The sequence below is a fragment of the Ischnura elegans genome, chromosome 6 (assembly GCF_921293095.1).
Source record: "Ischnura elegans chromosome 6, ioIscEleg1.1, whole genome shotgun sequence".
Classification (NCBI taxonomy): Eukaryota; Metazoa; Arthropoda; class Insecta; order Odonata; family Coenagrionidae; genus Ischnura; species Ischnura elegans.
Genome location: NC_060251.1, coordinates 12,855,594 through 12,999,772, shown reverse-complemented (window position 1 = coordinate 12,999,772; position 144,179 = coordinate 12,855,594). Strand labels below are relative to the sequence as shown.

The 144,179-nt window shown below is 39.5% G+C and overlaps 6 protein-coding genes across 13 annotated transcripts in view; 3 read left to right on the top strand and 3 right to left on the bottom strand.

The window, feature by feature from the left end:
• Positions 1–5,260, bottom strand: part of LOC124160119 (E3 ubiquitin-protein ligase HERC2-like) — a 7,504-nt gene extending 2,244 nt beyond the window's left edge. The window contains exons 1-3 of the mRNA XM_046535873.1: positions 5,022–5,260; positions 3,749–3,959; positions 2,946–3,200 (exon numbers count right to left, since the gene is read on the bottom strand). Coding sequence (XP_046391829.1) covers positions 2,946–3,200; positions 3,749–3,959; positions 5,022–5,195 — 640 coding nt within the window. The 5' untranslated portion in view covers positions 5,196–5,260. The remainder of the gene's footprint in view (positions 1–2,945; positions 3,201–3,748; positions 3,960–5,021) is intronic.
• Positions 5,261–39,211: 33,951 nt separating this feature from the next.
• LOC124160471 (scaffold attachment factor B2-like) lies at positions 39,212–39,691 on the top strand. The gene has a single exon (XM_046536325.1). The coding sequence runs from the start codon at positions 39,212–39,214 to the stop codon at positions 39,689–39,691; it is 480 nt and encodes a 159-aa protein (XP_046392281.1).
• Positions 39,692–40,606: 915 nt separating this feature from the next.
• On the bottom strand, positions 40,607–64,765 carry LOC124160118. Of its 4 annotated transcripts, XM_046535869.1 has the most exons (7): positions 64,634–64,765; positions 63,368–63,521; positions 51,968–52,100; positions 51,578–51,864; positions 50,716–50,945; positions 50,296–50,609; positions 40,607–41,056 (listed from the first exon to the last, which is right to left on the bottom strand). In XM_046535869.1, exons 5-7 carry the CDS (start codon positions 50,797–50,799, stop codon positions 40,795–40,797), a joined length of 660 nt encoding a protein of 219 aa, XP_046391825.1. In that variant the 5' UTR covers positions 50,800–50,945; positions 51,578–51,864; positions 51,968–52,100; positions 63,368–63,521; positions 64,634–64,765; the 3' UTR covers positions 40,607–40,794. The 4 variants fall into 4 exon arrangements, with proteins under 4 accessions (XP_046391825.1, XP_046391828.1, XP_046391827.1 ...); XM_046535872.1 differs by lacking the exon at positions 64,634–64,765 and having other exon boundaries at positions 63,368–63,522; XM_046535871.1 differs by lacking the exons at positions 63,368–63,521; positions 64,634–64,765 and adding an exon at positions 52,273–52,334.
• On the top strand, positions 60,892–100,338 carry LOC124160117. 5 transcript variants are annotated; one of them, XM_046535868.1, is made up of 8 exons: positions 60,892–61,283; positions 65,240–65,366; positions 66,542–66,637; positions 93,761–93,893; positions 93,997–94,283; positions 94,916–95,145; positions 95,247–95,565; positions 99,889–100,338. In XM_046535868.1, the coding sequence occupies exons 6-8, from the start codon at positions 95,124–95,126 to the stop codon at positions 100,148–100,150; spliced, it is 603 nt and encodes a 200-aa protein (XP_046391824.1). In that variant the 5' UTR covers positions 60,892–61,283; positions 65,240–65,366; positions 66,542–66,637; positions 93,761–93,893; positions 93,997–94,283; positions 94,916–95,123; the 3' UTR covers positions 100,151–100,338. The 5 variants fall into 5 exon arrangements, with proteins under 5 accessions (XP_046391824.1, XP_046391819.1, XP_046391822.1 ...); XM_046535863.1 differs by having other exon boundaries at positions 60,900–61,283; positions 95,252–95,565; XM_046535866.1 differs by lacking the exon at positions 65,240–65,366 and having other exon boundaries at positions 60,900–61,283; positions 95,252–95,565.
• Positions 100,339–101,253: 915 nt separating this feature from the next.
• Positions 101,254–101,733, bottom strand: LOC124160470 (SAFB-like transcription modulator). The gene has a single exon (XM_046536324.1). The coding sequence runs from the start codon at positions 101,731–101,733 to the stop codon at positions 101,254–101,256; it is 480 nt and encodes a 159-aa protein (XP_046392280.1).
• Positions 101,734–135,497: 33,764 nt separating this feature from the next.
• Positions 135,498–141,098, top strand: LOC124160116 (E3 ubiquitin-protein ligase HERC2-like). The gene is made up of 8 exons (XM_046535862.1): positions 135,498–135,736; positions 136,799–137,009; positions 137,558–137,812; positions 139,378–139,512; positions 139,651–139,819; positions 140,037–140,200; positions 140,739–140,893; positions 141,013–141,098. Exons 1-7 carry the CDS (start codon positions 135,563–135,565, stop codon positions 140,807–140,809), a joined length of 1,179 nt encoding a protein of 392 aa, XP_046391818.1. The 5' UTR covers positions 135,498–135,562; the 3' UTR covers positions 140,810–140,893; positions 141,013–141,098.
• The last annotated feature ends 3,081 nt before the right edge of the window (positions 141,099–144,179 follow it).

Below are 144,179 nucleotides of genomic sequence, written 5' to 3'. Positions count from 1 at the left end.
CCTTCCCTAACAGCTGCAACTTGCTCATCAAATTCATGGAGTCTAATAATAATAATAATAATATCTTTATTGTTCCATGGGTCAAACAGGTGACATAGAACATTGTCAGGGAGACATAGAACAGACATAGAACATGTGACATAGAACATCAAAACATACATGTTGTCATGAACTATCAGACAAGAATTCATTTACATTATAATAACCCTTAGGCTGTAAAAAAATTTTTAATTCTGTCTTAAAAACATTAATATTTGAAATATGTTTTATACTCGTAGGCAATTTGTTAAAAATAAGCGAGGCAGAGTGATGTGGACCTCTTTTGGCACATAATTGTTGTAAAATATATATATTTTCACTCCCACGGGTCAGATAGGCATGAACCGAGGAGTTTGGTAAAAATAAGGTAGGGTTCTTTTTTACAAATAATGCACAGTAAAAAATGTACATACTTGGTAGTGTCATTATTTTATATTTTAGAAATAATGGCTTTCCAGGAGACCTGATGGACACATTTGCCATAACTTTCAAGGCTCTTTTTTGCATAGAGAATGCTCTAGCAGCAGCACTTGTGTTTCCCCATAAAACTACACAATAAGCCAAGTGAGAATGAATTTTGGCATAATATATCAATTTCAGTATTTCTAATGAAGTAGTTGGAGCCAATTTGCGAATCATATATATTCCCGTTGCCATTTTGCTAACTAAATCCTCAATATGATATTGCCAATCAAGGTTTTCAGTTAATTTCAACCCTAAAAAATTTGTAGAGCTAGACTGCTGAATGGCTGTTGATGAATTAGTCTTAAGTAGAGGACTCGTTTCTGGAGGACTAATTTTGTGATGGAAATTTAAAAAACATGTTTTATTTCCATTCAATTTTAAGTTATTACTTTTACACCAGTCAATCATCTGTGCTACTGATGAGCGTGCCATATCAATCACCTCCCCTGTCTTATTACCAAAACTCAGAGTAGTAGCATCATCAGCATATAAAATGACTTTACTCTGATGCAAATGAGATGGTAAGTCGTTAATAAAAATGATGAATAATAGTGGCCCTAGAATAGATCCTTGGGGCACTCCACAATTTGAAATAAGGACATCTGAGTAGTTCTGATTAACATCACCATTACAATTAGTGTTTAATTGCACTACCTGCTTACGATTAGTTAAATAGGATTTTATCCAGGCTAAAGCATTGCCATTAATTCCGATTTGGACAAGTTTACTGTACAATATGCAATGGTTAACAGTATCAAATGCCTTTGTTAAATCATAAAAAATCCCAATAATTGCTTTCTGGTTGGCAAGACCTAAGATAATGTCATTAACAAGCTGAAAAACAGCAGACATAGTTGACTTGCCTTTAATAAAGCCATGTTGGGAGAGATTCAATAAATTAAATTTACACAGATAGACAATGATACGGTTGTAAAAGAGTTTTTCAAAGATTTTCGAGAAAACAGAAAGTAGTGCTATGGGTCTATAGTTATTTGAGTCACTCAAAGATCCCTTTTTATGAATTGGGCATAACACAGAAAATTTTAAATTTGTCGGAAAGTGACCATTGCAGATTGATAAATTGAAGATATCCGATAAAGGGGTAGAAATAATTTTAGCAGCTAGCTTAATAATAGGCATAGGTACCCCATCACTTCCGGCAGACCATTTATTAGCGAGAGATTTTATGACATCTTCAACCTCGGCAGGATCTGAGGGAAAAAGAAATATTGAGGCAGAAGTACTCATCGCTTTGATAGTGGATGGAATGCTATCATCATTAACTTGACAGAACTGTTTATTAAAACAATTTGCTATGTTTTCGGGCTTTGAAACAGCCCGAGAAAAAAAACGCTACACGTTTTCACATTCATAAGCCATACAAAAACCACAAGAAAAGGGGACAAATAAATAAAAAACAAAAAGAAACGGGGGAATGGAAATATGAAACAACGAAATAGATATTGCACTGAAATTCACACGGTAATAGGGGAAGTACTGTCCTCTTCTCTACTTGTGCGGGGGGAAATTTTACAAACGTTTTTAATGAATTCTCTTCTTGACTTGGTGAAGTGGGAATTTTCTTCTGTTCCTTGAGAGGGGGGGGTGGGGAATGGGATTTCGTGGCTTTTCTCTTACAGTTTGTCGAATTTTCGGGGCTCTCGATCTGCTGATCGTGGCGATTCGGTTCCGCGGCGTAGGCTGCTCTGCGTCAACTCCGGCAGGTTCACGAGTGGGAGATGGCCTCTCTGCGACAGTTGGGAGATCCTTTCATCAGCACCACGAGTCTACCTTGCAACTGCTACTCGCATTGGGCACCCTCTCTCTCTCGGGATCTCTTCACCAACTTTTTTCTCTGCCTCCCCAAACTCCGCCTACTCTTGGGAGCGTTTTTTGTTGCTTGGAATCGCCAAAAAAGAAAATCATCTAAGCCCTCTTTCCTCCGGTGCACCACGTTATATAGCCAATGAGGGGAGGAAACACCAGGGAGGGAGGGGTCAGGGGAAAAAAAAGGATGATGCACTTGGGGCTGGACGGTCACTTCACCAAGGACACGAGGGGGGGGGGAAACCACGCTCTTCTTCGTCTTAAGAGTTCGACTAGCACACTTCAGGAGGGGGGGGGGGGAGAAAGCATTACACATTGTGGGGAGGAAAATAGGGAAACATCAAATGGGGACTCAATGATTCATGACACTCACGCACACATTCACACGGACACATATCAAAAGAAAAAAAAACGGCCTTCCTTTACCTCGCACTCCCGTCTCATGCGCCACTATGTAAGCGGGCAGAATGCACCGGTTACAATATTGTTCTAAAAACATTTTTTCCCAAATAAGTGGGAAAGTAATAAACAATAAAAATGAGATCAGCTTATCTCAATGGGAAAAGAAGACACCAGAGATACCAAACTTAGAAACCATACCCTTAATAGCATACCTAAAAACCTGAACATTCTCATATGGAAGGGAGTATTAGCTTGTGCATTGAGAAGGAAACAAGCATCTCTTCCAACGGATGATGCATTGCCATTAGTCCCAGCTGCATTCACAGAGGTTGGGGATGGAGCATAGTCATGGTCACCACGTGCATCGGGAGTAGGTACCAGAGGTGCAACGGCTCCTTCTTGTAATTCCTCACACATTTCTGCTATACTCTCACTGTACTCTCCTCCACAGTCATCAACACTTTCACCTGAGGGCACAACAGGCAAAATGTCACTTAAAATGTGGTTCTTCACATGAATTGTCAAAATAATGATATATGTTTTAACAGAATGGTGAGGTAAATACAGTGCAGCCAAGAAAATAATCATCATTTTCAAATCGTATAATACATTCTGTTCCCAAAACTTGGAAACAAAAGACACTTAAGTACATATTGTCAATTTTATGCAACTATTTCTGTTCCATTGATGATACAGTGGCCCCTACACTTTCATAAACCAATGACGTTAGTATGTTTCCCTACGATAACTCTATGGAATTTTCTACAAGACCTAAATACAGTGGAATCATCATCTATCACTCTTCCAATGATTGCTTACCCATAATTTCTAGTATTAGGGATTTTAAAATTCCAGCACTGTTTCACAGCATATTATATCGAAAGCCTGATGACTTGTCATTAATATTTCATTAAACTTAACCAACTGGCTAACTGTATCAAAAAATATTACATGTGATGTGACTGAAAATTAAAGAAGGTTGAGAATCAATTCTCATTTTTGGGATTATACATACCGACAAATTTTACTTTCCACACACGATGAGGGAGCAGAAGAGCATCTCCGCGGAACAAGAGCTCCATCTTTGATACCATTTGACCAAAAACTGAGCGGACACCATGAGGGTCAGCCAATCCTCCACTTGATCTTGACCTTTGAACTTGGATTCTATTCAGTTCAATCACAAGACCATGCTGCCTATCTCTCACCATTGTTGCTTGCACCACCTGGAATGAAATATCAAAGTTTATTTACATTCACGTAATATTAAGCACAAAAATTTATTTACACCACACACAACGGTGAGGAATATTGTGTAACATATTTGATTATATCACAGCACTTGTGGAAAAATATCTGCTTCCTTACGAGGTAATTCAGCTATGAGGTTATGAACAAGCAAACTTTTGGTGGGAAGCACAAAAATTTATCACAATGCAATTAAAAAATCAAAATCATCAGAGATACTCAAGATAAAGATGCTTTTAGGCACCTCAGGCAGGCAATTGTTTTCTCACCATTTAAACATTTTGAGACCACGAATTCTTAAATCGGATCATTTTAAATAAATAAGCACCGGCCTAATGAGTCGTAGCCAAGCACTCACCTGAGTCAACAGTTAATTGCTGGGGTAATGGAGGTCAGGGAATATGAGTACAATTACATGCCATATTTCTCTGAATATAGTCCCCCCACTAATTTTGAGGATTAAGTTTTGGGGAAAAAAAAGGTTTGAATATAGTCCCACCTTTACTTTAGAGGAGACTACATTCAGATAAATATGGTAATTGCCACAAAAAAGATCGCGGTCGGTTTGAAGAAAGCTCTCAATGACTCCGGGAAGCAATCTAAAATAACAGACTTTACACATAAATAATAAAAAATTGTTTGATTTACATAAATTATAAACATTACAAAAAAGAAAGGGAAAATTTGGATTACCCATGTTGTCTGATTATTGGTGCCCACTACCTCCATCATTGGCCTGGATAATCGCGATTTTGCTATCAGGCTTTTAATGAATTTTTAAGTTTTTTTTAATTTTTACTGGTGTTGTGTATTAACCTATGACCTCACTCCCACTGATAGCTGTGTGTTTGTATAGCTCGTTCGTATCTTAAATTTTTATATGTTAGTATTTTATGCTGTATTGTCTTGACGAAACTCATGGATGTATTATCCCAATGAAGTTAATAAGTTTTATTATAATTATTAAATGCAAACATACATATTCACCAAAAAAGCCCTGGCATCCTTAGTATGCCAAAATAAAAACACCTAGACTTTACCTTTCTAAAAGTTGTTTCCTTTGCAGTAGAAACCAAAATGCCACGCAGCTTATCCAAGTTCCCACAAAGGGGTACTTCCCATTCTGTATCTCCAGATTTGTGATCATCTTCTGAGGTCTTTCCTCCACTGCCCTCACCTCCACTTTTCCTCCCACGTCCACTTGCAGGATCCATTGAGGCCCCCCCAGTGAGAAATGGGTGGTGGAATCCACGTGGAACCCACGTGGAATCTACGTTGACTCGTGGATATATGGTGGTGGTGGATATTGAGTGGTTGGACCCACGTGGAATCCACGTTGATTTCAAGTGGATTTGTGGTGATTAGCATAAAATGTTAAACAGAATTTCTAATTTGTGGAACTTAATTCTCTGGTGACATTGCGTCATTTATCATCCTGAAACCACGCTAGTTATGTGAAAATGTATTGCACATTCTATTTTTATATAATTCGTGGAAAGGCAGCCATGAGAGCACATGAAAAATCGTAGACACATATATAGAAGGTTTAGATATAGAGTGGTTGAGGTTTTAATGGTTTTAGGACAGCACCTACTGCTGTTTTAATTTTTCCACCAAATTTCCACGTGGGTTCCACGTGGATTCCACCACCCATTTCTCACTGGGCAGCCTTGCATTAAATTTTAGCTTAAAGTAGCCATAAAAAAGAAAAGTGATTTTCAGTACTAAAATCTTTATTAATAATTACAAATAAGATGAGTACAAAGTAACACAATGATTCATTCATTACAATACATGCATACACAGATTTATGCCTTATTTTCTCTCTCTCCACTCTTTTCTTACAAATTTGTTGGTTCCTGTACCATCAATGGCCACATGAACAATTTTCATATTTAATCATGACAACTTTCCTTATGATTAATTTTTTTAACCATTTTTGGCCAATGCCACACTTTTTACCAAGTTGAAATTATTTTTGAAAATTTCCATAAGCGATGTAATTTACACCCAATGATCCTCCACTTGATGAGCTTTTCTGTGAAAAAGTACAACACATTTTGGTATAAAAATATAATACACAAACATTATATCGTTTACTGAATACATATGTGCAGATGGAAATATGAATCTTGGCTTCAACTGAAGTTCAATGGAAACAACTGCCATAAAATCCAGCACTAGAAATTACATATTTATGCCAGATAAGCTCAAAATACCCACATTTTAATTGAGCTACTCTCTCATTTCCTGCTCTCAAAAGTTGAGCTTGATATGTACTACTTAATTCAATATAAGCCACGCACAATTTTTTCTTTCACGCCTAGATTCACACCACTTCCCTAAGGAAACATGGCAACACTCGGACAGAAGAGATCAGAGAAATTGTGCAACAGGAGAAGGCGATTGTGAAGGGTAATTGCGAATTTGGAATGACCCTCAAGAGATCGTATTCTAGGGGTACACGAGCCGGTAGCCGGCCCAGTGAGAAATGGGTGGTGGAATCCACGTGGAACCCACGTGGAATCCACGTTGAGTGGTGGATATTTGGTGGTGGTGGATATTGAGTGGTTGGACCCACGTGGAATCCACGTTGATTTCAAGTGGATTTGTGGTGATTAGCATAAAATGTTAAACAGAATTTCTAATTTGTGGAACTTAACTCTCTGGTGACATTGCGTCATTTATCATCCTGAAACCACGCTAGTTATGTGAAAATGTATCGCACATTCTATTTTTATATAATTCGTGGAAAGGCAGCCATGAGAGCACATGAAAAATCGTAGACACATATATAGAAGGTTTAGATATAGAGTGGTTGAGGTTTTAATGGTTTTAGGACAGCACCTACTGCTGTTTTAATTTTTCCACCAAATTTCCACGTGGGTTCCACGTTGATTCCACGACCAAAAACACGTGGTATCCACGTTAATTCTCCACGTGGGTTCCACGTGGATTCCACCACCCATTTCTCACTGGGGGGCAGCAGCAGAAACAGGTTTGCTTGTGCTCCACGCTAACGTGTGAGCTGATCCACACGCCACTCTCATAATATTTTTACCCTAAAAAGAAAGACCGTTCCATCAATAAAACTTAATGTTTCATTTCATATGGCAGATATCTTAAATAAACAAAATGATCAACTACAGTAAATTGAGACAGTTGCAAATGTCAAGGAGAAGGTAAAAGAAACTAGTTCATCTATTATTTTTATAACCCACTGTGCAAAATCTTTTTAAAAACTATCATCATACTGCAAGAAGTAAACCCAGTGAGAAATGGGTGGTGGAATCCACGTGGAACCCACGTGGAGAATTAACGTGGATACCACATGTTTTTGGTCGTGGAATCAACGTGGAACCCACGTGGAAATTTGGTGGAAAAATTAAAACAGCAGTAGGTGCTGTCCTAAAACCATTAAAACCTCAACCACTCTATATCTAAACCTTCTATATATGTGTCTACGATTTTTCATGTGCTCTCATGGCTACCTTTCCACGAATTATATAAAAATAGAATGTGCGATACATTTTCACATAACTAGCGTGGTTTCAGGATGATAAATGACGAAATGTCACCAGAGAGTTAAGTTTCACAAATTAGAAATTCTGTTTAACATTTTATGATAATCACCACAAATCCACTTGAAATCAACGTGGATTCCACGTGGGTCCAACCACTCAATATCCACCACCACCAAATATCCACCACTCAACGTGGGTTCCACGTGGATTCCACCACCCATTTCTCACTGGGTAATAAAAAAAATAATAGTCCATGCAATCAACGGGTATTTAAGGTATGCCAATGAACAGTGAGCAAATTGGCAAAATACCAGACACCTGTATGTGTGTGTGTTAGAGAAATAAGCCATGGTGCACTGTGCACATTAAAATGAAGAAATTTTAACACTATGATATTCACTAATTTCTGTGAGGAGTTCTCAACATTTGTGACTTACCTAAACGAAACACTTTGCAATTTTCCAAACAGAAACACTTTATAATGACGTAACAGAGTCAAAAGGAATGGTAAGCAAGATGCTTGTGTATATAGATCAGTTATGTATTTAACTGAATTCATTGGTGTCACCCCATCACTTTACTTCCGCCTTTGTTATCATAAATTGCACTATTTATAAACTGCTGAATTTTTCTATTACCATGAATGGCTTTGCGTTCTAAGTCAAAATCTGCAACGGGGGAACAGAGGGAATTACACATGAGGTAGGGAGTGTCACTAGACACTTGGGATGCTGCTTGTTGATCTTAGATTGCTTGAGATATTAATGACAGATGTCTTTCAGAGAGACAAGTAAAACACGATCTGCACTATTTTTCTGGGTCTAACAGAAATGGTGAAATAAGAGAGAAATTTTCAGAAAAAAATAGATGTAGGAATTTGTTTCCTTCCTGAACAATAAAAGAACTTTGTTGAATTCCACAATCAAATCATTTCAAACATGACTTATATAAAGGGCTTATACTCCCAGCCACACTATGCATAATTAATCAGGCATTAGCCAGATGCAATGAAATGTCAAGAGTTTTAAGGTCTGGAATAATTAAATTATCTTAATCAAAGTGACGGCTTTCAATGTTATCAAAGCAATATAACACACAAACACACACACAAGCTATTGCATCCACTTTCACGGAATCGCCTGACATACCTGAGCTCGCCGATTTAATCCATGGCCAACAGGTGGCTTCTTTGAACTCTCCAATTTCTTCTCTGCCACATTTCCAGGGCTTAAATAAGATTGCTCCACATCATCTTCATCATCACCATCACCAGGGTAAACAACGATTTCTTTGCGCCGAAAGTGAACTGTAAAACATTGAAAGGAAAAAATAAACCCTTACAATTTAAAAGGAGAAAATTGGCCACAATAATATTGAGGGGAGTTAAAGAATGTTAACTATGGACTGAAAAAAAATACATTCATAAGCTAAACTCTCCCAGTCTCCGAAGCTAAAGGGGTAATGAAATACACCTGATACATGTCCTGAGCATGTATATAGGGTATGTACAGTTTAATAGTCTATGGGAATATTTTGAAAAAGGAAAAAAAATCTCAATGCTGATGAATACGCAAAATGAAAGTACTTCATTATTTACGGAGATGCACAAACACTTGAAATAAAATGTGGCAAGACTCAGTGCACCAGCATATGCAAGTGCTTCAACACTGAAAAATTCCAAACATTTACTAGTGCAGCAGTGCATTAAAAATGCAACCTTGTTTCTCTTAAGGTAACACGTCATCTATGGTGTTGCTTGTGAGTAAATAAAATTATTAGGATTCATTTTCTTGCGTCCAAATGAGTAATTGAATCCGGGAAACATATATCTGATGCGATTGAAAAGGATTTCATGCTCTTTTACCGTAAAGCCTCACATATGAGACTTTTTCTGGATCTGGTTCAGGCTCAAATGAGAACTATACAAAAGTGTATTTCTATGCGTTCTTTAACACATTCAATGCGGATGATATTTTCACCGAAACCTCCAGTGACGGATGGGTGATTTTCCTTCATAACGGTGGTCTTGGAAGTAATCCAACAGAATTTGCAATTTTTTTTGTTTCTATTTCAAGCAATTTGTAGAAAACCCTAATGACATACATGTATGCCACCCGTCACCAGTAATTGACAATTCACGCAACCCGCATTACACACATGCAATTTTCCTTGCATGAAGAAGTGAACTTTTCATATTTCTGTTTATAATACTTCTTCTACCGTTGATTCCTTAGGTTAATGACGAAAATATCTTGGAATTAGTCTTTACGTGTATTTTTTTGTTTCAACGGCCGCAGATTTAATTTTTTCAAGTCACAGAAGTAGAACACACAATGAACGGCAAGAAAAATATAAATTTATGGGATAAACATTTTTTTTAATCTATGTTACCTCAGAGTTATTGCAAAATTGAAACATTTCAATAAAAGTTCTCACAAATGTTTATGATATATTTGAAAGCAAGGCCTTAGACAGAGCCCTGGTTGACCTTCACATTCTGGGCAAATCGTAGTCACTGTCCCACGGATGCCTTCACGGTTAGCGGAGAAATGAAGAGCCTGCATCATTCCTAAAAACCTATCACGGCACATTTTCTCCCGAATATCGCTACTCACACTAATTCTGACCTCCAATCGTTAGAAATCGTGTTAACCCTAATTGCGCCCATGTGTGGAAGTTTCCAGTTCTCCCTGTCCAACGGCTTCCAATCCATTATGCCCTTAGTGAAGGCCCTTGGTGAAGGATTTTGGAGGAAAATGCTTTCTGCATTTTTCTCCGTCTATGAGAGGATTATTTCAAAGGAAATATCATTTGCAAGTTGAAATAAACTCTGCGAGTGCCGCTGGTAGGGAGGGACTCCAACCTTGAGCCTTAATAATTATCCAGGAAAATAGTACAATTAGTGTAATGGAGTGTTGCATATGTGATTAATACCTTAGTTTTTATGAAAATTTAGACTGTATGTGTACCTAACACTAGAATGTATTAATGACCTACAAAATGAAAACACCATAATGATCAGAGGACAAGTAATTGATGCGGAGCAATGACTGAGAAAATATGCCGTAAAATTAGGAAAAAAATCCAAATTATGTAAAAAAACGTAATTTGCAATAATTATTTTAAAATTATTAATAAAGTATAAAATACGACCTTATGGACCGCATGGAAACATTTTGAAATAAAATAGTAAGTTTTTAAACGGGAATACACGTTATTAACAAAAAATAAGTCTGATAATAATTTTTGTGGTTGCACATAAGATATGAATAAATTAAAAAATAAGATAAAAATACTATTTCAAGGGCATAAATAATGGTTAAATGCCGTAATGCTTAAAATACCTCTGAGTCTATTCTTTTCCGCAATTTTGTTTACAAAGCTAAGGAAACAAATAAACGAGTAAAAAAATACAGACCAATACTGTAGATAATGTAATGCAGTGTTGCATACGCCATTAATATGTTATTTTTTTTATGAAAAGGAAGAAAATCTGCAACTAACCCAACACGTATGAATAACTCAGAAAATGAAATAAAATCGAAATGAATAGAGGATTGGTAATTGACCTAGGGAAACTAATGAGAAAATATGCCGTAAAAGTAGGAAAAAGACCCAAAAAAAATCACCCAGGATAAACGTAATTTGCATTAATAAAAAATGTTCCTACAAAAACAAATTCAAATATAACATCATTAAATGAAGCACCGCACTAAGATCATTTTTTTATTATGTAGTGAGTATGAAACGGGGATAAATATCTTTAATAAAAAAGTTAGTCTACTCATAATTTTTGTGATAGCACATAAAATATGAATAAATAAAAAATGAAGGTAAAGAAACAAATTAAAAAAGATAATCCATATGTAAGACATGATGATGATATTTACGATAGGAATAATGAAATAGAGGTGAAGGAATTGAAAAGAAAAATCTCAACCTGCCAAATTGTTCCAAAAATAGCACTAAAGTAAACAAAAAAACACTAAAAATGAAGGAACACGTAGAACTAGAAACGGACACTTCTGCAATGGTTTAAGGTCAATCCCGAACTGCGGGAGGGTGAAAAAGTAACGCTAGGCGCGCTCGGAGCACCCTAGTGACCAGCGGAAAAACGAGCTCCCGAAGACATACATTTATGTCATCCGCTTGAGTGGAAAAGCCCTCATGACATATATATATGTCATCCGCACTGAATGTGTTAAATAATGACCAAGAGTTATCCTGAAAACTATACTTCATCTCAATACAAACTCTTGATTTTACACAATGCCCATATTTCGGTCCCTCCAACTGCGTACAATCAAAGTTTTACTGTATTTAAATACTAATTCGGTGCTTATCTCTGCTGATGGGAATAAGTTAAGCTCTCTCACATGTTAATAGCAGTAGATTTTTTTCAATGAGCTCTGAATATCCCATGCACACTAGGTTTTTCCAATTTCTCCTTAAGTTTAAATCTTAACTTGATCTAACTGGCTTAGGTGTCAGATCTGACAAACATCTCGTATTTTTAGTTTCATGAACATCTAATACAAAACAAAATAGTCAATCCCTGTGCATGGCCCTCGAGAAATAACTGTCGTACTACAGTTGAAAGACCTTTTTGACCTAGATAAATCCAATTTATGTTACATGTAAGACATAAGCTGTTTGGCAGTACAAAGACTATCACTCGCTACAATTATATTCTAATAAAATGCCATAATAACTAAACTGGGCTTCTACTGCATTTACCAATAAAAATAAACACAAGAAAAGAGGCCAAAATAAGAGCACTTGACATGCAATACTAAGACCTCCTAGTCCTTCACAAAATGGGGAAATCTTTTTGGCACAAAGAACAAAGAAACACCATAATTCTACCTAAACAATTACCTTATCAGTGCAAAGTTATACGGAACCCATCATACTATTTAAGTACCTAGGATTTGCAATTGCCAACAATAACTCCAAGAATGCTTGCCAGACAATGTCTTCCACAATTCAAGGGGACCATACCAGTACTTCTACTTCATAAGTCACACACCCATGATGAACACCTCACAAAATGAGCCGTAAGTACATAAATATAGGTGATTATTTTAGATAGGAACCTATACTTACTTGAAAACATCATGCTCCTTCTCATCCAACACAATCACAATGTCTCCAGGCTCCAAACCTGGTTCTTGGTCACCTTCACCAGTGAAGACCACTTTCTGGCCATCAGCCATTCCTTTATCTACATGAATTTCCAATATTTTATGTTCCCCAACAACCTAAATGGATAAAAATGGTACATATAGAGCTGCTTCTCTAGAAAAAATCCAACTTGTGAAAGATAAAGAGAAAAACTTAAGAAACTGACCAGAGTGGCTGCATTAAACCAAGTGTATAAGGTCGATGTATAACCATTCCATCTTTTACTACAGAATGTACTGCTATTTACCACTTCATAAAACAATTTCATGAGACTAGTTTCGATTCACAGTACCATTTACGAGTATTAAACTCTGAACTGAAAGTAGTTGTTTTGACTATTTGTATTTGTGCTACACCAGCTGCTGACAACGGAGGGAGTGGGGTATGATAGCATTTGGTTTAGCTGTAGCACCTGCCTTTTTGGTCACGAAACTCTGCTTCCTAACATACTTTCCAGTCACCATGTCAAGAAGCAAAATTGTATAATAAAATCCACTCTTAAATAAAGATGGAGTTGAAATTTTGGTCCAGCATACTTGTCATTGACGGCAGTTGTTGACTTAAATGCAGTAGAAGATTGATAATCGTGAATTCTAATCAAAGGAACGATATAAATAACAGAAGATTTTCCCAATGGAGTTCTTCAAAATTGGTCTCGTTTAAAATTGGATTACCTAAAATATTGCTCTGCGTGGTTCAATTGCCACCTCAAAGCCTAGCTGTCCTCGGGCTACTTTCGATAGCTAGTCAACTACATAATTTGAAACTTAGGGCCTATTTTACACACTTTGGTATGACTTCCTACCTATGCATAGTTGTATCTTTTTTATCAAAGATGTATCCTTAAACCACCATTTTTGAGATTTGAAAATCCCAAATTTCCAAAATCCCCCCTTCGGCTGAGGGGGTACCTTTTCTCAAGACCCACGGGTTTCTCCAACCCATGATCAAAAACTAATTCTGCAACTGAACACTTCTATTAAGCGACAGAAGAATCCTTTTTGCTCCTGATATTTTCGTTTTATTTATTATTTTTAATTCGTGATCAGGGTGTTCAAGCATTGACCGAGGCTTTAGACAAGGCTATGTCCACTATCGCCTATTTGCTGGTTCACGTGTACATATAGGAAACTGCAAGGAACGAGTGTGATGAGTTTAAGAGTAAAAGTTGGTACCTAACGTTGCCGTTATTTTTTAGGTGAACTGATCTTTCATTATGCGCTTATCGGCAATTCAAATTTTTAGCTGTAGCGTTCGGAGGCTCATGTTTCTTGCATATGCAGACAGGATTTTTATCCTTCTCTTTGCAAAGGAATAGTTTTCTTTTATAATTTATTCACCTTTGGGTGTGCACTTATGCTAACGTGCGTGTACGCACGCGCCGCCACTGCTTTAAGGTCGTTTACTTGTCAATTACAAACGACAACTTCATCTCAAATACGTTTTTTACAAAACTTATATTTGAAATACTGCCCTGCCTATTCACCTCCATAAAAATGACCATCTCGAGCATAGTGCAAGGAGTATACCCGAAAACTTAAAATACAGCCGTGATGACCAGCGAGAGCTTTCACTAAGAAATAGCATCCCTGGCTATCTCTATACAAAGGTAAAATAATAGGTACAAATGACCAAACCACGATCACATCATCCATACCACGATCGACGGATATTAAGAGTACATAAATCACTCAATCCGATTAGAGAAATAACTAAGGATAACTTTCTTAAGATATATGAAAAACTGAGGTACCCATTGTGCTTTAAATTCGTTACTGGCTAAAATGCATCAGTCATGATGTCGAATAATATTTTGCAATAAACACTGTTTTTATTTTTCATTTTGAAAATATACTTATCCAACATGACTTCCCATTAATATTTAATGACAGAAGGTGGGGGAAAAAAAAACAAAATAAAGTTGTCAGTGGGGATGGATCCTTTGTCAAAGTCCTAAGTCACACATTTGGATGTATCTTACGTTCGTATAAAAGTTCATTTCGCCGAAGCAAATCAATATATGGCTCCATAGTGATGGAATATTGTTACCCACTTGAGGTCCTGTAATTAGAGTAATTTCACTATGGTGCTTCAGTTCTTTATTACGCTGTGGTTACTTCTGTATACTGAAATGTAATGCAAAAATGAAGGCGGAAAAACTAGGACATACGAAAGCAAAACGGACCGACTGCCAATTATTTTCCTTTTATCTTCACGTGTTTCTCGTTAAAAACTGCCGTCACCTTTTTGCTCGAAGATCACATTTTTCAGCTTTTTGCCTGTGCCTTGAGTTTATAAAATGCGTTTGAGAAAAAGCAGAAAATAATTTTCAAATTCGAGATAGGGGAAAATGTTGACAAGGGTAAAATCTATGCAACAGGAAAATTTCAACACTATAGCACATGTTTGAAACAAGTGATAAGCCAGAAAATGAGACGGTCCGAGCACGAATGAAACATCCTGCACATATTCGTATGTACATCGGCGGAATAAGAAGGGGGGAGACGGAGGTACATGCCCCCCCAAAACTATAATGAAATAAAGAAGATAAATTATGCGGCTATCATTACGCTCGTTTTGTTTGGGGTATTACGGAGCCTCTATCATGTAATTTTATATTAATAACTTTCATATTAAAATATAGAGAAAATGTCGCACAGTAATTATTGCATGTTGTTTTTAATATCTATTATGAGAAGACCGTTTGCCTGTCAGAACCTTGTGCTCCCCCAGAAAAAAATCCTGGATCCGCCCCAGTGTTAACCTCAACTATCCTATTATACCTCTATATTTGAGTCTCCGCGTGGGTGATGGTAAAGTTTTTAGAGGAGGCGACCAACAGGTGACCTAATTTCCATGGCGAATTCCATCCTTGATGCATGTAACTTTGCACCTTTGTGCGTGACTCCGTACAAAGTAAATTGTTCTATGCAGTGCTTTGAAAACTGTCCATCGTGGCTTCTCACGATCTGATCGTTGGATTATTCTTCCTCATAGAATAATCCTCCAAGATCGTTAGAGATCGTAGGCTTGCCTCGTTTCGCTATTAGTAAGGCCCTTTTCGCTTCTACAGCGTTGAGGTGTTTTTCCCGGTCCCGTTCCTTCCGTACCTTTCCTCTCCCAGATGCGTCGTCGGTCTCCCATCGCGGCGGTGCCTCTTTCCTTTTCCCTTCCTCTCCAGCCCCACCCCGGGTGATCGGGCATATAAACCACGGGCTTGGTTCCCGGCCCCGGTGCGTTGTATCCTCGAAGGGTTCACCCTGAACCCTCACACTCTTGTCCGTCGTGGTAAAGCGTTTAAGACGGGTTTATTCTCCGATAGTGGTTTAGCAAGCACGATCTCCATCACGGGTGCCACAGTGTGAACACGACAACGACATGTTCGGTTAGCACAGTCTGAGATTCGCCTTGCAAAAAAATAAGGTCTGGTGGTCTGGTTGGCAGCAGAGTCGCAACTAGGAATTAAGGCTGGGGAGGTTTAGGTGCAACTAACACCTGGGTGTGTGGTGATATGGAATAACCACCAGGATAAGCGGTATGTGCAATATTAATAAATAGCAGACTTTTAAGATGAACGGTTCAAAATGGTGAGTTTTACGGCTTTCTGAGGGATATTTTATTAATCCTCACACTATTCTATTAGTAATATCAATCCAATTAACTGAAATGGATTAAACTTAAAAATTTCTCTGAGCTCTGGCTGGTTTGCACCTAAACCCCCTCCCACAGCTTTTATTCCTAGCTGCGCCCCTGTCAAGGAGTATATATGTTTGCTTACCATTCAAATTTTTAGTACTTGATATTGACCTCTATGGTTCGAAACATGTCGTACAGACAAAATAAATTAGTTTAAATCAACAAAGTCTCCTTTTCATTTTCGTAGGAACTTCCTCTTTGGGTGTTTACGACACATTTTTTTTGCATCTCTTCCAGCAATATGACTGCATAGAGGAGGCCCAATTCCATCCCATAGAAGGCTGATTTTTGTTGCCACTTCAGTCGTATTTTAATCCATTTTCAAAAATGTCCGCAGCGCGGTGATGAGTGCAATGCGATCCACCTTTATTTTAAGAATATTTTGCATTATAATGTTTGCGTTTGGGAGGAATAGCATTGAAAACTTGGTAGATGACATCATGATATATATACATTTCGATTAACACTCCTAATTATACGTAGCTTATTTCACCGTGAAATTTGGATCAATTAATCCTTCAGGGACACGAGTTGCGACTTTTGTAAACCCACATCAATGCGCGGTGGGTGACAACAAATTTAGAGGCCAACTTAAGGATCCTCTCTTTTAATATTTGTGACTTCCACTTACCTTTACTCTAACGTACCTTCCTCTGAGTGTAGCGGTTATGTGATTGTGAAATACCAAATGGCGCTGATATCAAATTTTGATACACGTGTACATGACAAATACAGTAAAATACACACAAAAATGACCCTATATAGGATGATTTTTTGGCATCATTCATCGAGCTATCAAATTTTTAAACCCAAAACGATATTTATATGGCATCAATTTTATGTTACGGAAGAGATTGAGATGTATGATGCTACTTGGGACATGATTTTTTCCTCTTTGAGATGGTTATGTGATTGTAAAATATCAAATAGTAGTGAAATCAAATTTTGATAGACGGATATATTTTTTTGCATCTCTTGTAAGGTTGTCAAATTTTAAAATCCTATCTTAAGACCTGGTTGCACGGTACATTTACACGTTCGGGTTAATGACTAATTGTACGAACGCGAGAATGAACGCCAAAATGTACCGTGTAACCACCCAACTTGTGCGAATGCATGCAAAGAAAATAGAACCTGTTCTAATTTGGTTCATGCATTCATACATGTTCCGTTCCGGTCCACCAAAATCATTCACGCAAACGTACATTAACTTAATGGTTAATTAACTTAATGGGTAATTAACTTAATGGGTTAATGTACCGTGCAACCAGGCTTTTGTACTTAAATTTGATCAATTTCATATTTCGTAAAAGATGGGGAATTAAAACTGACATATGATGTTACTGAAATGACATCGATTTTATATTGCCTATGAGATGGGGAAGTAAAATTGGCATACGATGCTACTTGGGACATGATTTTTCTCCTTTGTAACGTTTATGCAATTCTAAAATCACATAATCGTTGCACTCGAAGAAAGCCTCGAATACGGTTGTGTAAATGTCACTGGAAATGATACAAAAAATACGCGGAAAAGAGAAATGTTTGGCTGCGAATGGACTGAAGCCAATGTATGGCGAATGCTTCAATCAATACAGTCGCAAGAATATTAAGTCTAATGGTACCATTAAAAGGGGATTCCCCAATTATCCCTTTGTTTAGTATCTATGAATCTTAGTGAGTAAAAAGTTCACAGAGGTCCAGAGAGGAATCATGTCCTAAGTAGCATCCTACATCACTTTTACTTCCCTATCTCTTGCGTAATATAAAAATGACTTAATTTAAAAATCACTTAAGATTTAAAAAATTTGATAACTAAGGGTCTGCCTGCCTTGACACTCCATGACCCTGTGCTTCAGGTCCACCTGAATCCTGTCCGTTCCTTTGTCGATGACCCGGTGACTCTCCACCTTGGTCACCCAGTGTCCATGGAGAAGTCGAAGGCGCTCCTCAAGGAGGCTTCTGTGCAGCTTTGCTCCAATTGCTCGCTTGAAAGTACGACTGCACCCTTTTATCGTGTGTAGGAAAGAGGCCAAAGGTCCCAATGAGTATAGCCCATAGCGATAAAATTCATTCATTTCAGTTCATTCACACCCTTAAGCAGTGGCCTAACTAGGAATATGCTTTGGGGGTAGATGAGGGGCCTAGGGCGCAACTCCCCCCCCCCCCCAAAAGAAATCGGGGTCCGAGAAAATTTTTGAAAAATGACATGCCTGGAAATGCATTTTAGCTCATTTTGGTAGTTATAATGTAACTTTAATGAGACGCAGTTATTATATATCAAAACAAGGCAGTAGTTTTAAAATAATTTTTTTCTCTCAGGTTTTGGGGGGATCTATCCCCCACATCCCCCCATAGTTACGCCACTGCCCTAAAGTACCATTCATCAGAAGAATTCTGTAGTTTGGGAGAAGAAAGAATAGGTAAAAGGCAACAAAATTAAGTAGACCCCATTCAGTCTTTCTTTCCCAAGTTTGAAATGAAAGTACGCGAAAGTTACCTCCCATTTTTCAAGAGTTGGTGACGTCATTAAAAGTTTTGGTTCATTTCAGCTCAGTTCAGTGCAGAAAAAAAATGTTAGACTATTATTACTTAAACAGTGTTACGAACATTCCCGTCCTTTATTCATTAAATTTAACATACTCACGTTAAGATATATGTATTGTTATAAAGTGTTAAAAATGTTTTTTTTTGTGTAGTGGATACAGTCCAAAATATATGGGAGCAACGTGTTGTTTTATTTTCGTAGAGGTTTCTCGATCTCTATGCACAAGCCTAATTTAACTATGTACAAAAGGAGTTTTTTGTATATGGGACCAAAATTGTATAAAATGCTCCCATTTACTATTTAAGAAACAAATTCTATTGGTAAATGTATAAAGTTGATTAAAAAAATGGATGAGAACTTTTGATGACATTGAAAAGTTATTGTAAAGGGTTGGTATATTGTATTAAACACACTTGGCATCATATGTGTTGTACATTACATGTTGTATTTCATCTTACAGTCAATTCAGTCATGATATTATTATGCACAAAATGTTTTTTTTTTCTCAAGGTATTGTGTATTTTGGTTCTAAGTGTTTTCATTTCCACAGTTAATGAAATTTGAAGTTAGCCTAAACACAGGCTTATTGCCTTACAGGCTTCCTTACTTCCTTGAATGGATATAATAACCTGTAAAAGAAAATGTATGCACGGAAGAATAAATTTTATTATACACAGTATATCATTTACTCGTTCAAATTGATCATATCACGGAGGGAAGGAGTGGTGAACCACGCGAGACCTATGGGTTAGGTCGAGGAGTGGCGGAATAGCGACGACCCTCTTGGCATGTGTTCATGAAGTCACGTACTTATCTGTGCAAGGGTTTAGTCTGTATATTTTTCGTCGGGAATAGCACGGGAGTACGTAATGGACCGAAAAATGGAAAAATACCCGTCTCTTCATTTTCAAAATCTATCACAATCGGCCATAAAATAAAATGGATGAACGAACCTATGCCTTTTGGAGGTCTTATGTCATACCTAAAATATCAGCTCTACTCATTTGGAGCCAAAATGTGATATGTCTCGCTTAATTTTCAATATACATATAGATATTCAACTAATTTGACTAAAAAACTAATACCGAAGGCATGTTGAAGATGTTTTGAGATCAGATAAATTATGCTGGGATATAGTTATACTAAGTACATAATAATTTCTTGATAGCTTTTAAAAAGCACTTCCTTATTGATGGATAGAAAATCTCCAAGCACTTATAAAATATACTCTACCTTTGCAATAAATAGGATATGGTTATAACTTATCAAAAGTGGTGGTTCATACCTACATAACTCAATGAAATACTTTGTATTTTAAGTCAGCATTCGACAAGAAAGGAAATATTGGTAAAAAAAAGTTGGTTGATTGAAGAATCATATTAGATATCCAAAACAAAATAAAATCGTATTGAGTTGATATACAGATAAATTTACAAATATTGTCGATGAATAAAAGGTTTTACTTTATATTTTATAGTGTATTCGTATTAATATTACATATTTCTTGGTATATTATGGGTATTTAAATTTTACATTTTATTGTAAAATGCATATTGGAATGAATTGGAAGAAAATTTGTGTGCACCATAAAATATTAACTAATACCTTTAATTTGTGGACAATATTTGTACTGCATATAAAAAATAGAAAATGACCTTTATGATGGAATGAACATTAAAAATCCTTGGATGTCTCAAGTATCAGTAGTCATGATGGAACAAGCTTTAGTAAAATATTCTGGATTAGTCCCCCATTCAGATCTCCAGGAGGGGACTGCTCAAGCTTTCGTTTCAAATAATAAAAAGAATAGGAATATGTGAGTTGGTACCTGGAATGTGAGAACTCTCCTTAAGGCAGGAAAACTAGAGAATCTAAGGATGGAAATGGATAGAATGAAAATAGATATCATTGGCATTGCAGAGACAAGATGGCCAGATGACGGTGAGTTCTGGAGCGGAGATTAAAAGGTAATACACACAGGAACAATTGAAGGTAGATCTGGAGTAGGAGATGTTGCAACAGTGATGAACAAAGAAGCTGGAAAGAAACCTAAAGGATACCTACAGTTTGACGGGAGGATAATCCTCGTTAAACTAAACACAAAACCAAAAGATACTATCGTCATACAAGTGTATATGCCAACTACTATTGAAGGAGATGAAGAAGTGGAGAAAGTCTATGATATGCTGATTGAGTTGATAGATGGAATAAAAGGGGAGGAAAATGTTATAATCATGGTCGACTGGAATGCCACGGTCGGAGAAGGAAGAGAAGGAATGATTGTTGGACCTTTTGTTTTGGGCAAAAGAAATGAGAGAGGTGACCGACTAGTAGAGTTCTGCTTCCGATATCATTTAATAATAACAAATATATGTTATCAACATCACCCACGCAGAAGGTACACGTGGAAAGCACCAGATGGACAACGAAGACACCAGATTGATTATATACTGGTGAAGCAGAGATTTAGAAACCAAATTAAAGACAGCAGAAGTTATGCCGGACCAGATATTGACAGCGACCACAATTTAGTCTTATCAGAGTGTAATTTAAAGTTTTATAAGCTTCAAACAAAGTATACAGTTAAATGGAATATAGGAAAGTTAAAAGAAAAAGAAGTGCTTTCCTTATTCAAAGAACAAACAAATAAACAAAGAACTGAGAAGCCAAAGACTATTAACGAAAAATGGGAAATGATAAAAAACAGAGTGCTAACAACAGCAGAAGTAGTATAAGGGAAGCGGAGGCAGATTAACTGGAAACCATGGATAACTGCCGACCTTGTACAAAAATTGAAGAAAGAAGAACATTAAAAAATAATAATACAATCGAAGCACAAATACAGTACTACACGGCTCTCAGAAACAAAATAAACACAGAAACCATAAAAGCAAAAGAGGCCTTCTGAGAAGGAAAATGCCAAGAAGTTGAAGAACATATGAAAGGTAATGAAATGGATTCGGCTTATGGAATAGTGAAGCAATTCTTTGGAAATCATAAAACTAGAAGCAATGGACTACGGAAGGAAAATGGCAAAATAGTTTATGAACAAGATGAATTGGGAAAAATGTGGAAACAATACATCGAGGAGTTATAAGATGGATATATGACAAATAGTAAAAGCACAGTGATTGAGAACGAAGGTGAAGTCAATCAAGAAGAGGAAGGAGACAGCATACTGAGGGGAGAATTTGACAAAGCACTATCAAAACTCAAGAATTATAAAGCACCTGGCATAGATGACATACCAACAGAACTATTGAAGATGACTGGAGAAGTAATACATAATGCACTATATCAACTAGTGTGTGAGATTTACGAAACAGATGACATTCCCTCAGACTACCAAAAGTGTATAATGATACCAATCCCAAAGAAAACATCAGACAACAGATGTGAAAAATACCACACATTGAGCCTTGTCACACATGCTTCTAAAATACTGACTAACATCGTACTAAGGCGGATTGAAGATAAGGTTGAAACCCTCCTCAGCGAAGACCAATTTGGATTTAGAAAATGTCGAGGGACCAGAGATGCAGTACTTGCCATTAGAATAATACTAGAAAAAAGATTGAGTGAAGAAAAGAACACCTACATAGCTTTTGTTGATCTTGAAAAAGCTTTTGATAGTGTTGATTGAAAGCAGCTCTTTACCGTAATGAAAGAAGAAAAGATAAATTACAAAGACAGAAGAATTATCTGGGGTCTCTATAGAGAAGAAATTGCAGTGCTGAGATTTGGATTATGAACAGCAGGCCAAAATTAGAAAAGGAGTGAGACAAGGATGTTCATTGTCACCTGCGCTATTTAACTTATACCTACAAAGAGCACTGGACGAGGCAGAGAGCAACTTACGGGAAGCATGAATTAAGGTCCATGGGCAGAGGATGTATAAACTATGTTTTGCGGACGACTTAGCAGTCTTGGCAGAAAGTGAAGACCAACTACAAGAAGTGCTTAGGGAGATGGAAGTCACGCTGGCTAGATACAATCTAAAGTTAAGCAGGACCAAAACCAACACACTCGTTGTAAGCAAAACAGGAATACCAGCACATATAACCTTGGGTAATACACAGCTGAACAATGTAGAAGAATTCACATATTTAGGAAGCAAGATCACCACGGATGCCAGAAGCAAAAGGGAAATTAGCAGTAGAATACAACAGGCAAAAATAGCATTCAACAAGAAGAGAAACAATTACCTTTCAAAAAACATGAGTATCAAGATTAGGATGAATGTACTCAAAACGTTTGTATGGAGCGTAATGCTTTATGGTAGCGAAACTTGGACAATAGGAGCAGCAGAGAAAAAAAGAATTGATACTTTTGAACTATGGTGCTACCATAGAATGTTAAAAGTGTCATGGGTAGACCGGGTTAAGAATGAAGAAATAGTGGACAGACTGGGAGTGAAGCAGACCTCTGGAATATTTTAACTGCAAGGAGAAATAAATGGGTTTTGTCATTTACTGAGATATGATGGATTAGTAAAAACAGTTTTTGAGAGCACCGTGGAGGGGAAGAGCGGCAGAGGAAGGCCGAGGTTGAGTTACAGTACCCACGTAATGAAGGACAGGGGCTGCAACAGCTACCTGGAGCTGAAGAGGCTGGCAGAGGACAGACGGACATGGATGACTGCTGCAAACCATCCCAAGGGTTGACTACTATATATACTACTAAATATATGTTTAAATAAAAGGCTTGCGGAGAGACCTTAGTTCAGCGCTTTACAGTGCGGAAATATGGACGATTAGGAGGGAAGACGAGAAAAGACAGGAGGCGTTCGAGATGAGAGTTTGGGGAAGAATGGAGGTGAAGTGGACGGAGAAGAGGAGGAACGACCTTTTCAGAGAAGTAGTAGTTGGTAAGTTGCTAATGGGATCTGGGAGTAGCTTTCTGTGCTCCCGGAAGCCATTCGCAACGATGCCCCTCGCTGCGAAAACCTACGTTCAAAGTAGTTACGGTTTCCCAGGTACATATATCTCAACAGCATTTTTTATATGACATCGAAAGTAAGGATACCTTTTTGAAGGATTTTATCTTACCACCTGAATGGCAGGGGAGCCTCTACTGAGATTAATTTAGATTTATTTTGTGCTTCTTCAGCTTTAGTAATGTACTCTCAAATAATGGTAATGGGAACTCTCAATTTTCTCCAAGGTTTTATCCCAAAGGAAAGGGTGGAATGGATTTTATGTTCTAAGTGCTGTTAAATTTGACAACCCTTATACATATTTTCTTTCAATGATTGAAACGCATATGAAATAGAATATCTGTCTTTAATTTCAACTTACCTGCTGCTTCAGGAGGAGGTCTCAGTAGAGGTGCCGGTAGTCCTGGGGGGTTATTCTATGGAGGGGTTGTCGGTGAGGGGGGTCTGCCCTCGCTGTCTGGGGCTGTGTTAGGGAGGGTGTTTCTGAAATGAAAATATTATTGTTTACAGATGAGCATGCTTCTACGGCCTACCATGCATGTTCCGTCCCAGCCTCAAGGCCAGGCCGTGATGCCGGAACTGCACAGTTTGGCCGGAGCCTCAGGCCCACCATACACGTTCAGTTTGGCCTAAAGGTCTGGATGGTTCAGTCCTGGACTGAAGGCAGAACTGACAGTGTGTGGCGATACCTTGAGGCGGATTGTCAGCCGGACAGGAAAACAATGAGGTCCGGCCTCAAGGTCGCTTGGCCTTGAGGCCGGACCTCATTGGATTCCCATTCGGCCGTCCAGCCAACGATCCACCACAAGGTATTGCCACACACTACCAGTTCTGCGTTCAGTCCAGGCCTTGAGGCCAAACTGAGCGTGTATGGTGGGCCTAATGCAGACTACCGACCACCGATGACATACCCACCGAAAAACACATATCGTCATTTAAAAATCTAATAGCGTGAAATACGTACTCCAGGAGTAATAATCTATCGATTTAGGCAATAAAAAAATATTAGGAAACCACCATATTTCAACTAACCTGCTTCTTGAGGAGGAGGTTGCAATAGAGGTGCCGGATGTTCTGGCTGTTGGTCTACGGAGGGGTTGCCGTGGATGGGGGTCTGCCCTCGGTGCCTGGTACCGCCATAGGGAGGGTGAACCGGGTGTTCTGGTTCTGAAATAAAAATATTATCGTTCTCAGATGAGTGTGCTTATAACGGAGACTACCGACCACACAAAGAATCAACATCGGTCACATCATGTAAGATTGATTGACATGTATTTGGAAGCAAAGATGTGCCATAAATTCTGTACTGTTGTTTGGCATGGTTGTCTCCCAATAGTAATGATTCACTTCTGCCATTTGAATGCGTACTTCTGCTTACTCCCTCTATCAAACTAGTGGTTAAGAAAGCTCAACAGGGCCATAAATTTGCTATGGTAGTGCTTGCATAATGTTCAGGTTGCTTATACTGAAAAAATGGTATCAATTTGTATGCAAAGTAAATCCATACATTTTATAAATATGCTATAAATTCTATTTTTTATTCTTCATGAAAACTGTAGAATTTCAGGATGTTTCTCATAAGCTCTTAAATATTTTTACCCTTTCCTACTGGTACTTGGGATAGGAAAATGTTTTTGTGGAAACATTTTGGGAATGATGTGCATGAGAATATTACACCTTCCTCCCAGGAACTTTGTTTTTGGGAGGAATTCCGCAAGTTTTCTCATCCCCTCGATTTGGGACCCAACACAACGAGGTGTCCGACCATTACCCCGGCCACTGGACTCGACCCTCCGACCCTTTCTTAGAATGATTTCTTGGTCAAATCATAGCATTAGAGGTATTTTTCTAAAATAAATATTTTTTATGATTTTCAATAACTTTGCCACTTTAAAAATAACTAATATTTTCTAGCATTACAGAATATTTGATGGATTTTCAGCATTGATAGTAACAAATTCAAGAGGACAGTACTTTTCTCATTACGTATTTTTCATCAGATGTGAACACACCAGCTCCTAAGACTTTCACACTATAATAATAACTCTAAAATTCCACTAAAATTTATAACTCACAGAGCAACTTAGAATTCATTTCTAATTATAAAAAATTAGAGTATGGAAAACATTTTTCCTTGCAAAAATCATTGAGAGTTGAGCCAGTTCACCAGATATTTTTGCTTTGAGAAGGATCATAAATGATTAGGAAGATCGGGCCAAATTGCCAAGGAGTGGCACAAAGGTTCCACTAAGTTGGACCGAGGCAGGGATTGAAAACCTACGACAATTGCTACTTCAGTGGTCATTGGTCAATGTCATTTCTTTGTGTTGATTATAGAGGACATTTGCTTATACGCCTTAATAAGTCCATGATGGCTACATGTGGCCTTAAGTTTTTGCATATGAAAATGCTCGTCAGATGAAGCCAACAATATATTGGCATGAAAGGGTCTAGATTAATGGATATAACCAATTACCTTTGGAAAAGCCAGCCTGGAATGGCTGGCTGCTCTGGCTCAAAGCCCCTCCCTATGGCCCTCATCCACCTGGCACCGCTTGGGTCTTCTGCTCCTGCATCCCCACCCGCCCCCTCATCCTCACGTTCCTCTACAATGCGGACGAGTATTATTGGAGGATGGAGGATGAGGGGGGGTGTGCGGATGCGAGACCCCCGGGTGTTAATCCACACAATAAGATGTTGACTTAGCAACCCCTCCAAACCCTCCTCTTCCTCCTCCTCCTCTTCCTCCCTCCCCTCCACCTCCTGCCCTACCCCCTCACCCCCCTCACCACCCTCCACCTCCTGCCCTACCCCATTACCCCCCTCCATCCCCTGCCCTTCCCGATCACCCCCCTCACCCCCCTCCACCTCCTGCCCTGCCCCCTCACCCCCCTCCACCACCTGCCCTTCCCCATCACCCCCCTCACCCCCCTCCCTCCCCTGCCCTTCCCGATCACCCCCCTCACCCACCTCCTGCCCTTCCCCATCACCCCCCTCACCCCCCTCCACCTCCTGCCCTACCCCCTCACCCCCCTCACCCCCCTCCACCTCCTGCCCTACCCCCTCACCCCCCTCACCCCCCTCCACCTCCTGCCCTGCCCCCTCACCCCCCTCCACCTCCTGCCCTGCCCCTTCACCCCCCTCCACCCCCTGCCCTTCCCCATCACCCCCCTCACCCCCCTCCACCTCCTGCCCTACCCCCTCACCCCCCCTCACCCCCTGCCCTTCCTCCCCCCCCTCTGTCTCATACTCCTCCTCCTGGGTTCTTTGGCAGCAGCAACCTGTGCAAAAGAAGAAGAGAATATATTAAATTTTGTTGATACCAGGAAATTGTCGGGATTGTAAATCATGCAGCATTAAAATTGTTAAAAAGTGTGTTCAGATCAGATCCAACCATCTTTCAAACTGCCATAGTTTTTTAGTCAATTCAAAGAACTGCCCTCAACAATCCTCCTTTTTTCGAAACAACCCCATAGCAACTCAACGTATAAAAATGTTGCAGTCACACAAAAGTGTTATCAATGAACAAGTATAGCTACTTGATTCTGACAATCCCAATTGCTTCTCAGCACCAAGGTTACAACCTGCATTCTGACCTAGTAAATTTTGGAATTATAAATGCATTATAGCACAGTAAGGATTGAGAGTTAGTCATCAGGCCTGAGCATCAGAGAAATAAATGTCTACGTATCCCAATGGAAGTTATTGTTATTAAGGTATTTTAACAGTATTAAGCAGTCTTTCATCAAGCATTTGCTAATTATGACTCCATTCAAACCCTCTGTCTCCTCCATATCTCATTTAGAAGCTTAGTCCTCTCCCCCACCATGTCTAGTACCTCTTCATTCCTCTTCCTCTGTCCACTACACCATATTCCCCCACTATTACATTATGAACCATCCTTTTCTTTCCCTGTCCATCCCACTTTTCCTTACTGCAAAAGGTTACACTACTGATGGACTCTTGAGTAGCCTTTTCTTTGAAATCTTATGTAAGGATCCTTTCAATTTCTTCTTCATGAACTTCTTCTCAGCCAATGATATTCTCCTCCTTCCATAGGCGAATACATATGGGGATGCGGAGGGCATGCGCCTCCCCCTCCCCACTTTGCGGGGCTGCCTGCATTGCCGAACATTGTAAAAGCACAATTGCTAGTTTTTTATACCACAAGGTGGTATTGTCTTGTATACGACATCAGTTTCAATATAACATTCCTAAACATTGCATGTGAATCCATTATTTTTTGATTACCATAAAAGTAAAGCTAGCTTCAGATATCTTTTACATCCCCCCTCCCATCCTAGCGTTTTTTTCTGTGTTCTACACCCACTGCCTCCTTCTATCCTCATACTCCCATCTAGTTCCAGTCTACTCCCTCACGGCTTAAAATGGCCAACTCCCTTTCATTCTAAGTACAAATCCTTTTCTCTTCCAGCCTACCAGGCACTTTAACTTTTAGTACTGTTTTCAGAATCTCTTCAGTACTCCTTCCCTCAATGCAAACCCTCTGTCTTATCCGTAGATGGATGGATGTACCTACACATTTGAAGGAGATCTGGTATGAATGTAAGGCCACTCAGCGGCGTAATTAGGAATATGGCTTGGGGGGATGGGATGGCCTAGGGTGGCTACCTCTCCCCCCTCCAACGCAAAATCTCACGAAATTTTTGAAAGATATTAAAAGGACTGGAAATAAATTTTACATCATTTTCGCACTAAAAATTGAACTTTGAGCAGATGCATTTATTATAAGTCAAAATTAGACAATAGTTGTAAATAATTTTTTTTATATCTCTGAGGCTCTAGGGTGTGGGAACTATCCCCTCCCCACAGTTATGCCACTGAGGCTGCTCTTCTCTGATTACCATATCATTAAGGACACAGCTTGTAAATGGCAAGGTGAACTACATTGAATTTTGTGCCAAAGTAAAAATTGTTCGTTAAAAATCCACGCATCCATTTTTATGTGTGTCTGATATTATTTTGGACTACTGAAAAACTGTTAATTTACCAAATTCACTGAAAAATAACCTAAATCTGCTCAAAACTCTATAAATGTTCCAAAAATTTCTAAAATATATCAGCAAATCATTTCTAATTGCTCGATTGAAATGCTTTTCTTGATAATGTTTGACTTCATCGCGCAGCTAAGAAGTACATGGCGGGGAAAAAGTCACTGAAAAGGCATTAAGAATATTCAGCCGAAAGTTGAAAAATTTAAGTTACATTATAATAAGTATGTAAAAGTTGGTTAGTTTAAGTATATGAAAATTTAAAAAAAGAGCTCAGAGAAGCTGATTTCACTCATTTTTACTTCCTGTGGTCTTGATGAAAGGAGAAACCGAATTTTACTTTCTTCATAATTATAAAACTCGGTGAAAATGTTTTAGAGGACAATGGAATCGATTGTGATGAAGCTTGGAAGTTTACAGCTTTATATATTAATTTCATGACGTCATTAACTCATGCTGAGCGGGTCAACAGCTCCTCTGCTACTTCTAGACCTCTCTCATCCGTCTCACGTGATTCGGATCATTAACACTCCCACGAACGATTCCCTTCGCCAGGCTCTCAATTACGTTTCGATGTGCGTTTAGACCTCACCCACAACCGGCATACAACGGCCGCGTTTAACTATTTTTCAAGTGTAAGGGTCGTCACCTTCGTATGTTGGTTAGTAGTACCAGTGGCGCAGTGAGGGGGGTTTTTGGGGGATAAAACACCCCCCCAGAGCTGAGAGAAAATTTTGATTTTAAACCATTTTACATAATTTGATTGATATTACTAATGAAAAAGTGTAAGGATTAATAAAATCTCCCTCAGAAAGCCGCAAAACTCACCACTTTGAACCATTTATCTTAAAAGTCCACAATTTAATAATCGCGTACCTACTGCTTATCCTGGGGGGTATTCCATACCCCCACACACCCAGGTATTAGTTGCACATTAATCCCCCCCCAGCCTTAATTCCTAGCTGCGCCCCTGTGTAGTACCTACTGCTCGTTGTTGTTGAGCTTATTTGGAAGTATTTTATCCAGTTGGTTTTTCCATTTGCTTTTTTTCTCTTTAAGTGTCACCGACAGGTGGAATGAGTTCTTGTTCTCTACAGGCGAATGTCAGTAACCTCCGTTTCTGAAACATTACGCCTCAGGATAATTTCTTAATTCTTGTCACACCTGAATTGTGTTCTGAAAAACGGTGAAAATAATCTTCTAATGAATTTTATTCCCTCTGATTCTTTTCATGTCCAATTCAATAATGCAAAGGTACGGCACGGCGTATTTAGGGCGGCTTTAGCATTAAAATTTAGATTAAAATAATAAATACATTTATTGCATTTATTCTAAAATTTGCCCTCTCACAATATAATGTATGGTTTGGATTTGGCGGTAAAAGTTCACCCTATTTATACGTATTTCCCTGATTTCCCTTCACCACATGTGAAAAATTGAGATCAATCCCAGCAAGGGAGTACCAAGTATCAAAACTGGGAGTGGGAGGGCAAGCCGTGGTCACTCAAGTTGTTAGGAAAGGTTAATGAAACCACAATTTTAAGGAAATTATGACAGCGATTTATTTGTTTTAAAAATTATTGCTTGAAAAATTAATGATTTTTATTTTAGTTCCATGTCTTATACTAATATCATTTATTTTCATAAGAAAAGTTTTCTCCAAAATTTTCGTTCGAACTAAATTTATTTTCCCTTCTACAGGGGTAGCTCTCCCCCTCCTCCCCCTGCTGGGTATGCCCATGAATCCCAGAGATTTTCATTAACTCTATAATATGCCTTTTGTAAATATGAGCAAAAACACCTTGTATACCTTCATTAAGATTTAAATTACTTCAGATAACTATATTTATATTCATTCAGTACTAATTTTACTTTTTTCTTATTCTGCACAGGATAAAAATTGTTATATGTATTTCACAGCCCAAAACATTCACGTAAAAATTTCTCGAAATTATACTCAATCCCCCTTCCCTTGGGCTACAATCTTGTCGCGGTCGAAGGGTAGGAGCGTGACGAAAGGTAGTCCACGTGATGGTGTCATGTGAAAAACACTGTTGGAATGGAAGGGGGAAACTATACCAACTATCTCTTCCCTGAAAACATGGAGTACAACCTAATGAGCCTCACAATCTTATCGACCGAGCGCAAAGGGCAGAGGTCGGTCACGGCAGCGAGGTCGGCAAGGTCCTCGGGGTCGTCAACATGCGAAATCCTTGCAGAGACTTATCATCATCATCAGCAGCAGCAGCAATGAAGAAGCAAGAAAGGAAGACCAAGAAGATGGTGAGGAAGAAGTCGGCTATGAATGTATGGACGTGGAATGTGAGGACAATGGTGAGGGCGGGGAAGTTAGAAAATATCAAAAGGGAAATGGATAAAGGGAGGATAGATATCTTAGGGTAATGCGAGGTGAGGTGGAGGGATGTCGGGGACTATTGGAGTGATGGGTGTAGGGTTATATATGGTGGTGGGGAGGAAAGCCAGCAAGGGGTAGCTTTAGTATTAAACGGGAAGATGGGTAAGTGTGAGGCAGGTATAGACCAGGTAAGCGATAAGATTCTGGTGGTAGAAATTCAGGCGTGGCCCACCAACCTTGTGACGGTCCAAGTTTGCATGCCCACTAGCAATCATAGGGAGGAGGAAGTAGATGATGTGTATGAACAGCTCGAGGAAATAATTAGAGACACACCGGGTAAGAAAAAGCAGGTAGTGATGGGGGACTGGAATGCCTATGTCCGGAAAGGGAGGGATGGACACGAAATAGGAGATTTTGGACTAGGATTACGGAACGACAGGGGAGAGAAAGCAGCAGAATTTTGCAGAAGAAACAAACTATTCATGTCAAACACGTGGTTCAATCATCATAAAGGGCGAAGGTACACAAGAAAAAGTCCAAGGAATGTGGGGAGATATAAAATAGACTACATTATGGTAAGACAGAGGTTTAGGAATAGTGAGAAAAACTCGCGCAGCTTCCCTGCAGCGGATACGGATTTGGACCATAACCTAGTGCTCATGATATGCAACCTAAGGTTCAAAAGACTTATGAAAGGCAGGAGGGCGAGGAAATGGAATGAAGATGCGCTGAAGGGGACTATGAGGATAGAGTATCAGGAACTAGTGGACAATAGTATCCGGGAGACTGGAAGTGCACAGAATTTAGAGGAAGAGTGGGATAATATTAAAACGGGAATAGTCAACGCGGCGGAGAAGTCAATCGGCTCCGTTGACAGCAGAAGGATAAAGAAGCCGTGGATAGCGGAGAACATGATAAGGGAAATGGAGGAGAGGAGGAAGTGGAAGGAAGTGGACGCAGAGGAGGGCAAAAAAATGTATAGGGAATCTATTACGACGCGAAACTGAGAGGACAAGCGAGGCTTGGTGGAAAAAGACTGTGAGGAAATGGAAAAGTTCCAGAAGGATTGAGAAGTAGACGCGTTGTACGCTAAAGATAAGTCGCTATCAGGCGGTAAAAGAGGGCAAGTCATGTCTAAAATTACGGCTAAAGATGGGAGGATGCTGACGGAAGAAACAGGCTGGAGAGATTGAGTTCAGAGCAGGAGAGTGCAGCGGAATAGGATAATCTTGGGCGGGGGAAATTAGATTCGGAGATAGGGAGAGCACTTCGTTATATGAAGGCTAGTGAAGCAGTAGGCGTGGACAATATCCCGTGTGAGCTTCTGAAGAATGTATGGAAGGAAGGTAAGAAAAGGTTGATCGAACTAGTACGCAGTATTTATGAGGAGGGATGCTGGCCGGAGTATTTCGTGAAGACGGTTTTAATTCCGCTTCCGGGAAAGAAGAAAGCTGTGGAATGCGGAGATTATAGGACCACCAGCCTAATATCGCGTGTGGCGAAACTGGTACTGAGGATATTGGACAGACGAATGGAGGCGAGGGCAAACGAGTATTTGGGCGGAGATGAGTTTGGTTTCGGATGCGATAGCGTGGAGAGGAACCTGGAATATGACCAGGACGTATATGCCTGTTTCGTGGATTTTGAAAAAGCGTTTCATAGGGTGAGCTGGGTAAAGTAAATTGATATTCTCAAGAGAATAGGTGTAGATTGGAGGGATAGGCGACTGATTCGTAATCTGTATATGACCCTGCGCAAGTGAGGGAAGACTGCGCATAGACTGCGAAAGTGAGGGAAGCGGACGGAGAGACGGTGGGAAGGTTTGGCCGAGATGTCCTCTATCGCCGCTGCATTTTAACGTATACGCTGAGGAGATGGTAAGAGAAGCTTGGGACGAGTTGGAAGCTGGAGTGAAAGTGGGAGGAATGATGTTTAAATCGGTAAGGTTCGCGGAAGATCAGGCGCTGATTAGCCAGTCAGCGAGGGGAATGCAGGCTCTAGTGGATGCGTTAAGACGAGCGGTGCGAGGAATATGGGATGAGGATTAATTACAAGAAGACTAAGGGTATGCGGTTTTGTAAAGTATCGCGAGGTGTCACAAAATTAGGTGGGGAAAAACTTGAACAGGTAGAGCAGTTCAACTATTTGGGCAGCACATTAGAGGAAAACGGTCAAAGTAGCAAGGACAACAGGAAGTGAATTGTACTAGCAAAGGAGGCGTTCATGAACAGTAAGGAGCTTCTGAGAGGATCGTTATGTATGAGTTTAAAGAAAAGGTAGAGAAGAGTTTAATCTGGAATGTAGCTCTCTACGGTGCGCAAACGTGGACGCCATTTAAACCATTTAAGAGTTGATATCCTTCCTGAATTCAAATATTTTATTATCAACTTATATTTTTTCTGCGCCCGTTAAGAATCTCAATGATTCAAACTCGGATTGTGCAGCTAGTCATGCACTAAATAAATTTACCTCCTTCTTCGCGCGATTTCAAAATATTTCGATGAGCGGTAAAATTTTCCCCTCACTATATTTATGTGCCTTTCATTTATAATTTCTAACGAATATTTTTAGACTAAGTTCAGTTTATGTCATAAAACATTGTTTATTTCGCTTTAAAAATCATTCAAAATTTTTAATTCTGAATAATGCCTAAATTCATGCATAAAATTAACCACGAGCATTAAATTATATGTCATCAATGTATTCAGTATATCAAGCTCGAAAGTAATCAACTTACATAAATTGCCCATTGCTTTATTCTTTCTTCTTTTGAAATTCTTCAATAATCTCCACGTCTGCAGTCTTCAAAGTTTGCTTGCATTCAAACAATGTCTTCTTTTTTGCGGAGCAAGTATAACCATGGCAGCGGCAACAATGGGTATACCGCAGATTTGCGGCGGATCATTCTCTGGGAATCCAATCCTTATACCTTGATTCATTGTGAATCTACTCCACCTTATAAATTTGGGTCATTCCTCATCATTTTAACAGACGCTTGTCCCTTAAATACTCAGTATTTTAAAGGAATTTTCTGAAGAAGGGTGTATAATTTATTCAGTTATTAATTATGCGATAAACTTGCAATTTCTAACCTGCTTGGAATAAATTTTTCTATTCGGAATTCCGGAAAATATTTCAGATTTTCTCCGAGCAATTCACCGACTACTCTTTCCTCGATATTTTGCTGTGAACTTGAATTGATTTATTGGGTATTGAGCGCTGTATAGCGTAACTTTCTTATGTTCAAATTCCTTCGATTTTTTACCTAAAGGCCGTTTTACACGGTACACGGAATTGCGCAATCTGACGTACGTGCGAAGGCGCAATCAAAATTGCGTCGTGTAAAGCGGTGAATTGATAGAACACATGCGAGAATGCGTGGATGCGAGACGGCAAAATGCCCCTGTTCTACTTTCGTTCATGCATTCACTAAATTCCTCGACATTTTAGAAATTAATGCAGCACCAACCTGCGCAATTCCATGCGCAGTGTAAAACGGCCTTTACACAATGGACTTTTTGAACAATTTTCTCTGTTTCTTGAGGTCCTTTCTAACATCGTTGTTGCACCAGCGAGGTGCTTTGCATTTCAGTTTTTTCGGATTATATTCGTTGGTTACTCAAAGTGGTATTTCGTGGAAGTATTTCCATGATGGATCGGTGCATTTATCCTCAGTTCAATTTCGTGTACAAATCATTAAGCATCTCGCCAAATTTTTATGAAGTCGCATTTAACAAATAAATCAATATTTTGTTTTTGTTTTACAGCTGACTACTTCAGTTTTTAACGTTGTAAAATTTCTCTGTTACCACTCATGCCGTCATTATTATCGATTTTTTTTATTAACTGAGGAGGTCTTTGTGCCGAAGGGTCTCATATTTTATTTCCTCTCGTAGCATTGTCATTTACTTGGGCAAGTGAGTGATTTGCACGGGCGTTGAGTAAGATGTCGATAATTTCTCCATTAATTGAATTTGGTTTTACAGCGTGAGTATCCCAAGTTAAGATGAGAGATTAAAATCTCTCCGAATAATTACTAGTATTAAACTTTTATTCTCTCTCTCTAAGTAGCTAAATGTTTGATTTTCTACTTGATAAATAATATCAACTTCGGAGTTTGGAGGTCCATATAAAGAGCAAATATGAATACTCCATGTGTTCGTTGTTTAATTTTACTCCATACGCTTTCTTTTCCATTGTCAGTTATTTCGTAGGCGGTGCTGTGTAAAAGTGATTTAAATGCTATAACACTCCTCCACCTGTCCTAGCGCGTCGATCGTCGGATTTTTATCCTGGAGAAAAACCTTCGCAGTCACTTCTATTCTCTGTAAGCCAGCTCTCCGTTCCCAGGGGTGGTCTGGCCATGTTCGTTGGTCAGCAATCGCCGAGGGACCCGAGGATTTTTCAATTTTATCCTCATGTTAAAAAGGCCAGATTGGCGCCCATGCGATGCCACTCCACGTGACGTCACATGGACCTAGTTTCTATATCTGCGAGTAGATAGGAGTTTTACATCGTCAGAGGTTACCCAATGCGTGCATGAGGCACAGAGCTCAGTGAAACATGTCTTAATAATCACCTATTAAAATTGTCTATGATCGGAAAGTTTCCTTCGTTTGATAGGGTATTTATAATCCTTATTTAAGCCAGCGCTACTTGCTAGCAGGGTACTCTGCTACCAGCTAGCATCCTTCATCGTAACAGCGCTCAAAGCCTCGCCCCAAGGTCGCCTCACTTGTGGAAGAGGGAACCAGAACGACGTCACACTGAGTTTTTCCCGGCATTCATACTTACCCGTCGCGTTTTCGCGCGCTTGAAGAGGTGCGAGAGTAATAATTTGCGTAATTTTAAGATAAATGGTTCAAAATGGTGAGTTTTACGGCTATCTGAGGGATTATTATTCATCCTTACACTGTTTTATTATTAATATCAATCCAATTAAGTAAACTATAAAATTTCTCGGAGCTCTGGGGGGGTTTTATCCCCCAAAACCCCCCCTCGCTGCGCCACTGGCTACCAGGTAGCGCTTGGCTTAATTAAGGATTGCCTTATTAAACGAAGGAAACTTTCCGACCATACGCAATTTTAATAGGTGATTATTAAGAGATGTTTCCCTGAGCTTCGTGTCTCATGCATGCATTGGTAATCTCAGACGATGTAAAACTCCTATCCACTCGTATAGAAACTAGTTCCCTGTGACGTCACGTGGAGTGGAATCACATGGGCGCCAATCTGGCCTTTTTCAAATGCGGATAAAATTGGCTGTTGCCAATTGCCATTCGTCTAAATTGGACTTTCTAAAACCGAATAATTTGCTTATTGTGAATACATTAAAGGTGGGTCACGAATCGTAATCAATGCCTTTCGTTTTCTTTGATGAAGAAAACTACCCTATTCTAGGATGCTCCTCCCATCACTTGAATACATGTCCAGGGGCGGTCTGGGGTGATTGGGGGCCCTCGGCCGGAGCTTATGACGGGGCCGCTCTTACTAAGAGGCTTTTCGGGCTCCCCTCCTCCCCCGAGAAGTTTTACGAAATTGCCTGCCCGGGAATGGATTTTGACGCTGTTCTGGCACTTAAAAGCCAAATAATAGTTAATGAAAAACAGCTATTTCTAAAGAAAAAATATGATGAAATAGAGAACTTCGCAGCTTGTAAAATTTAATGATGCATATTGGGTCTATCATCTATTATTTAGTGCATTTTCTTACTTGAAACCGGGCTGAAATCTGAAATAAATACTCTTTATAAATAATAAACTTTTCGAATAACCCTTTCAAAAGAGCATCAAGTTCTCTTTTATATTCTGAAACCTTTATCTTAAGTTTTATAAAGAATTATAATACGGAATGTGTTGTAAATAAAGCAACTAATGAAAATGCAGTATTTTAAACAGCAAAAAAACTTTGGTTCAAATACTCTTGACTCTTTTAATTACACCTTGTGTTCCGGAAATAGGAATAGTTGTTTTTTTTGAACCCTCGCACGTAACAACTGGTGTCAGGAGGGCAAGTCTGTAACTCTGTTCTCTCCCGAAAATGGGAGAAAGGAGATTCGTGAAGCGCCTGCGCGAGAGTTGTCGCCCGCCCCAAGTCTCTAGGGCGCCCCGCCGGAGAAAGGAGACTATTTGTCGCCTGGGAGAGTACTAGTCTCTCGACCCAAGTCCGTAAGCCCCCTCAAGCGCCTTTGGCGCCCCAGACGGGCGCTTCAGTTACGTCCCCCTCAAGAGCCCGACGTATCTCTTTCTCCCATGGAGAAAGTGCGTATCTCGACAGTGTTTTGTTGTATTTTCTCAATATGGCGCGTTTTCTTTCAAACCATAGAATATTATTGCTAGTATATGAGGTGCATTTAAGAGAAGTGGGGCAATTAACACCAGTGAGAAATTGTTGCGGGATATTAATAAACCGTTTGAGGCGAGGGAGGAAGATTTCCGGCCGCATTAGCGGAGAAGGTTGTCCTATCCGTCCTTCGATGGTCCGATTCTCTTCCTGCTGAAAATCCATCACCCTCAATGGCAGACAAAAACACCGCAATCCTATGAAATAACAATTATCTGTAGCTCTGAATTCTTTTCGTGTAAGTAGCGGGGTTTAGAAAGCTAATGCTAATTCAGAGAGCGCAAGAAAAGCACTTTAAATAATAGAAAATAACTTCTAAACAGTTACCTATGAAAAGCAACAGATAGTTAATGAAACACAAGACATGCCCTTATTGTTAAAAGAACTTATTCCACGACAATGTAATAGAGTTTCACCATTTCATTGGTTTCACGAATACGACTGCTCAGCATAACCGTGTGCACACAACATGAGATCGCGAATCGGTTCCGCTGTCAACACATTACAGAAGCTATAAATGTACTTCAATAATAAATGAATATCCACAAACTAAGTACTAGCACACACCGTAAATATAAAGTGAGACATAGGCAAATAAAATATAAAAAAACTGGAAATCACTTCCACTCTTTTATTCATCACGAACAACTTACAATCACTAAGCTCGTTATGATAAAAACAACTATTAATTCACTGATTTAAAGCCAGAAATTAGCCCACGAAAGAGGCATAGGTGACTTTTCTGACTATTATTCGTTAATATACTAGAAAAAGAAACTTCACACACAGCTTTGATCTTGATAGCTTGATCGTGAAATGTCAATGTACCTATCCGATGAACAACGGAGGTGAACACGCCACTGACAATGTTTACATTGCTGTCAGACATTAATCGATATGGTAATAACACTGCTTACAATTCAATCACGATGGAGCACTGATAATTACAACTCTTAGCCGATATTTTTGTACATTGCAACCACTGGCACTGTGATTATCAGCAGATGATTTACGGGAGTTGTCACATTGACAATAACACAATTTTGGCACAAAAGATGTTTGCACAAATCTGCAAGCAGCGAGCAAAAGCTGTATTCACATTAGAAATATACTCTTAATTTTCAACTTTGGTGAGGTTGTAATTGATACGAAATGAAGAATTTACATGGTGACAAGCAAAATTTACGGGCACTTGGATTTAGCCTTGCAGCCGCTTGCAAGCGAGGAATCACTGCGCGCGGTCAAAAAAGTAGTCCCGAGTTTAGTAAGTCATAATGAGGTTATTATGCATTTAATTTAGAAAATATTTGCATGGATGAGTTTGACATAAAATTAAAAACATTTTAAAATTGCACACGGTTAATTTTTCGATAAATCAAGCTCCAATATCAGATTCGCCTTAGAAATTTTTCATACTACCCATCGGAGCGAGTTTTCTCCCATCCGAACGGGAGAAACAGTTCTCTCTACCGAGTTACCGACTTGGGTCGGGAGACAATTTTGGGCGAGAACTCTTTCTCCCAAACGAGGCGCCCCAAGTTACCGACTTGCCCTCCAGAAGGGGACAAATACATAGATTATAGTGTTTGTTTTTTGTATGAAGCACGACTTATTTTCAATCGAAGTAGGAGCATGGCTTCAAAGGCAGCTAAGTTAAGTGAGTTGAAAGGTGCGGATTTGAAGCGCGAGTTGGCGGAACGTGACATGGAGACTAGCGGGACGAAAGCAGTCCTTCAATTGCGACTTAGTGAGGCGCTTCAGGCCGAAGGCGTGGACCCCGAGGATTTCTCCTTCGAGATGGAAGTCGGCGCGCATGAATTCACGCATTTCCTCACTGTATTTAAAGAAGAGCGTGCCGAGTATTCCAGAACTTTGAAAGAAATTGCCAGTAATATTCGCACGATCAAAGACGAATTGCTGGCGAAGATCTCTGAAGTAAAATGTGGGTTGGAAGACGACGTCAGAGAATTAAAGGACAAGCTTGAAAATGACGTTAGCGGAGTAAAAGATGAGCTGGAAGCAGATGTCAACGACATGCAGGAAGAACTAAAATACGTCACTTCGGAAGTACAAGGCGTGCAAGAGAGATTAAGGATCGTAAAAGAGGATTAAAAAATGGTTGAAGTCGACGTAGAGAAGCGTTTTGAAGATCGTCTGAAAACTCTCGCTCAAGAATTGACGCAAACGGGCACTGTTGGAGTATTGTCAGGACTAGCACCTAGTATCAAGGCCGTGCGTGTAAAACCACCTACAAACGACGGCAAGATTCCTTGGTCTACTTACTTCAAAAAGTTTGAAGCCGTCGCCAACGCCAACGGGTGGACGAAGGAAGACAGAGCTACGGGCTTGATTGTGGCGCTGCGAGGAGACGCTTTGAACATTCTTCAAACGATGCCTGACCATGAACACAGGAACTACGAGTGTCTGGTGGGCCGACTTGAAATGAGGTACGGTCACAAACACCTTCAACAAGTCTACCACAGCCAATTGCTCACTAGATGTCAAAACCTGTTATGTGCCGTGTGTCGTGTTGTAAGTGCATTTGGTTCTTCCTTCAGCAGTTAATTGCAATAATCCAACAAAGAAAAAAATCGTTTTCCTGACCAAAATGCGAGCCCGGGTATTTCGAAGTGGTGAAACTAAGGAAATACCTCTACTTAATCGGAATGATTAATTTATGATTAATATTATTGTGAATGTTTGCATAAGATATTGCTCTACCCATTGTGCAAAGATCAGTATTCCTGCTTCCCTCGTCGAAAAGGTATGCAGATTACTGAGAAGACGTGAATATCCTCGTTCATCGATTTGATAGTTTACTATAGCTAACCCAACGAATGAAGTAATACCTCCAATAACCTTAGGTTCATCGATTCACATTGATAAATAAAATGTCAGGCACAAGGCACAAAGCGCTCAAAGGTGAAGACTTTCTAATTCAGAGTGATGCTTAAGAATACCATGATTAAATATTTAACTGAAATCTACGAGTGATATTCAGAGTGGAAAAGAAATGAAGAAAAATTGTTCATGATTAAATTGTTTTATAAACAAAGCCTTTTTCTCTCCATTTCAGTTGATTTCAGTCCATTTGTGCCATAATGAATGAGAATGTTCATGTATTATGATCATACATTATTCTCGTATTTCTTCACTCAGTACTGTCACTGCCTCCCACTCCCATGGAAGCCATTCACAAACCCTCTGCATCCAGCTCACACAGTTGGACACTTTGGTGTAAATTCCATACTTGCTGCATTTACTACATCCTTCACCAAAGCTTGTAATGCCAAAAATGGTCCATCTCCGATTTGATCCAACACCGCCTTGTCCAGAAAGGCAGAGAAGAAGCCCACCAGAATCCCATCACAAGAATCCATCCTCCCCTTGCAATACACAGTACAGAACATGTTTGCAGTAATGTAGTATGAATTCCTCGTACACATCTCTACAAATTTCATTGGGCATAACAGAGACCTAAGGAGAAAAAGATAAGCATTAAAATCAGGCTTTCTGCCTCCATGGCCGTGTGTTCAAAGCAGGTTTCACAATATCATCTGTCGAGATCCAGGTGCACTTGTCATTGTTCACAACGACTATGATTCAAGTGATATTGTGTCAGGATCTTACTTGAAGATCATTATGCAATTGAAATACGTATCAATGAAATGTAACACAGTCACACCATCATATAAATCTTTGAGGTGTGAGTGAAAATAAATGCTTGCTCAGAATTAAAATCAGCTTAGCCACATGAAAATGACATAGAGTTAAAACATAAAGCTGAAAAAATTATTGTTACAAGTATTCATCCACTCCAGTTAAGCTATTGAGTATTAATGGATGAGATACCTTAAAGGAAAAGTTTTTCGACGAAATACGAAAGGATTCCAGCAGTCTTTTGGGTTTACTAGCAACACGGCGGATTCTTGGCCACCCATCTGATGCTGGAAACACAGGCGTGGGAAGGGGGAGGTCTGAGGGTCCCGGACCCCCCCAAAATATAAAAACACAATTATTTTCCTACATAAAAGATAACAAAATATTAAAAAATCATGTGTTTGTATAATATTTCTTTAACAAATAAAGTTTTTGTATTTATGAAAAGTGTTAAAATTAGTTTAAAACCCATTACTTAGTACCCTGTTTTTCAAAAAATTTCCCCCCTGATTTTGGACCCCCCTCCCCCCGAACGAAATTCCTGGCTGCGTCACTGGCTGGAGATTGAACTGATTACCAGTCATCCAACCGTGATACGGGTACACCCAAAAGAGAATATCAGTGGGCATCATGGACTGCCAAAGGTTTAACCTATTGATATAAAGGAGTATTTATTTTGAGAAAGGATGGGTGAGTTTCACTTTTCCCTTCATTCTGATGTTTGGTTCCTGAAATTGGGTTGTTGTGACAGTTCTTCATTCTGGTTTTCATAATCTGCTCTTATAAATCATTTTTTGAGAAAAAATTTTAAATGCTGTCAATGATTTTTACTGGGTTATTATGAAATCTAACTACAATAACGCATCTAGTAATTTCACAAGAGCATGATTGGATCAATTGCTGTTGTATATTTTTAGTAAGTTGACATGATTGATTTTTTTTTTTGTTTTCAGCTAGCAAAATCTCTTTCTCCAGGCACGGAACTAGGGTGGGGTAGAGGGGGCACGCGCCCCGGGTGGCATATTAAAGGGGACAGCAAAATTTGTAAACTTTATTTTAAAAAGTTATTTGATTTTCTAATTATATTATTTGACACTAATTATAAATTTATAAATTATTAAACGACAGGAGCACTAAAAATTCTTAATAGCAAGTATACAATGTGTAATTTCAAACATTGCATCTAAAAAATAACTTATGGATGTATTATATTTTAGCGATTTGGGGGGGGGATGAGAGGGCCTCAGGGGAGGGGAGCGGCACACTGAACTTGGCCTCCCTAACTAAACTCCGGCCCTATGTTTCGCCACTCCGCCTTTTCATCACGTATCTACATAATACCCTACGAGCCACCTCTAGGGTGTTTGGCAGGGGGTGAAAAATCACCAACATGCAGCATGCAAGAGGACCGCCACATGCACACCGCATGGTCATAGAAATATTACGCACACTAGAAAAATATACATGCTTATTCGTAAAAAAAAATTCTTATGGTTAGCAATTCCTACAGCAAATACATGCAAGGTTAGAACTATGAAAAAACATGCAATGAGTGATCCTAGCGAGGGACGCCATTAATCCTATCAATTGAGACAACGTTGCTATCCTTAATATTACGAGGGAAGAATGACGTTTCAAATCTCTCTGTTTTGCAGTATATTTCTTTTATTTTTTCTCATGATCACGTCTACTGTAGTACGATGGTGAACGAAGGATATGATTCACGTCAACTGAGAAAATACCTTCTTCGAATTTCCTAAGTAAGTTAAGCCTATGCTTCGATCTATGCTCCTGTAAAGATTCCCATCCTGACTCGTGTAACATACTGGAAACGCTGCACTTTTTGTATCGTTAGTCTTTCATCCAATCTCCCTTTTTCTTGCCTTTCTTGTGTAAGGGGTCCTGATGAAATACCCATCGTAATGGGTCCCTCAAGAATTTTTCTTCCCTTGCGTTGAGAGCAACCAGAAAGAGCATGCAGTATAGCCATGTGCAGTGCCCTAGTGCAAGGTTGTATTCAATGAGCGAGAGAGGGGAAATAATACAGGTGATAGGATGAGTAGAAAGATGCTCTTCAAGCAAGGGAATGCGTTACTTACGGCGAAACAGAAACACATTCCTAACGATTGATATATTCTTACCCACTGCATCTACTCCCTCCAGCCCCTCGCCTGAATGTGCGGAAAATACAAAGTTTTTATTATATAATTAAGTACATAATTATTCAGTCATAAATGTTCAACTTTTCCATAAATTAACTCCTGAAATAATCAATTTGAATGTATGTACTATTAATTGTGTTGTGTTGTAATCTTTTCACGGAAAAATAACGTTTTTTTTTATTTCTTAAAAAATAAATAGAAACAACACGTTTTGGCAACCAACAATTGCAATGTTGTTATCTGAAATAGAAAAAAGTTGAGTTCCATTTCCGAAATAATGTAACTGTTCCAAATCCACAAAAAACGAAAATCTCAACGAGGTATCGGCCCAGACTCGTCTAAGAAACTTGATTCAATAGAAATCATTGATTGGCCTGTTTCTCAAACGGTGATTTGATATGGACTTTAAAATGAATGGCATCCGGCGATCCTAGCGGAGCAAGCAGCGTAAATTACGGAGGTAATCTACGACTCGATAAGTTACGAAGATACTCCAATCTCGAAATATGAGCAATGGACGCGGAGATTTCTTGCTTCATGAAGACCTTTGGAACTATTTTCAGCCGTGGAAATAAGTAAATAAACTATGTGTTGAATGAAGTAACAGCGGAGGCGCCTAAACAGCAGAGCAGGAAATCTAAAACGAGAGCGAAGATCTATTTCTTACTTCTTCAAGAACTGAAGACTAAGGTCGTGGAATGCAAGACGGTTAAGACGATGCGGGAAAAGCTGAAGACAACATTCGAGGATTGACGTGTTAATCGTCTTGTTACTCAAAATACCAGATGATTCAAATCAATCTAAGGCCGTGTTCAAGCATAGACGATTATGTCCAAAAATTTAGCGCGATCGATGCGATGTTAAATGTCATCGGGAAAAAGATCGATGACGGAACTTTTGTTTCGGGGCATTAACACCGGAGTACCTACAGGGAGTCTCAAATGGCGACTGTGACCGAAGCCATCAAATCCGAGCTGGTGAGGCAGAGTGTGCTGATGGAAGGCAACAAGCGAGCCTCGGAGTCCGAAGGACAGGAGTTCGCATTCGTCGTCAAACACGACCAAAGGCGTAAGGGAGAAAAGCGTGGAGGCAGGGGCAGTCTGCGGTGATTGGAGGTCCTCCCCTGGAAAATTATAGGTAATTGCATGCCCAGAAATGGATTTTGACGCTATTCTGGCTCTCAAAAAGTGGATTGAAGTTAATAAAAACAGCAATTTCGTAATAAAAACACTATGAAAAGTGATAATTTTACATATTATAAAATTGAATCTATTATGATTCTGTAATTTATTTAGTTAATTTGTTTCTTGAAATTGGGCTGAAATCTAAAAAAAATTCTTAATTAACCTTTTCGAATAACCCTTTCGAAAAGCATCGTATCCTAATTGTCCATCATGTCACGTGGGTCTGTTTTATCATCTGGTGCCTTAATTTTTTTTTTTTTTTTTCACTCTGCATTTTGTAAATAACGAGCTAATGAAAACGTATAATTTTGTAATTGCAAAAAAACTTTGGTTCAAGTAATATGAGTTTTTTATATACATTTTTCATGCCCGCTTTATGATAGACGCAAGCGTTGTGGGAGCCTCCTATTAAGCTCAGCACGCATATTCTGGAACCCGCTAACGATTCGTACTTTCTACTAATGGACACGTTAACTGCGCTTTAAGGCACTCACTTTACAGGCATATTCCAAAACTCACTAACGTGAGGAAAGCCGTTACCGATACCGTTATTGGCGCTTTAAGCGAAAAATTGCATTCTGGAACTGACATTAGCAAATAGTCTTAAAGCAGGGAACTTAAAGGGGCTAGTTATCATATAGCGCATATCTTCCTCGCTTCAAGTGCAAAATCGCACGCGTTATTGGAGCTAATTATCACCAAAAAACTGATTACAGGTACGTGGAACTTTAGAATTTACTCTGTATATATACTGTGACTTGCATGTTATCTCTTAAGGCCTATAAACCAATGGGGAACATGCACGCTTTTTAAAAGTACTAGAATAAGAAGATTCCTACCTCAAATGTGCTCGCCGAAATTTTCGCGGATGAATTATGTTTTTAGCTGAGTTTTGAGTCTATAAAAAATAATCTTCATCGACTGCTTGAAAACACGTGACGGAGCGTGGGCGTGTTATATCACGGCACGGTATCCACTTATGACAGACTGAGGAAGTGGATAGAAAAACTGTCAATGTAGGGGCTCAAACGCAAATTTGGCGAATATAATTGCTGTTTTAACGTCAAACTTCGGATTGTGAATATATTGGGTTGCCAAGGCATTGTTGAAATAAATAAAGGAGATTGTTTTGGGAGATTTGGAAATATTACATTGATATAAGTTGATTGCAGATTGTGATCTACGTTACACACCTACATCATTTGCTGAATGCAGTAAGTGTATTACAGCATGATATTCAATAGAAAAACGTGTGAAAACCTTATAAATCGTGTATATCGTGTATCCTATAAAACCATATAAAGTGCCCCGTCGTCTAGTACCTCTGTTTACTCGCTGGAGAATTGCTTGTGTTCCAAAGAACAAAAATAAGAGGAATAAGTGGTCGATGATCCACAGAATGGAGTTAAATACATTATCTATATTGTCAATGGGATATTCTCCACGTAAGTACACTTTTAAATAAGGGTTACCGTAGGGTTTTATCGAGTCGCCAGTTTTTCTCGGATGACCACCAAATTTTGGATGAATCACTTATTTCATTTTGTAAACAACCCTATAAATATACCTATTATTCTGTCTATAGGATCAAATTATACGGAAAGTGGCTTATTACGAGAACAAATACTGATTATGATTAAACCACGCGGAAAAATAAGGAATGTAACGGGTGGCCGACCTCTCGTCGCAAGGAGCCCCTAACAAGGAACATTCACAAGTGTCTTTCGCCGATATCGTTCAAATTTTGTAGGGTAGTAGTGTTCCATAATAAAAGCACATTTTCAAAATTTCGCGTGCCCATAAGCCTTGTGACATAATAAACAGGATATAATAAAGGCAGTTGAGTCTTAGACCTGAAAGCGAGTGTGTCGTGATTTCTCTCCACCCTCCCCTGTGAATCGGCGCACGCTACAGGAATACACGAGAAATATGAGGCTTTTGGCAGGGTAAATTCAATATTTATTACTGCGATGCCCAAAGCGTTCGCAGCATGTCAAAGCAGAACCTAAAATTTCAACTCGTTTACTGTCGGTCTCGGTTCAAAAACAGGAGCTCGCGTAAATACAGCGTAAATACTATTTGAAACTTATTTCTTTGTATATCAAATGCTTTTTTATTTCTTTTTAAAGATAATTTGGACCTCAATCTTGGACGATTCTCGCGCTTCATGCATTCGGCGCCTTTCCATCTAATCCTTCCATTTACCCATCCCCTTTTCTTCTGTTTCATCCTTTCGCTACCCATATCCAGTGAAAAATCCAAGACAAGCAAGACGTCAAAATCAAAATAACTATCGGAGCCATACGTAAACAAAGAAGTCGCCAATACATGCCAGATAAACTAAATAATTTGTCACCTATTTCTTCCGTATATGTAAAAGTAATTGAAAATTTTACCTTCCATCACATGATATAAGTTATTACTCCTTAGGTAAATATATTTCATGGTCTAGTTATCATTAGTCATAATAATAACATATATTAAAGATGGACACATGCACGTCTCACATTTCAGAATATTTAAATCGATATTTTAATTTAAGATAAAGTTAGTACGCACAAGTAATAGTTTTCAAAATAAAAGTATGATAACTATAATAACAGTTACATTAGCGCCTTTTTAGCGCTTATTTTTTCTGGATCTTGCTTATTTCACCGTTCACTTGTTTTCTTCTTATGTTCCTATTGGTCGCAACGATCTACGCCACCAACATCAGTGACGTCTATGGCTAGGCCATTAGAGAGACGGATTCACGGACTTTCACTTAACCGCCCGGTCACCAGAATACGATGGCAAAGTGACTGCCGTTAGCTGTAAACCCTTCGCGCTTTAAGTAGCTCGCGTCCACCCGAGTTCTGGAATAAGGGTGCAGCACGCATATTCTGGAACCCGCTAACGATTCGTACTTTCTACTAATGGACACGTTAACTGCGCTTTAAGGCACTCACTTTACAGGCATATTCCAAAACTCACTAACGTGAGGAAAGCCGTTACCGATACCGTTATTGGCGCTTTAAGCGAAAAATTGCATTCTAGAACTGACATTAGCAAATAGTCTTAAAGCAGGGAACTTTAAGGGGCTAGTTATCATATAGCGCATATCTTCCTCACTTCAAGTGCAAAATCGTACGCGTTATTGGAGCTAATTATCACCAAAAAACTGATTACAGGTACGTGGAACTTTAGAATTTACTCTGTATATATACTGTGACTTGCATGTTATCTCTTAAGGCCTATAAACCAATGGGGAACATGCACGCTTTTTAAAAGTACTAGAATAAGAAGATTCCTACCTCAAATGTACTCGCCGAAATTTTCGCGGATGAATTATGTTTTTAGCTGAGTTTTGAGTATATAAAAAATAATCTTCATCGACTGCTTGAAAACACGTGACGGAGCGTGGGCGCGTTATATCACGGCACGGTATCCACTGATGACAGACTGAGGAAGTGGATAGAAAAACTGTCAATGTAGGGGATCAACCGCAAATTTGGCGAATATAATTGCTGTTTTAACGTCAAACTTCGGATTTTGAATATATTGGGTTGCCAAGGCATTGTTGAAATAAATAAAGGAGATTGTTTTGGGAGATTTGGAAAGATTACATTGATATAAGTTGATTGCAGATTGTGATCTACGTTACACACCTACATCATTTGCTGAATGCAGTGAGTGTATTACAGCATAGATATTCAATAGAAAAACGTGTGAAAACCTTATAAATCGTGTATACCGTGTATCCTACAAAACCATATAAAGTGCCCCGTCGTCTAGTACCTCTGTTTACTCGCTGGAGAATTGCTTGTGTTCCAAAGGACAAAAATAAGAGGAATAAGTGGTTGATGATCAACAGAATGGAGTAAAATACATTATCTATATTGTCAATGGGATATTCTCAACGTAAGTACACTCTTAAATCAGGGTTACCGTAGAGTTTTATCGAGTCGCCAGTTTTTCTCGGATGACCACCAAATTAAGGATGTATCACTTATTTCACTTGGTAAACAATCCTATAAATTTACCTACTATTCTGCCCATTGTAGGATCAAATTATAAGGAAATTGGCTGTTTACGAGAATAAATATTGATTACGATTGAACCACGCGGAAAAATAAGGAATGTAACGGGTGGCCGCCCTCTCGTCGCAAGGAGCCCCTAACAAGGAACATTCACGAAGTGTCTTTCGCCGATATCGTTCAAATTTTGTAGGGTAGTAGTGTTCCATAATAAAAGCACATTTTCAAAATTTCTCGTGCCCATAAGCCTTGTGACATAATAAACAGGATATAATAAAGGCAGTTGAGTCTTAGACCTGAAAGCGAGTGTGTCGTGATTTCTCTCCATCCTTCCCCTGTGAATCGGCGCACGCTACAGGAATACACGAGAAATATGAGGCTTTTGGCAAGGTAAATTCAATATTTATTACTGCGATGCCCAAAGCGTTCGCTGCATGTCAAAGCAGAACCTAAAATTCCAACTCGTTTTTGCTGTCGGTCTCGGTTCAAAAACAGGAACTCGAGTAAATACGGCGTAAATAGTATTTGAAACTTATTTCTTTGTATATCAAATGTTTTTTTTTTTTTTAGCGATAATTTGGATCTCAATCTTGGACGATTATCGCGCTTCATGCATTCGGCGCCTTTCCATCTAATCCTTCCATGTACCCATCCCCTTTTCTTCTGTTTCATCCTTTCGCTACCCATATCCAGTGAAAAATCCAAGACAAGCAAGACGTCAAAATCAAAACAACTATCGGAGCCATACGTAAACAAAGAAGTCGCCAATACATGCCAGATAAACTAAATAATTTGTCACCTATTTCTTCCGTATCTGTAATAGTAATTGAAAATTTTACCTTCCATCACATAATATAAGTTATTTCTCCTTAGGTAAATATATTTCATGGTCTAGTTATCATTAGTCATAATAATAACATATATTAAAGACGGACACATGCACGTCTCACATTTCAGAATATTAAAACGAAATTTTAATTTAAGATAAAGTTAGTACGCACAAGTAATAGTTTTCAAAATAAAAGTATGATAACTATAACAACAGTTACATTAGCGCCTTTTTAGAGCTTATTTTTTCTGGATCTTGCGTATTTCACCCTTCACTTGTTTTCTTCTTCTGTTCCTATTGGTCGCAACGATCTACGCCACCAACATCAGTGACGTCTATGGCTAGGCCATTAGAGAGACGGATTCACGGACTTTCACTTAACCGCCCGGTCACCAGAATACGATGGCAAAGTGACTGCCGTTAGCTGTAAACCCTTCGCGCTTTAAGTAGCTCGCGTCCACCCGAGTTCTGGAATAAGGGTGCAGGGCCCTCGCCTAATGCCGACCAGCCGACCTGGCCATACCACCCCGGCGTGAAGGGCATCATTGTGACCAGCGCAGCAGATATCAACTGCAGCGCAACGGATATCAAGGAGACCAACGCGGCGGGCGGTGTTCGCACTCTGCTATGGGAGCTGCGACATCGGAGTGGCTCCGAAACTACAAGAACGTAAATCACGACATATTGTGCTCTAGAAAAGCTTTCAAATGGAATTTCTGCAAATTATTACTGCACCAGTTCTCTTTTCTTAACTTCCCATCCAGGTTCCAAACTGATGAATTCGTGGAACCAAATGCCGAAGAACTGTATCCCTAATTGGAAAATCCATATTAGAAAATCTAGATCAGTGGAAATGAACAATTACCTTGAGAAGATCCATCTCGGAATGGCTGCTTCATTAGGCTCATATGCCCTCCCTACAGGAATTTCTGGCTGGTCTGTCTCATACGACCTCCCTGTGGCCCTCAACCATCTAGCACCATTGGGGTCTTCACCATCGCACAATCTGCCCAATTCATCCACCGCTTCCTCTGGAATGGTTGGCATGCGAGGGTATAGGCGGAGAGCAGCTTTTCTCATTCTATGCCCCCTGGTCTTTTCCCACCGCATGAGATGCGATCTCAAAGACCATTCCAACCTCTTCTTCCTCCTCCTCCTCACATTGGCGATTGTAGCAACCTGTGCCAAACAAAGAGAAACCTCTTCGTTAGTACATTCCGCTAATCAGGTTACCCTCGTCAACCTCGTTGTCCTCCTCTTTTCCTTCCACATCGGACTCATATACCTTCCCTATGGCACTCAGCCATGCTGCACTGAATGGGTCTTCGTCGTTCCTACCCTCCTCAACCTCCTCTTTGATCAGAGGCATCCGCAACAATCAGCAGCTGATGATGGGGGTAGATGTTTTCAGACGAGGCCGCTTGGTCTTCTTCATCCAAGGTGTCTCGTGTTTTCTTAGGGACCCCTCCATTCTCTCCTCCTCTTCCTCCTCCCTGCGTTGGGGACAGCAGCAGCCTGTGCAAAAATAAAAAAGGAGTAATATCAGGGTGAACCGGAGTTTGAACCCCCTATTCGCCAATTTGCGCCGCGCGTTATGGTTACTTCATTTTTTTTAACAAATCCCGGATCAATTATCGAATTTACCCATTTATAAAACGTTCGAGCATGATTTCGATGGAATCTGTGGATTATAAGAAGAATTTGGATGAATGTTCTTTGAAAGAAGTGAAATATTCTAGCGTATATTTCGCATTGTTGCCTGTATACGGTCAGAAGTATGTGTTATATTGGTGTATGAAAGAAGGTTTCATCGTCCAAAATCGTAGTCAAATTAATTGTTTTTTATGTGAAATTATAAATTTCTTATTAATTATTTCTTGTTAATTATATGTTGTAAGTACAAATAAAATTATGTGTTTAAATTTTATTTTTGCAGTAATTTTACACATTTTTCAAAAAGTTTATCGTACGCCGACCACGGGGTCAAACTACGGTCGCGCCAAAAATCATTACTATCAAAGGTTTCTAAGATTCAAATTAGGTTTAGGAATAACATGAAATTTAGTTTCGTGAAAACTGCAGAATTTAAAGACTTTCCATGCAAGCATTTTAAGTAAGGCTTTAGGTCAATAGAAACAAGCTATTACCTTCAGAAAAATCAGCCAAGAATTGCTGGCTGATATGGCTCATCAGACGTAACACCTGTGGCTCTCATCCATCTGGCACCGTAAGGGTCTTCAACTTCATCTCCATGCAACCTGCCCCCCCTCATTCTCGCTTTCCTCTTCAATGGGTGACATGGGAAAATATGAGGATCTAGGAGAACAGGTATTCGCAAGCGAGACCCCCTTCCACCGGATTATATGTGGTCTTAAAGGCCCCTCCAGTTCATACTCATCTTCCTCCTCCTCCTCACATTGGCGGTCACAGCAACCTGTGAAAAAGCATGAGAAACCTCTTCGTTGGTGTATTCGCTAAGAACGTTACCCTCCTCAACCTCGTTGCCCTCGTCTTTGATGAGAGGCATTTGTGCCCACCTGTAGTTGGTGAGGAGGGCAGGTGTTTGGAGACGCGGCCCCCTAGTATTCTTCATCTCAATTTGATGGTGTCTTAGGGACCCCTCCAGTCACTCGTCCTCAATGCCCCCCTCCCATGGGGAACTGCAGCAGTCTGTGAAAAAATAGAAGAAAAATGTCATCATTATTAAATGACTCTAAGGTTCAAAGAGGGTTAAAAAATAACACATTGTAATTGTATTAAATTCCCGTATGTCATTCATATAGAGTTAACAATATTTAGTCATACATAAATGTAAGAATTATTTAGGAATCCGTGATATTACATGCTGAACTAACTATTGAATGATTTCCATATTCCAACAATAAAAGTTATTGTGGCAACCAGGGCTAAACATGCGTTCAAAACATTCTCTTTAACAATTTAATGCATTTTTCTTTTCAAATATATTAATTTATCCAGCTTTATAATTTCAACGTGAATCGTAAACCTTAAGATTGAAAAAAAAATGCTTTATGTTTGAAACAGCACCTTCACGATTTAGTGGGTGTTTCGAATGATTTAAATGCTACAGAAGTCTTTTGATCGTTGATTCGAGCATTCAAAACGACGTAAAGGACTGGTAAACGTAATGCAGCCTCAGAGTGAGTTATTTATCGTGTACCACAGAGTTAGGTAACAATTTTTCCCACAATTCCCGAGCATAATTTTAATGAGTCCAATGCAATCTTGGTTAATTCGGGTGAGCAGTTCATCCAAAATTCTTTCGGAACAATTTATTTTTATTCCAAAAACTTTATCAAGTGTATTCGTAGAACAGGAAATCATTGTTTGCACTCCACTCTCTAGGCATAATTTTTTTGCGAGGAGAAATGAGAAATTTCTTCGTGTTTTCATGAATATAATTCGGATAATAAAAAAGATAGCAAATTGTACAAGATCCGAGCAGTTAATCCGCAGACAGTTTTAATTCCTCAAATGTCTCCTTGCACTCCTATTTTGCGTATTTTCATATTTGAAACGTATCCGCCTAATTCGGATGAATTTTGACTAGCTTCGAATAGGTTGGTTTCCTGTTGTTTTTTTTTTGCTAAATCGAAAGATTATAACTCCTGGAGTACGCATTTCACGCTCTTAGATTGTTAATTACGATATCTATTTTTCGAGGTTAAATGAAAAGTGAAAAATTTCAAGCACGCGAAAACGCGACGGCTAAGTAGGAATGCTGGAGAAAGCCCATGTGACGTCATTCTGGTTCCCGCTGCCGCCGTGGAAGGTGACCTAGGGGCGAGGCTTTGAGCGCCGCTGCGATGCAAGCTGCTAGCAGGTAGCAGAGTAACCGGCTAGCAAGAAACGCTTATGGCTTAAATAAGGATTATTAATACCTTATCAAACGAAGGAAACGTTCCGACCATAGGCAGTTTTAATTATTAAGAGATGTTTTCCTGAGCTCTGTGCCTCATGCATGCATTGGTAATCTTAGTCGATGTAAAACTCCTATCTACTCGTATAGAAACTTGGTCCCCGTGACGCCACATGGAGTGGCATCGATTGGGCGCCAATCTGGCCTTTTTCAAATGAGGTTAAATTGACCGTTAACATTCGTCTAAACTGGGATTTCTAAAAACCAAATAATTTTTTATCATGAATACACTAATGGTGGGTAACGAATCGCAATCAACGCCTTTTATTTTCTTTGAGGAAGGAAATTACCCTATTATCCCGCACACGTTGTATCATTGATCAACATAATGGCTGTATGGCGATACTTAATGAAACTTGGTGACAGGAAACATGATAAAAGATGCACTGATTTGAATGTTCCACAGAAGTTTATTTACCCGACACAGGTTATGCAAGTACTGTGGACTTATTCATTTCCTTCACGATCCATATATTCCCGAGTAACGCACATTTATTATTTGGCCGCAAGATTATATTGAAGAATATATTCTATCTTGCAGCATAGCGAAGGCACGGTGCTACATTAATAAACTTGAAATGCCACAGCTTCACTATTGCTAGAAGATTATACTATGATCGGATGATACGGAAAAAAAGTAATCCTTCAAGTCGCGAGACCCGCACTACATATTTACGCGTATCCTGTACGGCGCGAGACCCGCAATACAATTGATTTGATCCCCTTTACTGCTAAAAAGGCCTATTAAATCGAGGGGCAATATGAGTCACGGTTACAAGTGAACTCATAAAGTATCAATTAAATGGATTCACTTGGGGAGAAAATTGCTGGCCTACCCCACGGAATAGAAATCTAAATAGGTATGTTGCTTATAGAGTTAACAGAGGTCGTTCGACACAAGTGATTCAACATATGTAGGACAAACTGGTCGGAATTTCAAAGTAAGGACAGCAGAGCACAAAAGATGATTGAAAATAAAGACACCAAATCCAAGCTAGCCACTCACCTTATCAACGAGAACCATTCATGCAGTTTCCAACCTAAAATACTGGCCTTCGAAGAAAAAGGACGTCGGCTCGACGCGCTCGAGCAATGGGAGATAACCAGGAGAAGAAAACGCAAGGAAAATCTTTTGAATGACATTGAGTTCCTGAGTCATTCCCAGCTGTTAACCCTCCCCCCTCTCAAACCTTCAACCGAACCCCAAATCCTTACGTATCCCAACCACCTCCCCACCCCCTTCCCCCATCCTTCACCCCCCAACCCCTCTCCCACTTCCGCCGACTCATAACTATACCCCTCCCATTTGCATGATTGTAAATATATGCATGACGAAAATATGTCATTTTGTACCTGATGATAGCGAAGTAAAGTCGCTGAAACGCGTCGTCCAAAATAAAATTACTGTGGACATGCACTAAGTTTGCTCTTCATTTATCATTCTATCATTATGTTCCACAACATCTCGCCCAATACCGTTGAATACACACAAAGGTTGGAAAAATTAAAGTTAGTTACCGTGGGTGCAAAAGGATTTCGGACGGTTCTTGTTTCCAGCAACTACGTATTACTATTTTGACCCCGTTTCACTCGTTCTCTGGATTCAACATTGATGTAGTATTATCATTAACTGCTCTGGTTAAGGTTTGAAAGATCTATACTTCGTTGCTACTGTGCGATAAATTGATTCCAGTAGACGAACATGCAAAACTTTCGCGCGCAAAAAGTGGTTCACGTGGATTTACACGCGATTATCGCAGCCCACCGATGTCATTGCTGTGGGCGCACATGCTTCTCCTTGGCTGTGGCGAGATGAGACGCATCTTTGACCGAACGGCGACCTCAAGTGTTGGCAGGCAAGGGACGAAAGGCAACTGAGACGACTGAAGCTGAGCGAAAACTCATTATTAGATACATTAATCAATGTAAGTCACTGAATCAAATGGCTGGACTTGTCCAGGGGCGGATACAGAAAAAACTCAAGGAGGGGGCGCTAAAGATATCTTGACCAACTTTTTCTTTCAACGTAATAAAAAATGGAAATCAAGTGAAATTTAGAGTTTAAGAAAGCTTAATTTTAACTCATAATCCACGCACACTATGCCAATTATTGGTTATGAAAAGTTACAATTGTGGTTCTACACCTACCTTAAATAATGAAGTCTCTGCGCCTATTCCTCCTGGCAAATTCGGTAATTACATCGTCAATAGGACAATCGATGTCAGGGTGAGTGTTCATCAGAGCTAAACCATTGAGTCGATCCTCCTTCATTGTCGTCCTCAGCCATGTCTTCGTACGCCGCAAAGCAGAAAAACTTCTCTCTACTGTAGAGATAGACACAGGTAGGCACGCAAATATTTTGTACAGCGTGTGCAAAGTGGGATAATCCGATGTAGGACTAACAGACAACGCTTGCACAACAGAATTAAGGTCATTTAAGGCGTTTATGCTCGTTTGCTTGTACTGAATAATCTCTCCCATTAGTCTCTTTTTAATCACATAGGGTGATTCTTTTTCAAATAACGGTAGATCAGTTAAGCACTGATTAAATTTGTATATCAGATCATTACCGGTATGTTTCATTAGTTGCGAGGGCAAAAGTATGTTAAATTTTAAATGATAAATGTTTTCTTCAGCAAAACGTTCTTTCATATCAGTCGTAATATGGTCCAGCGTTGGAATAAACACAGTTCTTTTCCAATACGTCGTAGCATCATCACTATGATCGCAGTTTTCCCTGTGTCTTTGTCTACCTGCAAGACGAGGAACACTCATCTCTGCGTCTAACTCTTCCATAACTGGCTTCGCCTCTTCAACAATACTAGCAAAGTGGCTATCAGCTAGATATTCGTAATCAGATCTCGAAATCTATCCGGTACACCCTTTCACCCTCGTGGGAGGATTTCGATGCCGACCAGTGTTATTCTTTCACTATCAAGGGTCGAAAAGGGTAAGTGCTAACAAGTCATACTAGGGGACTTTTCTGAAATTGAAGGGGTTTCTTGGCTTACGCTATACTTTTTGACGTCGGAGGAACATTTAGTATTATTCAATAGTGTTCTATTGCAGTAGAAGAACTTCTAGCTCACGCAAAAACTTTTATTCACTGACAGTTCATAAAGTATACTGATCAGAAAAAGAAAACGCAACGCTAAAAAACGCTTATTCTAAATTTATCTCTTCTTTCTCAAATTAAAAGTAACCACACTTAATTAATTGCAGTTTTTTGTATAAGTTACGATAGTTATCAACCTGAGCATAGAAAAATGTGTGGTAAATTCCTCATCGCGTGTAAGAACTGTAAGTTCATTCCATGAAACAATATTTGAGGACAGAAAAGTTAATGGCCCTCTTAGTATGATAACAATAAATGATTTCTGTTGTGCGTCTGTTGCCCGTTTAGTAAAGTTCCCTACGATGGCATTGGAATCAATGTGATGTCCTCTTGACTGCTAAATAAGAAAATTAACTCCCATCGGAAGCTCCTGGGATTAAAGAAAACTTTTAAAATCTTGAAATTTTCTTCACTACATTGAACGCGATGGTTTTATTATTTTTGTTTACGTTACGAAACGTTATATTTTATTCCACTTTATTTACCTTTGAATTTTTACGAAGTTCTCGATCTTATCCAACACATTGATGGTGCGTGAAAGGAATTTTCAAGATGTTGACATTTGTTAAGCGTCTATGAACAACGTTAAAATACTGAGTATTCTTTTTTTTAATTCGAATAAAAACTTGAATTAGCTTTGTAAGTAAAAAGAATGGAGTCGATAAGAGTGGAGAACTCGGATAAATATTTAGTTATTAATATAATATTTGGAAAATGAAACTCTTCACATGCCATTAAAATTACTGCAAAACCTTATCGGCTGTCTTAATTCGGAAGTCACATCTGTATGCAGTCGTTTATTTTTCTAGTGGATGATATTTATTATCTCTTCTTTCGGACGTCATATCCTTGAGCGACAGGTATACTTCTATTCCAGGGGCGACCTTATTTGCTTTTTACTATGGGAGAAAAAGTATCCCAACAAAATCAATGCTGCCACTATTGCTCTGCGGGAAAATTGGTCTGGCAGTTTGTCTTGCTTAGCGACGAGATGACGAAAATTCAAATGCGGTCTTCTTTTGTCAACCAAGGTTGTGACGCAATATCGCCTGCCCGCACGCTCCAAGCTTAATTCGTGCTGCTTATCAATCGTTGGGCCAATCACCAATATCCAGCATACAACAGGATCTGAAGGTGTAAACGACATTATGGCAAGGGGGCGACATACCCATAAGGATAATGCGTATAGGTTTTGATACATCAGTGCCATCTATGCCAGTGGTCCAAGGCTGCCGCGAAATTTGAATGGACATCTCGGCGCCTGTTCTTTTACGCGTCACGATAGAGCGTGCTATTCAGGCTTAATAATGCTACTGCGATTGCGAGAAACTTAAAAGCAATGAATGTAGGAAAATCTTCCAGATGAACTTCCCCAGGTTACTTAACTAGTAACCATAATACAAGATTCATGTACAAAGTCAACTGGCGATCTGGTGGTTGGTAAAAATAATGATCTCGGAAACTTACTTCAGTGGACATTGGTATTTATTGATACAATAACTGGTAAAAGAAATACAACAATAACAATTTCAATATGACATACTAGAGATGAAATCTGTGGAAGTTAACAATTCTACAAGCACATGAGATGCACAAGCAACAAATATCAATTACAGCATGAGATAGCAGCCTTTGCGTAATAGGAGAAAGATTCCATTACTTAAGTAAACACTCCACAGTTACAGACAAAGAGGGTGACCCAGTATTCCTTGAGGTAGATGTATCTTGCAACACCTCTGGGACAGGGAAAATAATGCTAATCCTGAAACCATAGACCATAACATTACTTCACTAGAAATAAGCATGCAAGGTTGAATATCATTTCATGGAAGATAATTATTTAATTATGAAAGGAGAAGGACATTGTTTCGTAGGAAGTAGTTCATGACGAGTACCCATTAAGATAGCATATCTTGGCAGAGGAGTCTTAAAATGAAAGGTTCTTATAAGTTAATATCCATCACTTATACGAAAGAAAGTATTCCAAAAGTAGAAAACGAGAAAAGTGAAGAATATTTTATACCAATGTATTAGAAATTAAGTTCTTACTTCATAGGGAAAGAGATTAAATCTTTAAGAAATGTAAACATCGTAGAACACTTAATGAATAATGCTCAATTAATGACAATTAAACAGTTGAAAGGACAGAGTTGAAATAGCAAATTACATACATAACCAACAAAATGATTAGCATTAAACAAACCAAAGAATAGCACTAGCGATAAATGAGTAGTTTGAACACTAGAAAAACTGCAAGTACAATGAAAAACATATTGAAATATAAGGAATACAAGACACCATAAAATTTTGAAAACATGAGAAAAGGTTAGCTAATCACAGGTTGAAATCAAAATGGAATAATGAAGGAAACAGAATTACTCACATTTTCATCACCAAATACATTTCATACCCACGCAATTTAGCAATAACCAAGATCATTGAGACTCGTATCCTTAATCGAGCACATTCCAAAATCGTAAGGGACACTGTAAGCAATAAAAAAAGTCTGCAGTTAACACTAATGACTATCAATAAGCCTCAATATCACGTTTGTTTACAGCGAGATTCAATATGGCAGCCCCCAGTTCGTTACTGCTCAGAAAAACAGGCTACACCAGCGCCTCTATGTTGGGTAGGCCGTTGGACCACTGGGGCTCCGGAAAAATCAAAACAAAAGAGGTTTTCCATACGATATATCGCAGTTTTGTCGCCCCCTTGATTATGGTGTAATGGGATTGAAAAGGAGGGAGGAAGGGGTAGGGGCGCAATCCTTTGGGCAGGTGATCTAAACTTTTCATTCGGGATCCAAACGTTGTTCTGATGAGCCACCCAACGCTTTGGTTCTCACACCCAAAGCACTCGTCCATCTTCTTTGGATGCAGCACCAAAGAACTAGTTGAAACAACCAACTCCTCATCATCCATTCCCTTTGGGTGACACATCCAAATGTATGGGCAAGTCATTTCCTTCATCTCAGGTTTGGGTGTGACACCCAAACCTACGATTCTCATATCCAAAGTGTTTTTTCAGTGTATAAATGGTTCAAAATGGTGAGTTTTGCGGCCCTCCGTGGGATATTTTATTAATATTTACACTGTTCTATCAGTAATATTTATCCAATTAAGTGAGATGGATTAAACTTCAAAATATCTCTGAGCTTTGGGGGGTTTAAATCCCCCAAACTCCCCCTCCCTGTGCCGCTGCTCACCGCTGCCATCGTGGGAGACAGGTAGAAGCTCCTCCTTGCTTTCTAAGTCCCCCAGATAACCTCCCTTCGAGATTTCGCTGGACTCATCCAACGAAATCAAGCCCTCTCCCTCCACAGCTCCCTCCATCGCTGCCGCGCCGTGGCTAGAAATCCAGCTGAGCATCGCACTCTGGAGTCAAATGGCGTTCGTTCACGCGGCGCGCGGTCCAATTCAATCAGTCGGCCGAGTGAGCCTTCTTCCTAAACCTTCGTCCTCCAGTGTACGTATCTCTGGCAACTGGGAAACGGAGCGTAAGGAAATAGCACATAGCGTGAGCAGCATGCAATGTCTGATGAGATGGTGTATTGCAGAACACTTCGGTATAGTTTGCATGCCAATCATTGCCGTCAAGCTTCTGGGATAGAGCGACGCGTTACTTATGTTATTTGGTACCCATCTCGTTTGAAGTATGTCTTGGTTCACGAATGAAATAAAACATATTCAGTGAAATGTAAAAACTAATGCTTCCAAATACTATCACCTCTAAGGCGTTTATCGTTGTACCACTGTTGCATAAAACATCATGCAGTCATACTGAGTATATTAGGTTAACGTCCTTACCTAATATTACCTGATTTCCCTAAGAATTTTGGATCACTTTGCCTCTTTTGTAAAGCCGTATAAATGCGTGGTGAGAGGAAGCAGAATGGATAATTCTTTACATTGTAACCTTCGCGCCTCCTTCTTTAGAATTTGCCGTAGACTTCGCGTTTAAAATAAATGGGTCAACATCCTTCCAACGTATAGTTCATAGTCCCCTCGGTACGTCTCATGGGCGACTGTGCTTCATCTGATATAGCGATCGTCATTCCATTGCATGGTTTCATGAGTCCTCGTCTCACCTGATACATTTAATTTTTAGTCAACTCCATCGTATGCCACGGTGAAGGCTGATCTTTTATCTTTTATTTAATACTTGAAAATGCTCTCGAAGGGAAGAATTACTCAGAATTACGTGAGTAATCGCTAGAATTTCACACGAGCGGTTAATACGACGCATCATTCCTGCTCAACTGTTTGTATTTACTTCATTGCTTTCGGACTAAAAAAGCTTCGAACTGTGGTCATGTAGCGGCAGTGGGATGAGGCCTTCGGCATGACGCAATTCAGAGTTGAGGACGGAGAAAATTTCAGATCGGTTCGAAGCCACTCGGAATACAGCTCAGTTGGTGATCAGCCATGAGATGAGAGTGTTGAAGATTATTTCTTGTGTTAGTGGCGTGCCTCTTCCGTCTTGTAAAGTTATTATTTGTATTTTATAATAACATGAAGGAGATGATTTATGTATTCCAAAACACGTAAATTGTTCGTTGCGCATTGTGAAGAAGTGCATTGTTGAATGTGGAGTGATAAAAAAATCGGAATTAGGAAACACCTGGATCAGCGCAATGCATAGTGTAAAGTGCGTTCGATGGTATATGTGAGGAAGCTTCTTGTGGTGATTGCATAGTGAAGTTTGTTGTGTTTGTTGTTTGTGTTGCACAGAAGAGGAATAGCATTACCAACGATACTGGGATCTTAGTATTTGGCTCCATTCTCGTAGAAAGAGGTAAATGGCTCGGAATCCAAGGAATCAATCAAGAATGTAATGATAATTATACCTTTTAAACCTTATTTTATCTATACAATTAATTTTGAGAAACAGTTATATTGGCTTCATTAATGACGCCAAGTCTGCTTAGAATTCTTTACCTTCACCCTACAGCACTAGAAAATGCAAACGAGGGAATCCGAAAATAACGAATTTCTCTGAGTGATAGAGTTGTACATTTTTTTCCCACCTATCATTGCATTAAGTATAAGGATTCGCAGAGGGCGGGGTTACCCTTCAAACAAATACGTATGCCCGTCGTATGTATCACGTGACGAGAGAAATTTAAACATCAAAGAGACCGGGAGGAAAAATAAGTACTCAGTACCAAAATGCACTGCAATTATCCACCATTGCTCATTAGTCGCCCACAAAATAAAAGTGACTTTTCCTAGAAAAATTATTAGAAAAGTTTTTCTTGAACGGCTGAAAAAGGATCGCATGGTTTATTTTGCTTGTTATTCCGGAGTAGTCTTCTTCCTAAATTAATCTAGTTGGGGAATGAATATCTTAAAGAGGGTACTTTGGCTCACATCGAATTAATATTCTGTTACTCTACTCTGGATACTCATTACTTGGTTTAGGGTAATTTTTTTCTTGAATATTGCAATGGTAAAAAGTCAGATATTTGTGTCTTTCTAGTGAACAAATCTCTATAATGTTATGTACTCTAAAATCTATTTAGGACTGAAACGCAGTTTTTTCTGTGATTGACAGATTAAGTCATTGGTGGTTCTGATCCATTATTAGACTAGTGATTCATTTTTTTGCGATTAAAGCATTAGCATTGGAGTACAACCGAGCGTCATAAATACCAACGTCGTAAATCCGGATTCACATTAGGTGAAAAACGCGCTGACGTGAATTTAATTAACATACATAATACATTAGGTGATGTCTGATTCAAAAACAACATGATGAATTCGTATTAATGTTTGTATTTTGATGCCTATTGGTTAGGGAGACCGGGGCACGTTGGCCATAGGGGCAGGATGGCCCAGTCGAGCTAATTCATACAATAGACACTGAATCGTGCTAGGAATCTATCAGAAGGTTGGTAGCACACTTTCCCTTTCTCCACAACACCATTATGACTGACGGAGTAGTTTTTGACAAGTTGTAGCGATTAATTGTATTTGCGCGTGTTTCAGTAAAATTCTACACCCAAGTATGTTTGTATTTTGATGCCTATTGGTTACTTGTATTGCAGGCACTCCTTGTAAGGATCAGCTGAAAACATCTAAATAGGAATCTCTACCCTTGATTTCAATCCCTAGCAGTAACATATTGTTTATGTCAAAACCATGAAAGTCTGAAATACATAAATTGAGCTTCATAATTAATTATATATACTTTGATTACAATTTAAGGGAATACTTGCGTGTTATGAATTACAGTGGATCATTATGAAACCGGATGTCAAAACACAGGACCTTAGATACTTTGGATTCTTATCCATCGGAACGTAAGATAGAGAGACTAAAAAGTACATATGTACAAATTTAGGAATATTTCATTGAAACGTTGGGTAAAAATTCATATGAAATGGTTTTATTAACTTGATATAATAATATAAAGACAGAACCATAGTGAAATCCAATTTTCCATATTTTTTTAAATGATTAAGGCGTCAAACTTTTGGTTATGTTCGAATATGCATACTTTTTGAGAATGTGGACTTTGTCTCGTGGCTATTCGCATTAGCTACGCTCTACTGTACTTAGAACATACATGATCATCTGGGAAAAACGACGGATTGGGGATTTTTACTTGAGGATACGGTCATTCATTCGAAGCTGAGGTGGTCGTTAGTTAATATTGGTGCGAGGGAGGAGTTTGGAGGTGGGGGCTCAAACGGTTCCCCAAAAATGTGCTAAAACTGAAGGTCGCGGTCGGAAGAAAATCGGTCCGATGGTCGCTTGGTATTTCCACGGATTGATTCAGGTTTGAGATAGTGACTCACCTTATAGACGGGGAGGGAGTTAGCTCGCCCATATAAATTACATTTTCACATGAATGTGAAAGCAAAATTTTTCACTCACCTAATCACGATTATTCCCGTGAATTTCGCCTCCGCAAACATGCTCGTACCAGGCGTCCACACCAGATTTTCTTCTCACATCATGCTCATATACGTCACAGCAGCCCCAACGAACACCAAGGTCAATGGCAAGGAAAACGCTCAGCTCAGCGAAACTGAAAAATTACACAAAAGAACACGGCATGAGAAAGGTTTTTGGAAGTACATATATACACCTGATAATCATTTTATGATACATATGCTTTGAATAAATGTCATCGTTATCTACATCTTTTCTTGGTAATATACCGATAAGATAATTTAATAAACAAATGACACCAGAAAATGTCAATGACTGACCACATATTTTGTATACTAATTAAATCTAGCTGAGAATAGGAAGGTAACCTGAGAAAATGAAAAAAATGAATATTTATTGAACTGGACATTAAAAAAAAAATGCCGATAACGCATCCAATGCCACCCGATGATTTCGTGGGATATTAATTTATGTGTGCCAGTTAAAGTGCGCGACTGAAAATTTGTACTGGGGCGTAAAAGTGCAATTGATTGGGTTTACGAAAATATAATCAATTCCATCGCTCACTCAATACGAAGGTATTAATAGGCGTAATTATGGAAAGGTCAGCTGACAGGAGAGAGGAGTGGAGAGCTGCGTAAAAGCAATCTATTATCTATGATGACGGCACTTGATAGATAGGATTTGCACTTCAACACTCAAGTAATCACGACCACTCCCTTGAATTTCTGCACCGCAAGCACGTTCGTACCAAATCTTACCCTCCCTCCGTACTCACGATCTATTGGAGCAGTGAAGCAGATCCAATCTTAGGGTCGCTGCCTGGAAAAACGGTAATGAAGAAGTTTGCTGAAAGACGTGCATAAGAGATGGAAACTAAGAAGTTTTTTGTATTCTTGAGAGTCCATCGGAAAACCCCTTATTTCGAAGGAATATCGATTATTACCCCTTTAGGAGCTATAGAGAGGATTGATAACTAGTGAAATTGCATCATAAAATGCCAAACATCTGCCTATTTGTCGTATTTTGATGGAAATTTTCCAACAACCGGTGTATTAAGCAATGCAATGAAAATTATGATGGCAATAGAAATGCACATTCATAATAATTTACTCACTCACTTAATCGCGATCATTCACGTGAATTTCGTCCCAGCAAGTCGCTGTTTGCGCCTGGTTGCCTTCTAACTGTAACCTCGCGTTCACACATTGTTTCATTCCTTTTTTAATTTCTCCAGCGTGCACTTACCTTTCGCGTCCATGAATCTGTATGTCGGTAGAACGTAGGTTTCCGCGGCGATGGTTTGATCTCTGCATGTCCGTTGTCCGTCCGGAATGTCCATCGATGTCGAAGAAGTCAAAGACGGTGGTCCGTTGGAATAGACACTGTTCCACTAACAGGGTGCAAGTAGATTGAATTGACGAGAATAAATGAATGAGTCATAATCTGATGACAGTTAGCAAAACCGTTGCGGTGGGGGTGGGGGAGAAATATCAATGTGTGCCGTGAAAGTTAGGAGGTGGGGAGGATTAACAATGGAATCCAGTGGCACGTGGTTGAATGGAGCTCTAAAACTGTCCCTAAGTCAAAGGCGTCCGGGCACCGAAGCTAACGAATTTATTTCGTAAAACGAGGACAGTAAACAAAAGCCAATCAAAGACAAGAAAACAAAAGCCAATCAAATTTCGCGAGAGGGGATCTTCAGGTGACGTAGTAATTTTTTCCCCTCCAGTAAAAACAAATTTTCAAATAACTAAATTATTTTACACGAATTGATAGAAATTATTACCTTTTAAAATTAATTTAATATAAATCCTATTAATTTATTTCACACAAAAACTCCATTTTTAACAGTTTTTAAGAAAATATTTGGGACATTTTCTTCGTGACGTCATGGGCGACCTTCACTCACGTGTGGCTATTCGCTCCCGCGGAGCTGCGATCCTCATCAGTCTGATGATAGCCGACGTGGAGTTAAGAGGTAAGTGAGCAACCATGCTTAAGTCACAGTTTACACGTTTCATATCTAATTCATTGCTGTTTCATTTTTGGGGTTGAGATATTATTAGATGTGCTGTGTTTATGCCGAAAATTATTCGTGAGTTCACTACTTTATTCCGTCTACGATCTTGTTTTATCGTTTGTAAAGATCCTCAGCGCTTGAAGGATGTGATTTGTGATATCTTAGTATGTGTTTTGTTTGCTTTAATTATTCCTGTCAATAGGAGATTAGTTTGAATATTTTTCCAATCCGTACATTGTGGTTATAGTTGATTCACTTTCACGGATTCGATTGTTATCATAAGACGAGATACGTCTCGATTGTTCATAAGTGAGCCTCGTAATCTATGTTCGGTAATGTTTCCTGAATGTCTCACGTATCAGATGGTGTTGGATTGTCCCTTGCAGCGATCCATTGGTAATATTGTGATCACTTTGTCACTAAGGTGGATTCTCATTATTTGAGCATTATTAGAGTGATTGTGAATCGTTGACGAAGTGCTTTACCCTAGGTCATCCGTACGTGCTACTCGGTTCATTTGTTAAGTATCTTGAGATCAGCTATGCAATACAATGATAATTGTATCCCATCTTTGGGCTGAAAGAGTTTGTAATCGAGTACTCACGTATTCGTGGGCTCTTGGCATAAGATAGTTCTCAAGAGAGTTTTCGGGAGCTTGTCACCGAGAAAATCGAATTTTGTAAGACTGTCCCATTTGACTGCAGGCTGCCGTACCTTGATGTTATCGGTCACATGGTGTTATGCGGGGGACTCAGCTGTTGATATTTCGTTTTGAGTGTTGAAATAGACGCCTCTACTTTGTGTACTCGGCAGGTGGTTTTCATTCCTCAAATATATCGCAATTCTTCGGGAGTTTCCTCCGAATTCAACCAGCCGAGACCTTTCAGTTTTCGTATTTAATTTTCTCTTCTTGGACGTTGACTTACGTGGCCCAAAGCCAATCAATTAGCAAAGACGTTTGAATCTGTAAGTGGATTAACTATCATTTCTCGCTAATTTCATTTCCTGTCTAAATTTATTCGTCGCCGTATGGTAGCCGGATGTAATAATTCAGCTAATGTGCATTTTGCTCTCCTGGTTCCTGAATGACGACACCATTATATTAATGAATGTCTTTTTCTTATTATTTCCAGAGAATCGAGTCTTTGTGACAGCAGTGGTGTGTTACCTATGCGAGCGTTATTTCTTCGAATTCTTCCACATTGGAAAGAGGCAGTGCGGAATGAATGGTAAGTAGATTTCTTCTTTCAACATTTCTCTATGTTATATGCCAAAAATGTATTTGCCATTGATATGTTAGTCTTTCCTATTTGCTGGAAATAGAAGGAATTTTTCCATGCAGTGATGTGTGTGCTTATGCGTACGAAAAAAACAGTTCTATTTTTTTTGCCTTGTCCCTACATGAATTAAAAAAAATCAAATATCGGAGATAATAACAGATAAGATGCATGGAATTTTTTGGGTTCAGGTTTTCTTGATGCAGATTTTCGAGACGGAGGTGAAGGAATTTTGTACATATTTTCCCTCGAATAGTTTACTTGTTTCATTATGTACAATTAGACCTCTTAGTGGCATCTGAAATCTCACCAACATTTGAGTATTCGTTGCGTCCTCTGAATACCTTGAAGAGTGATCTTCTCGGTATCTTGGCACTTAGCTAATGTTTTACCCTGCTCATTACGCTGCTATTTTAGGGGGGAGGGGGCAATATATTGGTTCCTTTGTAACATTAACACGTTTATGTCTCAATTTTACTTATTATTGATTCCCATGCTGTTATTAGATAGTATTTTAACCTGATAAAGTAATCTTAATTTTTTTCTTTCGTAAATATTTATTGAAAATCTATCACCCTGTAATGAGCTGCCTTCTTCGCAACGCCAACAGCTTTTGATATATTCCTGCGGTGATATCTTAAGGATGGAGTAAAATTTGAGGCGAAGGCTGCTGACTTATCGCTCACTTCGAATGCATTCAGTTATAGCATCAATTCAGGATTCTTTGCCATTAGGAGATCCTTGAATTAGATCTACATCTTCATAATACTCTGCGAGTCACCTATAGGGTGTTTGGCAGGGGGTTATTAACTTGTAAACATCATGCAAGAAGATTATCTCATGTTTATTTTTGTGTTGATACTCGCGATACTCCGATGCATAGTTAGGGTAACGACTAATTAACCTACTCAGCTGTTTTTTTATCCTTTAGAACATCTATCACCACCGTTAATGCCTGCATAGTAAGAAAACATAATATTGTGAAACATATGGTTGAAAGTAAGATCAAATATGTGTAACATGGTTGCTTAATCCTAAACTCGGCTTCCTGAATTTTTCGGAAGAGAGACGTTATTTCCATCGCCAATACTTAAAGGCATTGAAACATCGTCTTTGTCGTCTAGTCTTTTTTGGATAACAATATTTCTTTCTTCAAGATTCTGTATGAGGTTTTGGTGCTTTATTTATTGTCCTATGGCCATAAGTTTATTTTTTTTATTTTATTTCAATACCTACTTTATTCCGAGTGGAATTCATTTGGTATGTGCTCAATTAGAATTCTGTCTGTCCACCTCTAATAGTATCTCTACTCTCCTCCAAGTCTGCTTTTAGTTTGGCCACCTCACCCTTCCATACCTAATGTCTTACATCCATTTGTCAACACACTCCATTCACAATGTTTCAGCAATTTCTTCGTAGTCCCAGCAATAGCGCTGATATTTACTCTCCCTATAAGAGACCTCTTAAATCGAAGCGTTTTCTTGGCTAACGCTATGCTTTTTTTGACTTAATACGATCATTTGTTATTAATCTCCTGTGTATTACCAGAGTAGCAGAACTCCATAACTTCTTCCTGTTCGTTGTCTTTTCACTTATCTTTCTTTCTACCTCCATGGCTTTTGTTTTCTTGGATTTTATTGTAACTGTTGGTCTCAACCATATATGATTTAGAATTCCAAGGATTTCACTTTACTCCTCTGACTTGGCTACTTTAGCTACGACCTCTGCAAATGGGTTGCAATGTTTTTTTTTATAATTTCTAAGGTCATTAAGGAATCTTTTCAAAGTTTATTTCAACAGATCTTTAAAAGAACGGGGAATTTCTTAACTGATGAATTTAAAATGTACTCTCTTCCAATATTCGACTAGCCCTATTCGTTCGCTACTCAACGCCTTTTTCACAACCGATGGTTCGATTATTATGAAGGGGAAGTTCTAACGAGACTGGGGCTAAATTTATATTTTCATTCTCAAACCAAAAATTAACTAAACCCATTCAATTACATCTATTTTTCTGTGGTGAAGGGTTTGTACCAACAGGAAAAATGAGTGGTAAATTCCGTGTGGAGTGGATGAACAACTAAATCATTATATGATACAGTATTTACTTGAGGAAAAAAGAGTTAGTGGCCCTCTCACTAAATAACAGTAAATAATTCCATTTTCGTGTCCGTTACCTGTAGTATAATGCACAATATGACGTCCTTGAAAGCAATATGGTTAGCTGCACACCGCTCGATGAGGAAATAAACATTCATTGGAGGATCCTGTGATTAAATGAAACTTCGAACGCCTTGAAATTTTGCACACAGTATTAAACCCAATGTTATTATTCTTCAAAATTTACAAGATTTTTATCCGTCTTCTTCACATTTGAATGTTTACATCGTACTAAATCTTACTCAACACATTACCAGAGTAGCAGAACTCCGTAGCTTCTTCCTGAATCATTTCGCCCACACATATGTTTTTTATCTTTCCACTTCTCTTTCTTTCTACCTCCATGGCTTTTGTTTTCTTGGATTTTATTGTAACTGTTGCTCTCAACCATATATGATTTAGAATTCCAAGGATTTCACTTCTCCCCTTCTCTGACTTGGCTACTTTAGATAAGATCTCTACAAATGGGTTGCAATGTTTTTTTTTATAATTACTAATTTTACAAAAGAATATTTTCAAAGTTTATTTAAACAGGTCTTTAAGGAACGGAGGGAATTTGTTAAATGATGATTTTAAAATGTTCTCCCTTCCAATATTATAATAGGTAGTCTTATTCGTTCACGTCTTACGCACTGTCACAGATTATCAAGGGTCGCAGTGTAGAAGTGCTAACGAGACTGGCTCTGAATTTATATTGTATTTTTCAAACAAAAATTAACTAAATCCATTTAATTTCATCTTATATTGTGGTGTAGGGTTGTTATCAACAGGAAACATGAGTGGTAAATACCGTGTGGAGTGAATGAACAATTAATTCATTCTATTAAACAATATTCGCTTGGGGACCAAAGAGTTAGTGGCCCTTTCACTATGGTAAAAATAAATAATTCACTTTGCGTGCCTGTTGCTTGTAGTGTGATGAACGATACGACGTGCAATTGAAAGCAATTTGGTCAATGGCACACCGCTCAGTGAGGAAATAAACTTTCATTGGAGGATCCTATGATTAAATAAAACTTCGAACAACTTCAGCTTTTTCTCACAGTATTGAAACCGATGTTATTATTCTTCAAAATTACAAAAACATTTTCTGCGCTTTCTTCACATTTGAATATTTACAACGTACTCAGTCTTACTCAACATAGTGAAGGTTCATTCGTTGAGTAATGTCTGAAAAGAGTGACTTTCTGAGTGACTTTGAAGATCGCTGAAACACAATTTCGCCTTTTTATCAAGTGCAATAATAGCTTGAATTATCTTGGAAAATAAAAATAATGGGGTTAATAAGAGTGTAGCACTACGATAACTTTTTAATTAGCGGTCTAACTTTCTGCAATTATGTTTTTCGGCAACTCTGTGCATGTCGTTGAACTTACCGCATAACCGTCTCGTCGGCTTCCTTCATTCAGCAGTCTTCTTAATGTCGAATAGTTCATCCTACAGTAGAATTTATAAATTATCTCTTTTCGAATATCATATCCTTAGTCGACCACTTTACTTGGATTCCAGAGGCGACCTTATATGTTGTAGCACGTTGTACTGCTAGGGATATCTCAGCACAATGGGTATGGTAGTATGGTATTTGGAGGAGGCGACCGACAGCTGAGGTTATTTGCGCCATGAGGGAAGGATGGGTGGAGAGAAACCCGGCGTCGGCATTAGCCTTCTCTTGACGAAAGGCGCCAAGGGGACAACGGCTTAACGTCCCATCTGACGGACGGAGTGGTGGGCTTGGAATGTCCACCACAAAACACTCAAGCAGGGATCGGGCAGTTTCTGAAAATTCTCTGCCACTGCCGGGATTTGAACCCGAGCCCGCAGGGTGGGAAGCCAACACACTAGCCACCACACCAACCCGAACCCCATGCTAGGGATCTCTCAGCACAATGGGCTAGACCAATTGAACGAACAATCGAAGACCTGAGTGCAAGAAGCAGATATTGACCATTTTTTGCAAAAATAAATTTCCACTTACGAATGAATCCCCTCCTGTGCTTTACCATCAGACACTGTTTTTCAAAAATAACTCCCGAATAACTTCAGCATACATCAGGCGTCCTAATCTGTGCGTGCAAGGACAGTAATTATTTCCATTAATCCCCCTTTTCCTATTTTGTTCTTCTTGCATTCATGTATTCAATCGACCCGTAGTATCTCCGATTTTTATTGAATCGTCTGAGTTTGTTTATTGTAGCTAAAATCACTGCTCATGCACTTTTTTGAGAAAAATATTGTCAGTAAATATTCTTGAGCGATGGTTCGAATAATGGTTTGACCCGCTCCGCTTTCCCGTCTGATGGCCTCTTCTTCATATTTACGCATTTCTTCCCTTCTACACTCTTAATCGCTCGTTTATTCGACGCCTTCCTTTGCCTTTCTTCCCATATCCACTTGTCCGTTGAATATCGTCCTCATCGTATTCCGTGCCATTGCTCCGTCTTCTTCTTATGGTTTTTGAAAGACTTCTCTTTGCATCCACTCTTCTTATCACTTTCTCAATTCCTTACGTGAGCGTACCATTTTATTTTTATCAGTCTTCGTCAGCACCACTTAACGAATACTTTTGCTATTCATTTTTTTGCCTCTTTCGTCGTCCATGATTAGCATAAAATGCCTCCTTTCCTAGAGTTATTGCACTGGCTTTCCCTGTCTTGTTTCGTCCAACGCTGGTTGCTCTGCTCCCTAGGAACTTTCACTTCTTTATGCTTTCGTATTACTGGTTGAATATTTTTCCTAGTCTCCTCTCTTTCAATGCTTATCTAGGATTTCTTTTTTTCGATTTCCGGTTGTGCATTCTCTCTTAATTTTTATCAGCGTCTTTATAAAAGCCTTTTCCTCAGTCATTACTGCTTTTTCGTCAAAACATTGCAACATGCTATTTCCTTCACCATGGATACATTTTCCTGAAGCCTTCCATTTCTTTGGAGGTTTTCTCGATTTCACAAATATTGTTTTTCGGAAAAAGTGCACAAATTGTTCCTTTCGTCATTTGTATTTCTTCATATTTACGTTCAAATTCAATCACGGCTACTTGGCTATCAAATAGACCGTGGAAAAGCCTTCGGTAGATGTAAAAAATTAACATTTCTTTGAGTGTGCTGATTATGAAATTCAAATTCACGCTGTCAAAAGCCCTCTCCAAGTTGACAAATGCTATGATTTTTCTGTCGCGTTTTCTTTGTCATGATCAGCCCCATAACCACTATTGATTCTCTTGTGCCTATATCGTTTCCGAATTTAAGAGGAATTAATTTCTCTTAGAGGAATTATTCTGCTACTCGTTCTATTCTCCACTAAACGATTATTTTCGCTATTTTTGACGCATGTTACACTCGTGTCATTCTTATGGGCTACACACTACTCTGTCCTCTTATTTTTTGAAATAGGAATGATGATGTTCTTCTCGATGTCACTTGGTGTATCTCTTCTTGTGTACATTTCGCAGATATTTTTCGGAGTAGGTTTAAAGTCTAATCTTTTGCAGTTTTAATTAGCTCTTCTGGCACATCGTTCGTTTCTGAAGTCTTATTCTTCCTCAGTTCTTGCATTGCATGGCTGCATCAAATTCCGATCATGGGATGTTGGCTCTCATTTCATTCTTTTCTACTTCTCTTTCCTCATCGATCATTTTTGCTTCCTTTGTGTTACTCTTCCAGGTATTCTTTCCACCTCTTAAGATTTCCCTTCGTTCACAATCAGAATATAATGCATTCGTGCCACTTAAATACTTGCATTTTTCCTTGAAATGGTTCCTCACAATTATATAGTTAGCTCCCACTTCTCCATGCGAGATGTTATTTTGTATATCACCGCATAGGTTCGCATCGCTTAGCACTTTATTCTGTCTTTCCGTTTTCCATCTCTTGAATTTTCTTTCTGTCTCCCATGAGGTCTAATATTTCATCTGATATCCATTTCTTCTTCTGGACTATTTCTCTTCTCCTCATAACTTCAATTTTCGTCTTCCGGTGTTACACTTTAAGAAATATTATCAAATAAGATGGATTTTCATCCTCATGTTTTTATGATTACAGCCGACCTTTGCCCTAGGGTAGATTTTACAGACATTCGTCTAATTTTAAACCTCTGCTTCGCTGAAATGTACGATAAACGAAATTTTGCTTGTTAATTAAATCTTAAGTATTTTCTACGAATACACACTTTACGCGTTAGACAATGCGTTGTCAACCACATATTTGTGTTTTGTACAGCATTCTAGGAGCATTTCTCCTCTTTCATTACGTTTTATTGATTCATATCTTCTATAACTCTTCCATTTTAGCCTTCTCCCTTCTCCAATCCTATACAAATTAAGAATAAATTGCAAAGATAATGAGTACGTAAAAATGTGTCGCTACGGTATCTACTGTTTTTTATTTTGTAATGACTAAGCTCGTTCACGGTCGCAGCTTGAGTGGTTCAGGAACGCTACTTCCCGTTTATTGGCGCCAAAACAATTGCGCAACAAAATGCACTTTTACACATATAAACAATACAATATAAAACACAAATATATTACAATCCTCCCCTTCCAATAGGGGATAAATTTGCATTAACAATACTAGGTATACACATACTGAATGATGTTAGCCCAATCTCGAAGATGTAATTTTACAAATACAAGAAAATAACTCAATAGATTTACACGTCTAAACAATATTACCTTTCTTTACAAGAATGCACATTTACAAGTCAAAAATAACTCTTTCCTTTCTCCGCCTCAGTGGGTACTTCCTATTTTCCCTCCCCTTGTCAGTCTCCACCCTACATGTTCCCATGTCAGGTGTCTCTCCCCTGGAAAGTGGTTCCCAAAACCCAGTGGTTTCCTCTTCCTCTGGTGCTTCAGCGGTTTTGCTCTCCACTACCGGTTCCCTTTCCGTTGATTCCACCTCCATCCCTGCTGATTCCAGCCTTCCCCTTGCTCTTTGATGTGCCTGTGGACAAGAACACCCTCATCTGTTAACACAGAGTACAACCTCGATCCTAACCCTTCCTTTACAACCCCTGAAGTCCATTTTGTCTGACCATGAGGGTACACTTTCACCATCACTCTTTCATTTTTATGCAACACTCTAAGGAATGTTCCACCTTGGGCCACCATTTGCGCACTCTGTTTGTTGTTCACAGTGTCTCCAAGGTTTGGTTTCACTAATGATAGTCGAGAATGAATTGTCCTTCCAAACATTAACACACAAGGGGATTCACCTGTAGTTACATGAGGAGTAATCCTGTATTGAAACAGGAAGCGAGGCAAGGCAATGTGCAGGGGTGTTCCCAGCTCCATCAGAGTTTTTACCTTGTTCTTAAAGATTTTGACCATATTTTCAGCCGCCCCATTTGAGGCTGGATGATAGGGAGGAGAAAAGGTGTGCTTGATGCCATTTTGGTCACAGAACTCCTTGAACAGTGCAGAGGTAAACGGAGAGCCATTATCAGATACAATGAGTTCGGGAAGCCCAAAGGTAGCAAAAATATTCCTTAAATGTAACAAAATTTCTTCCGAGGAACTGTTTTTCATTTCCCTAACCTCCGGCCATTTTGTCGTACTATCAACCAAGATCAAAAACAACTTTCCCAGAAAGGGCCCTGCTAAATCAATGTGCAATCTTTTCCATGGCCTTTCAGGCCACTCCCAGCACTTTACTGGGGCCTTGCTAGGTGCAGGTTTGTTTGCCAGACATGATATGCAGGAATTTGCTAAATTCTCCAAATCTTGGTCCAATTTTGGCCACCAAACATATGACCTTGCTAATGACTTCATTTTTACAATACCCATATGCCCAGCATGTAGCTCTTTAAGGACCTCCCCCCTTAATTTCCTGGGAATAACCACCCGGTTACCCCACATGAGACATCCCTGCTCCACAGTTAATTCCTGCTGCTTCATGGCGAATGGTTTTATTTCATCTGAAACATTTCTAGGCCACCCAAACATGCAAAAATCAATGGACTTGGCCAGTGTTGAGTCAGCCCTCGAGTCTCGGGATATTCTTTTGGCTGTAATAGGAAGGAACTCTCTCTCCTATGTCTAGATATGATACTTCCTCTACTTTACCATACTCCAGCTCTAAGGGAAGCCGTGACAAACCATCAGCTACCTTGTTTTTGTCTGCCTTAACGTACTCCAATTTGTAACTGTAACCTTGGAGAATGACTGCCCATCGCTGCAAGCGACTTGCAGCCATTTGGGGTATGCCACTTTTTTCGCCCAATATGTGTAACAAGGGTTTTTGATCTATCCTTAGAATGAAGTGCCTGCCATACAAATACTGATTAAATCTCTTTACCCCAAAAATAATGGCCAAGGCTTCTCTATCTATTTGAGAGTAGTTTTGTTCTGCCTTACTCAGTGACCGGGGGGCGAAGGCAATGGGTCGTGATATCCCATCGGGATACTCGTGTAACAGTACGCTGCCTAAACCATAGGGGGAAGCATCACACTCCAGCACCAAGGGTAGGGATGGATTGTAATGAGCTAGTACTCTGCCTGAAGTGATTTCCGATTTTACTGCTTCTAGCGCCTCCTCACATTTCTCACACCATACCCATTTTATCTCTTTCCTGAGCAGTTGATGCAAAGGAGCTAGGATGGTTGCCAAATTGGGAATAAACTTCGAATAATATTCTACCAAGCCCAAGAATGCCCTTAGCTGTGAAGGATTTTGAGGGGAGGGGGGCTTTACTATTGCCTCAATCTTTCCATTTGTTGCATGCAGCCCATTGCTGTCTATTTTGTGACCTAAAAATTCTACTGCTGTGCACATTAAAATGCATTTCTTGGGATTTACTTTAAAGCCAAAGCTGTTCAACCTTTCCAAGACAGCTACCAAATTCTGAATATGCTCCTCATCACTTTTACCCGTTACAATTATGTCATCCTGAAAGCATGCAACTCTTGCCCGACCCTGCAAAACCTGATCCATGGTTTTCTGAAAAATAGCCGGAGCCGATGCAATCCCAAACGGTAATCTTGCATATCTAAATAGTCCACGGTGTGTATTGGTAGTGCACAGCCTTTGTGAATCCTTTGAAAGGAGGAGTTGCTGGATAGCTTGCGACAAGTCAATAGTGGAAAACTTCTGCCCCCCTTGCAACTTTAAAAAGAGCTCTTCGACCCTTGGAAGGGGATATCTTTCAATATCCAAATTGGGATTCACCGTTATTTTAAAATCTCCACATATACGAATGTTCCCATCTGCCTTGACTATTGGTACGATGGGTGTCGCCCAATCGCTAAAATCCACCGGATACAGGATCTCCATTTCTAATAGACGATTTAATTCGCTATTTACCTTATCTCTCAGGGCAAAGGCTAATGCGCGGGGTGAGCAAAATACTGGTTTTGCACCTGGTTTAAGGTGCAGTTTCGCCTCGTTACCTTTAAATGATCCCAGACTGCCATCCCAAAGTCCCTTAAACTTTTCCCAAATATCAGCGACATTACTGTACTGCACTAATTCGATCTTGTTAATGGGAGACGGAAAATTTAGTTCCCTGTACCAATCCCTTCCCAAAAGGGGAGTTCCCCCATTGGTTACCACAAACAAATTTAATTTTGCTGTACAACCCTTGTACACAACTACGACTTCCATGGTGCCTTTGGGTTTAATTATGGTGTTTGAGTACGACCGTAACTTGACTAGAGTGGTTTTCAAGGGCAAATGCGAAAAATGCTTCCGGTAGCATTCCTCTGAGATGGCTGATATTGCTGAACCCGTGTCGATTTCCATACTGATGACGCGTGAGTCCACTATCACTCGGGCAACCCAGGGACCCTCATTCTTATTATGTGAAACCCGTACATGAAATAAGGGCAAATCGTCATCTTTTTCAAATATATATCCCTTATTGACATTGTAAACCCCCAGGGTGCTATCTGAGACATAGCTCCCACCTTTACCACTACAAGGAGTTTCAGGGAATACTCTACCACAGAATCTTACGTCCATACCTTCATTACACATCGCCTTAAGATGTCCAACCTTCTTGCAGATGTCGCATCTGTACGAACGGTATCTGCATGCCATCCTCCTATTTCCTCCTGAACCGCAGCAATAGCATCTTTCCGTCAGGCTGGATCCTCTGGACGGCTCCATGGCTCCCGTCCTTGTTTTTGGCCGCGGTTGATCCCGTCCGTCCCGTCTCCGAATCCTGTGGACTCCCAACTCCTCCTCGTCGTCTTGGATGGCACCCGTCATGGCGGCGTCCCGCGCAGCAAAATGGGCGTCTCGTTCATTTTGCGCTGCCGAACACGCTACGACGTTCTTCGCAGCTTTCTCACGCGAAGAAGCTACTTCAATTGCCTTATCAAAGGACAGGTCCTCGTCCTCCAGGTATAGGGCTTGCACAATGGCCTTATCGCGCAGGCCCAACACAAACTGGTCTCGCAATGCTTGGTCCAGGAACGTTCCAAATTTGCAGTACCTAGAGCACTCTCGGAGACCTGCAGAGAACTCAGCGACCGATTCCGCCGCTAGCTGCAACCTCTGGTTGTATTAGTGACGCTCCGCAATGACTGAGCGTTGCGGATTAAAATACTTTCGCAGCTTCGCCGTGATCTCCACATACGCGCAATCGGAGGGCTTTTTGGGCTCGCACAGATTTCTAAGCAACCCGTACGTCTCTTTCCCAATTGACGAAAGTAAGATTGCCCGCTTCTTCACCTCGTAACTGGCTTCTGCTCCCAGATCACACACTATGAAGTACTCCGCCAGCCTCTCCTCGTACGACTCCCAATCATCCACCCCTAATATGAACTTTTCCATGAAGTTGGGCATCCTCGTCGCCATGTAATGACTAAGCTCGTTCACGGTCGCAGCTTGAGTGGTTCAGGAACGCTACTTCCCGTTTATTGGCGCCAAAACAATTGCGCAACGAAATGCACTTTTACACATATAAACAATACAATATAAAACACAAATATATTACATATTGTTACCATTATTAGTCTTTTATAGATCTGCAGGAAGCTTTTGTCATTCATTCCAGACATTTCGGTCGCTGCGTCTGTTCATTTCTTTGGACCCCGGTAATATGGCTAGAATAGCTTATAATAGCTTCAATTGCAAACTAGCAACGACGGCACAGTGGGCTGAAATCGAAAAAAGCTGGACAAAAGTCCAAAATGAGGTTTTTAGAGATAGAGACTTCAAACTTGGCTTAAATGCTTATAAATGATTACCAACTATAGATGTATGAGCCATTTTAGATCAATACGATCCGTTACTGAGATACAGTTGCCCAAACATGACCAACTTTTTAAAAACACGCGCGGTCTCGTTTTTCTTCAGAAACCTTTGAATTTAAGCAGGTGGTGTTGCATTGGAATGATTTTTATGGAATAAAAAACGTAATATTCCTAAGATTTGATGCTTTGCCTATACTTTCCATGAATTTTGAAGATTTTGGTTCTCATTTGACCTTTTTTACAACACAAAATGGCGGACCCGTTTTTCACGTGAAATTTGACATAAAGTAGACATTATCATTCGTTTACGAAATATATAACTCGGGAAATTCACATCACGGTGTAAAGTAGAGGTTTCTTAAGAATACTAAGCAGAAATCTTGGAAAAAAGTCTGCGACGAAGGTAATGAGAGCGATTTTCTCTTGAAGCGAAAAAAATCATTCCTTAAGGAAAATCTCTTCCTCGTCGAAACAATAGCCACACCTCGCCTACCTATCTAATGGCAAAACGATCTCCTTGGGAGGTGGGAGCTTTCAGCGCAGACGCAGGTCAGAAGGAAAGCTTGACGAGGTGCGACCATTACTAATTCATAACTCCCATTGTAATCCAGATAAAGTTACAATTCTTTCACCAAAAATAATTTTATAGTTTTATCCAAATTTTATTCCCAGCATATATGGACCTTTATCGTGTGATACTACAATTAGTAGGCGACTGCTTCTCACCATACAAAAATAGGTAACTTTGGCCAAAAATACCGAACTGAATATAGCAACGTCGAAACTCAGCTAAAAACATAAAAAGGTTTACCTTCGTAAGAAATTAGGCATCAAAAACTTTCCATGCAGTTTTTAGGTGGGTGTTGAAAACTGCAAGCCGACAGTTGAATAAAAAATCCACAAAAAAGGCCGGGAAATAGCAAGCGCCTTAAATAATGGAGCGGTAAAAATATTTGAGAAAATTAAAAATTCAAAATTCCTTTCGTACTCAAGATAAAGTTATAACTTTTTCACCAAAAAAATTCATAAATACATTTTTTTTCAAATTTCATACGCAGCGTATAAGGACCCATACAGGAAGGTAAGATAGTTAGCAGGCGATTGATTTGTGCCTTACGAAATTTTTGAGAAATTGTGTCCGTTCAGCAGGTCCACAAATGTTGCAGGGCTTTTGCTGAGGGTCGCACGGAAGTTAACGATGAAGAACGGAGTGGAAGACCGGCGAGTTTGGATTGTCCAGAAGATCAACAGTGAGCTGCTAAAAGATCGGAGGGTCACTGTCCGTGAATTTGTTGGACGCATTTCTGATGCTTTGGTCTCACGTCACAATTGAAAGAACTTAAACAGAAACGCCTTGACACTGCTCGCACATTTCTTTAACAATATTAGGGGGGGAGGAGGAGTTGTTGGTCTCTATCGTCACTGGAGATGAAGTGTGGGTATTTCATTATATCCCTGAAACAAAACTCTTAGGTGGCAAACGCTTCAAGAGCAACGATGAAGTCCGAGCAGAGGTCACACACTTCCTCAACAGGTTGGTGGGAGACTTCTTCAACTCAGGGATAAAAAAGCTGAAGCACAGTCTTTAAAAGTGTGTCGAAAAAAATGGAGACTACATTGAAAATGAAAAATAGGAAAAAGTGTAAGCTTTTCAACGATGTGAAAATTAATATCAATAAAAAAGTTTTGTATTCGTAAAAATTATGGGAACCTTACTTTTGGTACAACCCTCGTAAAAATGTGCCACAATGTCCAAAGAAGGCAAAAAAATATTGCCACATACGACCATAGAGGCAGGAATCACCTCAAGCAAGAAATGTCTGGCAGGCAGTTCACACATCAATGATGAACAGGCACACAATATTAACTCCCAGAGAAACTTATGGGAAATTAGCATGATAGAGCAAAAAGTCAAAGACATCAAAATTTCACCACAGGCCAACATCTATTTGGGCTACTCATCTACATATAATAATTCCATCACCCTAGACTACAGGGACGATTATCGCAACCAACTGTGACCATCCAGATCTTCTGAGTGGAGTGAAGGCTCTAGGGTACAATCTCACAAGGGATGGATGCAATCTTCAAGGTAATCATATGTGGAGCTGCTACAATATAGATGGCAACCTTCGAGTCTAATGCTTATGTTAACCAAATGCCATTTTTTTTGCATAACCACAGTTTGTCCTTAGTCAATAAACAATTTAATTTGTGTTGTGGTTTTTGACAATGGCTATTGAATCCTAAATGTAGGAGCGCGCGGTTGGCTGCTCAGGGCATGGACTCTTGGGGGAAACCCAAGAGGTGGGGGCGTGAAGCCCTCAACGGGAAAAGGGCTTTTGGGCCCGTTGTAAAAGAGAAACAAATAAAGAGTTGTGTTTTGGACCTCGAAGTGAGCGAACGTTATTTTGAATATCCTTCTCCAGCGAACCGGCGCTACACTAAATATTTTGTTGAAAGATAATATAATATGTGTGTGTACATAGGTGGATCTAGAGGGGGACACGTGCCCCCCCAGGCCGTAAAAAAATATGGAAGATTTTTAATACGGCCCCGTTCGTTTTGTATTACGGGTTATCTTTGTGCCCCCCCCCCCCCCCCCCCCCAAACAAAATCCTGGATACGGCCTTGCTTGTGCCCCCCCCCAGAAAGAAATCCTGGATACGCCCCTGTGTGTGTACATGCATATTTTTTCTAACATATTACATGATTCTGCTAGTTGCCAAAGGTTATGTAGATTCGTGAGCCTAAGCAATATAAACTAAAATTTAAATTTTTGGATTTTGTCCTTGTATGTATAGAATATTGTGAAATTGTTTTTATTTTACCACAGATTCTGATCCAATTCTCCAAAAAGAGAAGAAGAGCAATAAATTCCCCTCAAAAATTCTTTATTAGGGTCTTTTTTATGACAATTTGACTAGTATGATTCTTTTCAACTAGATTTCGCTGCAGTGGAATATTAATTATTTCATGTGAGGGTCTCATTGTAACACATCCAAGGAAGAAGCCATTGAAGCTGTAGGTATCAACTTGGAAGAACTTTAAAATTGAAATTTATTCTGCTTGTCACACATCTATCAATCATTATGAATTCAGAAAATATTCATTCACTCTTCGAGTAATTTCTTCGGGGTGGCTTAGCTTTTTATTTCTTTTGAGCAATACAATGCAGCTCAGAAAGTGGACTCAATTTGTGAGAGATGAATGAGATACTTTTTGCTAAATTGTCACTACTTCCCATCATTTTGAACTGAACATCATGCTGAACTGAAATTGTCAATAGAAAAATGGTGTAGCTCTTTAGGTATTAGTTACTTAAGAACCTATGCTTCACAGCAGTAGCATGTTCATTGACATCAATTGCAGTAAAACTTTGATGGGGACAGGCTTCCTGCAAGTCTAGGATAGTATGGAATACGTCCCCCAGTGGAAGGGGGCCCTCCCCCTGACTAACAAAATGTATCTAATGGAAATGGTGATTTAAAAGTATTTTTCCCAATCTACAATAATCCATAATTTCCTCATTAAATTCTCTGTGGAACATATTCCACATGTAAATTATTTGGGGAAATGCATTCCCCACATACCTCTCAGGATCGACCCCACAAGCATTGTTATAACAAAATGGCAGATGCGGTATAAAGACCCGTTGCCATGGCCAAGCTGCAGTGCTTTGAGGGCCCTGCACTTGGCTCCATCTCCAGAATGCTCATGACTTGAGGCCAAAGATTGACTGCTCAATGGGAACCACTTCCTTGGCAATGGCAAGCCTTGAGACAGAGCCTGCCTTAACAGGCACGGTTATAGTCAGAATTACTGCAAAGCCGCCCTCCACACCTCCAGGGATAGCAGCTGGACACATATGAAGTTTAATGTAAATTACGGTGACATCATTGGCGCAGTGAGGGGGGGGGTTTGGGGGATAAACCCCCCCCCCCCAGTGCTCAGAGAAATGTTTAAGTTTAATCCATTTTACTTAATTGGATTGATATTACTAATAGAATAGAGTAATGATTAATAAGATATCCCTCAGAAAGCTGTAAAACTCACCATTTTGAACAATTTATCTTAAAATTCCGCAATTTATTTATCTCACTCACACCGCTTATCCTGGAGGGTATTCCATAACCCCACACACTCCGGTGTTAGTTGCACCTAAACAACCCCTAGCCTTAATTCCTAGCTGTGCCCCTGGGTGACATAAAGATAGGGAAGCAACTAGCATTTTTGAAAATCTACAGAGGCAGATTATTGTCCTCTTCACTCCCAGTAATTTCTAGAAAAGTTGGTTATCTTTTGGGTATTATTAGTTGGGGTAAACTATTGACGAGTATTAAGTGGGTATTTTAAGCTTGTGTGCCCATATGGGCACAATTTCAATGGCCTAAAGAAACTTTCAAATGTTGCAGGTCGTTCTGTCTCTGCTAAAATTGTAATGATATCTCTTTTTTACCTTTTGCAGCCAAGGCCAACTATTGAATCCAAGCCAGTAGTATGGTGTTATATGTGGTCAGTCTTTCAGCCCTAGAGGGAAAAAGAGGAATTTTGTTGGAGTGCCTAATGGTTCATATCATATTGTATGTGTTTCTCCCTGTGGTTGTTTTTCATTCCAGATCCTAGTTCTTGTATTACATTTCCATCCCTCACTTTACTACATTTTCCCATCCTGGTTTTTCTAAATTTTATTTCCTTGAGCTGTTCATAAATACACTCCATCAACTTAAGTTATTACACCCTATGATTGCCAGTGAGCTCATAAACTTTAACCACCTGAAGTATGATGAGAAGGCCTCGTCATTGTGAACCACTGCTTCTTTTTATCTTGTCCATGGAAAACATTAGGTCGATAGCCAATCTGCTCTGTTTTTTAAATACATATCAATTTGTCTATTAAATTTTGGGAATAACCATTGGCTGAGGCAATTTGTTTAATGGTGACTGTAAAATGACTGATATATGATCTATCAGTTTATCTCATCCAATTCTTATACATATGTATGTGACACCACCTTGTAGAATACTTATTTGCTGGTTTTAATTCTTTGACCTAATTAGCATGAGCACCTCTACCGAGAGTAATTTGTGGAGTTACATGGTGCCAATGCAGCTTGAGTAGTAATGTGGACTCGCACGACTTTTGCTTGTAGCCCAAAGCAAAGTGTAAAGTGGATATTAACCCTTAACCAATGATGTGCAATTCTTGTTACACTACCAGTGACGTGCGGTCTGGGAGGCCGCCATAAAACAAAAATTCATAAAACATTGCAGTCATTTTTATCGCTTAGTTTAATGTTTCTTTGACTTCTCAACTATTATGAAAGTTATTATTATCGTACTTTTTTAGTTGAGCACTAAATTATCCACGTTTTGCAATTAAAAATGCTTCCTTACAAATTATGAATTATTATCATTCTTGAAAAATCATTAGGAATTGTTTTTAACAACGTTTTGTATTTAGTGACGAGAAGTCTCACAGACGGCTACTAAAATTCAGTCGCAAATTTTCATAAATAAATAATACAACGTTAAATTTTGAGTGTTGTCCTTATTATACAAAATTATGACACGAGGATTATAGATATTTTGTAATATCAATTTTGAAAATATTCATAATTGTAGAACGGTCAGCAGTCAAATTTCAGCGGTCTCTCAGACCGCACGTCACCGGTTAAGGGTTAAACGTACATTGCTAGGGAATTTCACATCCCTGATAGTTTCATTGAATGTGTAGGGCTTATGGAAGATATAATTTCTTTCATTGATGTCAACTAACCTGCTGTTTGAGGTCACGTTGGAGTGGCGATGTGTGTTTGGAAGGGTCTCGGTGGATTTGGGTCTGCCCTCGGTGTAGAGGACTGCCATTATAGGGGATGTACCGCATATGTTCTGGTTCTGAAATGAAAACATCATTCAAAGATGAGTGTGTTGAGAAATGGTTAGCATAAAAATAACATTCCCTTTAAATAAATTGGGCATTATTCATTTTCTTTTGTGAAGTGATACTTTTTGGACACATTTTAACAGAACTGCAATGATACAATTGTCAGTATCATTGAGGAAGTTATGGAGATAAAAAATTTATTGCTGGTATTCATTTTATGGTAGCATGAACATGAAAGAACTCAACAGCAATGAAGTGCAGAATAAGTCTCTTATCTATGTGATAGATACAAAATTGTATCTCTCGCATAGATGGAACTGAAACGTATGATGTATTGGTTGGTGAAGATGCGGAGATAACTCATGATTCCTTGACAGGCAGTTAAAACTAGAAGTGAGATAGGGGTCGAAATGACTCCTTTCATTTTGGAATCATGGTTAAGTAAACCAGGACTAGAGCTTTAATCACGTAAGTTATGATGTTTCTTCTCAAGTAAAAATTTTTCCCTTGAAACAGAGCTGATTCTGGGCTGAAACTCCACTGAATGTGTGGAAACTGCCTTAAAACAACCTTGTGATTGCACTGCACTGCCTTGTCCTCAACAAGAAAAAGGGCACTCAACTGAAACTCTGATGCCATTCTCCCTTGCAAGTCCATTGCATTTGAACTGCTTCTCCCTTGCTGCACATGAGCTCTACTGACACTGAACTGGACGGTAGGCTCATAGGCCAGGCCAACTTAATAACTCCACTGAATCTCTCTTGCCGAATGCCTTTACTGCCCTGCCACAGAGCTGCTGCAGCATTTGGGTATCCCCTCTCCCTCATGAATTTGAACTGCTACTCCCTTGCTGCAAGTGTGCTTCCCTTCGTAAGTTTTACCAACCCATCTACCACACATTAGGGTGTCCCAAAAAAAACGAAAGTTTGAAAGTTGAGGGGGCATTTCCATTTTCTTATGCGAATGCATGAAAAAACATCCCATAGAAATTTTCAGCTCAATCGGACAATATTTGACCCTGCCGAAACGCATTCAAAGTTTGAATTTTTGAGTTTTCAAGATTTCATGCAATGTTGCCTAGCTCTTAGGGTCTTGGGGGATTTAAAATTAGAAACCTCTGTAAGAAAATGCTTTCTTATTATTATACTGTCATAATGCGGATACAAATGCACTGTGAACAATAAGAAATATGAAAAACTAGAGTTTTTTGCCACTTTTTTCATACATTTTCCTATGCCGCTTAACAACTAGTAACAGATGTTGCCTCTGAGCCTCATCATTTGTCAATTTTTTCTTGACTAGAAAATATTTTATTAATTGAACTCCTCTCTCTGCAGTATCATTAACAACCTTAAGGTGTTGATCTATAGATAGGCCCTTCTGATAGTCTACGTCACTTTTCCATGTGCACGGATCTCGCAGCAAAAATGCCGGCGAAATACCAATAATTTTGAAAAACTTCACAGAATTTTTCGAAGCGAAGTCAGCGAGAGTCAGCTCACTAATAGGTCGATTAGGCGGAAGAGTAGCCCGAGGTGCGTCATCATCAGACCCCTCATTGTCTCTGATTGCTTCCGCAATGTCTCTTTTCTCATCGTCAGAAACCATTTCATCGAAGAGGGCAATACAATTCAAGTTTTCGAAAGTTTTAACCATAGATGGTTACAACAATTGGCCAAAGCTGCTGCGTAGTGAGGGTCTTTCTTCCGAGCAAGGACTTTAAGTAGCTCAAGATCCATTCTCGGAGCGCTCACTGCCTCGGGACAGGTGTACCAATGTTTCATAAATGCAATTGCAATGAAGCAACACAATTTGAATAAATTGTCACTGTCATGTGTCGACAAACGCAATTGCTTGCCAAAAATCCACGTTTTAAAAGCGTAGAGCTCATTATTCATCCACCGTGATTTGTCAGTTGGGCCTGGGGGGGCGAACCACATACTTCTCTTTCTTGGGAACCACACCACCCAACCACACTATACACAACTCCAAAAGTTCTTTGTAGTCGTCTCGAGGATGGTGGTTCCAAAATAATATGGGGCATAATTTTAAATACTAATCCTGAGGATGGACTTTAAATCACCCTGAACATCCTGACATTTACCATTTACGAACCTGCAGCTGAAGAATACAAAATTTGATAATGTCATCTACATTTGAAATATCCTTCAAACAGCCTCTTGTCGTCTTCGTTGCATTGGAAGTAATTTCCCATCCCAGTGCACTGCTAAAGGAACTTGAGGGTGAAATTCTTACTGTCTCGGTCCTTTTGTTCACTCTCATTCTATGTAGATGATATTTGGAGAAGATACTAAATGGATTTCATCCCCTTTAAAACCCAACGCAGATGCTGTCGCATTGGCGACAGCCTGGACTATCATAGACCCAGCGGCAGAGGACGTCTGAGTCCGATCTAGGGAAGCAGTCACAAGGCTGTCGGGCAGTATACTTACTCTACGGCGCTTTCCGGACCTTGTCCGCATTTCAAATTCTGTAAAAGTAACAAAATGTTATTTCTCCCTTTCTTCCACCATATTGGTCACCCTTCCCGCACCCGGAAAAAATTACCTTCTTCCGAATCCGACGAGCTCGTCGTACTCTCCGCAGACATCTGTCGAACGAGGTCCACTTTCTCATCCAATATTTCCTTTTCTTTCTCATGCCGTTTTTTCCTTTAAAAATCCTCTTCTTGAAGTCTCTTACGGTTTTCTAAACACTTACCCCACTTTATATCAATACCCGCCATATATCCTTTTCAATCAGTTTTCATAGATATGTAAAACAGCTTGCCCTCCTCCACAGTAATGTTTGAAAGGGCGTCTTTGCAGCCGATGTCAAACAGACGGTCGAGCACTTTGCTGAATTCCTCTCTTGCGGACACTGACTTCTCACTAGTTTTATTTTTGTCTTTCCCAAGGGCACGGTAGTTCTCGTAAGCTGTCAGGAGCTTCTTAATGGCTGCTTGAACCTCCTGCGTAGGAATATTAGACTTTCCCCACACAGCAAGTAACTCTTTGATTGCAGTCCTTGCTGCATCTGCCGCTGACGTCGATCCTGGAGAACAGTGTAGCTTGTAAAAGAAAACTTTGAGAACTTCACGCAGCGTAGGGAGTTTACCATTGCCGGGCAAATGTTTGGACTCATTACCCACCAACCACGCACTTGTCGCACTTCGCATAACCGGAGTACTCTTCGATTTCACGCTCATTCTGGCCACCGCCGAAACAGCCTCGACCTCGAAACACACGACAATACCTCACGTTCTCAGTTAGTGCACAACACTAAACTCCACGAGTGACTGACAGACTAAGTCGGGATACTTTTAACATAAACAGAGCGATGTTCTGAAAGCGCATAACTCGAATCTCAACGCGACACGGCAGGGCGATATGCACTCGGCTGGCGCCTGGCGGCCGCAACGGCGAGCGGGACTTGTAAACACACCGAGTTGTGGCTATGAAGCTCATTTTGACTCAAGTGTTGCTGTCAACGCCTATAGAGCTAGAGGAGATGGTTTGAACTTAAAATTGGTTGTTTTTTTAACACTCGAGCCTCCTGCAGGGTAGGCAACATTGCATGAAATCTGGAAAACTCAAAAATTCAAACTTTGAATGCGTTTCGGCAGGGTCAAATATTGTCCGATTGAGCTGAACATTTTTATGGAATGTTTTTTCATGCATTCGCATAGGAAAATGGAAATGCCCCCTCAACTTTCAAACTTTCGGTTTTTTTGGGACACCCTAACCACACATATAAGCGACCCCTGTTTACAGCGGCAATGTATTTTTTAAATTTAGCTTTTGGCAACACGTATATCTTTTCCCGCACGTAAAGCTGTCGGTTGCCGTTATTTCTCTCAAGCTGCTAGGAGCGAAAGACGAGTGGTGAGCGTGGGTTTTGGCATGAAAAGATTGATGACAAATATTTTCCTGGTACTTCGACGGTTGTTAACGGCAAGAATTAATCGAAATAAAGGTGAAGGGGAGAACGAGGTCGGTGGTGGTGACTGCAGTCAAAATTGGAGGTAAGCGTTTTAACTTCTCTGATGGCATGCTTATTCCTTCCATGTTTAGCCATGAGAACGTTGACATTGAATTCGTGTTTTAATCCAGGCAGGTTTAAGGATTTCGAGCTCCTTTTTTGGGGTTCATGCCGCCAATAACGAATTCGTCTTTCAACGCCTAGGCGACTGCCATCCACTTTTCCTGCCTCATGGATACCCTGGATGAGGAGGAGAATACACCGACCGGTCATCAATGCCGCTGACCGCGGATGCCGCGCCTTCCGTTTGTCATCCTGCGGAGTCCCTAACGGACTCTATGAGCTCGAGCGGGCTTTCGAAGAAATAAGGAATGCGGGTGGGTATCGCTATAGTGCAATGTAAATTTACTGCTTATACTTATTAGTTACGGCTGATAGATTTGGAAGCTTGCGTGGTTTTCGTTTGGAGTTCACACGTAGCCTAAGTAACGAGTCATCGCTAATTCGTTTTTCAATTGAACCATGATGCAAAGTGCATGCTTCCTCAGTGATAATTTAAGTTTTGCTTTCTATATTTTGAATGCTTCACATTAATGCACCATGTAACTAATAAGCCAAGAGTTTTTTTAATGTGCAATTTTGCTAATTTGATTTTGGTTTAAGTCGTTTGTGACTCTCATCAGCCATGCTTCTTTTCTATTGCAGGAGCATCTAACTTCCGGGGCCTCTTTCAATTAGCAAATTTTTGTATGTGCTTTTAACAGTTATTAATTTATTGATGTATTTTCAAGTTCTCATAAATTGTTTCTTGAAAAATGTTGAGGTCATTGGAGTAATAACTATTGTTGATCGCAATCACCAGTCCACCTTATATCTTTTATCATGCATGCAAAATTGTGGGAGAAACCTGTTATGTGATCATCCACTGTTGGCTGGGTTGTGCAAGTTGTTAATTTACTGTGCTTCATAGGATTTGACAAGGGAATTTTAATGGATTGGGTAGGGGAATTGTATTCAGCCAAACAAGGGAGTTTCAGTCTAGCTAGCCAATGGAGTTGCAGTCTAGCTGGCCAAGGGAGTTTCAGTCTAGTCTGCAGCCAAGGGAGTTTCGGTGTAGCCAGCCAAGGGAGTTTCAGTCTAGTCGGCCAAGGGAGTTTCATTGGAGTAGCTGGAGTACTTAATTGCACTGCTACTGCACTGCCATCCCTCTTCCAAACTCCACTGTTTTGTTTCAATTTCAATGCAGTTTTAGCATAGAAGCAAGACAGTGAGTTTCAAGGTGGTTTCAGCCCAGTTTTAGTCAAGTTTCAAGGGAGAAATTTTTACTTGAGTTTCCTCACAGTATTAATTATTCAATACTGACATATGGTGGTGTACAGTGGGGTAGCCAGGAATTTTGTTCGGGTGGGGGGCTCTAAACCAGGGGGGGAAATTTTTGAAAAAACAGTTACGTACAAAGTACATACATAGAGGGTTTTAAACTAATTTTAACACTTTTCATAATCGAAAAAACTTCATTTGTCAAAGACTGTCTCGCAAATTCATGATTTTTCAATATTTTTTCTTTTATGAAGGAAATTAATTGTGATTTTATATTTTGGGGGGGCGACCCCCTGGATCTCCCCTCTCGCTACACCACTGGTGATGTACTTCAGTTTACTTCCTAAGATAATGAAGTAGTTTAGATAGTTTAACCTGACATAACGTTAGAAATTTACTATGTGGATGTTTTTTTAGTGTGCAGGTTGCATATACTGAAAGAATGCTATCTGATTGCATCCAAAATTAATCCATATGTTTCATGATACACATAAGCTTTGAATTCTTAGTACATATGTAAGTAATCATAATGAAATGAAGTGAATGGTAGAGCCATGGCACCAGATGATTGTTCTGTGAGTTGAAATATGTTGTACGCATTAAATGATTATGGAAGTCTTTCATTTCAGCATGCCAAATTTCCAATATATATCATGCCTGAATCTGTTGAACTGAATCCTAATGAAAACTGCAGTTTATCAGCATATTTAATACAATCAATTAAATATTTTTAGTAAGGTTCTGGATGAGTGGAAATAACCAATTACCATAGGAAGAGCCAGCCTGGAGTAGCTGGCTCATTGTGCTCGTGTATCCTCCCTATGGCACTAGGCCATACTGCACCGAATGGTTCTTGTACATAGAGTAAATAGAGTAGGTTGAATTCAACTCCGTGGAAGGGCTGCCTTTTTCTCCGTAGATAAGCATGCCTGCCTTTCGCCTGCCAAACCGTAGGTCGCGGGTTCGAATCCCGCCTGGGTAGGTGATCCCTCTCCAGGGCATGGATGTTTGTGTTGTACTCTGTTAATATTGAAATCCCTCGTTGTAAAAGGCCGTTAAGTGCTGTTTACGAGGGTTGTGATAAATAAATAAATAAATAAATAAATAAATATAACCATGACAGTGCCTGCAATGGACAAATGTGACTGAATTCACTGTGGCTAATTTTCTTATGATCCCAGCCCTATTCCTTGATTCAATGTAAAATTCAGATGAGTTCACTGAATAAAAATATGCCTGGCTGCTAACAATCAATAAGATTCATTCAAATAGGAGAATGGGAAATCGCCTCTTAAAATGTTTTGTCCGATGTCAGCCGTAAATTATGAGAGATATACATATTGCCAAACGGATTGGTATAGGAATCGCAATTTTGTAATTTTTTATTTAGCCCATTTTCTATCTATTTTTTAATGTGTAGTTTCCTAATGCCCCGAAGAGAGGTAGTTTGTAAATGTAGATATAAATTCGCCTATCTCAATGGAATGCATTTCCATATCATTCCGTTTTTCAATGTGTTTCTGCTTCTATAGCTGTTTGTGAAAGCCTAAACCCTTTACAAGAGAAATTGCTTGCAATAGCTGAAAATGCCAATTTCCAATTAATTAATTGACTGAAAACTTCTTAGAATGTAATGATCTATTGATATGAATGAATGACCGGTAATCTGCCACGACTAACGTTTAGAGGAACAATATTCCAAGTCCTGACCTCTTCATGTGCAAATTCCGAGTGAAAGATGCTGTTTTGAGGGAAAATATGTAAAGTCAGGCCTTCCCGACGTCAAATTTCTGATGGAAAGCAGATAATGTAGGTACACAAAATTGTTTTAAAAAATTGCAATTTTACGTTACTTCATTGATATACAATGTAATAGGTAAAAGCTCAACGATAATCGTGTTCATTGAAACCATTTTGGAAGAATTCCTCACAATAAATAACACAGGGAGTTAACTTTTAAATGATCATGTGCAAATTCCGAGTGAAAGATGCTGTTTTGAGGGAAAATATGTGAAGTCAGGCCTTCCCGACGTCAAATTTCTTATGGAAAGCAGATTAAGTAGGTACACAAAATTGTTTTAAAAAATTGCAATTTTACGTTACTTCAAATGATCATTTAAAAGTTAACTCCCTGTCATAGGCGGATCCAGGGGGGGGGGGGGCACGGGGGCACGGGGGCACGTGCCCCCCCCCCAGTCCCTAAAAAATATACAAGATTTTTAATATGGTCCCATTATCATTTCGTTTGTTTTGTATGACGAGGTATCCTTGTGCCCCCTCTGGACAAAATCCTGGATACGGCCTTGCTTGTGCCCCTCCCAGAAAGAAATCCTGGATCCGCCCCTGCTCCCTGTGTTATTCATTTTGTCGAACGACCTCTGTTAACTCTAAAACCAACATACCTATTTAGATTTCAATTCCGTGGGGTAGGCCAGCAATTTTCTCCCCAAGTGAATCCATTTAATTGATACTTTATGAGTTCACTTGTAACCGTGACTCATATTGCCCCTCGATTTAATAGGCCTTTTTAGCAGTAAAGGGGATCAAATCAATTGTATTGCGGGTCTCGCGCCGTACAGGATACGCGTAAATATGTAGTGCGGGTCTCGCGACTTGAAGGATTACTTTTTTTCCGTATCATCCGATCATAGTATAATCTTCTAGCAATAGTGAAGCTGTGGCATTTCAAGTTTATTAATGTAGCACCGTGCCTTCGCTATGCTGCAAGATAGAATATATTCTTCAATATAATCTTGCGGCCAAATAATAAATGTGCGTTACTCGGGAATATATGGATCGTGAAGGAAATGAATAAGTCCACAGTACTTGCATAACCTGTGTCGGGTAAATAAACTTCTGTGGAACATTCAAATCAGTGCATCTTTTATCATGTTTCCTGTCACCAAGTTTCATTAAGTATCGCCATACAGCCATTATGTTGATCAATGATACAACGTGTGCGGGATAATAGGGTAATTTCCTTCCTCAAAGAAAATAAAAGGCGTTGATTGCGATTCGTTACCCACCATTAGTGTATTCATGATAAAAAATTATTTGGTTTTTAGAAATCCCAGTTTAGACGAATGTTAACGGTCAATTTAACCTCATTTGAAAAAGGCCAGATTGGCGCCCAATCGATGCCACTCCATGTGGCGTCACGGGGACCAAGTTTCTATACGAGTAGATAGGAGTTTTTCATCGACTAAGATTACCAATGCATGCATGAGGCACAGAGCTCAGGAAAACGTCTCTTAATAATCACCTATTAAAACTGCCTATGGTCGGAACGTTTCCTTCGTTTGATAAGGTATTAATAATCCTTATTTAAGCCATAAGCGCTACTTGCTAGCCGGTTACTCTGCTACCTGCTAGCAGCTTGCATCGCAGCGGCGCTCAAAGCCTCGCCCCTAGGTCACCTTCCACGGCGGCAGCGGGAACCAGAATGACGTCACACGGGCTTTCTCCAGCATTCCTACTTAGCCGTCGCGTTTTCGCGTGCTTGAAATTTTTCACTTTTCATTTAACCTCGAAAAATAGATATCGTAATTAACAATCTAAGAGCGTGAAATGCGTACTCCAGGAGTTATAATCTTTCGATTTAGCAAAAAAAAAAACAACAGGAAACCAACCTATTCGAAGCTAGTCAAAATTCATCCGAATTAGGCGGATACGTTTCAAATATGAAAATACGCAAAATAGGAGTGCAAGGAGACATTTGAGGAATTAAAACTGTCTGCGGATTAACTGCTCGGATCTTGTACAATTTGCTATCTTTTTTATTATCCGAATTATATTCATGAAAACACGAAGAAATTTCTCATTTCTCCTCGCAAAAAAATTATGCCTAGAGAGTGGAGTGCAAACAATGATTTCCTGTTCTACGAATACACTTGATAAAGTTTTTGGAATAAAAATAAATTGTTCCGAAAGAATTTTGGATGAACTGCTCACCCGAATTAACCAAGATTGCATTGGACTCATTAAAATTATGCTCGGGAATTGTGGGAAAAATTGTTACCTAACTCTGTGGTACACGATAAATAACTCACTCTGAGGCTGCATTACGTTTACCAGTCCTTTACGTCGTTTTGAATGCTCGAATCAACGATCAAAAGACTTCTGTAGCATTTAAATCATTCGAAACACCCACTAAATCGTGAAGGTGCTGTTTCAAACATAAAGCATTTTTTTTTCAATCTTAAGGTTTACGATTCACGTTGAAATTATAAAGCTGGATAAATTAATATATTTGAAAAGAAAAATGCATTAAATTGTTAAAGAGAATGTTTTGAACGCATGTTTAGCCCTGGTTGCCACAATAACTTTTATTGTTGGAATATGGAAATCATTCAATAGTTAGTTCAGCATGTAATATCACGGATTCCTAAATAATTCTTACATTTATGTATGACTAAATATTGTTAACTCTATATGAATGACATACGGGAATTTAATACAATTACAATGTGTTATTTTTTAACCCTCTTTGAACCTTAGAGTCATTTAATAATGATGACATTTTTCTTCTATTTTTTCACAGACTGCTGCAGTTCCCCATGGGAGGGGGGCATTGAGGACGAGTGACTGGAGGGGTCCCTAAGACACCATCAAATTGAGATGAAGAATACTAGGGGGCCGCGTCTCCAAACACCTGCCCTCCTCACCAACTACAGGTGGGCACAAATGCCTCTCATCAAAGACGAGGGCAACGAGGTTGAGGAGGGTAACGTTCTTAGCGAATACACCAACGAAGAGGTTTCTCATGCTTTTTCACAGGTTGCTGTGACCGCCAATGTGAGGAGGAGGAGGAAGATGAGTATGAACTGGAGGGGCCTTTAAGACCACATATAATCCGGTGGAAGGGGGTCTCGCTTGCGAATACCTGTTCTCCTAGATCCTCATATTTTCCCATGTCACCCATTGAAGAGGAAAGCGAGAATGAGGGGGGGCAGGTTGCATGGAGATGAAGTTGAAGACCCTTACGGTGCCAGATGGATGAGAGCCACAGGTGTTACGTCTGATGAGCCATATCAGCCAGCAATTCTTGGCTGATTTTTCTGAAGGTAATAGCTTGTTTCTATTGACCTAAAGCCTTACTTAAAATGCTTGCATGGAAAGTCTTTAAATTCTGCAGTTTTCACGAAACTAAATTTCATGTTATTCCTAAACCTAATTTGAATCTTAGAAACCTTTGATAGTAATGATTTTTGGCGCGACCGTAGTTTGACCCCGTGGTCGGCGTACGATAAACTTTTTGAAAAATGTGTAAAATTACTGCAAAAATAAAATTTAAACACATAATTTTATTTGTACTTACAACATATAATTAACAAGAAATAATTAATAAGAAATTTATAATTTCACATAAAAAACAATTAATTTGACTACGATTTTGGACGATGAAACCTTCTTTCATACACCAATATAACACATACTTCTGACCGTATACAGGCAACAATGCGAAATATACGCTAGAATATTTCACTTCTTTCAAAGAACATTCATCCAAATTCTTCTTATAATCCACAGATTCCATCGAAATCATGCTCGAACGTTTTATAAATGGGTAAATTCGATAATTGATCCGGGATTTGTTAAAAAAAATGAAGTAACCATAACGCGCGGCGCAAATTGGCGAATAGGGGGTTCAAACTCCGGTTCACCCTGATATTACTCCTTTTTTATTTTTGCACAGGCTGCTGCTGTCCCCAACGCAGGGAGGAGGAAGAGGAGGAGAGAATGGAGGGGTCCCTAAGAAAACACGAGACACCTTGGATGAAGAAGACCAAGCGGCCTCGTCTGAAAACATCTACCCCCATCATCAGCTGCTGATTGTTGCGGATGCCTCTGATCAAAGAGGAGGTTGAGGAGGGTAGGAACGACGAAGACCCATTCAGTGCAGCATGGCTGAGTGCCATAGGGAAGGTATATGAGTCCGATGTGGAAGGAAAAGAGGAGGACAACGAGGTTGACGAGGGTAACCTGATTAGCGGAATGTACTAACGAAGAGGTTTCTCTTTGTTTGGCACAGGTTGCTACAATCGCCAATGTGAGGAGGAGGAGGAAGAAGAGGTTGGAATGGTCTTTGAGATCGCATCTCATGCGGTGGGAAAAGACCAGGGGGCATAGAATGAGAAAAGCTGCTCTCCGCCTATACCCTCGCATGCCAACCATTCCAGAGGAAGCGGTGGATGAATTGGGCAGATTGTGCGATGGTGAAGACCCCAATGGTGCTAGATGGTTGAGGGCCACAGGGAGGTCGTATGAGACAGACCAGCCAGAAATTCCTGTAGGGAGGGCATATGAGCCTAATGAAGCAGCCATTCCGAGATGGATCTTCTCAAGGTAATTGTTCATTTCCACTGATCTAGATTTTCTAATATGGATTTTCCAATTAGGGATACAGTTCTTCGGCATTTGGTTCCACGAATTCATCAGTTTGGAACCTGGATGGGAAGTTAAGAAAAGAGAACTGGTGCAGTAATAATTTGCAGAAATTCCATTTGAAAGCTTTTCTAGAGCACAATATGTCGTGATTTACGTTCTTGTAGTTTCGGAGCCACTCCGATGTCCCAGCTCCCATAGCAGAGTGCGAACACCGCCCGCCGCGTTGGTCTCCTTGATATCCGTTGCGCTGCAGTTGATATCTGCTGCGCTGGTCACAATGATGCCCTTCACGCCGGGGTGGTATGGCCAGGTCGGCTGGTCGGCATTAGGCGAGGGCCCTGAGCTTAATAGGAGGCTCCCACAACGCTTGCGTCTATCATAAAGCGGGCATGAAAAATGTATATAAAAAACTCATATTACTTGAACCAAAGTTTTTTTGCAATTACAAAATTATACGTTTTCATTAGCTCGTTATTTACAAAATGCAGAGTGAAAAAAAAAAAAAAATTAAGGCACCAGATGATAAAACAGACCCACGTGACATGATGGACAATTAGGATACGATGCTTTTCGAAAGGGTTATTCGAAAAGGTTAATTAAGAATTTTTTTTAGATTTCAGCCCAATTTCAAGAAACAAATTAACTAAATAAATTACAGAATCATAATAGATTCAATTTTATAATATGTAAAATTATCACTTTTCATAGTGTTTTTATTACGAAATTGCTGTTTTTATTAACTTCAATCCACTTTTTGAGAGCCAGAATAGCGTCAAAATCCATTTCTGGGCATGCAATTACCTATAATTTTCCAGGGGAGGACCTCCAATCACCGCAGACTGCCCCTGCCTCCACGCTTTTCTCCCTTACGCCTTTGGTCGTGTTTGACGACGAATGCGAACTCCTGTCCTTCGGACTCCGAGGCTCGCTTGTTGCCTTCCATCAGCACACTCTGCCTCACCAGCTCGGATTTGATGGCTTCGGTCACAGTCGCCATTTGAGACTCCCTGTAGGTACTCCGGTGTTAATGCCCCGAAACAAAAGTTCCGTCATCGATCTTTTTCCCGATGACATTTAACATCGCATCGATCGCGCTAAATTTTTGGACATAATCGTCTATGCTTGAACACGGCCTTAGATTGATTTGAATCATCTGGTATTTTGAGTAACAAGACGATTAACACGTCAATCCTCGAATGTTGTCTTCAGCTTTTCCCGCATCGTCTTAACCGTCTTGCATTCCACGACCTTAGTCTTCAGTTCTTGAAGAAGTAAGAAATAGATCTTCGCTCTCGTTTTAGATTTCCTGCTCTGCTGTTTAGGCGCCTCCGCTGTTACTTCATTCAACACATAGTTTATTTACTTATTTCCACGGTTGAAAATAGTTCCAAAGGTCTTCATGAAGCAAGAAATCTCCGCGTCCATTGCTCATATTTCGAGATTGGAGTATCTTCGTAACTTATCGAGTCGTAGATTACCTCCGTAATTTACGCTGCTTGCTCCGCTAGGATCGCCGGATGCCATTCATTTTAAAGTCCATATCAAATCACCGTTTGAGAAACAGGCCAATCAATGATTTCTATTGAATCAAGTTTCTTAGACGAGTCTGGGCCGATACCTCGTTGAGATTTTCGTTTTTTGTGGATTTGGAACAGTTACATTATTTCGGAAATGGAACTCAACTTTTTTCTATTTCAGATAACAACATTGCAATAGGTGGTTGCAAAAACGTGTTGTTTCTATTTATTTTTTAAGAAATAAAAAAAACGTTATTTTTTCGTGAAAAGATTACAACACAACACTATTAATAGTACATACATTCAAATTGATTATTTCAGGAGTTAATTTATGGAAAAGTTGAACATTTATGACTGAATAATTATGTACTTAATTATATAATAAAAACTTTGTATTTTCCGCACATTCAGGCGAGGGGCTGGAGGGAGTAGATGCAGTGGGTAAGAATATATCAATCGTTAGGAATGTGTTTCTGTTTCGCCGTAAGTAACGCATTCCCTTGCTTGAAGAGCATCTTTCTACTCATCCTATCACCTGTATTCTTTCCCCTCTCTCGCTCATTGAATACAACCTTGCACTAGGGCACTGCACATGGCTATACTGCATGCTCTTTCTGGTTGCTCTCAACGCAAGGGAAGAAAAATTCTTGAGGGACCCATTACGATGGGTATTTCATCAGGACCCCTTACACAAGAAAGGCAAGAAAAAGGGAGATTGGATGAAAGACTAACGATACAAAAAGTGCAGCGTTTCCAGTATGTTACACGAGTCAGGATGGGAATCTTTACAGGAGCATAGATCGAAGCATAGGCTTAACTTACTTAGGAAATTCGAAGAAGGTATTTTCTCAGTTGACGTGAATCATATCCTTCGTTCACCATCGTACTACAGTAGACGTGATCATGAGAAAAAATAAAAGAAATATACTGCAAAACAGAGAGATTTGAAACGTCATTCTTCCCTCGTAATATTAAGGATAGCAACGTTGTCTCAATTGATAGGATTAATGGCGTCCCTCGCTAGGATCACTCATTGCGTGTTTTTTCATAGTTCTAACCTTGCATGTATTTGCTGTAGGAATTGCTAACCATAAGAATTTTTTTTTACGAATAAGCATGTATATTTTTCTAGTGTGCGTAATATTTCTATGACCATGCGGTGTGCATGTGGCGGTCCTCTTGCATGCTGCATGTTGGTGATTTTTCACCCCCTGCCAAACACCCTAGAGGTGGCTCGTAGGGTATTGTGTAGATACGTGATGAAAAGGCGGAGTGGCGAAACATAGGGCCGGAGTTTAGTTAGGGAGGCCAAGTTCAGTGTGCCGCTCCCCTCCCCTGAGGCCCTCTCATCCCCCCCCCAAATCGCTAAAATATAATACATCCATAAGTTATTTTTTAGATGCAATGTTTGAAATTACACATTGTATACTTGCTATTAAGAATTTTTAGTGCTCCTGTCGTTTAATAATTTATAAATTTATAATTAGTGTCAAATAATATAATTAGAAAATCAAATAACTTTTTAAAATAAAGTTTACAAATTTTGCTGTCCCCTTTAATATGCCACCCGGGGCGCGTGCCCCCTCTACCCCACCCTAGTTCCGTGCCTGGAGAAAGAGATTTTGCTAGCTGAAAACAAAAAAAAAATCAATCATGTCAACTTACTAAAAATATACAACAGCAATTGATCCAATCATGCTCTTGTGAAATTACTAGATGCGTTATTGTAGTTAGATTTCATAATAACCCAGTAAAAATCATTGACAGCATTTAAAATTTTTTCTCAAAAAATGATTTATAAGAGCAGATTATGAAAACCAGAATGAAGAACTGTCACAACAACCCAATTTCAGGAACCAAACATCAGAATGAAGGGAAAAGTGAAACTCACCCATCCTTTCTCAAAATAAATACTCCTTTATATCAATAGGTTAAACCTTTGGCAGTCCATGATGCCCACTGATATTCTCTTTTGGGTGTACCCGTATCACGGTTGGATGACTGGTAATCAGTTCAATCTCCAGCCAGTGACGCAGCCAGGAATTTCGTTCGGGGGGAGGGGGGTCCAAAATCAGGGGGGAAATTTTTTGAAAAACAGGGTACTAAGTAATGGGTTTTAAACTAATTTTAACACTTTTCATAAATACAAAAACTTTATTTGTTAAAGAAATATTATACAAACACATGATTTTTTAATATTTTGTTATCTTTTATGTAGGAAAATAATTGTGTTTTTATATTTTGGGGGGGTCCGGGACCCTCAGACCTCCCCCTTCCCACGCCTGTGTTTCCAGCATCAGATGGGTGGCCAAGAATCCGCCGTGTTGCTAGTAAACCCAAAAGACTGCTGGAATCCTTTCGTATTTCGTCGAAAAACTTTTCCTTTAAGGTATCTCATCCATTAATACTCAATAGCTTAACTGGAGTGGATGAATACTTGTAACAATAATTTTTTCAGCTTTATGTTTTAACTCTATGTCATTTTCATGTGGCTAAGCTGATTTTAATTCTGAGCAAGCATTTATTTTCACTCACACCTCAAAGATTTATATGATGGTGTGACTGTGTTACATTTCATTGATACGTATTTCAATTGCATAATGATCTTCAAGTAAGATCCTGACACAATATCACTTGAATCATAGTCGTTGTGAACAATGACAAGTGCACCTGGATCTCGACAGATGATATTGTGAAACCTGCTTTGAACACACGGCCATGGAGGCAGAAAGCCTGATTTTAATGCTTATCTTTTTCTCCTTAGGTCTCTGTTATGCCCAATGAAATTTGTAGAGATGTGTACGAGGAATTCATACTACATTACTGCAAACATGTTCTGTACTGTGTATTGCAAGGGGAGGATGGATTCTTGTGATGGGATTCTGGTGGGCTTCTTCTCTGCCTTTCTGGACAAGGCGGTGTTGGATCAAATCGGAGATGGACCATTTTTGGCATTACAAGCTTTGGTGAAGGATGTAGTAAATGCAGCAAGTATGGAATTTACACCAAAGTGTCCAACTGTGTGAGCTGGATGCAGAGGGTTTGTGAGTGGCTTCCATGGGAGTGGGAGGCAGTGACAGTACTGAGTGAAGAAATACGAGAATAATGTATGATCATAATACATGAACATTCTCATTCATTATGGCACAAATGGACTGAAATCAACTGAAATGGAGAGAAAAAGGCTTTGTTTATAAAACAATTTAATCATGAACAATTTTTCTTCATTTCTTTTCCACTCTGAATATCACTCGTAGATTTCAGTTAAATATTTAATCATGGTATTCTTAAGCATCACTCTGAAATAGAAAGTCTTCACCTTTGAGCGCTTTGTGCCTTGTGCCTGACATTTTATTTATCAATGTGAATCGATGAACCTAAGGTTATTGGAGGTATTACTTCATTCGTTGGGTTAGCTATAGTAAACTATCAAATCGATGAACGAGGATATTCACGTCTTCTCAGTAATCTGCATACCTTTTCGACGAGGGAAGCAGGAATACTGATCTTTGCACAATGGGTAGAGCAATATCTTATGCAAACATTCACAAGAATATTAATCATAAATTAATCATTCCGATTAAGTAGAGGTATTTCCTTAGTTTCACCACTTCGAAATACCCGGGCTCGCATTTTGGTCAGGAAAACGATTTTTTTCTTTGTTGGATTATTGCAATTAACTGCTGAAGGAAGAACCAAATGCACTTACAACACGACACACGGCACATAACAGGTTTTGACATCTAGTGAGCAATTGGCTGTGGTAGACTTGTTGAAGGTGTTTGTGACCGTACCTCATTTCAAGTCGGCCCACCAGACACTCGTAGTTCCTGTGTTCATGGTCAGGCATCGTTTGAAGAATGTTCAAAGCGTCTCCTCGCAGCGCCACAATCAAGCCCGTAGCTCTGTCTTCCTTCGTCCACCCGTTGGCGTTGGCGACGGCTTCAAACTTTTTGAAGTAAGTAGACCAAGGAATCTTGCCGTCGTTTGTAGGTGGTTTTACACGCACGGCCTTGATACTAGGTGCTAGTCCTGACAATACTCCAACAGTGCCCGTTTGCGTCAATTCTTGAGCGAGAGTTTTCAGACGATCTTCAAAACGCTTCTCTACGTCGACTTCAACCATTTTTTAATCCTCTTTTACGATCCTTAATCTCTCTTGCACGCCTTGTACTTCCGAAGTGACGTATTTTAGTTCTTCCTGCATGTCGTTGACATCTGCTTCCAGCTCATCTTTTACTCCGCTAACGTCATTTTCAAGCTTGTCCTTTAATTCTCTGACGTCGTCTTCCAACCCACATTTTACTTCAGAGATCTTCGCCAGCAATTCGTCTTTGATCGTGCGAATATTACTGGCAATTTCTTTCAAAGTTCTGGAATACTCGGCACGCTCTTCTTTAAATACAGTGAGGAAATGCGTGAATTCATGCGCGCCGACTTCCATCTCGAAGGAGAAATCCTCGGGGTCCACGCCGTCGGCCTGAAGCGCCTCACGAAGTCGCAATTGAAGGACTGCTTTCGTCCCGCTAGTCTCCATGTCACGTTCCGCCAACTCGCGCTTCAAATCCGCACCTTTCAACTCACTTAACTTAGCTGCCTTTGAAGCCATGCTCCTACTTCGATTGAAAATAAGTCGTGCTTCATACAAAAAACAAACACTATAATCTATGTATTTGTCCCCTTCTGACACCAGTTGTTACGTGCGAGGGTTGAAAAAAAACAACTATTCCTATTTCCGGAACACAAGGTGTAATTAAAAGAGTCAAGAGTATTTGAACCAAAGTTTTTTTGCTGTTTAAAATACTGCATTTTCATTAGTTGCTTTATTTACAACACATTCCGTATTATAATTCTTTATAAAACTTAAGATAAAGGTTTCAGAATATAAAAGAGAACTTGATGCTCTTTTGAAAGGGTTATTCGAAAAGTTTATTATTTATAAAGAGTATTTATTTCAGATTTCAGCCCGGTTTCAAGTAAGAAAATGCACTAAATAATAGATGATAGACCCAATATGCATCATTAAATTTTACAAGCTGCGAAGTTCTCTATTTCATCATATTTTTTCTTTAGAAATAGCTGTTTTTCATTAACTATTATTTGGCTTTTAAGTGCCAGAACAGCGTCAAAATCCATTCCCGGGCAGGCAATTTCGTAAAACTTCTCGGGGGAGGAGGGGAGCCCGAAAAGCCTCTTAGTAAGAGCGGCCCCGTCATAAGCTCCGGCCGAGGGCCCCCAATCACCCCAGACCGCCCCTGGACATGTATTCAAGTGATGGGAGGAGCATCCTAGAATAGGGTAGTTTTCTTCATCAAAGAAAACGAAAGGCATTGATTACGATTCGTGACCCACCTTTAATGTATTCACAATAAGCAAATTATTCGGTTTTAGAAAGTCCAATTTAGACGAATGGCAATTGGCAACAGCCAATTTTATCCGCATTTGAAAAAGGCCAGATTGGCGCCCATGTGATTCCACTCCACGTGACGTCACAGGGAACTAGTTTCTATACGAGTGGATAGGAGTTTTACATCGTCTGAGATTACCAATGCATGCATGAGACACGAAGCTCAGGGAAACATCTCTTAATAATCACCTATTAAAATTGCGTATGGTCGGAAAGTTTCCTTCGTTTAATAAGGCAATCCTTAATTAAGCCAAGCGCTACCTGGTAGCCAGTGGCGCAGCGAGGGGGGGTTTTGGGGGATAAAACCCCCCCAGAGCTCCGAGAAATTTTATAGTTTACTTAATTGGATTGATATTAATAATAAAACAGTGTAAGGATGAATAATAATCCCTCAGATAGCCGTAAAACTCACCATTTTGAACCATTTATCTTAAAATTACGCAAATTATTACTCTCGCACCTCTTCAAGCGCGCGAAAACGCGACGGGTAAGTATGAATGCCGGGAAAAACTCAGTGTGACGTCGTTCTGGTTCCCTCTTCCACAAGTGAGGCGACCTTGGGGCGAGGCTTTGAGCGCTGTTACGATGAAGGATGCTAGCTGGTAGCAGAGTACCCTGCTAGCAAGTAGCGCTGGCTTAAATAAGGATTATAAATACCCTATCAAACGAAGGAAACTTTCCGATCATAGACAATTTTAATAGGTGATTATTAAGACATGTTTCACTGAGCTCTGTGCCTCATGCACGCATTGGGTAACCTCTGACGATGTAAAACTCCTATCTACTCGCAGATATAGAAACTAGGTCCATGTGACGTCACGTGGAGTGGCATCGCATGGGCGCCAATCTGGCCTTTTTAACATGAGGATAAAATTGAAAAATCCTCGGGTCCCTCGGCGATTGCTGACCAACGAACATGGCCAGACCACCCCTGGGAACGGAGAGCTGGCTTACAGAGAATAGAAGTGACTGCGAAGGTTTTTCTCCAGGATAAAAATCCGACGATCGACGCGCTAGGACAGGTGGAGGAGTGTTATAGCATTTAAATCACTTTTACACAGCACCGCCTACGAAATAACTGACAATGGAAAAGAAAGCGTATGGAGTAAAATTAAACAACGAACACATGGAGTATTCATATTTGCTCTTTATATGGACCTCCAAACTCCGAAGTTGATATTATTTATCAAGTAGAAAATCAAACATTTAGCTACTTAGAGAGAGAGAATAAAAGTTTAATACTAGTAATTATTCGGAGAGATTTTAATCTCTCATCTTTAACTTGGGATACTCACGCTGTAAAACCAAATTCAATTAATGGAGAAATTATCGACATCTTACTCAACGCCCGTGCAAATCACTCACTTGCCCAAGTAAATGACAATGCTACGAGAGGAAATAAAATATGAGACCCTTCGGCACAAAGACCTCCTCAGTTAATAAAAAAAATCGATAATAATGACGGCATGAGTGGTAACAGAGAAATTTTACAACGTTAAAAACTGAAGTAGTCAGCTGTAAAACAAAAACAAAATATTGATTTATTTGTTAAATGCGACTTCATAAAAATTTGGCGAGATGCTTAATGATTTGTACACGAAATTGAACTGAGGATAAATGCACCGATCCATCATGGAAATACTTCCACGAAATACCACTTTGAGTAACCAACGAATATAATCCGAAAAAACTGAAATGCAAAGCACCTCGCTGGTGCAACAACGATGTTAGAAAGGACCTCAAGAAACAGAGAAAATTGTTCAAAAAGTCCATTGTGTAAAGGCCGTTTTACACTGCGCATGGAGTTGCGCAGGTTGGTGCTGCCATAATTTCTAAAATGTCGAGGAATTTAGCGAATGCATGAACGAAAGTAGAACAGGGGCATTTTGCCGTCTCGCATCCACGCATTCTCGCATGTGTTCTATCAATTCACCGCTTTACACGACGCAATTTTGATTGCGCCTTCGCACGTACGTCAGATTGCGCAATTCCGTGTACCGTGTAAAACGGCCTTTAGGTAAAAAATCGAAGGAATTTGAACATAAGAAAGTTACGCTATACAGCGCTCAATACCCAATAAATCAATTCAAGTTCACAGCAAAATATCGAGGAAAGAGTAGTCGGTGAATTGCTCGGAGAAAATCTGAAATATTTTCCGGAATTCCGAATAGAAAAATTTATTCCAAGCAGGTTAGAAATTGCAAGTTTATCGCATAATTAATAACTGAATAAATTATACACCCTTCTTCAGAAAATTCCTTTAAAATACTGAGTATTTAAGGGACAAGCGTCTGTTAAAATGATGAGGAATGACCCAAATTTATAAGGTGGAGTAGATTCACAATGAATCAAGGTATAAGGATTGGATTCCCAGAGAATGATCCGCCGCAAATCTGCGGTATACCCATTGTTGCAGCTGCCATGGTTATACTTGCTCCGCAAAAAAGAAGACATTGTTTGAATGCAAGCAAACTTTGAAGACTGCAGACGTGGAGATTATTGAATAATTTCAAAAGAAGAAAGAATAAAGCAATGGGCAATTTATGTAAGTTGATTACTTTCGAGCTTGATATACTGAATACATTGATGACATATAATTTAATGCTCGTGGTTAATTTTATGCATGAATTTAGGCATTATTCAGAATTAAAAATTTTGAATGATTTTTAAAGCGAAATAAACAATGTTTTATGACATAAACTGAACTTAGTCTAAAAATATTCGTTAGAAATTATAAATGAAAGGCACATAAATATAGTGAGGGGAAAATTTTACCGCTCATCGAAATATTTTGAAATCGCGCGAAGAAGGAGGTAAATTTATTTAGTGCATGACTAGCTGCACAATCCGAGTTTGAATCATTGAGATTCTTAACGGGCGCAGAAAAAATATAAGTTGATAATAAAATATTTGAATTCAGGAAGGATATCAACTCTTAAATGGTTTAAATGGCGTCCAGGTTTGCGCACCGTAGAGAGCTACATTCCAGATTAAACTCTTCTCTACCTTTTCTTTAAACTCATACATAACGATCCTCTCAGAAGCTCCTTACTGTTCATGAACGCCTCCTTTGCTAGTACAATTCACTTCCTGTTGTCCTTGCTACTTTGACCGTTTTCCTCTAATGTGCTGCCCAAATAGTTGAACTGCTCTACCTGTTCAAGTTTTTCCCCACCTAATTTTGTGACACCTCGCGATACTTTACAAAACCGCATACCCTTAGTCTTCTTGTAATTAATCCTCATCCCATATTCCTCGCACCGCTCGTCTTAACGCATCCACTAGAGCCTGCATTCCCCTCGCTGACTGGCTAATCAGCGCCTGATCATCCGCGAACCTTACCGATTTAAACATCATTCCTCCCACTTTCACTCCAGCTTCCAACTCGTCCCAAGCTTCTCTTACCATCTCCTCAGCGTATACGTTAAAATGCAGCGGCGATAGAGGACATCTCGGCCAAACCTTCCCACCGTCTCTCCGTCCGCTTCCCTCACTTTCGCAGTCTATGCGCAGTCTTCCCTCACTTGCGCAGGGTCATATACAGATTACGAATCAGTCGCCTATCCCTCCAATCTACACCTATTCTCTTGAGAATATCAATTTACTTTACCCAGCTCACCCTATGAAACGCTTTTTCAAAATCCACGAAACAGGCATATACGTCCTGGTCATATTCCAGGTTCCTCTCCACGCTATCGCATCCGAAACCAAACTCATCTCCGCCCAAATACTCGTTTGCCCTCGCCTCCATTCGTCTGTTCAATATCCTCAGTACCAGTTTCGCCACACGCGATATTAGGCTGGTGGTCCTATAATCTCCGCATTCCACAGCTTTCTTCTTTCCCGGAAGCGGAATTAAAACCGTCTTCACGAAATACTCCGGCCAGCATCCCTCCTCATAAATACTGCGTACTAGTTCGATCAACCTTTTCTTACCTTCCTTCCATACATTCTTCAGAAGCTCACACGGGATATTGTCCACGCCTACTGCTTCACTAGCCTTCATATAACGAAGTGCTCTCCCTATCTCCGAATCTAATTTCCCCCGCCCAAGATTATCCTATTCCGCTGCACTCTCCTGCTCTGAACTCAATCTCTCCAGCCTGTTTCTTCCGTCAGCATCCTCCGATCTTTAGCCGTAATTTTAGACATGACTTGCCCTCTTTTACCGCCTGATAGCGACTTATCTTTAGCGTACAACGCGTCTACTTCTCAATCCTTCTGGAACTTTTCCATTTCCTCACAGTCTTTTTCCACCAAGCCTCGCTTGTCCTCTCAGTTTCGCGTCGTAATAGATTCCCTATACATTTTTTTGCCCTCCTCTGCGTCCACTTCCTTCCACTTCCTCCTCTCCTCCATTTCCCTTATCATGTTCTCCGCTATCCACGGCTTCTTTATCCTTCTGCTGTCAACGGAGCCGATTGACTTCTCCGCCGCGTTGACTATTCCCGTTTTAATATTATCCCACTCTTCCTCTAAATTCTGTGCACTTCCAGTCTCCCGGATACTATTGTCCACTAGTTCCTGATACTCTATCCTCATAGTCCCCTTCAGCGCATCTTCATTCCATTTCCTCGCCCTCCTGCCTTTCATAAGTCTTTTGAACCTTACGTTGCATATCATGAGCACTAGGTTATGGTCCAAATCCGTATCCGCTGCAGGGAAGCTGCGCGAGTTTTTCTCACTATTCCTAAACCTCTGTCTTACCATAATGTAGTCTATTTTATATCTCCCCACATTCCTTGGACTTTTTCTTGTGTACCTTCGCCCTTTATGATGATTGAACCACGTGTTTGACATGAATAGTTTGTTTCTTCTGCAAAATTCTGCTGCTTTCTCTCCCCTGTCGTTCCGTAATCCTAGTCCAAAATCTCCTATTTCGTGTCCATCCCTCCCTTTCCGGACATAGGCATTCCAGTCCCCCATCACTACCTGCTTTTTCTTACCCGGTGTGTCTCTAATTATTTCCTCGAGCTGTTCATACACATCATCTACTTCCTCCTCCCTATGATTGCTAGTGGGCATGTAAACTTGGACCGTCACAAGGTTGGTGGGCCACGCCTCAATTTCTACCACCAGAATCTTATCGCTTACCTGGTCTATACCTGCCTCACACTTACCCATCTTCCCGTTTAATACTAAAGCTACCCCTTGCTGGCTTTCCTCCCCACCACCATATATAACCCTACACCCATCACTCCAATAGTCCCCAACATCCCTCCACCTCACCTCGCATTACCCTAAGATATCTATCCTCCCTTTATCCATTTCCCTTTTGATATTTTCTAACTTCCCCGCCCTCACCATTGTCCTCACATTCCACGTCCATACATTCATAGCCGACTTCTTCCTCACCATCTTCTTGGTCTTCCTTTCTTGCTTCTTCATTGCTGCTGCTGCTGATGATGATGATAAGTCTCTGCAAGGATTTCGCATGTTGACGACTCCGAGGACCTTGCCGACCTCGCTGCCGTGACCGACCTCTGCCCTTTGCGCTCGGTCGATAAGATTGTGAGGCTCATTAGGTTGTACTCCATGTTTTCAGGGAAGAGATAGTTGGTATAGTTTCCCCCTTCCATTCCAACAGTGTTTTTCACATGACACCATCACGTGGACTACCTTTCGTCACGCTCCTACCCTTCGACCGCGACAAGATTGTAGCCCAAGGGAAGGGGGATTGAGTATAATTTCGAGAAATTTTTACGTGAATGTTTTGGGCTGTGAAATACATATAACAATTTTTATCCTGTGCAGAATAAGAAAAAAGTAAAATTAGTACTGAATGAATATAAATATAGTTATCTGAAGTAATTTAAATCTTAATGAAGGTATACAAGGTGTTTTTGCTCATATTTACAAAAGGCATATTATAGAGTTAATGAAAATCTCTGGGATTCATGGGCATACCCAGCAGGGGGAGGAGGGGGAGAGCTACCCCTGTAGAAGGGAAAATAAATTTAGTTTGAACGAAAATTTTGGAGAAAACTTTTCTTATGAAAATAAATGATATTAGTATAAGACATGGAACTAAAATAAAAATCATTAATTTTTCAAGCAATAATTTTTAAAACAAATAAATCGCTGTCATAATTTCCTTAAAATTGTGGTTTCATTAACCTTTCCTAACAACTTGAGTGACCACGGCTTGCCCTCCCACTCCCAGTTTTGATACTTGGTACGGCCTTGCTGGGATTGATCTCAATTTTTCACATGTGGTGAAGGGAAATCAGGGAAATACGTATAAATAGGGTGAACTTTTACCGCCAAATCCAAACCATACATTATATTGTGAGAGGGCAAATTTTAGAATAAATGCAATAAATGTATTTATTATTTTAATCTAAATTTTAATGCTAAAGCCGCCCTAAATACGCCGTGCCGTACCTTTGCATTATTGAATTGGACATGAAAAGAATCAGAGGGAATAAAATTCATTAGAAGATTATTTTCACCGTTTTTCAGAACACAATTCAGGTGTGACAAGAATTAAGAAATTATCCTGAGGCGTAATGTTTCAGAAACGGAGGTTACTGACATTCGCCTGTAGAGAACAAGAACTCATTCCACCTGTCGGTGACACTTAAAGAGAAAAAAAGCAAATGGAAAAACCAACTGGATAAAATACTTCCAAATAAGCTCAACAACAACGAGCAGTAGGTACTACACAGGGGCGCAGCTAGGAATTAAGGCTGGGGGGGGATTAATGTGCAACTAATACCTGGGTGTGTGGGGGTATGGAATACCCCCCAGGATAAGCAGTAGGTACGCGATTATTAAATTGTGGACTTTTAAGATAAATGGTTCAAAGTGGTGAGTTTTGCGGCTTTCTGAGGGAGATTTTATTAATCCTTACACTTTTTCATTAGTAATATCAATCAAATTATGTAAAATGGTTTAAAATCAAAATTTTCTCTCAGCTCTGGGGGGGTGTTTTATCCCCCAAAAACCCCCCTCACTGCGCCACTGGTACTACTAACCAACATACGAAGGTGACGACCCTTACACTTGAAAAATAGTTAAACGCGGCCGTTGTATGCCGGTTGTGGGTGAGGTCTAAACGCACATCGAAACGTAATTGAGAGCCTGGCGAAGGGAATCGTTCGTGGGAGTGTTAATGATCCGAATCACGTGAGACGGATGAGAGAGGTCTAGAAGTAGCAGAGGAGCTGTTGACCCGCTCAGCATGAGTTAATGACGTCATGAAATTAATATATAAAGCTGTAAACTTCCAAGCTTCATCACAATCGATTCCATTGTCCTCTAAAACATTTTCACCGAGTTTTATAATTATGAAGAAAGTAAAATTCGGTTTCTCCTTTCATCAAGACCACAGGAAGTAAAAATGAGTGAAATCAGCTTCTCTGAGCTCTTTTTTGAAATTTTCATATACTTAAACTAACCAACTTTTACATACTTATTATAATGTAACTTAAATTTTTCAACTTTCGGCTGAATATTCTTAATGCCTTTTCAGTGACTTTTTCCCCGCCATGTACTTCTTAGCTGCGCGATGAAGTCAAACATTATCAAGAAAAGCATTTCAATCGAGCAATTAGAAATGATTTGCTGATATATTTTAGAAATTTTTGGAACATTTATAGAGTTTAGAGCAGATTTAGGTTATTTTTCAGTGAATTTGGTAAATTAACAGTTTTTCAGTAGTCCAAAATAATATCAGACACACATAAAAATGGATGCGTGGATTTTTAACGAACAATTTTTACTTTGGCACAAAATTCAATGTAGTTCACCTTGCCATTTACAAGCTGTGTCCTTAATGATATGGTAATCAGAGAAGAGCAGCCTCAGTGGCATAACTGTGGGGAGGGGATAGTTCCCACACCCTAGAGCCTCAGAGATATAAAAAAAATTATTTACAACTATTGTCTAATTTTGACTTATAATAAATGCATCTGCTCAAAGTTCAATTTTTAGTGCGAAAATGATGTAAAATTTATTTCCAGTCCTTTTAATATCTTTCAAAAATTTCGTGAGATTTTGCGTTGGAGGGGGGAGAGGTAGCCACCCTAGGCCATCCCATCCCCCCAAGCCATATTCCTAATTACGCCGCTGAGTGGCCTTACATTCATACCAGATCTCCTTCAAATGTGTAGGTACATCCATCCATCTACGGATAAGACAGAGGGTTTGCATTGAGGGAAGGAGTACTGAAGAGATTCTGAAAACAGTACTAAAAGTTAAAGTGCCTGGTAGGCTGGAAGAGAAAAGGATTTGTACTTAGAATGAAAGGGAGTTGGCCATTTTAAGCCGTGAGGGAGTAGACTGGAACTAGATGGGAGTATGAGGATAGAAGGAGGCAGTGGGTGTAGAACACAGAAAAAAACGCTAGGATGGGAGGGGGGATGTAAAAGATATCTGAAGCTAGCTTTACTTTTATGGTAATAAAAAAATAATGGATTCACATGCAATGTTTAGGAATGTTATATTGAAACTGATGTCGTATACAAGACAATACCACCTTGTGGTATAAAAAACTAGCAATTGTGCTTTTACAATGTTCGGCAAGGCAGGCAGCCCCGCAAAGTGGGGAGGGGGAGGCGCATGCCCTCCGCATCCCCATATGTATTCGCCTATGGAAGGAGGAGAATATCATTGGCTGAGAAGAAGTTCATGAAGAAGAAATTGAAAGGATCCTTACATAAGATTTCAAAGAAAAGGCTACTCAAGAGTCCATCAGTAGTGTAACCTTTTGCAGTAAGGAAAAGTGGGATGGACAGGGAAAGAAAAGGATGGTTCATAATGTAATAGTGGGGGAATATGGTGTAGTGGACAGAGGAAGAGGAATGAAGAGGTACTAGACATGGTGGGGGAGAGGACTAAGCTTCTAAATGAGATATGGAGGAGACAGAGGGTTTGAATGGAGTCATAATTAGCAAATGCTTGATGAAAGACTGCTTAATACTGTTAAAATACCTTAATAACAATAACTTCCATTGGGATACGTAGACATTTATTTCTCTGATGCTCAGGCCTGATGACTAACTCTCAATCCTTACTGTGCTATAATGCATTTATAATTCCAAAATTTACTAGGTCAGAATGCAGGTTGTAACCTTGGTGCTGAGAAGCAATTGGGATTGTCAGAATCAAGTAGCTATACTTGTTCATTGATAACACTTTTGTGTGACTGCAACATTTTTATACGTTGAGTTGCTATGGGGTTGTTTCGAAAAAAGGAGGATTGTTGAGGGCAGTTCTTTGAATTGACTAAAAAACTATGGCAGTTTGAAAGATGGTTGGATCTGATCTGAACACACTTTTTAACAATTTTAATGCTGCATGATTTACAATCCCGACAATTTCCTGGTATCAACAAAATTTAATATATTCTCTTCTTCTTTTGCACAGGTTGCTGCTGCCAAAGAACCCAGGAGGAGGAGTATGAGACAGAGGGGGGGGAGGAAGGGCAGGGGGTGAGGGGGGGTGAGGGGGTAGGGCAGGAGGTGGAGGGGGGTGATGGGGAAGGGCAGGGGGTGGAGGGGGGTGAAGGGGCAGGGCAGGAGGTGGAGGGTGGTGAGGGGGGTGAGGGGGCAGGGCAGGAGGTGGAGGGGGGTGAGGGGGGTGAGGGGGTAGGGCAGGAGGTGGAGGGGGGTGAGGGGGGTGAGGGGGTAGGGCAGGAGGTGGAGGGGGGTGAGGGGGGTGATGGGGAAGGGCAGGAGGTGGAGGGGGGTGAGGGGGGTGATCGGGAAGGGCAGGGGATGGAGGGGGGTGAGGGGGGTGATGGGGAAGGGCAGGTGGTGGAGGGGGGGTGAGGGGGTAGGGCAGGAGGTGGAGGGGGGTGAGGGGGCAGGGCAGGAGGTGGAGGGGGGTGAGGGGGGTGATCGGGAAGGGCAGTGGATGGAGGGGGGTAATGGGGTAGGGCAGGAGGTGGAGGGCGGTGAGGGGGGTGAGGGGGTAGGGCAGGAGGTGGAGGGGAGGGAGGAAGAGGAGGAGGAGGAAGAGGAGGGTTTGGAGGGGTTGCTAAGTCAACATCTTATTGTGTGGATTAACACCCGGGGGTCTCGCATCCGCACACCCCCCCTCATCCTCCATCCTCCAATAATACTCGTCCGCATTGTAGAGGAACGTGAGGATGAGGGGGCGGGTGGGGATGCAGGAGCAGAAGACCCAAGCGGTGCCAGGTGGATGAGGGCCATAGGGAGGGCCTTTGAGCCAGAGCAGCCAGCCATTCCAGGCTGGCTTTTCCAAAGGTAATTGGTTATATCCATTAATCTAGACCCTTTCATGCCAATATATTGTTGGCTTCATCTGACGAGCATTTTCATATGCAAAAACTTAAGGCCACATGTAGCCATCATGGACTTATTAAGGCGTATAAGCAAATGTCCTCTATAATCAACACAAAGAAATGACATTGACCAATGACCACTGAAGTAGCAATTGTCGTAGGTTTTCAATCCCTGCCTCGGTCCAACTTAGTGGAACCTTTGTGCCACTCCTTGGCAATTTGGCCCGATCTTCCTAATCATTTATGATCCTTCTCAAAGCAAAAATATCTGGTGAACTGGCTCAACTCTCAATGATTTTTGCAAGGAAAAATGTTTTCCATACTCTAATTTTTTATAATTAGAAATGAATTCTAAGTTGCTCTGTGAGTTATAAATTTTAGTGGAATTTTAGAGTTATTATTATAGTGTGAAAGTCTTAGGAGCTGGTGTGTTCACATCTGATGAAAAATACGTAATGAGAAAAGTACTGTCCTCTTGAATTTGTTACTATCAATGCTGAAAATCCATCAAATATTCTGTAATGCTAGAAAATATTAGTTATTTTTAAAGTGGCAAAGTTATTGAAAATCATAAAAAATATTTATTATAGAAAAATACCTCTAATGCTATGATTTGACCAAGAAATCATGCTAAGAAAGGGTCGGAGGGTCGAGTCCAGTGGCCGGGGTAATGGTCGGACACCTCGTTGTGTTGGGTCCCAAATCGAGGGGATGAGAAAACTTGCGGAATTCCTCCCAAAAACAAAGTTCCTGGGAGGAAGGTGTAATATTCTCATGCACATCATTCCCAAAATGTTTCCACAAAAACATTTTCCTATCCCAAGTACCAGTAGGAAAGGGTAAAAATATTTAAGAGCTTATGAGAAACATCCTGAAATTCTACAGTTTTCATGAAGAATAAAAAATAGAATTTATAGCATATTTATAAAATGTATGGATTTACTTTGCATACAAATTGATACCATTTTTTCAGTATAAGCAACCTGAACATTATGCAAGCACTACCATAGCAAATTTATGGCCCTGTTGAGCTTTCTTAACCACTAGTTTGATAGAGGGAGTAAGCAGAAGTACGCATTCAAATGGCAGAAGTGAATCATTACTATTGGGAGGCAACCATGCCAAACAACAGTACAGAATTTATGGCACATCTTTGCTTCCAAATACATGTCAATCAATCTTACATGATGTGACCGATGTTGATTCTTTGTGTGGTCGGTAGTCTCCGTTATAAGCACACTCATCTGAGAACGATAATATTTTCATTTCAGAACCAGAACACCCGGTTCACCCTCCCTATGGCGGTACCAGGCACCGAGGGCAGACCCCCATCCACGGCAACCCCTCCGTAGACCAACAGCCAGAACATCCGGCACCTCTATTGCAACCTCCTCCTCAAGAAGCAGGTTAGTTGAAATATGGTGGTTTCCTAATATTTTTTTATTGCCTAAATCGATAGATTATTACTCCTGGAGTACGTATTTCACGCTATTAGATTTTTAAATGACGATATGTGTTTTTCGGTGGGTATGTCATCGGTGGTCGGTAGTCTGCATTAGGCCCACCATACACGTTCAGTTTGGCCTCAAGGCCTGGACTGAACGCAGAACTGGCAGTGTGTGGCAATACCTTGTGGTGGATCGTTGGCTGGACGGCCGAATGGGAATCCAATGAGGTCCGGCCTCAAGGCCAAGCGACCTTGAGGCCGGACCTCATTGTTTTCCTGTCCGGCTGACAATCCGCCTCAAGGTATCGCCACACACTGTCAGTTCTGCCTTCAGTCCAGGACTGAACCATCCAGACCTTTAGGCCAAACTGAACGTGTATGGTGGGCCTGAGGCTCCGGCCAAACTGTGCAGTTCCGGCATCACGGCCTGGCCTTGAGGCTGGGACGGAACATGCATGGTAGGCCGTAGAAGCATGCTCATCTGTAAACAATTATATTATCATTTCAGAAACACCCTCCCTAACACAGCCCCAGACAGCGAGGGCAGACCCCCCTCACCGACAACCCCTCCATAGAATAACCCCCCAGGACTACCGGCACCTCTACTGAGACCTCCTCCTGAAGTAGCAGGTAAGTTGAAATTAAAGACAGATATTCTATTTCATATGCGTTTCAATCATTGAAAGAAAATATGTATAAGGGTTGTCAAATTTAACAGCACTTTAAACATAAAATCCATTCCACCCTTTCCTTTGGGATAAAACCTTGGAGAAAATTGAGAGTTCCCATTACCATTATTTGAGAGTACATTACTAAAGCTGAAGAAGCACAAAATAAATCTAAATTAATCTCAGTAGAGGCTCCCCTGCCATTCAGGTGGTAAGATAAAATCCTTCAAAAAGGTATCCTTACTTTCGATGTCATATAAAAAATGCTGTTGAGATATATGTACCTGGGAAACCGTAACTACTTTGAACGTAGGTTTTCGCAGCGAGGGGCATCGTTGCGAATGGCTTCCGGGAGCACAGAAAGCTACTCCCAGATCCCATTAGCAACTTACCAACTACTACTTCTCTGAAAAGGTCGTTCCTCCTCTTCTCCGTCCACTTCACCTCCATTCTTCCCCAAACTCTCATCTCGAACGCCTCCTGTCTTTTCTCGTCTTCCCTCCTAATCGTCCATATTTCCGCACTGTAAAGCGCTGAACTCAAGGTCTCTCCGCAAGCCTTTTATTTAAACATATATTTAGTAGTATATATAGTAGTCAGCCCTTGGGATGGTTTGCAGCAGTCATCCATGTCCGTCTGTCCTCTGCCAGCCTCTTCAGCTCCAGGTAGCTGTTGCAGCCCCTGTCCTTCATTACGTGGGTACTGTAACTCAACCTCGGCCTTCCTCTGCCGCTCTTCCCCTCCACGGTGCTCTCAAAAACTGTTTTTACTAATCCATCATATCTCAGTAAATGACAAAACCCATTTATTTCTCCTTGCAGTTAAAATATTCCAGAGGTCTGCTTCACTCCCAGTCTGTCCACTATTTCTTCATTCTTAACCCGGTCTACCCATGAAACTTTTAACATTCTATGGTAGCACCATAGTTCAAAAGTATCAATTCTTTTTTTCTCTGCTGCTCCTATTGTCCAAGTTTCGCTACCATAAAGCATTACGCTCCATACAAACGTTTTGAGTACATTCATCCTAATCTTGATACTCATGTTTTTTGAAAGGTAATTGTTTCTCTTCTTGTTGAATGCTATTTTTGCCTGTTGTATTCTACTGCTAATTTCCCTTTTGCTTCTGGCATCCGTGGTGATCTTGCTTCCTAAATATGTGAATTCTTCTACATTGTTCAGCTGTGTATTACCCAAGGTTATATGTGCTGGTATTCCTGTTTTGCTTACAACGAGTGTGTTGGTTTTGGTCCTGCTTAACTTTAGATTGTATCTAGCCAGCGTGACTTCCATCTCCCTAAGCACTTCTTGTAGTTGGTCTTCACTTTCTGCCAAGACTGCTAAGTCGTCCGCAAAACATAGTTTATACATCCTCTGCCCATGGACCTTAATTCTTGCTTCCCGTAAGTTGCTCTCTGCCTCGTCCAGTGCTCTTTGTAGGTATAAGTTAAATAGCGCAGGTGACAATGAACATCCTTGTCTCACTCCTTTTCTAATTTTGGCCTGCTGTTCATAATCCAAATCTCAGCACTGCAATTTCTTCTCTATAGAGACCCCAGATAATTCTTCTGTCTTTGTAATTTATCTTTTCTTCTTTCATTACGGTAAAGAGCTGCTTTCAATCAACACTATCAAAAGCTTTTTCAAGATCAACAAAAGCTATGTAGGTGTTCTTTTCTTCACTCAATCTTTTTTCTAGTATTATTCTAATGGCAAGTACTGCATCTCTGGTCCCTCGACATTTTCTAAATCCAAATTGGTCTTCGCTGAGGAGGGTTTCAACCTTATCTTCAATCCGCCTTAGTACGATGTTAGTCAGTATTTTAGAAGCATGTGTGACAAGGCTCAATGTGTGGTATTTTTCACATCTGTTGTCTGATGTTTTCTTTGGGATTGGTATCATTATACACTTTTGGTAGTCTGAGGGAATGTCATCTGTTTCGTAAATCTCACACACTAGTTGATATAGTGCATTATGTATTACTTCTCCAATCATCTTCAATAGTTCTGTTGGTATGTCATCTATGCCAGGTGCTTTATAATTCTTGAGTTTTGATAGTGCTTTGTCAAATTCTCCCCTCAGTATGCTGTCTCCTTCCTCTTCTTGATTGACTTCACCTTCGTTCTCAATCACTGTGCTTGTACTATTTGTCATATATCCATCTTATAACTCCTCGATGTATTGTTTCCACATTTTTCCCAATTCATCTTGTTCATAAACTATTTTGCCATTTTCCTTCCGTAGTCCATTGCTTCTAGTTTTATGATTTCCAAAGAATTGCTTCACTATTCCATAAGCCGAATCCATTTCATTACCTTTCATATGTTCTTCAACTTCTTGGCATTTTCCTTCTCAGAAGGCCTCTTTTGCTTTTATGGTTTCTGTGTTTATTTTGTTTCTGAGAGCCGTGTAGTACTGTATTTGTGCTTCGATTGTATTATTATTTTTTAATGTTCTTCTTTCTTCAATTTTTGTACAAGGTCGGCAGTTATCCATGGTTTCCAGTTAATCTGCCTCCGCTTCCCTTATACTACTTCTGCTGTTGTTAGCACTCTGTTTTTTATCATTTCCCATTTTTCGTTAATAGTCTTTGGCTTCTCAGTTCTTTGTTTATTTGTTTGTTCTTTGAATAAGGAAAGCACTTCTTTTTCTTTTAACTTTCCTATATTCCATTTAACTGTATACTTTGTTTGAAGCTTATAAAACTTTAAATTACACTCTGATAAGACTAAATTGTGGTCGCTGTCAATATCTGGTCCGGCATAACTTCTGCTGTCTTTAATTTGGTTTCTAAATCTCTGCTTCACCAGTATATAATCAATCTGGTGTCTTCGTTGTCCATCTGGTGCTTTCCACGTGTACCTTCTGCGTGGGTGATGTTGATAACATATATTTGTTATTATTAAATGATATCGGAAGCAGAACTCTACTAGTCGGTCACCTCTCTCATTTCTTTTGCCCAAAACAAAAGGTCCAACAATCATTCCTTCTCTTCCTTCTCCGACCGTGGCATTCCAGTCGACCATGATTATAACATTTTCCTCCCCTTTTATTCCATCTATCAACTCAATCAGCATATCATAGACTTTCTCCACTTCTTCATCTCCTTCAATAGTAGTTGGCATATACACTTGTATGACGATAGTATCTTTTGGTTTTGTGTTTAGTTTAACGAGGATTATCCTCCCGTCAAACTGTAGGTATCCTTTAGGTTTCTTTCCAGCTTCTTTGTTCATCACTGTTGCAACACCTCCTACTCCAGATCTACCTTCAATTGTTCCTGTGTGTATTACCTTTTAATCTCCGCTCCAGAACTCACCGTCATCTGGCCATCTTGTCTCTGCAATGCCAATGATATCTATTTTCATTCTATCCATTTCCATCCTTAGATTCTCTAGTTTTCCTGCCTTAAGGAGAGTTCTCACATTCCAGGTACCAACTCACATATTCCTATTCTTTTTATTATTTGAAACGAAAGCTTGAGTAGTCCCCTCCTGGAGATCTGAATGGGGGACTAATCCAGAATATTTTACTAAAGCTTGTTCCATCATGACTACTGATACTTGAGACATCCAAGGATTTTTAATGTTCATTCCATCATAAAGGTCATTTTCTATTTTTTATATGCAGTACAAATATTGTCCACAAATTAAAGGTATTAGTTAATATTTTATGGTGCACACAAATTTTCTTCCAATTCATTCCAATATGCATTTTACAATAAAATGTAAAATTTAAATACCCATAATATACCAAGAAATATGTAATATTAATACGAATACACTATAAAATATAAAGTAAAACCTTTTATTCATCGACAATATTTGTAAATTTATCTGTATATCAACTCAATACGATTTTATTTTGTTTTGGATATCTAATATGATTCTTCAATCAACCAACTTTTTTTTACCAATATTTCCTTTCTTGTCGAATGCTGACTTAAAATACAAAGTATTTCATTGAGTTATGTAGGTATGAACCACCACTTTTGATAAGTTATAACCATATCCTATTTATTGCAAAGGTAGAGTATATTTTATAAGTGCTTGGAGATTTTCTATCCATCAATAAGGAAGTGCTTTTTAAAAGCTATCAAGAAATTATTACTTAGTATAACGATATCCCAGCATAATTTATCTGATCTCAAAACATCTTCAACATGCCTTCGGTATTAGTTTTTTAGTCAAATTAGTTGAATATCTATATGTATATTGAAAATTAAGCGAGACATATCACATTTTGGCTCCAAATGAGTAGAGCTGATATTTTAGGTATGACATAAGACCTCCAAAAGGCATAGGTTCGTTCATCCATTTTATTTTATGGCCGATTGTGATAGATTTTGAAAATGAAGAGACGGGTATTTTTCCATTTTTCGGTCCATTACGTACTCCCGTGCTATTCCCGACGAAAAATATACAGACTAAACCCTTGCACAGATAAGTACGTGACTTCATGAACACATGCCAAGAGGGTCGTCGCTATTCCGCCACTCCTCGACCTAACCCATAGGTCTCGCGTGGTTCACCACTCCTTCCCTCCGTGATATGATCAATTTGAACGAGTAAATGATATACTGTGTATAATAAAATTTATTCTTCCGTGCATACATTTTCTTTTACAGGTTATTATATCCATTCAAGGAAGTAAGGAAGCCTGTAAGGCAATAAGCCTGTGTTTAGGCTAACTTCAAATTTCATTAACTGTGGAAATGAAAACACTTAGAACCAAAATACACAATACCTTGAGGAAAAAAAAAACATTTTGTGCATAATAATATCATGACTGAATTGACTGTAAGATGAAATACAACATGTAATGTACAACACATATGATGCCAAGTGTGTTTAATACAATATACCAACCCTTTACAATAACTTTTCAATGTCATCAAAAGTTCTCATCCATTTTTTTAATCAACTTTATACATTTACCAATAGAATTTGTTTCTTAAATAGTAAATGGGAGCATTTTATACAATTTTGGTCCCATATACAAAAAACTCCTTTTGTACATAGTTAAATTAGGCTTGTGCATAGAGATCGAGAAACCTCTACGAAAATAAAACAACACGTTGCTCCCATATATTTTGGACTGTATCCACTACACAAAAAAAAACATTTTTAACACTTTATAACAATACATATATCTTAACGTGAGTATGTTAAATTTAATGAATAAAGGACGGGAATGTTCGTAACACTGTTTAAGTAATAATAGTCTAACATTTTTTTTCTGCACTGAACTGAGCTGAAATGAACCAAAACTTTTAATGACGTCACCAACTCTTGAAAAATGGGAGGTAACTTTCGCGTACTTTCATTTCAAACTTGGGAAAGAAAGACTGAATGGGGTCTACTTAATTTTGTTGCCTTTTACCTTTTCTTTCTTCTCCCAAACTACAGAATTCTTCTGATGAATGGTACTTTAGGGCAGTGGCGTAACTATGGGGGGATGTGGGGGATAGATCCCCCCAAAACCTGAGAGAAAAAAATTATTTTAAAACTACTGCCTTGTTTTGATGTATAATAACTGCGTCTCATTAAAGTTACATTATAACTACCAAAATGAGCTAAAATGCATTTCCAGGCATGTCATTTTTCAAAAATTTTCTCGGACCCAGATTTCTTTTGGGGGGGGGGGGAGTTGCGCCCTAGGCCCCTCATCTACCCCCAAAGCATATTCCTAGTTAGGCCACTGCTTAAGGGTGTGAATGAACTGAAATGAATGAATTTTATCGCTATGGGCTATACTCATTGGGACCTTTGGCCTCTTTCCTACACACGATAAAAGGGTGCAGTCGTACTTTCAAGCGAGCAATTGGAGCAAAGCTGCACAGAAGCCTCCTTGAGGAGCGCCTTCGACTTCTCCATGGACACTGGGTGACCAAGGTGGAGAGTCACCGGGTCATCGACAAAGGAACGGACAGGATTCAGGTGGACCTGAAGCACAGGGTCATGGAGTGTCAAGGCAGGCAGACCCTTAGTTATCAAATTTTTTAAATCTTAAGTGATTTTTAAATTAAGTCATTTTTATATTACGCAAGAGATAGGGAAGTAAAAGTGATGTAGGATGCTACTTAGGACATGATTCCTCTCTGGACCTCTGTGAACTTTTTACTCACTAAGATTCATAGATACTAAACAAAGGGATAATTGGGGAATCCCCTTTTAATGGTACCATTAGACTTAATATTCTTGCGACTGTATTGATTGAAGCATTCGCCATACATTGGCTTCAGTCCATTCGCAGCCAAACATTTCTCTTTTCCGCGTATTTTTTGTATCATTTCCAGTGACATTTACACAACCGTATTCGAGGCTTTCTTCGAGTGCAACGATTATGTGATTTTAGAATTGCATAAACGTTACAAAGGAGAAAAATCATGTCCCAAGTAGCATCGTATGCCAATTTTACTTCCCCATCTCATAGGCAATATAAAATCGATGTCATTTCAGTAACATCATATGTCAGTTTTAATTCCCCATCTTTTACGAAATATGAAATTGATCAAATTTAAGTACAAAAGCCTGGTTGCACGGTACATTAACCCATTAAGTTAATTACCCATTAAGTTAATTAACCATTAAGTTAATGTACGTTTGCGTGAATGATTTTGGTGGACCGGAACGGAACATGTATGAATGCATGAACCAAATTAGAACAGGTTCTATTTTCTTTGCATGCATTCGCACAAGTTGGGTGGTTACACGGTACATTTTGGCGTTCATTCTCGCGTTCGTACAATTAGTCATTAACCCGAACGTGTAAATGTACCGTGCAACCAGGTCTTAAGATAGGATTTTAAAATTTGACAACCTTACAAGAGATGCAAAAAAATATATCAGTCTATCAAAATTTGATTTCACTACTATTTGATATTTTACAATCACATAACCATCTCAAAGAGGAAAAAATCATGTCCCAAGTAGCATCATACATCTCAATCTCTTCCGTAACATAAAATTGATGCCATATAAATATCGTTTTGGGTTTAAAAATTTGATAGCTCGATGAATGATGCCAAAAAATCATCCTATATAGGGTCATTTTTGTGTGTATTTTACTGTATTTGTCATGTACACGTGTATCAAAATTTGATATCAGCGCCATTTGGTATTTCACAATCACATAACCGCTACACTCAGAGGAAGGTACGTTAGAGTAAAGGTAAGTGGAAGTCACAAATATTAAAAGAGAGGATCCTTAAGTTGGCCTCTAAATTTGTTGTCACCCACCGCGCATTGATGTGGGTTTACAAAAGTCGCAACTCGTGTCCCTGAAGGATTAATTGATCCAAATTTCACGGTGAAATAAGCTACGTATAATTAGGAGTGTTAATCGAAATGTATATATATCATGATGTCATCTACCAAGTTTTCAATGCTATTCCTCCCAAACGCAAACATTATAATGCAAAATATTCTTAAAATAAAGGTGGATCGCATTGCACTCATCACCGCGCTGCGGACATTTTTGAAAATGGATTAAAATACGACGGAAGTGGCAACAAAAATCAGCCTTCTATGGGATGGAATTGGGCCTCCTCTATGCAGTCATATTGCTGGAAGAGATGCAAAAAAAATGTGTCGTAAACACCCAAAGAGGAAGTTCCTACGAAAATGAAAAGGAGACTTTGTTGATTTAAACTAATTTATTTTGTCTGTACGACATGTTTCGAACCATAGAGGTCAATATCAAGTACTAAAAATTTGAATGGTAAGCAAACATATATACTCCTTGACAGGGGCGCAGCTAGGAATAAAAGCTGTGGGGGGGGGTTTAGGTGCAAACCAGCCAGAGCTCAGAGAAATTTTTAAGTTTAATCCATTTCAGTTAATTGGATTGATATTACTAATAGAATAGTGTGAGGATTAATAAAATATCCCTCAGAAAGCCGTAAAACTCACCATTTTGAACCGTTCATCTTAAAAGTCTGCTATTTATTAATATTGCACATACCGCTTATCCTGGTGGTTATTCCATATCACCACACACCCAGGTGTTAGTTGCACCTAAACCTCCCCAGCCTTAATTCCTAGTTGCGACTCTGCTGCCAACCAGACCACCAGACCTTATTTTTTTGCAAGGCGAATCTCAGACTGTGCTAACCGAACATGTCGTTGTCGTGTTCACACTGTGGCACCCGTGATGGAGATCGTGCTTGCTAAACCACTATCGGAGAATAAACCCGTCTTAAACGCTTTACCACGACGGACAAGAGTGTGAGGGTTCAGGGTGAACCCTTCGAGGATACAACGCGCCGGGGCCGGGAACCAAGCCCGTGGTTTATATGCCCGATCACCCGGGGTGGGGCTGGAGAGGAAGGGAAAAGGAAAGAGGTGCCGCCGCGATGGGAGACCGACGACGCATCTGGGAGAGGAAAGGTACGGAAGGAACGGGACCGGGAAAAACACCTCAACGCTGTAGAAGCGAAAAGGGCCTTACTAATAGCGAAACGAGGCAAGCCTACGATCTCTAACGATCTTGGAGGATTATTCTATGAGGAAGAATAATCCAACGATCAGATCGTGAGAAGCCACGATGGACAGTTTTCAAAGCACTGCATAGAACAATTTACTTTGTACGGAGTCACGCACAAAGGTGCAAAGTTACATGCATCAAGGATGGAATTCGCCATGGAAATTAGGTCACCTGTTGGTCGCCTCCTCTAAAAACTTTACCATCACCCACGCGGAGACTCAAATATAGAGGTATAATAGGATAGTTGAGGTTAACACTGGGGCGGATCCAGGATTTTTTTCTGGGGGAGCACAAGGTTCTGACAGGCAAACGGTCTTCTCATAATAGATATTAAAAACAACATGCAATAATTACTGTGCGACATTTTCTCTATATTTTAATATGAAACTTATTAATATAAAATTACATGATAGAGGCTCCGTAATACCCCAAACAAAACGAGCGTAATGATAGCCGCATAATTTATCTTCTTTATTTCATTATAGTTTTGGGGGGGCATGTACCTCCGTCTCCCCCCCTCTTATTCCGCCGATGTACATACGAATATGTGCAGGATGTTTCATTCGTGCTCGGACCGTCTCATTTTCTGGCTTATCACTTGTTTCAAACATGTGCTATAGTGTTGAAATTTTCCTGTTGCATAGATTTTACCCTTGTCAACATTTTCCCCTATCTCGAATTTGAAAATTATTTTCTGCTTTTTCTCAAACGCATTTTATAAACTCAAGGCACAGGCAAAAAGCTGAAAAATGTGATCTTCGAGCAAAAAGGTGACGGCAGTTTTTAACGAGAAACACGTGAAGATAAAAGGAAAATAATTGGCAGTCGGTCCGTTTTGCTTTCGTATGTCCTAGTTTTTCCGCCTTCATTTTTGCATTACATTTCAGTATACAGAAGTAACCACAGCGTAATAAAGAACTGAAGCACCATAGTGAAATTACTCTAATTACAGGACCTCAAGTGGGCAACGATATTCCATCACTATGGAGCCATATATTGATTTGCTTCGGCGAAATGAACTTTTATACGAACGTAAGATACATCCAAATGTGTGACTTAGGACTTTGACAAAGGATCGATCCCCACTGACAACTTTATTTTGTTTTTTTTTTCCCCCACCTTCTGTCATTAAATATTAATGGGAAGTCATGTTGGATAAGTATATTTTCAAAATGAAAAATAAAAACAGTGTTTATTGCAAAATATTATTCGACATCATGACTGATGCATTTTAGCCAGTAACGAATTTAAAGCACAATGGGTACCTCAGTTTTTCATATATCTTAAGAAAGTTATCCTTAGTTATTTCTCTAATCGGATTGAGTGATTTATGTACTCTTAATATCCGTCGATCGTGGTATGGATGATGTGATCGTGGTTTGGTCATTTGTACCTATTATTTTACCTTTGTATAGAGATAGCCAGGGATGCTATTTCTTAGTGAAAGCTCTCGCTGGTCATCACGGCTGTATTTTAAGTTTTCGGGTATACTCCTTGCACTATGCTCGAGATGGTCATTTTTATGGAGGTGAATAGGCAGGGCAGTATTTCAAATATAAGTTTTGTAAAAAACGTATTTGAGATGAAGTTGTCGTTTGTAATTGACAAGTAAACGACCTTAAAGCAGTGGCGGCGCGTGCGTACACGCACGTTAGCAAGTGCACACCCAAAGGTGAATAAATTATAAAAGAAAACTATTCCTTTGCAAAGAGAAGGATAAAAATCCTGTCTGCATATGCAAGAAACATGAGCCTCCGAACGCTACAGCTAAAAATTTGAATTGCCGATAAGCGCATAATGAAAGATCAGTTCACCTAAAAAATAACGGCAACGTTAGGTACCAACTTTTACTCTTAAACTCATCACACTCGTTCCTCGCAGTTTCCTATATGTACACGTGAACCAGCAAAGGCGATAATGGACATAGCCTTGTCTAAAACCTCGGTCAATGCTTGAACACCCTGATCACGAATTAAAAATATTAAATAAAACGAAAATATCAGGAGCAAAAAGGATTCTTCTGTCGCTTAATAGAAGTGTTCAGTTGCAGAATTAGTTTTTGATCATGGGTTGGAGAAACCCGTGGGTCTTGAGAAAAGGTACCCCCTCAGCCGAAGGGGGGATTTTGGAAATTTGGGATTTTCAAATCTCAAAAATGGTGGTTTAAGGATACATCTTTGATAAAGAAGATACAACTATGCATGGGTAGGAAGTCATACCAAAGTGTGTAAAATAGGCCCTAAGTTTCAAATTATGTAGTTGACTAGCTATCGAAAGTAGCCCGAGGACAGCTAGGCTTTGAGGTGGCAATTGAACCACGCAGAGCAATATTTTAGGTAATCCAATTTTAAACGAGACCAATTTTGAAGAACTCCATTGGGAAAATCTTCTGTTATTTATATCGTTCCTCTAATTAGAATTCACGATTATCAATCTTCTACTGCATTTAAGTCAACAACTGCCGTCAATGACAAGTATGCTGGACCAAAATTTCAACTCCATCTTTATTTAAGAGTGGATTTTATTATACAATTTTGCTTCTTGACATGGTGACTGGAAAGTATGTTAGGAAGCAGAGTTTCGTGACCAAAAAGGCAGGTGCTACAGCTAAACCAAACGCTATCATACCCCACTCCCTCCGTTGTCAGCAGCTGGTGTAGCACAAGTACAAATAGTCAAAACAACTACTTTCAGTTCAGAGTTTAATACTCGTAAATGGTACTGTGAATCGAAACTAGTCTCATGAAATTGTTTTATGAAGCGGTAAATAGCAGTACATTCTGTAGTAAAAGATGGAATGGTTATACATCGACCTTATACACTTGGTTTAATGCAGCCACTCTGGTCAGTTTCTTAAGTTTTTCTCTTTATCTTTCACAAGTTGGATTTTTTCTAGAGAAGCAGCTCTATATGTACCATTTTTATCCATTTAGGTTGTTGGGGAACATAAAATATTGGAAATTCATGTAGATAAAGGGATGGCTGATGGCCAGAAAGTGGTCTTCACTGGTGAAGGTGACCAAGAACCAGGTTTGGAGCCTGGAGACATTGTGATTGTGTTGGATGAGAAGGAGCATGATGTTTTCAAGTAAGTATAGGTTCCTATCTAAAATAATCACCTATATTTATGTACTTACGGCTCATTTTGTGAGGTGTTCATCATGGGTGTGTGACTTATGAAGTAGAAGTACTGGTATGGTCCCCTTGAATTGTGGAAGACATTGTCTGGCAAGCATTCTTGGAGTTATTGTTGGCAATTGCAAATCCTAGGTACTTAAATAGTATGATGGGTTCCGTATAACTTTGCACTGATAAGGTAATTGTTTAGGTAGAATTATGGTGTTTCTTTGTTCTTTGTGCCAAAAAGATTTCCCCATTTTGTGAAGGACTAGGAGGTCTTAGTATTGCATGTCAAGTGCTCTTATTTTGGCCTCTTTTCTTGTGTTTATTTTTATTGGTAAATGCAGTAGAAGCCCAGTTTAGTTATTATGGCATTTTATTAGAATATAATTGTAGCGAGTGATAGTCTTTGTACTGCCAAACAGCTTATGTCTTACATGTAACATAAATTGGATTTATCTAGGTCAAAAAGGTCTTTCAACTGTAGTACGACAGTTATTTCTCGAGGGCCATGCACAGGGATTGACTATTTTGTTTTGTATTAGATGTTCATGAAACTAAAAATACGAGATGTTTGTCAGATCTGACACCTAAGCCAGTTAGATCAAGTTAAGATTTAAACTTAAGGAGAAATTGGAAAAACCTAGTGTGCATGGGATATTCAGAGCTCATTGAAAAAAATCTACTGCTATTAACATGTGAGAGAGCTTAACTTATTCCCATCAGCAGAGATAAGCACCGAATTAGTATTTAAATACAGTAAAACTTTGATTGTACGCAGTTGGAGGGACCGAAATATGGGCATTGTGTAAAATCAAGAGTTTGTATTGAGATGAAGTATAGTTTTCAGGATAACTCTTGGTCATTATTTAACACATTCAGTGCGGATGACATATATATATGTCATGAGGGCTTTTCCACTCAAGCGGATGACATAAATGTATGTCTTCGGGAGCTCGTTTTTCCGCTGGTCACTAGGGTGCTCCGAGCGCGCCTAGCGTTACTTTTTCACCCTCCCGCAGTTCGGGATTGACCTTAAACCATTGCAGAAGTGTCCGTTTCTAGTTCTACGTGTTCCTTCATTTTTAGTGTTTTTTTGTTTACTTTAGTGCTATTTTTGGAACAATTTGGCAGGTTGAGATTTTTCTTTTCAATTCCTTCACCTCTATTTCATTATTCCTATCGTAAATATCATCATCATGTCTTACATATGGATTATCTTTTTTAATTTGTTTCTTTACCTTCATTTTTTATTTATTCATATTTTATGTGCTATCACAAAAATTATGAGTAGACTAACTTTTTTATTAAAGATATTTATCCCCGTTTCATACTCACTACATAATAAAAAAATGATCTTAGTGCGGTGCTTCATTTAATGATGTTATATTTGAATTTGTTTTTGTAGGAACATTTTTTATTAATGCAAATTACGTTTATCCTGGGTGATTTTTTTTGGGTCTTTTTCCTACTTTTACGGCATATTTTCTCATTAGTTTCCCTAGGTCAATTACCAATCCTCTATTCATTTCGATTTTATTTCATTTTCTGAGTTATTCATACGTGTTGGGTTAGTTGCAGATTTTCTTCCTTTTCATAAAAAAAATAACATATTAATGGCGTATGCAACACTGCATTACATTATCTACAGTATTGGTCTGTATTTTTTTACTCGTTTATTTGTTTCCTTAGCTTTGTAAACAAAATTGCGGAAAAGAATAGACTCAGAGGTATTTTAAGCATTACGGCATTTAACCATTATTTATGCCCTTGAAATAGTATTTTTATCTTATTTTTTAATTTATTCATATCTTATGTGCAACCACAAAAATTATTATCAGACTTATTTTTTGTTAATAACGTGTATTCCCGTTTAAAAACTTACTATTTTATTTCAAAATGTTTCCATGCGGTCCATAAGGTCGTATTTTATACTTTATTAATAATTTTAAAATAATTATTGCAAATTACGTTTTTTTACATAATTTGGATTTTTTTCCTAATTTTACGGCATATTTTCTCAGTCATTGCTCCGCATCAATTACTTGTCCTCTGATCATTATGGTGTTTTCATTTTGTAGGTCATTAATACATTCTAGTGTTAGGTACACATACAGTCTAAATTTTCATAAAAACTAAGGTATTAATCACATATGCAACACTCCATTACACTAATTGTACTATTTTCCTGGATAATTATTAAGGCTCAAGGTTGGAGTCCCTCCCTACCAGCGGCACTCGCAGAGTTTATTTCAACTTGCAAATGATATTTCCTTTGAAATAATCCTCTCATAGACGGAGAAAAATGCAGAAAGCATTTTCCTCCAAAATCCTTCACCAAGGGCCTTCACTAAGGGCATAATGGATTGGAAGCCGTTGGACAGGGAGAACTGGAAACTTCCACACATGGGCGCAATTAGGGTTAACACGATTTCTAACGATTGGAGGTCAGAATTAGTGTGAGTAGCGATATTCGGGAGAAAATGTGCCGTGATAGGTTTTTAGGAATGATGCAGGCTCTTCATTTCTCCGCTAACCGTGAAGGCATCCGTGGGACAGTGACTACGATTTGCCCAGAATGTGAAGGTCAACCAGGGCTCTGTCTAAGGCCTTGCTTTCAAATATATCATAAACATTTGTGAGAACTTTTATTGAAATGTTTCAATTTTGCAATAACTCTGAGGTAACATAGATTAAAAAAAATGTTTATCCCATAAATTTATATTTTTCTTGCCGTTCATTGTGTGTTCTACTTCTGTGACTTGAAAAAATTAAATCTGCGGCCGTTGAAACAAAAAAATACACGTAAAGACTAGAGATGGGTCGAATAGCAGATTTCTCGAATTCGAATATCGAATTCGAATATGAAATCATTGCTCGAATATTCGAATACCTCGAATTTCGAATACCTCGAATACTAAATGATGAATGCTGGTATGTTTGACTAGGTTGCCTATGCAGCAGGCAACACAAGATTTTGGGGAGTAATTTTGATTTCCTTTAAATGATTCGAACAGGAATTTAGCTGATTAATGAATATTTTAATTTTATGGAAACAATTGGGGATATAATTAATTCAACTAACATCGCTTTACCCCCACTCCTGCTGCCAAGTGCTAGCTGACAATCTGAGGCATTTTGCAAAATACAAGCTCTTTTCCACCGGATTTTCTTCAATTATTTTCAGTCCATCTTTGGGAGTTCTCACGAGATAAGAAGATGAATTGGAATTGCTATCAGGGAGAAACCAAATATCCTGAGAAAATATCCCTTCGTCTGGGACTGTAACAATAAAGATTTATAGAACCACTCATAAATTGTAACTTGATATATGTTTTCCGAAAAAAATACCGCATCAACTTCCGAGAAGCTCTGCTGCTCATATCGAGTTTCGCCAGAATGCTAAGTCTCTGTCATATTTTGACATTTATTTCTTTGCGTAAAATGCTTAAATAAACTCAGAAATACGTCGTGTTTGGTCTTATTCTTTTTGAAATTACGCGCACAGTACTAATATTTCAATTCAATAAAGGTGTAACATCAATTGACGAAAGTCATTCTTATAGACACCTTTTGTGCTAATAGATGACTCATGCAGCGGTTGACCTCCACAGAAATGGGGAACTTCGAAGCTGGTAGGAAAAAAAGGTCAGTGGGGGAGAAAAGGGAGGGCCCGAAACACGTTTCTATTGTTCTCGTGTAACTTGGTATTTTTTCGAAGCTAAGGCTTCGTAATATGATCCCTGCGCGAGCTGTGACCTTTTTTTTATTTCGAAGAAGAGGAAAGCCTCAGAGCTAGTGCTGAATGGAGAGGGATACCGGATCTTGGGAAATGCGCTAATGTAAGTATCCCACGGTACTCACACAGCTGTTGACCTCCAGAAATGGGGAACTTCGAAGCAGGTAGCCAGAAAAAGGTCAGTGGGTGAGAAAAGGGGGGAGGGCGTGAAACACGTTTTTATTGTTCTCGTAACTCGATATTTATTTCGAAGCAGGGGTCTTCGTAATGCGATCCCTGCGCGAGCTGGGACCTTTTGTTTGATTTCGGAGAAGAGGAAAGCGTCAGAGTGGGTGAGGCAAGTGCTGAATGGAGGGGGATAGCGGATCGTGGGAAATGCCCTAAGGTTGCTATCCCACGGCACTGAGGTTCTCCTGGTGGGGGGAATCGGGGATTTTCGGATTTTTTCACCCGACCATTTTCGGTTCCCCTCGTCGAACTCTTTTCACCGCTAAAATCCACGAATTTGATGTAATTCGTCAACTTGCGTAGAACGGCGCAGCGAGCACTGAACGACTATAGTTCTCTATATTTTTCCGAGTCATCTACCAACGACGTGCGTGCGACAGTGCATGACGCGAAATTCAAAGTATTCGAGGTATTCGAGGCGGTACTTTTCGCATAACTATTCGAAACCTCGAATATCGAATACTTTCTAATATTCGAGGTATTCGAGTATTCGCGGATACTATTCGCACATCTCTAGTAAAGACTAATTCCAAGATATTTTCGTCATTAACCTAAGGAATCAACGGTAGAAGAAGTATTATAAACAGAAATATGAAAAGTTCACTTCTTCATGCAAGGAAAATTGCATGTGTGTAATGCGGGTTGCGTGAATTGTCAATTACTGGTGACGGGTGGCATACATGTATGTCATTAGGGTTTTCTACAAATTGCTTGAAATAGAAACAAAAAAAATTGCAAATTCTGTTGGATTACTTCCAAGACCACCGTTATGAAGGAAAATCACCCATCCGTCACTGGAGGTTTCGGTGAAAATATCATCCGCATTGAATGTGTTAAAGAACGCATAGAAATACACTTTTGTATAGTTCTCATTTGAGCCTGAACCAGATCCAGAAAAAGTCTCATATGTGAGGCTTTACGGTAAAAGAGCATGAAATCCTTTTCAATCGCATCAGATATATGTTTCCCGGATTCAATTACTCATTTGGACGCAAGAAAATGAATCCTAATAATTTTATTTATTCACAAGCAACACCATAGATGACGTGTTACCTTAAGAGAAACAAGGTTGCATTTTTAATGCACTGCTGCACTAGTAAATGTTTGGAATTTTTCAGTGTTGAAGCACTTGCATATGCTGGTGCACTGAGTCTTGCCACATTTTATTTCAAGTGTTTGTGCATCTCCGTAAATAATGAAGTACTTTCATTTTGCGTAATCATCAGCATTGAGATTTTTTTTCCTTTTTCAAAATATTCCCATAGACTATTAAACTGTACATACCCTATATACATGCTCAGTACATGTATCAGGTGTATTTCATTACCCCTTTAGCTTCGGAGACTGGGAGAGTTTAGCTTATGAATGTATTTTTTTTCAGTCCATAGTTAACATTCTTTAACTCCCCTCAATATTATTGTGGCCAATTTTCTCCTTTTAAATTGTAAGGGTTTATTTTTTCCTTTCAATGTTTTACAGTTCACTTTCGGCGCAAAGAAATCGTTGTTTACCCTGGTGATGGTGATGATGAAGATGATGTGGAGCAATCTTATTTAAGCCCTGGAAATGTGGCAGAGAAGAAATTGGAGAGTTCAAAGAAGCCACCTGTTGGCCATGGATTAAATCGGCGAGCTCAGGTATGTCAGGCGATTCCGTGAAAGTGGATGCAATAGCTTGTGTGTGTGTTTGTGTGTTATATTGCTTTGATAACATTGAAAGCCGTCACTTTGATTAAGATAATTTAATTATTCCAGACCTTAAAACTCTTGACATTTCATTGCATCTGGCTAATGCCTGATTAATTATGCATAGTGTGGCTGGGAGTATAAGCCCTTTATATAAGTCATGTTTGAAATGATTTGATTGTGGAATTCAACAAAGTTCTTTTATTGTTCAGGAAGGAAACAAATTCCTACATCTATTTTTTTCTGAAAATTTCTCTCTTATTTCACCATTTCTGTTAGACCCAGAAAAATAGTGCAGATCGTGTTTTACTTGTCTCTCTGAAAGACATCTGTCATTAATATCTCAAGCAATCTAAGATCAACAAGCAGCATCCCAAGTGTCTAGTGACACTCCCTACCTCATGTGTAATTCCCTCTGTTCCCCCGTTGCAGATTTTGACTTAGAACGCAAAGCCATTCATGGTAATAGAAAAATTCAGCAGTTTATAAATAGTGCAATTTATGATAACAAAGGCGGAAGTAAAGTGATGGGGTGACACCAATGAATTCAGTTAAATACATAACTGATCTATATACACAAGCATCTTGCTTACCATTCCTTTTGACTGTTACGTCATTATAAAGTGTTTCTGTTTGGAAAATTGCAAAGTGTTTCGTTTAGGTAAGTCACAAATGTTGAGAACTCCTCACAGAAATTAGTGAATATCATAGTGTTAAAATTTCTTCATTTTAATGTGCACAGTGCACCATGGCTTATTTCTCTAACACACACACATACAGGTGTCTGGTATTTTGCCAATTTGCTCACTGTTCATTGGCATACCTTAAATACCCGTTGATTGCATGGACTATTATTTTTTTTATTACCCAGTGAGAAATGGGTGGTGGAATCCACGTGGAACCCACGTTGAGTGGTGGATATTTGGTGGTGGTGGATATTGAGTGGTTGGACCCACGTGGAATCCACGTTGATTTCAAGTGGATTTGTGGTGATTATCATAAAATGTTAAACAGAATTTCTAATTTGTGAAACTTAACTCTCTGGTGACATTTCGTCATTTATCATCCTGAAACCACGCTAGTTATGTGAAAATGTATCGCACATTCTATTTTTATATAATTCGTGGAAAGGCAGCCATGAGAGCACATGAAAAATCGTAGACACATATATAGAAGGTTTAGATATAGAGTGGTTGAGGTTTTAATGGTTTTAGGACAGCACCTACTGCTGTTTTAATTTTTCCACCAAATTTCCACGTGGGTTCCACGTTGATTCCACGACCAAAAACATGTGGTATCCACGTTAATTCTCCACGTGGGTTCCACGTGGATTCCACCACCCATTTCTCACTGGGTTTACTTCTTGCAGTATGATGATAGTTTTTAAAAAGATTTTGCACAGTGTGTTATAAAAATAATAGATGAACTAGTTTCTTTTACCTTCTCCTTGACATTTGCAACTGTCTCAATTTACTGTAGTTGATCATTTTGTTTATTTAAGATATCTGCCATATGAAATGAAACATTAAGTTTTATTGATGGAACGGTCTTTCTTTTTAGGGTAAAAATATTATGAGAGTGGCGTGTGGATCAGCTCACACGTTAGCGTGGAGCACAAGCAAACCTGTTTCTGCTGCTGCCCCCCAGTGAGAAATGGGTGGTGGAATCCACGTGGAACCCACGTGGAGAATTAACGTGGATACCACGTGTTTTTGGTCGTGGAATCAACGTGGAACCCACGTGGAAATTTGGTGGAAAAATTAAAACAGCAGTAGGTGCTGTCCTAAAACCATTAAAACCTCAACCACTCTATATCTAAACCTTCTATATATGTGTCTACGATTTTTCATGTGCTCTCATGGCTGCCTTTCCACGAATTATATAAAAATAGAATGTGCGATACATTTTCACATAACTAGCGTGGTTTCAGGATGATAAATGACGCAATGTCACCAGAGAGTTAAGTTCCACAAATTAGAAATTCTGTTTAACATTTTATGCTAATCACCACAAATCCACTTGAAATCAACGTGGATTCCACGTGGGTCCAACCACTCAATATCCACCACCACCAAATATCCACCACTCAACGTGGATTCCACGTGGGTTCCACGTGGATTCCACCACCCATTTCTCACTGGGCCGGCTACCGGCTCGTGTACCCCTAGAATACGATCTCTTGAGGGTCATTCCAAATTCGCAATTACCCTTCACAATCGCCTTCTCCTGTTGCACAATTTCTCTGATCTCTTCTGTCCGAGTGTTGCCATGTTTCCTTAGGGAAGTGGTGTGAATCTAGGCGTGAAAGAAAAAATTGTGCGTGGCTTATATTGAATTAAGTAGTACATATCAAGCTCAACTTTTGAGAGCAGGAAATGAGAGAGTAGCTCAATTAAAATGTGGGTATTTTGAGCTTATCTGGCATAAATATGTAATTTCTAGTGCTGGATTTTATGGCAGTTGTTTCCATTGAACTTCAGTTTAAGCCAAGATTCATATTTCCATCTGCACATATGTATTCAGTAAACGATATAATGTTTGTGTATTATATTTTTATACCAAAATGTGTTGTACTTTTTCACAGAAAAGCTCATCAAGTGGAGGATCATTGGGTGTAAATTACATCGCTTATGGAAATTTTCAAAAATAATTTCAACTTGGTAAAAAGTGTGGCATTGGCCAAAAATGGTTAAAAAAATTAATCATAAGGAAAGTTGTCATGATTAAATATGAAAATTGTTCATGTGGCCATTGATGGTACAGGAACCAACAAATTTGTAAGAAAAGAGTGGAGAGAGAGAAAATAAGGCATAAATCTGTGTATGCATGTATTGTAATGAATGAATCATTGTGTTACTTTGTACTCATCTTATTTGTAATTATTAATAAAGATTTTAGTACTGAAAATCACTTTTCTTTTTTATGGCTACTTTAAGCTAAAATTTAATGCAAGGCTGCCCAGTGAGAAATGGGTGGTGGAATCCACGTGGAACCCACGTGGAAATTTGGTGGAAAAATTAAAACAGCAGTAGGTGCTGTCCTAAAACCATTAAAACCTCAACCACTCTATATCTAAACCTTCTATATATGTGTCTACGATTTTTCATGTGCTCTCATGGCTGCCTTTCCACGAATTATATAAAAATAGAATGTGCAATACATTTTCACATAACTAGCGTGGTTTCAGGATGATAAATGACGCAATGTCACCAGAGAATTAAGTTCCACAAATTAGAAATTCTGTTTAACATTTTATGCTAATCACCACAAATCCACTTGAAATCAACGTGGATTCCACGTGGGTCCAACCACTCAATATCCACCACCACCATATATCCACGAGTCAACGTAGATTCCACGTGGGTTCCACGTGGATTCCACCACCCATTTCTCACTGGGGGGGCCTCAATGGATCCTGCAAGTGGACGTGGGAGGAAAAGTGGAGGTGAGGGCAGTGGAGGAAAGACCTCAGAAGATGATCACAAATCTGGAGATACAGAATGGGAAGTACCCCTTTGTGGGAACTTGGATAAGCTGCGTGGCATTTTGGTTTCTACTGCAAAGGAAACAACTTTTAGAAAGGTAAAGTCTAGGTGTTTTTATTTTGGCATACTAAGGATGCCAGGGCTTTTTTGGTGAATATGTATGTTTGCATTTAATAATTATAATAAAACTTATTAACTTCATTGGGATAATACATCCATGAGTTTCGTCAAGACAATACAGCATAAAATACTAACATATAAAAATTTAAGATACGAACGAGCTATACAAACACACAGCTATCAGTGGGAGTGAGGTCATAGGTTAATACACAACACCAGTAAAAATTAAAAAAAACTTAAAAATTCATTAAAAGCCTGATAGCAAAATCGCGATTATCCAGGCCAATGATGGAGGTAGTGGGCACCAATAATCAGACAACATGGGTAATCCAAATTTTCCCTTTCTTTTTTGTAATGTTTATAATTTATGTAAATCAAACAATTTTTTATTATTTATGTGTAAAGTCTGTTATTTTAGATTGCTTCCCGGAGTCATTGAGAGCTTTCTTCAAACCGACCGCGATCTTTTTTGTGGCAATTACCATATTTATCTGAATGTAGTCTCCTCTAAAGTAAAGGTGGGACTATATTCAAACCTTTTTTTTCCCCAAAACTTAATCCTCAAAATTAGTGGGGGGACTATATTCAGAGAAATATGGCATGTAATTGTACTCATATTCCCTGACCTCCATTACCCCAGCAATTAACTGTTGACTCAGGTGAGTGCTTGGCTACGACTCATTAGGCCGGTGCTTATTTATTTAAAATGATCCGATTTAAGAATTCGTGGTCTCAAAATGTTTAAATGGTGAGAAAACAATTGCCTGCCTGAGGTGCCTAAAAGCATCTTTATCTTGAGTATCTCTGATGATTTTGATTTTTTAATTGCATTGTGATAAATTTTTGTGCTTCCCACCAAAAGTTTGCTTGTTCATAACCTCATAGCTGAATTACCTCGTAAGGAAGCAGATATTTTTCCACAAGTGCTGTGATATAATCAAATATGTTACACAATATTCCTCACCGTTGTGTGTGGTGTAAATAAATTTTTGTGCTTAATATTACGTGAATGTAAATAAACTTTGATATTTCATTCCAGGTGGTGCAAGCAACAATGGTGAGAGATAGGCAGCATGGTCTTGTGATTGAACTGAATAGAATCCAAGTTCAAAGGTCAAGATCAAGTGGAGGATTGGCTGACCCTCATGGTGTCCGCTCAGTTTTTGGTCAAATGGTATCAAAGATGGAGCTCTTGTTCCGCGGAGGTGCTCTTCTGCTCCCTCATCGTGTGTGGAAAGTAAAATTTGTCGGTATGTATAATCCCAAAAATGAGAATTGATTCTCAACCTTCTTTAATTTTCAGTCACATCACATGTAATATTTTTTGATACAGTTAGCCAGTTGGTTAAGTTTAATGAAATATTAATGACAAGTCATCAGGCTTTCGATATAATATGCTGTGAAACAGTGCTGGAATTTTAAAATCCCTAATACTAGAAATTATGGGTAAGCAATCATTGGAAGAGTGATAGATGATGATTCCACTGTATTTAGGTCTTGTAGAAAATTCCATAGAGTTATCGTAGGGAAACATACAAACGTCATTGGTTTATGAAAGTGTAGGGGCCACTGTATCATCAATGGAACAGAAATAGTTGCATAAAATGGACAATATGTACTTAAGTGTCTTTTGTTTCCAAGTTTTGGGAACAGAATGTATTATACGATTTGAAAATGATGATTATTTTCTTGGCTGCACTGTATTTACCTCACCATTCTGTTAAAACATATATCATTATTTTGACAATTCATGTGAAGAACCACATTTTAAGTGACATTTTGCCTGTTGTGCCCTCAGGTGAAAGTGTTGATGACTGTGGAGGAGAGTACAGTGAGAGTATAGCAGAAATGTGTGAGGAATTACAAGAAGGAGCCGTTGCACCTCTGGTACCTACTCCCGATGCACGTGGTGACCATGACTATGCTCCATCCCCAACCTCTGTGAATGCAGCTGGGACTAATGGCAATGCATCATCCGTTGGAAGAGATGCTTGTTTCCTTCTCAATGCACAAGCTAATACTCCCTTCCATATGAGAATGTTCAGGTTTTTAGGTATGCTATTAAGGGTATGGTTTCTAAGTTTGGTATCTCTGGTGTCTTCTTTTCCCATTGAGATAAACTGATCTCATTTTTATTGTTTATTACTTTCCCACTTATTTGGGAAAAAATGTTTTTAGAACAATATTGTAACCGGTGCATTCTGCCCGCTTACATAGTGGCGCATGAGACGGGAGTGCGAGGTAAAGGAAGGCCGTTTTTTTTTCTTTTGATATGTGTCCGTGTGAATGTGTGCGTGAGTGTCATGAATCATTGAGTCCCCATTTGATGTTTCCCTATTTTCCTCCCCACAATGTGTAATGCTTTCTCCCCCCCCCTCCTGAAGTGTGCTAGTCGAACTCTTTAGACGAAGAAGAGCGTGGTTTCCCCCCCCCCCCTCGTGTCCTTGGTGAAGTGACCGTCCAGCCCCAAGTGCATCATCCTTTTTTTTCCCCTGACCCCTCCCTCCCTGGTGTTTCCTCCCCTCATTGGCTATATAACGTGGTGCACCGGAGGAAAGAGGGCTTAGATGATTTTCTTTTTTGGCGATTCCAAGCAACAAAAAACGCTCCCAAGAGTAGGCGGAGTTTGGGGAGGCAGAGAAAAAAGTTGGTGAAGAGATCCCGAGAGAGAGAGGGTGCCCAATGCGAGTAGCAGTTGCAAGGTAGACTCGTGGTGCTGATGAAAGGATCTCCCAACTGTCGCAGAGAGGCCATCTCCCACTCGTGAACCTGCCGGAGTTGACGCAGAGCAGCCTACGCCGCGGAACCGAATCGCCACGATCAGCAGATCGAGAGCCCCGAAAATTCGACAAACTGTAAGAGAAAAGCCACGAAATCCCATTCCCCACCCCCCCCTCTCAAGGAACAGAAGAAAATTCCCACTTCACCAAGTCAAGAAGAGAATTCATTAAAAACGTTTGTAAAATTTCCCCCCGCACAAGTAGAGAAGAGGACAGTACTTCCCCTATTACCGTGTGAATTTCAGTGCAATATCTATTTCGTTGTTTCATATTTCCATTCCCCCGTTTCTTTTTGTTTTTTAATTATTTTTCCCCTTTTCTTGTGGTTTTTGTATGGGTTATGAATGTGAAAACGTGTAGCGTGATTTTTTTTGGGTTTAGGTTAAGGACTGAAATTTTTCTGTTGTGCAGCATAGTGAATTATGCGTTGTATTTCATTGAATTCAAGGAGAAGAAGTTAATTGTTACTTTTGCCATTGATTTGCTTGTATTTGTAAATGATCATATTTAAACTCATTAAATTTATGTTGAGCGAACTACGCAGTCGAACGGCTTTCTTTATCCGAACGCTCCTGTCTCAGGTCTCATCACCCCTAAACTTCCCCTCCTACCCTTTCCCAAAATCCCATTCCCTCGCCCCAGGTGCACGGAATATCCCCGCTACACCTCTGCCCTCCCCTTTTGCCCTCCAATCTCCCCTTCCCCGAATGTGCCCCGCGCGGTGGGGTTACAACATATGATAATTTTTAGTTAAGATATAATAAAATTTTCTGATACTATGTATTATTTTCTTGACTTTTATCATTGCTCATACGTGTATTTGCTGTTATCCTTTTAGGAGTCTTAATGGGTTTGGCTATTAGGACTGGAAGCCCATTAAGTCTTAACTTAGCAGAACCTGTGTGGAAGCAATTAGCAGGACTCTCCTTGACGCCTGCAGACTTATCAGAAGTTGATCGTGATTATGTTCCAGGTAAGGTTAAGCATCATTCATGGTTAATTTGGTTCTGAAGATGGTTAAAATTAGTGAAATGGTACAATGAAAATGTACTTGCAAGTCAAGGTAGATGTAGATATTGTTAATTATGAAACATTTTTACATTTTATTTAGGTTTGACGTGTATTCGTGATATGGATGGCGATGAAGCAGCATTTAGAAGTCTGGCAATGCCATTCTCAACTCCATCATCCACTGGCCACGAGATTCCTTTGTCTACCCGCCATCGCGGAATCACCCCTAGTAATCGACATGAATATGTCAAGCTTGCTTTGCATTATAGGTCAGTTGTTATTCTGTAAAGTTTGTTCCCTGTTGTATGGCATAAATATTTTCCATTTTTATGATGACGGAATATATGAGCTATAATTTATCAGAAATACAGATAAGAAGTAGCCACCCATAGTCATAATCTCCCTCATTTTTCTTACCAGACTCATATGATACATAATTTCTCTTGTTGTCTTTCTTTCGATCTTTCCTGACTCAACATTATTCAGACTCCATGAATTTGATGAGCAAGTTGCAGCTGTTAGGGAAGGCATGGCACGAGTTGCACCAGTGCCTCTGTTATCCTTATTTAGTGGCTATGAATTGGAGACTATGGTCTGCGGCTCTCCAGACATACCTTTGAGTCTTCTAAAATCTGTTGCCACCTATAAAGGTGAAAGAAACTTCTAAATATAAGATTATTTTTAATTTTAGTTGGGTTATTACTTTCTTGAATAAAAGTGGTAAAAGTTGATCAGAAACATTTGGAAAATAATCAGGCTTTTACAAACATTAATTTTCCAAATTCTGGGAGAAGTTTTTTGCAATGAATGTCAATATGGAGGAAGTTAGGTGGCTCATTGTGGCTTCCTGTCTCAGGAGTTGATGTGCCTTGTGAATTGCCTCTCTCATAATTTAAAACAGTGTAAAAAGTTAAAACAAAATCATGTAGTATTGATTGTCATAGTAGTTTCCTAAGTGCTGTGAGAATTCAATGCTTCTGTGAGGAAGTATAAAATCTTATCACCATTACTCTCGTATTAAATGGTTATGTTTCGTTGTGCTTCATTTTTGCGCTCGTATTTCATGGATATAAGGATAGGTATAAAAATTTCAGTAAATGATGAAAACTTCGGGCCTGAGTCATTAGATAAAATTTCATTGTAGGAGATGCTTAATGGGATTGTAGCTAAATTTTGATACTTTTATAGGTGTTGACGGTAATGCACCTCTTGTCCAGTGGTTCTGGGATGTGATGGAGGAGTTCACTAATCAAGAGTGATCATTATTTCTTCGATTTGTTTGGGGAAGGACTCGACTTCCAAGGACTATTGCTGACTTCAGAGGAAGAGACTTTGTATTGCAGGTTTGTACACCTATCTTTGTTAGTATCTGAGAAGTAAAGTGTGTCCCAATATTTTCACCATTGCTGAGTAAACATTAATTTGTATGATGATCATATGGTTAATATTTTATTCTACACAGGTTTTGGATAAATACAACCCACCAGATCACTTCTTGCCTGAAAGTAACACATCTTTTTTTCTTCTTAAGATGCCAAGGTGTTCTTGTAAGGTAAGCTTTCAATGTGCCGATAAATCTTTCAAAGCTCATTCCTTTTTTTTTAAATTAATTTTTTGTTTAGGATTTAAATTTTTTGCAACTTTGTTATCAATATTTAAATGGACTCTAATTGGATACTTAATATTGTGCCCTTGCCTTTACTCTAGTGTGGTTAACTAACTACAGTGGCGTGCATATTGTAACTCACCCGTCCGCACTCCGTCCGGGTTCACTTTCAGAGGGGTGGGGAAGGATAGTTTGGAGGGATTGCTGAAGGTGAGCGGGTCGTGGTTCGATGGCTAGGGGAAATGGAGGGAGGGAGAAGGAAATAGGAAGATAAGTTGGGGTAGGTTCACTTGCTGAATGGAGGCTGGCGTGTACGAAATAATGAAGGCTTACGTAACAGTTTACAATTCCAACAACACGTTTAATGATCACTTCAAATAGGAAATGTTCCAAAAAATACATAAATGAATAACTCTTTGAATAACACAAATTAAATTACTGTTACTGGCCAGTTAGGAACCTAATAACATCAATTAATAAATGACAGAAAAGAAAATAAACCCTGATTACAATTGTTGGCGTGAAATATCATAAAATAGCTTAAAAAATGACAAACGCCAATTCCAAATAATCTCTTATTGTCCTACTAACTAGCATTAATCATTCACACACACACGGGGACACGGGGTGGGGGGGGGGGGGGAAATTAAAAAAAATATATATTAAAAAAAATGTATGGGAAAATATCATTGTTCTTCTTCTCTTGAATGGAAGAAAGAGGGAAATGGGGAGTGGGGCTCTTCTGATTCTGTTGAAATTTGGGGATATTGGTGGCTAGAGTACTTATCACTCTCGCTGATTTGCTGGTTGAGAAGATTTCCTCGGCTGACTGTGACTGTGACTGGCAGTGGACTTCCTCCAGGTAGTGGTGCTGGAGTTGATGGTTGTGGCAGTAGTGGGATACGAGGAGTCATGGATTGGATGACACCACCACCACTTCGAAAGATAGTGAGGAAGGTGGTGCTGTTGGAGGTGGCCAGCACATAGGCCGTCGGGGAGGGGGAGTTGCGGGTGGCTGTAGTGACAACAATCCACTTGGAATAGTTGACATTGAAAGGGATGATGATGACCTCGATAGCAACGAAAGAGACGGCATTCAAATGTGTTATTTGTAATCTGCTTGAGATAAACTGGAGAAAATATCTGTGATGAAGTTGGCACATTGCTAGGGAAATGAAAGCCACTGAAAAGGAAATAATGATTCCTTGAGATAGGTGGTGCACTATTGGCCGTTTGAGCTGATTTTTTTCTTCCTGTTCTAGTCAGTTGTTCATTTGAACTATTCACTTCGCAATAGCCTAAGGCAATGAAAGATTTGGTGGAATAGTACTTTAGTTTATTTATTTCAAAAAGGCTTTTGTTTATTTGAATGATGTGAATTGCTTTTGTATAGTACTACTGTTTTATCATGAGTACAATGTATTTGCCTTTTGTATTTTTATTTTAATGAAGAGTTTATCAAATTGTTTTGCCTAAATAAACCATGCTTAAATGCAGAATATGTATGTGATTTACAAAAGTAAGATCCCTAGCAATATCCTCACACTATGCTGTGAACTTCTGATCGCTCTTGCCTACAATTTCTACGATCGGGACAAAATTTGTGGAACTTTGTTAGGATATCGCATAACTGTTTACTTTACGAGCCACTCTTTGATTAACTCTGTCAATTGTTATCATATAGTGGCTTGGCATAAACATTAAAATATGTAATTTGCCAACCTGAGTAGTCTCCCAGCCTTGTGGTCCTTAAGTAGACTTTTGTCTAGCAAAGAGACATCACAGGCTTGACAATAGGGATTTAATAGCAAATATTTTCTGAAATACTAGGCTTGTCCGTAAAATAAGTTCCACGGGCTGCCGCTGGCGCTAGGAATGTTTGTATGCGCGGCCATGCAACAAAGGCAGATTGTTTGGTTCCCTCACTCCAATCCCTCACCAAGCCAGCGTCAATGCGACGTTTGGTCTTGGCTCAGCAGCCGTCAGCGATGGAGCTTCCTCTTGCGTCTCCCGCCAGCTGCGAGTTGCGGTCTGTGATTCGTTTCCTGGCCGCTAAGAAGAAATCGGCGAAGGAAATTCACGAAGAACTTTGTCAAGTGTATGGAGAAGAGTGTATGAGCTCCGGGATGGTGCGCAGATGGGTTAGGGACTTTAAAAATGGCCGAACAGACGTCCACGACGAAGCCCGTGCAGGGCGGCCATCGGTTTCCGACGAAACAATTGCCAAAGTCGAGGCGGCAATGCTTAAAGATCGACGGATTACAGTTCGGGAGCTGTGCGAAAAGATTCCGGAGGTCAGCAAAACCACAATTGACAAGATTTTGACTGAAAATTTAGGCTATTCAAAGGTCTGCGCAAGATGGGTACCAAAAATGCTCACTGCAGACCACCAGCGTCAGCGGGTTGAAGCGGCCCAAGAATTTCTCGCTTTTCACGGAACAACCGAAGAGGAATTTTTGGACTCTATTGCTACTGGTGACGAGACCTGGGTACACTACACCACACTGGAAACAAAGGAGCAATCGAAGCAGTGGAAGCACCCTTCTTCGCCCAGAGCAAAGAAGTTCAAACAAATCCTGTCTGCCGGGAAAATCATGGCTAGCGTTCGAACGGGCGTGTTGTTATGCGAGTTTATGCCTCGCGGGAAAACAATCAATGCTGACCGGTACTGTGAGACCTTGAAAAATCTTAGACGTGCAATTCAGAACAAGAGAAGAGGAATGCTGACAAAAGGAGTGCGTTTTCACCATGACGACGCCCGACCGCACACCGCCAATCGAACCACAGCCCTCATCGAAAGATTTGGATGGGATATGGTGTCTCACCCACCCTTCAGCCCAGACTTAGCACCAAGTGACTTCCATCTCTTCTCCGAGTTGAAGAAAAACCTTGGCGGAACCAAATTCCAGACGGATGAAGAGGTGCAAAACGCGGTTGTTAGTTTTCTACACGGACAGGCGGCAGAGTTCTATGACTCTGGTTTGAAGAAGTGGGTGCCTCGAATGCAGAAGTGCATAGAACGC

Coding starts and splice junctions, on each gene's coding strand:
- LOC124160471 (XM_046536325.1), top strand. CDS start 39,212: ATGGCTTCAAAGGCAGCTAAGTTAAGTGAGTTGAAAGGTGCGGATTTG.
- LOC124160118 (XM_046535869.1), bottom strand. CDS start 50,799: ATGCCTCTGATCAAAGAGGAGGTTGAGGAGGGTAGGAACGACGAAGAC. Junction 50,610..50,715: donor GGCTGAGTGCCATAGGGAAG/GTATATGAGTCC, acceptor TGTTTGGCACAG/GTTGCTACAATCGCCAATGT. Junction 41,057..50,295: donor CCGAGATGGATCTTCTCAAG/GTAATTGTTCAT, acceptor TTTTCTCCTTAG/GTCTCTGTTATGCCCAATGA.
- LOC124160117 (XM_046535866.1), top strand. CDS start 95,062: ATGCCTCTGATCAAAGAGGAGGTTGAGGAGGGTAGGAACGACGAAGAC. Junction 95,146..95,251: donor GGCTGAGTGCCATAGGGAAG/GTATATGAGTCC, acceptor TGTTTGGCACAG/GTTGCTACAATCGCCAATGT. Junction 95,566..99,888: donor CCGAGATGGATCTTCTCAAG/GTAATTGTTCAT, acceptor TTTTCTCCTTAG/GTCTCTGTTATGCCCAATGA.
- LOC124160470 (XM_046536324.1), bottom strand. CDS start 101,733: ATGGCTTCAAAGGCAGCTAAGTTAAGTGAGTTGAAAGGTGCGGATTTG.
- LOC124160116 (XM_046535862.1), top strand. CDS start 135,563: ATGGATCCTGCAAGTGGACGTGGGAGGAAAAGTGGAGGTGAGGGCAGT. Junction 139,820..140,036: donor AAGCTTGCTTTGCATTATAG/GTCAGTTGTTAT, acceptor AACATTATTCAG/ACTCCATGAATTTGATGAGC. Junction 140,201..140,738: donor ATCTGTTGCCACCTATAAAG/GTGAAAGAAACT, acceptor ATACTTTTATAG/GTGTTGACGGTAATGCACCT.